The sequence below is a fragment of the Pistacia vera genome, unplaced genomic scaffold (genome assembly GCF_008641045.1).
Source record: "Pistacia vera cultivar Batoury unplaced genomic scaffold, PisVer_v2 Contig430, whole genome shotgun sequence".
NCBI lineage: Eukaryota > Viridiplantae > Streptophyta > Magnoliopsida > Sapindales > Anacardiaceae > Pistacia > Pistacia vera.
Genome location: NW_022196258.1, coordinates 1840984 through 1982200, shown reverse-complemented (window position 1 = coordinate 1982200; position 141217 = coordinate 1840984). Strand labels below are relative to the sequence as shown.

The window sequence follows — 141217 nt, the reverse complement described above, 5'->3', positions numbered from 1 at the left end:
CCTCAAAGAATATGAATAGAGCTTTCAGAGGTATATTCAAGTTTGAAATGAAATGCATTGGAGAAGACGAATATAAAGAAACTTGCTCACCAATGCAAGGGGACAACTAGCCAAAAAGCATTTCACATGTTTGGCCATTTTGGGAAAGTTTTCACCAAACTTTCTAGGAACCACTATAAAGCAAAACGAATTTTCTAGTACACCTAATGAGCTAATTACACATGTATATGGACCACTTACACATGTCTCAGATAAGGATAAAATCTTAACATCAAATGGAGACGGAACATGTGTTCTTAGAATTTGGCTCTCAGTTTTTGTTGAATTTAATAAATGGGTTTGAAATTAAAAGATTAAATTCCTAGATTTTTATGTGGGTTTTGATTTAATATTTCTTATATTGATGTATGGGTTAATTAGTTGTTGTTTTAAGTTGGGTTTGATAAATTTTGCTTGGTTATTGAGTTAATTTTGAATGGATCTAAAAAATTGATGAAACTCTCAACTGTAGAGATTTAAGGATCTAGTTTAATTTGATATATTGGTTAATTGCTTGATATTTAGAGGATCTGATGAGTTTTTATGGGTTTATGAGTTGAATTTTATCGGGTTAGTACAAATGGTTTAAAAAGTCTAAGTTATAAGATTTAGAGCTTTGATTTATAGTTGATATTTTGACCCCACTGACTAAAAGTCTCCCTGATTATATATCTACTATTTTCTAAATGTTGAGTGCTGTGAATGTGTTATTTTCTCATTAATTACTCGTTTCTTGGAAGATGCAGTTCGAGGATTTCTTTATGATATTTTCTTCTATTTAAACATGCAGCAACTATTCTGCTTGGTTTTGAATTTATAATAAACTACTTTCTTTTGCTTGGGATTGTTTTGTACTTGGTGAAATTTTTTGTTTGTCGATATTAAACTTACTGGTGGCTACAGAATTTAACTTTACCCTGTTATAGTTTCTGTCTAGCCCTTGGCATTGATATTGTGTTAAAACATTAATCAAGGCGTGCACATTTGAAATATGCATAGGATGAAGTAGTTGATAATTTCAAATGTTCATTCTCCATGCTGAAACTGAAACTCCTTCCAATAAGTATACACCTTCGGGGAAAGCTTTGCCAATAAATAAATAAATAAATAAAAAAGGTCGCCTGTTTTCCTCTGTTCTATTTTCACAAAGGCCTCACAAATTTCTCCCATCCACATCTTTCGTTATTAAATTATCCAGTCCAGTTTTGAGCATCTTTGTTAAGTGAAGCTTCAACACGCTAACGTTTTTAATAAGGTAGTAAGTTACAGATCTCAGCCATAAATCTCAGCCTAATCTAACGATGGAAATTAGCCCAGAAGGTCAACATATTTAAAGCTGAGATTCACTGCAAAATAGATTGAAAACAGATTGAAAAACTCACTCTCTCTCTCTCACGTTTTCGTCAATGCTGGGTGCTTAGTTTGTTTCCTTCAAGTTGTAATCAGGTCACAATTTTTCTAGAATTGTGGTAGAAGAAGCTGCATATTCTTCTGGTTTAGACGCTTGTTTAAGTTGTCTTGGTTGTGTTGATTACGGTTGTGTTGATTATGGGTACATTGAGTGAAAGTGTGAGAGGAGAGATTTGGGGGTTATTGAGATTTCTTGTTGTAATCTGTAACGAATTCAATCATTATAGTGCAGAGAGTCTCAAATTACTTTGAACTCAACGTGGATGTAGTTTATTCCATTGGAATAAACGAACCACCGTAAAATTTGGCTGTGTTCTTGGTTCTTGATTCTTTATTGTTTGTGTTGTTTCTTGAGTGTTTGCTAGTTGTGTTTGATAAAGGAATAGGTTAGGTTGAGTTTGATTGATTCTTAACAGTGGTATCAGAGCGAGATTAGGGTTTTCAGTCTGTTTTGAGTGATTCTTGAAACCTAGGTTTATACAAATTGGGGGTTTCTGTATAATCAGTCAAATTAGTATCTTAGGGCTTGGAAAACCTTAGATTATCCGGTCAATTTCTTGAAATCAGTTCTAATTCGATCCTAACTAAATTAGGGTTTCTTCTGTGTCAACCCTAAATTCAAACACCAACCCCAAATCTAAACACTATGACTATTACACGAGTTGAAATCAATTTTCCCATCAAACGTGACCAAATGGTCAGAGGAGAATCTGAAAAAAAAAAAGGCAGAGCTGGAGGAGGAGGCGTACAATTTGATCATCATGAACCTCTCTAACGCGGTCCTACGAAAGGTAGACAGTTTTGAAACTTCGATAGCGGTATGGGGTAAACTCGAATCTCTTTATGCATTACAGTCTGCATCTAATCTAGCTTACTTAAAAGGTGTCTTATTTGCTTATAAAATGGACAGCTCTAGGACTATTGATGAAAATATTGATGAGTTCTTGAAACTGACCCAAGTGTTGAAGGATACAGATCAAGAACTCAGAGACTCTAGTTTAGCTATGATTCTTTTGAATTCTATAACTGAAGATTATCAGGTTGTAAAAAATGCCCTTCAATATGTTGGTACTATCCCAAGCGTTGATTTAATTGTTTCAGGATTAGAAGCTAGGCAGTTAGAGATTGAAGTGTAGAGAAGAACTGGTAGTAACCTATTTGTTAAGGGAAAGGGTGATCTTAACCACATAAGTAATTCTGTCCAATCTGATAGTGGGCCTAGGAATAAGAAAAAGGGAAAACAAAACCGTAAGGCCAAAGGAGAAACCATGAAGTGTTTCTTTTGTAACAAGGCTGGCCATTTGAAAAGGAACTGTTATGCCTGGCTTAAGAAACAGAAACAAGAGAATACTGAAAGCAACCTAGCAACCTCTAAGTCCAGTTTAGAAGAATCTGAAGTTCTAACTGTTTCTAAAACAGAAAAAATAAGTGATTAGGTAATGGACTCTGGGTGCTCATTTCATATAAGTCCCAATAAAGATTGGTTTCATGACTATAAGGAGAATAGGTTAGAAACAGTTTACATGGGGAATAATAATGCTTGTAGAGTTGAAGGGATAGGCAGCATAACATTAAAACTAAACAATGGTAAAATTGTCAAGTTGAGTAAAGTGAGGTACATTCCAGAATTAAAAAGAAACCTAATTTCACTAGGAGTCTTAGATGAATCTGGTTGTAGTTATAAAGCTAAAAATGGTTGTCTTTATGTCTATAAAAATAACTGTGTTTTGCTTGAAAGGATAAAAAGGAATGGCTTGTATATTTTGTCTGGATCCTATTATTCTGACTGTTTAAATTTTGCTTTGGTTTCTACTAACTTCTATTATTCTGACTGTTTAAATTTTGCTTTGGTTTCTACTAACTTCTATTATTCTGACTGTTTAAATTTTGCTTTGGTTTCTACTAACTTGAATGTTACTGAAAAATGGCACATAAGACTAGGCCATATGAGCCAAAAAGGCTTGGACATCCTCCATAAGCAGGGCCTATTTGGTAAGGACCCAATTGAACCTTTTGAATTTTGTGAGACCTGCATTATGGGCAAGCAACACAGGTTGAGTTTCCAAAAGGGAACTCACCTGGCTGCCAACTGCTTATAATATTTGCATGCTGACTTGTGGGGACCTGAAAGGGTCAAATCACATGGGGGTAGTAGTTATTTTCTTCTATAGTAAATGATTACAGTAGGAAGGTGTGGGTTTTCTTACTTAGGACTAAGGATGAAGCTTTGGATAGGTTTAAGAGTTGGAAGGTTCTTGTAGAAAACCAAACTGACAAAAGGGTTAAAACCCTTAGAACCGACAATGGCTTAGAGTTTTGTAACTGGAATTTGACTCCTACTGCACTAAACATGGCATCCTAAGACATAGAACTGTTAGGAGAACCCCTCAGTAGAATGGGGTTACTGAAAGAATGAACAGGACCTTTTTAGAGAAGGTGAGATGCTTTCTCTTCACATCCAGCCTTCTGAAGTCATTTTAGGGGGAAGCCCTCAATACAGTTGCCTACCTTATTAACAGAAGTCCCTCAAGTGCCATCAGCTTTAAGTGTCTTGAGGAAAAGTGGAGTAATCGGAAACCTAGTTTAGGACACTTGAGGACCTTTGGATGTGCTGCATACGTCCATAACAGTGAAGGGAAATTAGATACTAGGTCATTTAGGTGTGTCTTCCTAGGTTATCAAGAGGGAACCAAAGGGTATAGGCTTTGGGATAGAAGTACCCGAGAGTTAGAATAATAATCAGTAGGGATGTAATTTTCAATGAAAATATATTTCCTTGCAAAGTTGCTAACCTTGATGCAAGATCAACAAGCAGCAATCCTATGAACCAGGATCAGCCTGAGAGAGTCTAAATTAAGTTGGAGCCTGCTGAAATTCAACCTGGATTGGAACATCAGAAGCTGAAGTAAATGAACCAGATCTGGACGTTGACTTGGAAGAGGAAAATGCAACAAAACCTGTTGAACCGCATCCTGACCCCTTAGCTCAGTACCAGTTAGCCAGGGATATAAGTAGGAGAGAAATTAGGCCACTAGCAAGATACTCCTATGCAGATTTGATTTACATAGCCCTGGTGGCAGGGGCTCAAGTTTAGAGGACAGAACCATACGACTATGAAGAAGCAGTCATATCCAAAGACAAAGAAAAATGGTAAGCAGCAATGGAGGAAAAGATGTTGTCCCTAAAGGTAAATGCAACCTGGTCTTTGGTTCCAAATCCCAAAGACCAGAAACTTATTGAATGTAGGTGGTTGTTTAAGCTTAAAGAAGGCATGAACCCCTCTGACCCCTTTAGATATAAGGCCAGATTGGTAGCCAAAGGCTGCACACAGCGGGAGGGAATAGACTTTAATGAGATATTCTCCCCCATTGTTAAATGTAAGACCATTAGGATTATGCTAGCCATAGTTGCTCATGGAGACTTGGAATTAAAACAACTGGACGTTAAGACTGCTTTTTTGCATGGAACTTAGAAGAAAGGATTTACATGAGACAGCCCATAGGTTTTGTAGATGGAACCTGCCTAACCATGTATGCTTACTTCACAAATCCTTATATGGACTAAAACAGTCCCCTAGGCAGTGGTATAAAACGTTTTGATGTTTTTATTCTTAGCATTGGCTTCAATAGAAGCAAATATGACAGCTGTTTCTATTATGCTTTATATGATGACATGCCTTTACATTTGCTGCTGTATGTTGATGACATGCTTTTAATTTGCAAGTCTAAGCCTAGGATAGAAGACTTAAAGAAAAAATTGAACTCTGAATTTGATATGAAGGATTTGGGAAGTGCTAAACAGATTCTAGGCATGGTAATAGATAGAAACAGAAAGGACTTTGAATTAAAAATCCATCAAAAGGCTTACCTGGAAAAATTAGTGTCTAGGTTTGGCATGACAGGTTCTAAAACTGTGAATGTACCCTTAGCTGGTCACTTTATGTTAAGTAGATCACAATGCCCCAAATCTTATGTAGATTTAATAAAAATGGAAAAAATCCCTTATGCAAACGTAGTTGGGTCAGTTATGTATGCCATGATTAGTACCCGTCCAGACCTTTCTTTTGCAATTTCTCTCTTAAGCAGATTTATGTCAAATCCTGGTTTTGAACATTGGCTTGCTCTAAAATGGCTTCTTAGATATATTAATAGTTCTGTTCATGTGGGCTTGAAATATGGAAAAAGATATGACTCACTTGATCTGGTAGGATTTGTAGATTCTGACTTTGCAGGTGACAAGGATTCAAGGAAATCAACCACTGCATATGTATTCACCTTAGGAGGAAATTGTGTGAGCTAGAAGTCCTAACTCTAGCCAATTGTTGCCCTATCAACAACTGAGGCAGAGTATGTGGCTGTAACGGATGTTTTCAAGGAAGCTTTATGGCTCCAAGGGTTACTGTCAGAGGTTAATCTACTAGAGGGTGCTATCACTGTCTATTCAGACAGCCAAAGTGCCATACACCTGAGCAAAAACCTCGTGTATCACGAGAGAACCAAACATGTTGATGTCAAATACCATTTTGTAAGAGAGCTGGTGGATAAAGGAGTGGTCGTTCTGAAAAAAGTGCCAACCGAGGATAACCCTTTAGATATGGGAACAAAAGTGGTGTCTCCAACCAAGTTCAAGCATTGCTTGAACCTGCTGCATGTTGAGTAAGCTGCAACAATAGAGCTATGATGAGTAATTTGTGGATGAACTACACTGATAAGGTATTTGATCAGGTAATGTGTTGAAGCTTCAAGGTGGAGTTTGTTAAGTGAAGCTTCAATACACTGACATTTTTAATAAGGTAATAAGTGACAGATCTTAGCCATTAATCTCAGCCTAATCCAACGGTGGAAATTAGCCCAGATGGTCAACATATTTAAAGATGAAATTCACTGCAAAAGATATTGAAAACAGATTGAAAAACTCACTCTCTCTCTCTCGCGTTTTCGTCAAGTGCTGGGTGCGTAGTTTGTTTCCTTCAAGTTGTAATCAGGTCACACTTTTTCTTAGAATTGTGGGTAGAAGAAGCTGTATATTCTTCTGGTTTAGACGCTTGTTTAAGTTGTCTTGGTTATGTTGATTACGAGTAGATTGAGGGAAAGTGTGAGAGAAGAGATTTGGGGGTTATTGAGATTTCTTGTTGTAATCTGTACCGAATTCAATCCTTATAGTGCAGAGAGTCTCAAATTACTTTGAGCTCAACGTGGATGTAGTTTATTCCATTGGAATAAATGAACCACGGTAAAAATTGGCTGTGTTCTTTGTTCTTGATTCTTTATTGTTTGTGTTGTTTCTTGAGTATTTGCTGGTTGTGTTTGATAAAGGAACAGGTTAGGTTGAGTTTGATTGATTCTTAACAATCTTCATGGCACTTTTGTCTTTTGCAAAGACTGGAACTAATTTCTAAATTAGAATATGGGAAAATTTTACTACATAAACTACTATATTTTCCTATTTTAATAATTGGAATATTGGTAATCAAGGCAAATTAAAATGGTATGTGCTACACCTCAATCCATACACATATTCTTTCCTTCAAGTTTTTAAGAAATTTCTCTCTTTTTAATTGCTTGTGTTTTGGAGGAAGACGCTATCCAGGATTCGGATTTCTATATGATATATTCTCCTACTTGAACATGATAGTAACCATTCTGCTTGGTTGTGAATTTATATAAGTTCTTACCTTTCTCTTGGGATTGTTTTATACTTGGTGATTTTTTTTTATTTTGTTGAGTGTACTGATAATCTGAAGCTTGCTAGTGGTTACAGCCTGCAGAATTTAACTTCACCTCGGTATAGTTCACCAAGCCCTTGGTATAAGATCATTGTGTTAAACATTAATTTTAAACGTATTGGATAAAATAGTTGATAATTTCAAACCTCCATTCTCCATGCTGAAACCGAAACTTCTTCCAATAAATCAAAAGCTCCTTTGCAATTCAAACTTTAGGCGGCGCATTAGGCTATTTTGATCACCAATGACTCATGGTGGTGAGATGAATAGAAAGTGGAGAATATGGGGAAACACCGAGGCATGCGGCTCATTCAACGGTAGAGCATCATGGGTTGCTTTTGATTCAATAACTTACCACTTTTAGCTTGATCTTATTATTAATAATATTTAATAATACAATTTACCCACTGATGGGATGTTAATTTGATAATCTATTGCTTCTGATTCAATAACTCATGAGTTAACTAATTTATTCATCAAAATATAGTTAAAATGCCTGCCGCAAATAGCTACACCAAATCTTTATCCTTATTTGTTAAGCATAAGCTAAAATAAAACGAGGAACTGAATTTTCAACAACAGTTGAAACCAAGTAACTGTGCTCTTTAATGAGCAAGCAAGAGATTAAAAGAATTTTATCTTCCATCAATCACAACCTAACATATTGTTAAAATTAAACAAAGATAATTATTCATAAATATTCTTCAACTATATATATATATAATATTAGCACGAGCGATTTATGCATGTATCCACAATTTATGTCCCATCAAACACGAGTGGTTTGCGCATGTACATCGACAATTTATCTCCTCTCAAACACAAGTGATTTGCGCATGAATAGACAATTTATCTCCCGTCAAACACAATCAAATACCATTTTTACAGTAAAACAAAGTTGATGACCTTAATTATGAAAATTATTATCTAGGGTAAACTTTTTTAAAGTACAAAATAAAAAAAAATATAAATATAAAGGATAATTTGAGGAAAGATCTCTTTAACTTTGAAAATCCATTGATAAAATCTGAACCAAATCAAATTTGAACATTTCATTGACCCACCAGTCACAGATATTGAATTAGGAATTTCAAAATATTTATATCTCTAAGATAATTTGTTTGATGAGCAAGTTATGTGAAATAAGGACATCACATTTTTGCCCTTGAAAATTTCAGTGTGAGGCTTTTCCGAGTAGAAGGAGTGTTTTAGGAGAATGTGGGATCTCAATCCTCTTTTGGATTGTCCTTACATTTAGATTCTCTATTTAGTTATGATTTTACTTCCGTATTTTTTGAGAATATCTCTAAGAGAGTTTGTTTGGTGGGGTAGTTATACTAATTTCAGAGACTATCCCTAAGATTGTTTGGTGGGCAAGTTATTTATGTTATTTGATATGGTCAAATTCTAGGTTAGATCAAGTTCGAATTGTCAAAACCTTTGAGTGAGTTGAGTTGAATTAAGAGACAGATGGGTTCTGTCATGCGTTCAGAAAATGTTCATCCTCATGCAGTTTGTGTTCCATTCATAGGTCAAGGCCACGTACTTCCGATGCTTAAACTAGCAAAACTTTTGCACTACAGAGGCTTCGACATCACTTTTGTAAACACAAATTTATCCGTAGTGCTTTACTAAAAACCCAAGGCCCTTACTCTCTGAATGGCATCTCCACTTTCCGCTTCGAGACCATCCTTGACGTCATCCCTTCATCTGATATTCAGTCTAAACTTAACGTTGCCTCTCTCTGTGCTTCTAACATGACTGGTCCCGACCCTCCCTATCCCACGAGCTCCAAGCACACCCATGAGACTCAGGTGATCGAGACCCGTTATATTATTTCTTATTGTGGAAGGAGTATAGATTGATGGGTTGGAGTCTAGGTTAACCGAACCTGTAGAGTGGCCCAACTCATGGAGCAACCCAAAATGTAAGTTGGCCCAATTCGTGGGGTAGCCTTGATCGTAGATTGATCCAACTCGTAAAGTAACCCAACTTGTGGAGCGAGCTTACTTGTGGTGTGGACCAGCTCGTAGAGTGGGCTGGCCCATAGAATGGTTCTTCTTACAAAATGGGTCATCTCGTTAAATGGTCCTTCCACATAATGGGTTTTAATGTGGGCCCAACTAGAGTTGGGTTGTGGCATTAGGTTGTTTACTGGATCTTAAAATAGTCCTTTGGTTATTGGGTCTAACAAAGTCCACTACAAATTTTAACCCATATAAGAAATAAATAGGATATTTAAAAATATTTAAGTATTTTTCATAAAAATAATATATAAGGAGTGATCAATGTCACATGCTTTATATATATATTATTGCTATTTTGAAGAGGTAGAATTCCTTCATTTTGTCACATAGGTAAATTTTCCGACACTTGGCTGCATTTGATTGGTGTTGATTTGTATTCTTGACATTTGGCTAGATGTTATTGATCATGATGTGGCATAGATATGAGTTAGATTTGATGGTATATGTGACTTCATATAATTGGTGTTTGATATTGTTTGTTATTAATGACAGATATCAATACCCCTATTGATTATTGTTTGTTATAAATATTATCATTTATGTAGAGACAAATTTATGTGAATCTAAATGGTCTTATACGTTGTATGTCATTCACAATACGTTTATGTGAACTTGAAAGGTTTGTGTTAAAACTCTAGAATTCCTTTATTTTCACATGATAGAATATTATTGAACACGTGGCATAATGTAATTAGAGCACCCAAAGGTCTTGACATGTGTCATCATGTAATTGGGCATCCAAAAGTCTTGACATGGTGAAATATTATTAGACACATGGCATCCTGTAATTTGGACATCCAAAAGTCTAATCAAAACTTGATTAATTTTCACGTAAACACGACCATTCACATTCACATACAAATGCTTGAAACGGTGTTAGTCCCTTCAGATTTACAAGAAAACAGGTTTGCCGGCTCTAAGTCAATTTTGCAGTCTCTCTCATTTTTCCACCAAAGCTGCAAAGAAATGCTATAAATAAGTTTTCTATAACATTCTTAACCTGTTATAGTTTAGTTTTCTTTGATGCCCACATTGAGGTACGTAACTTAACTTATGCCCTTATACCCGTAGTTGATTTTTATTAAAGTTATTTTGAGAAAATGTGAAGAAAATGCCTTAAAATTTCATTACGGTTAAAATGGTCTTTTCACTCAAAATTAGTTGAAATTATGGGGAGTGAAAAGTAATAGAATTTCATGGAGAATGCAATAAAATGAGGGCATTATGGTAGTTGACTAAGGGACATAGATGGCATTTTAAAGAAAGTGCAAGGGCAAAATGGGAAACTAATATATAATTTTATGTTATATCAAGGATTGAAGAGTGAAACCCTAGCCACTCTTCATCCATTTTCACGCCACCTTCACCTTTATATTCTCTCAATTTCTTCAATTCTTCTTCAAGGGAAATTCATAGATTTTGGGTACTTTTGAGGGGATTTTCAATCCCAAGCATCCTTAGGTAAGATCCTTGCACTAAGAAGTGAGTTTTAATTTTAAAGTGTTGAATTTTGATAATTTATGTTTATAGGATTTAAGAGAAAGAGAGTTAGATCAAAGATAAAGTGTTGGATTGCTCACATATAAGGTAAGTAAATCGTACCCTAAGTATGATTTAAGTAATATTGTGTAGAGAATTTCTTTTATGTATATATATGTTTTAGATGAAGAATTGTTAATGGATTTGGTGTTGAATGATGACTATAACTTATCCATGAGAAGTTGTGTTGGTGTATTTGATGTTTGATGAATGTTTGGATGCAGTTTGGAAGAATTGGAGTGGAAATTTTGGAGTGTATATTTTAGACAGGTTTGGCGTTAAATATAGAGGGTTTTATTCCTAATTTTTGGTGGCTTAGAAAAGAGATAGAAGTGTAGCCAAATTATAGTTACTTTGTGCATATAAGTTGTTTGATGAAATATCAAAGAGAAGTGTTTGTATGAGTATGATTATGTGTTATATTGAGATGAGTTTGTAGATGGTAGAGAATGACATGTTTGCATTCCATATTGCATTATTGCATCTAAACATGTGAATTTAGAAAGAAATATAAGCATGAAACCATCTACATGCATACATACTCATAAGAATATGAAAAAGCACTAAAGAATGTTAAAGAGTAAATAGAAAGAAATGTGAATATTAAAGAAGTTCAAAACTGAATTTTATTTAAAGAAGTATAAAAAGATAAAAAGAAGAAAAGGTTGTTGCGATGGGGAACCCATGCGTGAAAAGAAGAATTTCGCCCACATGCACGCCACCTTTAGTGAGCGGCCTCAGAATAAGAAAGAAGAATTGGTACAGTCCGTAAGAATGCATGTGGATGAGGGCTGTACCCAAGAAAGAATAATACACTCACACGGCCAATGTTCCAAATCCATGAGTCAACCGAGTCCGATTGGCAAAAGAATAAGAAGAAAAGAATAGAAAAAAATAAGAAAGAAAAGAATAGAAAAGAATAAGAAAGAAGAGGAAGAAAGAAAAACAAAATAAGAACAGAATAAGAAAACTAGAAAATAAAATGCATATTTTATACATTGTGTGTTTGCATTATATATGCGCATAATACCATGCCTATTATCTTATGTAAAGTTTTGTGTATAAAGAAACTTAAATATGGGCCTACATTTTTATACTCATTTATATGTATATATTCTCTTATATATATTTAGTTAGTTTTACTGTTATTTTATGAGTATACTAGCTAGAAAGAGAGTCTTTACATTTTCTGTAACATTATCAAAATACTATAAATAAGTTTTTTGTAACATTGCTAACCAGTTATAGTTTAATTTTTTGTAACATTCTCAAAATGCTACAGAAGAGTTTTTAATAACATGTTAAAACTACTACCAAAGTATCACTCATTGCATTTTATAAATGTTACAAAATTATTTTCTATGACATTTTGAAAGTGCTATCAATGTATCTGTTATAGCATATATAAAGACTGTTATAGTTGTTATTTTAATAAAACAAATTATAAACAATGATACATAAATTTTTCAAAGAACATTTCATTGATGGTGAACCTCTATATACAAAAAGTTTGCATATATGCCTAATAAATAGGCACCCAACATCCTTTATATCCATAAAATCTAATATGCTTCAAATATCATATCCTATTTTGTAACATATAAAACCTTCATATACAAAAAGTTTCACATATGCCAAACAAGTATGCACCAATAATTTTTACATTTTAATACCTAGATGATTAGAAAATTAACTATGAACAATCATGCATACCATCTTCCATTCCCAATTGTGCTTTTACAACCTACAAAACCATTAATACAAAAAACATCTTCAATTCCCATGTATATTCTCAAAGATGAAAACACATAAATATTGTAAATACAAGAAAAGATTAAGACAAAAGCACCCCAAAATTTTACTCACTTGAGTGAACCTCGGAATCACCATCCATAAACTGTTGGCCATAAAACATAGGGAATTGCACTTTGTTTGTATATTTCCTGAAAAAAATAATTCTGGAAACTATAAATACCACTTTAAGAAAGGGGTGTTAATGTTAAAACAAAAAAGTACTACAAGGATGTAATTAAACTTACTGATCATGTTGGCACTCATTTGGTATTTACTATTTGTGTTTCCCATTTCAGGGTTTGTAATAATTAATAGAAGTCTATAAAATCCTCTACTATGAAAAAAAAAAAAAAAGTGATCATCTTATTTTTGCTTATCTATTCATTGAATTAATTCATTCGGATTGTTCTAAAACATGCTAAACTTGTTATTATTAATGTAATACATGGCAAACTCATAATGCTTCCAAAGTGGCTCTAGGTGTGATAATATTGTAATTTTGTGATTTGTCTTCTTTGATAGAATTTGAGGTGGGTCTGACTCCTTACCCAATAAGGCCTTGTTGAATGAGAGGATTGTCTCCTCTTATAACCTGGCAGGCTTGAGCATGCCTAGTCGGTGTGGGGCTCCAACACTCTCTCCCACGGTTAAGCCCATATATTAGGTCATGCCTGTTGATGGAGGTACTTGCTGAGTCTAACTCCTCACCCGCTAGTCAAGCACTCAGCTAAACTAGGCCTAGCTCTAATACCTCCTGATATCCAAAATGTAAAAGGACAAAATATGAAGGTCCTTATTGTAATTACTGATATTGTGATAGCAGCTCCAAACTATGTCGTTTTGGATTTGTTTCTGTCAACTATTTACACAGTTGCTTCTTGCTGTATAAAACATTCACTGAACGATTACTGTTCAGTTAAGAAATCAGAAATTAAGAGTTCAAGATTTTCAGAACTCTCTCAACTTTTCTCTCTATTTTTGCATGGTATCAGAGCAAGCGACAAACATCAAATGGCTATGATTCCTCTAGATAATCAAACTAAAAACATGGAGAAGATGCTTCATAACTCAGCTCACTCTCAGTTCTCAGTGTTTTTGTCAAATCTACAAGTTGTTAGCGCCAAATTAACAAGAGATCTATACAGACAATTATAGGTTCTGGTGATCTCAAGTTCTATTTGCAGCGGAAGCACATGAGCTTGAAGAACATTTAACAGGTTCAATTCCATGTCCTCCTCCTTTTATCCTTACTGATCCTAAATGTTCAATTGAACTAAGTGATAAAACATTGACTGAAAACCTAGCTAAAGAAACAATAAATCCAGCTTATGTAGCTTGGAAAAGAACTGACAAATTACTTGTCACTTGGTTTTTGGCTTCAATCTTTGAAAGTATGTTTTCTACTGTGTCAAAGTGCCAATTCTCCACTAAAGTTTGGTTTACACTTGAGAATGAGTTTTTAATTGACTCCAAAGCCAAAGTCTTACATTTAAAGAATTTGCTTCAATCAACTCAAAAAAGAAATCTCAGTGTTAATGAATTTGTTAAAAAGATGAAAGGAATTGCTGAAAATTTGTCTATAAGTGGTCAAGTAATTACTGATGAAGAGCTTCTTCAATATGTGTTGGATGGATTAGGCCCAGAGTTTGATGTTGTGGTTGTCAACCTAACCTCCAGAATTGAATCCAAATTTATTCTATTACCTTACAGGAAGCTCAGTTTCTACTTCAGAAATATGAACTGAGACTCGAAAATTTTAATTCTATAGATTTTCATGGTAGCTCAGTTAACAGATCCTCTCGCAACAACTCACAAAGTCAATCTACCCTGACTACCATAAAGAATATGTCTACAACACCTACTGGATTGACTAATATGTCACTTCTTTTGCCTGCTTCTTTGCCGGGAACTCAGTTTTACCTTATGCATGCTGCATGCTGGTTCACCCATTTATCAAGGTACTCAGGTCTACTCATCGGATATTGCTCCTTCATACGGTCAGTTTGTTCCCTACTCTTTCAGATCTTTAGGATATAACTCTGGTGGTTGAGGCAGAGGAAGATCTAATGGTCGAGGGAGGCTGATTTGCCAAGTCTATAATAAGACTTGGCCATACAACTATACAATGCTACCACCACTACAACTCTACTTACAATGGGACTCCACCACAGTTTGGAACTTCATAATAGTTTGGCATGTCCAATCTTGTTAATCCTGGATACAGCAAGAATAAGAATAAGAATGAGAATGAGAAAGCTTGAGCATACAAGAAAAGAAAAGAAAAGAAAAGAAAAGAAAAGCTTGAGCAAGAAAGAAAAGAAGAAGAATGAGCATAAGAAATAGAAAAGAAAGAAATAAAATGCATTTCTATGCATTATTACAAGTGCATTGCATTCATGCATATTACCATGATTTTCATCATGGTGAGTAAAAAAAAAAAAAAAAAAAAAAAAAAAAAAAAAAAAAAAAAAAAGAAAGAAAGAGTAGAAAGAATTAGAAAGAAAGAAAAGAACAGTGAGAACTAAAAACAGAGAAAGAACAAAAAGAATGAAGAAGAATAAGAAAAGAGTAAGGAAAGAACCAAAGAATAAGTTGCAGGGATAAGTAGTAGAGGATTTACTTACTGAGCCTTTTGTGCTCACCCCATTGTTTTTCCATGTTTTGTAGGAAATAGGTAAGCAGCGGTCGGATGGATGTCACGGAGCGGAGAGAAAAGGCACCACTGTCCCTTGTGTATAAGTTTTTTGTATATACTACTTTTGTATATGTAAAGAATTATGTTTTATAAGTAAAAGAAAAATTTGGGCCCAACTATATTTCATATACTATGTATGTATGTGTTTTGAGTATGTTAATAAGAAAAGAAGGTGTTACATAAAGATAACTATGTTGTTGTGGAATTTGACTCGAATTGTTGTGTTGTTAAAGACAAGGCTACTAGGGCAATACTACTGCAAGGAGGACTTAACGTTGGCTTATATCAATTACATATTCCATCTAAACTTCTTTCATCTCATTCACCTGCTATGTTAGACAACTCTGGCCGTTTTCTTCCTTAGTCTTTTGTTACTTCAGTTAGTCAATCTAGCCATAATAATTGTATTGATAAAGTTATGAATTACCCCTATCATAATAGAAATAAGTTGGCAGGTCCTGAGTTCCACTCTAATGATTGTAATACTATTCTGGATACTGTAATTCTCCTCCAGTTAATAAAACACAAAACTTGGCTCTTTTGGATGATTTTAGCTCTTCAATTTCTCCAACTATTTTGCATAATCCTAGTGATGATTTCTCTAATATTGCATTGCACCATTATGATAATTTTAGTTTGCATAATCTTGGTGATGATTTCCCTAATACTGCTTTGCATCATTATGATACTAACATTTCTCCTATCTCATCGCATTCGTGCACCAAAGCACTCTCTAATGATAACACCAACATCTCTCACAGTTCACCTACTATTTTTCAAGTCAATAATACCAAAACACATATGCTATCGCTTTGGCATAATAGGTTAGGACACCCTCACTTTAATGTGTTACACAATATTTTATCAACTATGGATAAATAACCTCTAGGACCTATTTCTGCTTTGCCTTTCTATGATGCCTGCAGATTAGGCAAGTTGCATAGAAATCACTTTCCCTTGTCTCAATCTAAAGCCACACAACCTCTTGAATTGGTTCATAGTGATGTTTAGGGAATAGCCCCACTGACCTCTTTAGAAGGATTCAAATACTATGTACACTTTATTGATGATTACAGCCGATTTACTTGGCTATTTCCCTTAAGGAAAAAAGCTGAAGTCAATTTTGTTTTCATTAAGTTTCACCACCTGGTTGAGAGACAATTTAATTGTAAGCTTAAATGTCTCTAATCCGACCAAGGTGGAGAATATAAGGGTCTACTATCATACCTTACTACTACTAGTATTCAATTTAGGCACTCTTGAGCTCATGTTCACCAGCAATGGAAGAAATGAACGCAAACATAGACACATAGCAGAAACTAGCCTCACTTTACTTGCTCATGCTTTGATAAGAGCTTGAATGTTCATATTTTGTTAGTGATTTAATTGGTTTATTTATGGAAAAATGTGCTTAAAGTGTGGAATTTGGATTATTTCTTTCATAAATACCATTTATGGGATCACAAGTGCATTTTGAGTGTTTTCAGGCTCAAACAGGTTTTTTAAGGGAAAAGAACGATGTTGATAGGATTTACAATGCATAGGAACAAACGGCACAAGAATCAGGGTCGAAATGAAGAAGTTGCGGCACTTCGAAGATGTTACGGAAAATCTGGAAATCTTTCATCATGAGTATGCCTTGATGTTTTTGTCATAACTTGAGCTGTAGGAATCAGAATTCGACGATTCTTGTGGCGTTGGAAAGATTATTCAGATAGCTACAATGTTCATTTTGATGACTTGTTCAAATTCTGAATATTATGGATGCCTTGGACATAAAGAACGATCACTGCAGTGACCATTCTTACCGCCGCGGCGATGGGTCATGGGTTTGTGTTAATTCACTACCCTAATCCGAATCTGAATGGGCTAAGTTTCTAATATTTTTCCTAAGCACGACCAAGAACCCCAGGGATATAAAAGAGAGTTTTTAAGAAATTAAAAGAGGACTTTTGGAAGGAGAAGAGGACGGCTACCAAGTTGGAGATCGGGATCCTGAAAGCTCTCGTTCACCGATTAGAGAAGTTTATCTTTTTCTTGAATTGATGTCATTGATTAGAATGATGGATTTTGTTATTTTCATTATGAACTAACTTTCTTTTCTAGGGCTAAAGATGTAGCCAAACTTATGAACATGTGTTGACATTATTATTTTGATTCTATATTGAGCATGATTTCTAAGTTTTATTATCGCGTGTAATGCTTTCAATTCTCAGGGCCCGAGAGTTGAATGATATCATGGGTTAGGCTGAGATCGAGAGATGAAACCTGATTTGTCTTAGGTAATAAAACCATAGATTGAGCGAATGCTAGAGATAGGTTACCGCGATCTGTGAGGCTCCGGTAAATTCCATAGAGCTTAATGATCTCTCAGCTTCTAAATTAAACTTAGAGATATTTTGGGTTGTTGCTTAAGGGTTAATTCGCTAATTGTTCGAGAGAAAGTTAGTGGAATATTAGGGAGTTTGGCTTTTAGAATAAGCTTAATTAGGTTAGTAATAATTGTCAATGCATAGGATTAAATTGGTGTGAAATCTATGCCCTAGGTTTAGTCATATTGATCTTTTCTTCAAAGTGTTTACAAATTCTGCCTTTAATTAGTGTTTATTTTTTAGTTTATTATTTTATTTCATTAAAGTCATTCTTAAAGTTCTGTTTTATCAAATAGCAATAGAATAGACTAGTTTGGTACTTGGTAGGTAGTTCCCTTGAGATTCGACACTCGTTTACTTGAGCTTTATTACTTGCACGATTTCATACACTTGCGAATAGCTTGTCAAGTTTTTGGCGCCGTTGCCGGGGAACTATTTTTTTTTTTTTACCAATATCAATACGAAATATTCAGTTGCTAATTTGATTTGTTTTATTTTTGCTCAGAAATTAATTTTTATTTTTATTTTGTTTTGTTTTGTTTGTTTCTTTTAGTTAGATCTTGGAGAGCTTACGTTCAAAAGGTGGTGGTGATCTTAATCCCTTAGACCCTAAAATCGAGAAAACAATCTGACCGTTAAGAAAAATGATGGCAAGCAACAACTACATGATGCCTTCGGAATGGAATTTTTCAAGGAGAGTAGCAAGAGTTCATGAATTAGATTTGGACAGTTACACTGCTTTGGCCGCTCAAGTTTCAACTATTCAACAACAATTGGGTGCTGCACTAAAAGTTAATGCTATCAAGTCTCCTACTTCAGTTTGTGAAATTAGAGATTGCCAAAGAGGAAGTCCGTTTGCACAACCCAAACACTTCAATTATGTTAACAACTTCCAAAGAACGCAAGGGAATCCATATTCCAACAATTATACCCCAGCATGGCAGAATCATCCTGATTTCTCTTGGAGCAACAACAACGATCTTACGCCACCTCGTGGTTATCAAGCTCAAGAGAAGAAATCAATTTTGGAAGATGTGCTTACCAAATTCATTGAAGAGACAAGCAAGAGGTTTAAGAAGACTGACATCCTTGTCCAAAATCAATCAGCCTCTATTAGGAACCTTGAGACTCAAATTGGACAAATTCATAACATATTAGCAGGAAGAGTTCAAGGGGTTTTGCCGAGCGATACAGAGAAGAATCCGAAGGAACAAGCACATGCAATCACCTTGAGGAGTGGAAGAAGTTTAGAAAATTTAGAGGGTGAAAAACCAAGGAAATAACAAAACCTGAAGGATGATCGCCACGGCAATGAAGATGGTGGCCGTAGTGAGCATGAGATTGATGAGAAATTCATCATAAACAGGGACAATCGCCACGGCGATGATGATGGTGGCTGCGGCGAGCGTGCATTTGAGCAGAAACTTCCTTTCAGCCAAGCAACCATTCCCTACCTACACTGTTTGAAGAATCAGAAGCTTGACAAGCAATTTGGTAAGTTTATTGACATGTTTCGAACTTTACATATTAATATCCCTTTTGTTGATATGCTAGAACAGATGCCGAAATATGCGAAGTTTCTGAAGGAGATCCTCACGCACAAGAGAAAATTCGAGGAACACTAAAAGATTATGTTAACGGAGGAATGCAGTGCGCTAATTCAAAAGAAACTACCACCTAAACTACGAGATCCAAGGAGTTTTACTATCCCTTGTATTATTGGTAGTTGTTATTTTGATAAAGTGTTATATGATTTAGGGGCAAGTATTAACTTAATGTCGTTTTCCATTTACAGGAAACTTGGATTAGGAGAAGTGAAGCCAACCACCGTGTCTCTCCAATTGGCAGATCGATCAATAACATATCCTAGGGGGGTGGTAGAAGATGTCTTGATTAAGGTAGACAAACTGATTTTCCCAATAGATTTCATAGTGTTAGACATGGAGGAAGATTGGGAAATGCCTTTAATCCTAGGACGACCTTTCCTAGCCACGGGTAAAGCATTGATAGATGTTTATCAAGGGAAACTAATCTTAAGGGTAGAAGAGGAGCAAGTAGAGTTTAATGTTTTTGATGTTAAGAAGCGTCCATCTGACTTAGACACATGCTTTGAGATTAGTGTCCTTGATAACATAGTGAATAAAAAATTAGAAGAAAACTACCCTAGTTCACCCCTAGAGAAGTGTTTAGTCAACTCTAGGACTATGGAGGTTGACTTTGAGATGGTAGATGAACAACGATTAAAGCTCTATGGGAATGGTGAAATTAAGGATATGAGGGCTTGGATTCTCCTAGATGATCCGGATTGGAGAAAATGAAAAGTCAAGCTTACGACTTTAACCAAGCGCTTTTGGGAGGCAACCCAAGCTTTTTATTTTTCTTTTTATTTTTCTTTCATTGATTAGTGTGTTTTTTTTTTTTTTTTTTTTTTAACAGGTGCTAAGTTTCAAGTTTGTTTATTTTTTATTTTTTTCTCTATTTTGTGTAAATAATTTTGATGTTGTGTTTGTTTCTCTAAATTCATCAATTTAACACGTGATGTGTGTTTCCAATGAGGTGCACCGCAAGCTTTGTTGTTTTGACAGAATTAAAAGGCAACAATGGAATGAAACAAGTTGGTGATCGAATTGTCACGCGTATTCGCACTTCACTATTGCAAAAGGGGGTAGCTTTTCTTTTTCTCTTTTTCCTTTTGTTTACATTTGTACATTGAGGACAATGTTGATTTTAAGGTTGGGGGTAGGAATTCGCACCTTCGTACAAATTATAGACATATGGATTTAGGGAGCAGATTTTTTTTTTCTTTTATAGTTTTTTTTGTTTTATTGTGAGTTTTTTTTCCTCTTGGATTAATTTATATGTCTATGATAGGAATATGATTGCAATAACATGTAACAAGTAGAGGACATTAATTTTTGCCTTTAATTACGGATGATGATGAATATTAATGACATTTAGTTTGAGACCCTAGCGGTTTGTGGATTGAAAGTGGTTAAATTTACTTACATAGAGACGTTTTATGTGTGAATATTTCATGAGCATTTTTGCGATCTTAACAAACTCTAGAACTTATTTGACAACCACTCGAGGCGAAATCCTAGAGTTCACATCACTTAGGAAATGATTTAGGTTGTTTTTGGACCGATTGAGCCTTTCAAGCCGACCCTTTTTATCATTATCACTAGTTAACCCTTTGAGCCTTTTTAAACACAATTTAGCCTTGTTTTTCTTTCTGTTAACTTAATTTTTACCCTACCCTAATTATGAGCCCAAAACACAATCCTACCCGATTTATCTTTAAGAGACCTAATTGTAATTCAAGCTTATTACGAGTGTTGGTGAGGAAGTGTAGTTTTGCCACAACTCAAGTTTATGCGAAGAAATTGGTTGGGGGTTGTGGAGTGCTTGAAAAATCAGTGGGGCTGTGTACGTATTTTCTACTTTCTTTGTTAAAAAAAAAAAAAAAAACAAAAAAAAGTCGAACACAATGCTGCCTAGTTTAAGGGTATACCGGCTGGAAACCAGAACCCGCCTTAAAAACTGCCTAGCAGTATTTGGCGACCTCGGGTTTAACAACGCCACGTACACCTTAAACAAGTCTCCCCTGCATTTATGGTATCCAAAAGTTTAAGAATACGTGTTGAAGGCGGTGAATTAGTAGACATGTCGATTGGTGTTGAGAAAGTGTGGGTTTCGATGTGATTTGAGTTTTGCTTTAGGACAACCGAGTTCTCTTACTTTGTTCCCTATCCTTTTATTGGAGCCCATGAACCGAGCCTAACATTACAAGCCTTTAAAGACCTTTTGATTCTCATCTGTGTTTAGTCCTCATTAGTGGAGAGCAGTTCGATATGTAGGCTTATGGAGTCTGCCACCATTTGATGAACTTTACAATTTTTGCATAAAATAATCCGGGAAGTTGGAATGTGGATTGAAGTGGGGATNGGATGTTTGTGGGTATCATCGCTGGAAACCCTCACGAGACTACAACTCGTCCAACTAGGGCCGCCTAGGGGTTTAAAGGCTTGTTGCATACGCTAAATGCAATCGTGTCAATCTACGAAAGTGGTTTAGGATAGTTTAGATATAGGTTTTAATTGGTTGTTTTATTTTCAAGCTTAGAGACTTATTTTATCGCTTAGTTTGCTAGGGACTAGCAAAAAGCTGGTTGGGGGTTGTGATAAGAGCTTGAAAGTATACATTTTATTAGTGATTTAATTGGATTATTTGTGGAAAAAGGTGTTTAATTGTTGCAATTTGAATTTATTATTTCATAAATACCTTTTACGGGATCCAGGGAGTTTTACTATCCCTTGTATTATTGGTAGTTGTTATTTTGATAAAGTGCTATGCGATTTAGGGGCTAGTATTAACTTGATGCCGTTTTCCATTTACAGGAAGCTTGGATTGGGAGAAGTGAAGCCAACCACCGTGTCTCTCCAATTAGCTGATCGATCGATCACATATCCTAGGGGGGTAGTCGAAGACGTCCTGATTAAGGTAGATAAACTGATATTCCCAGTAGATTTCATAGTGCTAGATATGGAGGAAGATAGGGAAATACCTTTAATTTTAGGGCGACCTTTTCTGGCCACGGGTAGAACATTGATAGATGTCCACCAAGGGAAATTGATCTTAAGGGTAGAAGATGAGCAAGTAGAATTTGATGTTTTCAAGTCTATGAAACATCCATCTAAGTTAGATTCATGTTTTAAGATTGATGTTCTCGACACCATAGTGGAGCAGAATTTTGAAGAGAACTACCCAATCCTGCCTTTAGAGAATTGTTTGATGAATTCCAAAGACCAGGAGGATCAAGTTGATAGTGAAGAGATAACGGAGTGTCTAAGATACTTAAGAGCTTTACCACCCTTAGGTCGTCTCGAGGATAAATTGATCAGAGAAATTGGAGCTGTGGAGTCTCAATCAACTTTACCAATCACAAAGGCGCCTACACTTGAGCTCAAGCAACTACCATCTCATTTAAGGTGTGCATTTTAAGAAGAGGGTAATTTTTTTCCAGTCATTATTAATGCTTCTTTGAGTGTTGTAGAGGAAGAAAAGTTGCTGCAAATTTTGAGAAGGTACAAGAAGGCCATTGGATGGACAATTGCGGATATCAAAGGTATCAGTCCTTCAATCTGCATGCACAAGATCTTAATGGAGGAAAGTTTCAAGCCTACTGTCTAACCACAGAGAAGATTGAATCCATCAATGCAAGAAGTGGTCAAGAAGGAGGTGTTGAAGCTTTTAGATGCAGGAATAATATATCCAATTTCAGATAGTGCATGGGTGAGTCCAGTCCAAGTGGTACCAAAGAAGGGAGGAATGACAGTGGTCTAGAATGACAACAACGAGCTAATTCCAACACGAACGGTCACAGGATGGAGAGTATGTATCGACTATCGCAAGCTGAATTCTGCGACTCGTAAATACCATTTTCCATTGCCGTTCATCAATCAAATGTTGGAGAGGTTAGCGGGCCATGAGTTCTACTGTTTCCTAGATGGATATTCCGGCTACAACCATATTGCCATAGTGCCGGAAGATCAAGAGAAGACGACTTTCACGTGCCCATATCGAACATTCGCCTATCGAAGAATGCCTTTTGGCTTGTGCAACGCTCCTGCAACTTTTCAACGTTGCATGATCTCGATTTTTTCCGATATGGTTGAGAAGTCCATTGAAGTTTTCATGGATGATTTTTTCTGTTTTTGGAAATTCTTTCGATGATTGTTTAATTAACTTGTCTAATGTCTTGCAGAGATGTGTTGACACTAACTTGGTTCTAAATTGGGAAAAATGCCATTTCATGGAACGAGATGGGATCGTGTTGGGTCATCGGATATCAGCGAATGGCATTGAGGTGGATCGAGCGAAGATTGAAGTTATTGAGAAACTACCACCTCCAAATTCAGTGAAGGCTGTCAGAAGCTTCCTTGGGCATGTAGGCTTTTATAGGAGATTCATACAGGATTTTTCTAAAATCTCTAAACCTCTTTGTGATTTATTAGCTAAGGATGTTCCTTTTAATTTCAGTCAAGAGTGTTTAGATGCATTTAAGTGCTTGAAAGAAAAATTAATTTCTGCTCCTATTATTGTTGCGCCCGATTGGGAACTACCTTTTGAACTCATGTGTGATGCAAGCAATTATGCTTTAGGGGCTATTTTAGGACAGCGAAAAGTAAAGTCTTGCATGTGATTTATTATGCCAGTAAGACTTTAACAGGACCACAGCTGAATTATGCCACTACTGAGAAAGAATTTTTAGCAGTAGTATTTTCTATTGATAAGTTTCGTTCTTACTTGCTAGGTACCAAGGTCATCGTGTACACAGACCATGCTGCATTGAAGTACCTCCTAGCAAAACGAGACTCCAAGCCAAGATTATTGCGATGGGTATTGCTCCTACAGGAATTCAACTTGGAGATTAAGGACAAGAAAGGAACAGAAAATCAAGTGGTTGACCATTTATCCCGATTGGAGTCCAATGAAGAAGTTCGAGAGGAACAAGAGCCAATCAATGAATACTTCTCGGATGAGCAATTATTTGCTATTCAAGAAGGACCATGGTTCGCGGACATTGCTAACTACTTGGCACGAAAGGTTATGCCCCTTGGAATGAACTCTCAGAGATGAAAGAATTTTTTTGCAGATTTAAAGTACTACTTCTGGGAGGATCCATTTTTGTACAAGCATTGCACTGATCAGATGATAAGACGATGTGTGCCAGAGGAAGAGATGATGAATATACTTCGTCACTGTCACTCAATGGAAGTCGGTGGTCATTTCGGTTTGACAAAGACCGTTGCAAAAGTTCTTCAATCAGGATTTTTCTGGCCTACTCTTTTTAAAGATGCTTTTCATTTTGTGATGAGTTGTGATGAGTGTCAACGGGTTGGGACTATGTAAAGATGTTTTTCGTTTTGTGATGAGTTGTGATGAGTGTCAATGGGTTGGGACTATGTCTAGGAGAAATGCCATGCCTTTAAATAATATCCTAGAAGTAGAATTGTTTGATGTTTGGGGGATAGATTTTATGGGACCTTTTCCGTCTTCGTTTTCTAACCGTTTCATTTTGGTTGCTGTAGATTATGTGTCGAAGTGGGTGGAAGCTGCCGCGTTGCCAACAAATGATGCTCGTGTCGTTATCAAGCTCGTGAAGAAGAATATCTTTTCAAGGTTTGGCACGCCAAAAGTCATTATCACTGATGGTGGTTCTCACTTTTGCAATCGTCAATTCACAGCATTGTTGAGCAAGTATGGAGTTACACATCGAGTTGCAACCCCATATCACCCGCAAACCAGTGGCCAATTCGAAGTTTCGAATAGGGAGCTGAAACGAATCCTAAAGAAGACAGTGAATACCTCTCGAAAGGATTGGGCAACTAAGCTTGATGATGCACTATGGGCGTATAGGATAGCATTCAAAACACCAATAGGAATGTCTCCCTATAGGATGGTTTACGGAAAAGCTTGTCACTTGCCAGTGGAGTTAGAGCATAGGTCGTATTGGGCAGTAAAGTTTCTAAATGTTGATCTACAAGCTGCTGGGGCAAAACGTTTACTGCAACTCAATGAGATGGAAGAGTTCCGCAATGATGCATACGAGAATGCCCAGATTTACAAAGAAAAGACTAAACAGTGGCATGACAAACACATTGTGAACAAGGAATTCAAGGAAAGCGACAAGGTGCTGTTGTTCAACTCGAGACTACAACTTTTTCTCGGGAAATTGCGCTCAAGATGGTCTGGCCCGTTCATCATTCATCGCGTGTTTCCGCATGGGGCGATAGAGCTTCAACACCCGACGAAGGGAACATTCAAAGTCAATGGGCAAAGATTGAAACCTTATATTGAGAATGGAAATGCCAACGAGAGGGTTTCAATTCTTCTTCAGAATACAAATTGATGACAGAAAAGGAGTCGAGCTTAAGACTTTAAACAAGCGCATTTTGGGAGGCAACCCAAATTTTTGATTCCGTTTGTGTTTTATTTTATGTTAATTTATTTTATTTTATCCAGTGCATTTTTAGTTAGTAATTTTTTTTTTTTTTTGGGTTGTCATGTTGCATTTTTAGTTTGTTGACTCAGGATTTCGGACCGTTTTTCAGGTGATCGACAAAATGCACTCGAGGATCAAGCAGAAGACTGATCACCCTCGCCGCGGCGGTACATTTAATCGCTACAATGAGCGTGACTTGCGCGCACGATGGATGACGTCTGATCATGCTCGCCGCAGCAACGAGTTTCATCGCTATAGCGAGCGTGAATCCAGTGACGCCGTGACAATAACAGCGATTGCCACAGCGATGCATACGATCACTGCAACGATCGCATCAGGCAACGTAATATTGCATTTAAATCAGCAGTTTTCTTCTTCTATTGTCAAACACTTCATTACATGCTTCTCTCCCACAATTGCTCTCCACCAATTTTTGTTTAAACAATTCAATTTTTTTTACTCCAGTGATCACTAAAACACTCATTTTCATATCCAATTTCACATATTAAAGGGAGCAAGTGGAATTTTTTTCGCAAAATTCAAGGTTAAGGTTTCACAAGAGATTTGGGGATTTTTAAAATTTCATCTAATCCATTTCAATTCAAGGCGTATTTGGACAGAACAGGATTCAATGGTTTTTCTGTTTTGATAGAACGACTGGTGTATACGACTAAACAGCTTTATCTTGTTGAGGAATGCGGTAACGTTTTCTTTCTTTTACTCTTACGCTTAACATTGGGGACAATGTTGATTTTATTTGGTTGGGGGTAGGAATTTAAGAAACTTAAATTAAGCATAATGTGTTTTGTATGGATGAGCAAAATTTGTTTTTGTATGGATTTAGAGAGCATTTTTATTTATTCTTTCATTTTAGGTTGTGAGTTGTATTTTGTCTCTTGGATGAAGTCATATGTCTATGATAGGAATGTGATTGCAACAACATGGAACTAAAGGATGACATTAATTTTTACCTTTGCTTACGGATGTGTGTGAATATTAATGACATGAAGTTGAGACCCTAGTGAACTGTGGATTGAAAGTGGTTCAGTCACCTACTTAGAGACGTGTTATGTATGAAGCTTTCATGAACTTTATTGTGATTTCAACAAACTCTAGAACTCATTTGATAATCACTCAAGGCAAAATCCTAGAATTTACATCACTTAGGAAATGATTTAGGCTATTTTTGGACCGTTTGAGCCTTTCAAGCCAATCCTTGTTATTGTCGTCGCTAGTTAGCCCTTTGAGCCTTTTAAACACAATTTAGCCTCGTTTTTCTTTCGTTGAACTTAATTTTTACCCTATCCTGATTATGAGCCTAAAACACAGTCCTACCCATTTTATCCTAAAGAGACGTCATTGTTGTTTAAGCTTAATATGAGTATTGGAGAGGAAGTGTAGTTTTGCCACAACCCCAGATTATGCGAAGAAATTGGTTGGGGGTTGTGGAATGCTTGTATGATCAGTGGGGATGTGTGTGTTTTCTACTTTCTTATTAAAAAAAATAAAATAAAATTCTGCCTAGTTTAAGGGTATTTCGGCTGGAAACCGGAACCCGCCTTAAAAACTGCCTAGCAGTACTTGGCAACCTCTGGTATAACAACGCCACGTACACCTTAGACGCATCTCCCTCGCCGCATTTATGGGAGTAAAAAAAAAAAAAAAAATACAAGTTTGCGTGTTGTAAATTAGTGGACATATTGGTTGGTGGTTGAGAAGAAGTGAAGTCTGATTTGATTTTAGAGTTGCATGAGGAAAATTGAGTCTCTTACTTTGTTACTCATATCATTTTCTTGGAACCCATACCCTGGCCTAAAGTTACAACCTTTACAAAGACCTATTGATCCAGGGTGATATGAAATTCTACATTAGTGGAGAGTGATGTGAAAAGTGAGCCTATGGAGTTTGATTCCATGATTCATGTATAAGTCATAACCCGGATACCGAGATCAAAATTTTGTTCATGAATGTTGTGCATAACACCATCCGAGTTTGTAGACTAATGGTTTGTGGCTGTATGGATGTTCTAGGGTCGATAACAAAAATGAAATTGATGTTTGCATTATTTGTGAGTTTTAGGTGATTTTTAATTAATCTATTTATTTTGTGTATATGCAATTTTTGAGACGTCTTTATGAATTGATCCAAGACTCTCTGTTAGTGTGTTCTTTTTATGTTTATGTTTTATATTACTTTTAGAGTTTAGGATACGTTTAGTGTGGATGTTTGTGGGTATCATCACTGGAAACCCTCACGAGACTACAACTCGTCCAACTAGGGCCACCTAGGGGTTTAAAGGCTTGTTGCATACGCTCAATGCAATCGTGTCAATCTACGAAAGTGATTTAGGATAATTTAGATTTAGGATAATTTAGATTTAGGTTTTTAATCAGTTGCTTTCTTTTCAAGCTTAGAGACTTGTTTTATTGCTTATTTTGCCAGGGACTAGCAAAAAGCTGGTTGGCGGTTGTGATAAGAGCTTGAATGTTCATATTTTGTTAGTGATTTAATTGGTTTATTTATGGAAAAATGTGCTTAAAGTGTGGAATTTGGATTATTTCTTTCATAAATACCATTTATGGGATCACAGGTGCATTTTGACTCCCCATTGTTTTTCCATGTTTTGTAGGAAATAGGTAAGCAGCGGTCGAGGATGTCACGGAGCGGAGAGAAAAGGCACCACTGTCCCTTGTGTATAAGTTTTTTGTATATACTATTTTGTATATGTAAAGAATTATGTTTTATAAGTAAAGAAAAATTTGGGCCCAACATATTTCATATACTATGTATGTATGTTGTTTGAGTATGTTAATAAGAAAAGAAGGTGTTACATAAGATAACTATGTTGTTGTGGAATTTGACTCGAATTGTTGTGTTGTTAAAGACAAGGCTACTAGGGCAATACTACTGCAAGGAGGACTTAACGTTGGCTTATATCAATTATATTCCATCTAAACTTCTTTCATCTCATTCACCTGCTATGTTAGCCAACTCTGGCCGTTTTCTTCCTTAGTCTTTTGTTACTTCTTAGTCAATCTAGCCATATAATTGTATTGATAAAGTTATGATTACCCCTATCATAAGAAATAAGTTGGCAGGTCCTGAGTTCCACTCTAATGATTGTATACTATTCTGGATACTGTAATTCTCCTCCAGTTAATAAAACACAAAACTTGGCTCTTTTGGATGATTTTAGCTCTTCATTTCTCCAACTATTTTGCATAATCCTAGTGATGATTTCTCTAATATTGCATTGCACCATATGATAATTTAGTTTGCATAATCTTGGTGATGATTTCCCTAATACTGCTTTGCATCATTATACTAACATTTCTCCTATCTCATCGCATTCGTGCACCAAAGCACTCTCTAATGATAACACCACCATCTCTCACAGTTCACCTACTATTTTTCAAGTCAATAATACCAAAACACATATGCTATCGCTTTGGCATAATGGTTAGGACACCCTCACTTTATTGTTTACACAATATTTTATACACTATGGATAAATAACCTCTAGGACCTATTTCTGCTTTGCCTTTCTATGATGCCTGCAGATTAGGCAAGTTGCATAGAATCACTTCCCTTGTCTCAATCTAAAGCCACACAACCTCTTGAATTGGTTCATAGTGATGTTAGGAATAGCCCACTGACCTCTTTAGAAGGATTCAAATACTATGTACACTTTATTGATGATTACAGCCGATTTACTTGGCTTTTCCCTTAAGGAAAAAAGCTGAATTCAATTTTGTTTTCATTAAGTTTCACCACCTGGTTGAGAGACAATTTAATTGTAAGCTTAATGTCTCTAATCCGACCAGGTGGAGAATATAAGGTCTACTATCATACCTTACTACTACTAGTATTCAATTTAGGCACTCTTGAGCTCATGTTCACCGCAAGGAAGAAATAAACGCAACACTAGACCATAGCAGAAACTAGCCTCACTTTACTTGCTCATGCTTTGATAGATTTGAATGTTCATATTTTGTTAGTGATTTAATTGTTTATTTATGGAAAATGTGCTTAAAGTGTGGAATTGGATTATTTCTTTCATAAATACCATTTATGAATCACAGTGCATTTTGAGTGTTTTCAGGCTCAAACAGGTTTTTTAAGGGAAAAGAACATGTTGATAGGATTTACAATGCATAGACAAACGCCACAAGATCAGGGTCGAAATGAAGAAGTTGCGGCACTTCGAAATGTTACGAAAATCTGGAAATCTTTCATCATGAGTATGCCTTGATGTTTTTGTCATAACTTGAGCTGTAGAATCAGAATTCGACGATTCTTGTGGCGTTGGAAAGATTATTCAGATAGCTACAATGTTCTTTTTTGATGACTTGTTCAAATTCTGAATATTATGATGCCTTGGACATAAAGAACGATCACTGCAGTGACCATCTTACCGCCGCGGCGATGGTCATGGTTTGTGTTAATTCACTACCCTAATCCGAATCTGAATGGGCTAAGTTTCTAAATTTTTTCCTAAGCACGACCAAAACCCCAGGTATAAAAGAGAGTTTTTAAGAAATTAAAGAGGACTTTTGGAGGAAAGAGGACGGCACCAATTTGGACGGGATCCTGAAAGCTCTCGTTCACCGATTGAGAAGTTATCTTTTTTCTTGAATTGATGTCATTGATTAGAATGATGGATTTTGTTATTTCATATGAACTTTCTTTCTAGGTAAAGATGTAGCCAAACTTATGAACAAGTGTTGACATTATTATTTTGATTCTATATTGAGCATGATTTCTAAGTTTTATTATCGCGTGTAATGCTTTCAATTCTCGGCCGAGAGTTGAATGATATCATGGGTTAGGCTGAGATCGAGAGATGAAACCTGATTTGTCTTAGGTAATAAAACCATAGATTGAGCGAATGCTAGAGATAGGTTACCGCGATCTGTGAGGCTCCGGTAAATTCCATAGAGCTAATGATCTCTCAGCTCTAATTAAACTTAGAGATATTTTGGGGTTGTTGCTTAAGGGTTAATTCGCTAATTGTTCGAGAGAAGTATGGAATATTAGGAGTTTGGCTTTAGAATAGCTTAATTAGTTGTAATATGTCAATGCATAGATTAAATTGGTGTAAATCTATGCCCTAGGTTTTAGTCATATTGATCTTTTTCTCAAAGTGTTTACAAATTCTGCCTTTAATTAGTGTTTATTTTTTAGTTTATTATTTTTTTCATTAAGTCATTCTTAAAGTTCTGTTTTATCAAATAGCAATAGAATAGACTAGTTTGGTACTTGGTAGGTAGTTCCCTTGAATTCGACACTCGTTTACTTGAGCTTTATTACTTGCACATTTCATACACTTGCGAATAGCTTGTCAAGTTTTTGGCGCCGTTGCCGGGGAACTATTTTTTTTTTTTTACCAATATCAATCCGAAATATTCAGTTGCTAATTTGATTTGTTTTTATTTGCTCAGAAATTATTTTTATTTTTATTTTGTTTTGTTTTGTTTTTTCTTTTAGTTAGATCTTGGAGAGCTTCACGTTCAAAGGTGGTGGTGATCTTAATCCCTTAGACCCTAAAATCGAGAAAACAATCTGACCGTTAAGAAAATGATGGCAAGCACAACTACATGATGCCTTCGGAATGGAATTTTTCAAGGAGTAGCAAGGTTCATGATTAATTTGGACAGTTACACTGCTTTGGCCGCTCATTTCAACTATTCAACAACAATTGGGTGCTGCACTAAAAGTTAATGCTATCAAGTCTCCTACTTCGTTTGTGAAATTAGAGATTGCCAAAGAGGAAGTCCGTTTGCACAACCCAAACACTTCAATTATGTTACAACTTCCAAAGAACGCAAGGGAATCCATATTCCAACATTATACCCCACATGGCAGAATCATCCTGATTTCTCTTGGAGCAACAACAACGATCTTACGCCACCTCGTGGTTATCAAGCTCAAGAGAAGAATCAATTTTGGAAGATGTGCTTACCAAATTCATTGAAGAGACAAGCAGAGGTTTAAGAAGACTGACATCCTTGTCCAAAATCAGTCAGCCTCTATTAGAACCTTGAGACTCAAATTGGACAAATTCATAACAATTAGCAGGAAAGTTCAGGGGTTTTGCCGAGCGATACAGAGAAGAATCCGAAGGAACAAGCACATGCAATCACCTTGAGGAGTGGAAGAAGTTTAGAAAATTTAGAGGGTGAAAAACCAAGGAAATAACAAACCTGAAGATGATCGCCACGGCAATGAAGATGGTGGCCGTTGGACATGAGATTGATGAGAAATTCATCATAAACAGGGACAATCGCCACGGCGATGATGATGGTGGCTGCGGCGAGCGTGCTTTGAGCAGAAACTTCCTTTCCCAACACCATTCCCTACCTACACTGTTTGAAGAATCAGAAGCTTGACAGCAATTTGGTATTTTATTGACATGTTTCGAACTTTACATATTAATATCCCTTTTGTTGATATGCTAAACAGATGCCGAAATCGAATTTTTCTGAAGGAGATCCTCACGCACAGAGAAAATTCGAGGAACACTAAAAGATTATTTTAACAGGAATGCAGTGCGCTATTCAAAAGAAACTACCACCTAAACTACGAGATCCAAGGAGTTTTAACTATCCCTTGTATATTTTGTAGTTGTTATTTTGATAAAGTGTTATTGATTTAGGGGCAAGTATTAACTTAATGTCGTTTTCCATTTACAGGAAACTTGGATTGGAGAAGTGAAGCCAACCACCTGTCTCTCCAATTGCAGATCGATCAATACATATCCTAGGGGGTGGTAGAAGATGTCTTGATTAAGGTAGACAAACTGATTTTCCAATAGATTTCATAGTGTTAGACATGAGGAAGATTGGGAAATGCCTTTAATCCTAGGACGACCTTTCCTAGCCACGGTAAAGCATTGATAGATGTTTATCAAGGGAAACTAATCTTAAGGGTAGAAAGGAGCAGTAAGTTTAATGTTTTTGATGTTAAGAAGCGTCCATCTGACTTAGACACATGCTTTGAGATTAGTGTCCTTGAAATAGTGAATAAAAAATAGAAGAAAACTACCCTAGTTCACCCCTGAGAAGTGTTTAGTCAACTCTAGGACTATGGAGGTTGACTTTGAGATGTAGATGAACAACGATTAAGCTCTATGGAATGGTGAAATTAAGGATATGAGGTTGGATTCTCCTAGATGATCCGGATTGGGAAAATGAAAAGTCAAGCTTACGACTTTAACCAAGCGCTTTTGGGAGGCACCCAAGCTTTTTTTTTTTCTTTTATTTTTCTTTCATTGATAGTGTGTTTTTTTTTTTTTTTTTTTTTTAACAGGTCTAAGTTCAAGTTTGTTTATTTTTATTTTTTTCTCTATTTTGTGTAATAATTTTGATGTTGTGTTTGTTTCAAATCTAACATTCACACTTTCACTGATGTTTTCCAATGATGCACCGCAAGCTTGTTGTTTGACAGAATTAAAGCAACATGGAATGAACAAGTTGGTGATCGAATTGTCACGCGTATTCGCACTTCACTATTGCAAAGGGGTAGCTTTTCTTTTTCTCTTTTTCCTTTTGTTTACATTTGTACATTGAGGAATGTTTGATTTAAGGTTGGGGGTAATTCGCACCTTCGTACAAATAAACATGATTTAGATGTCGACATTTTTTTTTTTCTTTTTGTTTTTTTTTGTTTTTATTGAGTTTTTTTTCCTCTTGGATTAATTTATATGTCTATATAGGAATATGATTGCAATAACATGTAACAAGTAGAGGACATTAATTTTTGCCTTTATCGGATGATGATGAATATTAATGACATTTAGTTTGAGACCCTAGCGTTTTGGGATTGAAAGTGGTTAAATTTACTTACATAGAGACGTTTTATGTGTGATATTTCATGAGCATTTTGCGATCTTAACAAACTCTAGAACTTATTGACAACCACTCGAGCGCAAATCCTAGAGTTCAATCACTTAGGAAATGATTTAGGTTGTTTTTGGACCGATTGAGCCTTTCACCCGACCCTTTTTATCATTATCACTAGTTAACCCTTTGAGCCTTTTTAAACACAATTTAGCCTTGTTTTTCTTTCTTTTAACTTAATTTTTACCCTACCCTAATTATGAGCCCAAAACACACATCCTACCCGATTTATCTTTAAGAGACCTAATTGTAATTCAAGCTTATTACGAGTGTGGTGAGGAAGTGTAGTTTTGCCACAACTCAATTTTATGCGAAAAATTGGTTGGGGGTTGTGGGTGCTTGAAAATCAGTGGGGCTGTGTACGTATTTCTACTTTCTTTGTTAAAAAAAAAAAAAAAACAAAAAAAACTGAAAAAAAAAGAGAAGAAAGAAAAGTGGCCATTGAAAGCATTGTGATTTGAAATTATGCAAATGGGTTTATATTACTGTCGAAAAGAGAGCTTGATAAAGGTTGGGAGCTACTAGTGAAAAAGGGAAGTGTTTTTGTATACAGTAATAAATGAATGAAGATTAAGTCTCTCAATTTGATTTTTGTTGAATTCCCTTTCCGTTCTTTTGTGAACCCATACCCTGGCCTAAAGTTACAATCTTTACAAAGACCTATTGATCCAGATAGTGTGAATTTCTACATTAGTGGAGAGTAGTTTGAAAAGTGAGCTTATGGAGTTTGATTCCATAATTCCCCTATAAGTCATAACCCGAATATTGAGATCAAAATTTTGTTCATGAATGTTGTGCATAAACCATCCGGGTTTTAGACTAACGGTTTGTGGTTGTATGGATGTTCTAGGTCGATAATGAAAATGGAATTGATGTTTGCATTGTCTATGTTTTTAGGTGATTTTTAATCATTCTATTTGTTTTGTGTATATGCATTTTTTGAGACAACTTTATGATTGATCCAAGAATTTTTGTTAATTCTAGTTTTTTCTTCATGTTTTATTTATTTTTTTTTTTTTGGAGTTTATGAAGTTTAGTATGGATGTTGTGGGTATCATCGCTGGAAACCCTCACAGACAACAACTCGTCCAACTAGGGCCGCCTAGGGGTTTAAAGGCTTGTTGCATCACGCTAAATGCAATCGTGTCAATCTACGAAAGTGGTTTAGGATAGTTTAGATATAGGTTTTAATTGGTTGTTTTATTTTCAAGCTTAGAGACTATTTTTAATCGCTTAGTTTGCTAGGGACTAGCAAAAAGCTGGTTGGGGTTGTGATAAGCTTGAAAGTATACATTTTATTAGTGATTTAATTGGATTATTTGTGAAAAAGGTGTTTAATTGTTGCAATTTGAATTTATTATTTCATAAATACCTTTTACGGATCCAGGGAGTTTTACTATCCCTTGTATTATTGGAAGTTGTTATTTTGATAAGTGCTATGCGATTTAGGGGCTAGTATTAACTTGATGCCGTTTTCCATTTACAGGAAGCTTGGATTGGAGAAGTGAAGCAACCACCGTGTCTCTCCAATTAGCTGATCGATCGATCACATATCCTAGGGGGGTATTCGAGACGTCCTGATTAAGGTAGATAAACTGATATTCCCAGTATTTCATAGTGCTAGATATGAGGAAGATAGGAATACCTTTAATTTTGGGCGACCTTTTTCTGGCCACGGTAGAACATTGATAGATGTCCACCAAGGGAAATTGATCTTAAGGGTAGAAATGAGCAAGTAGATTTGATGTTTCAGTCTATGAAACATCCATCTAAGTTAGATTCATGTTTTAAGATTGATGTTCTCGACACCATAGTGGAGCAGAATTTTGAAGAGAACTACCCAATCCTGCCTTTAGAGATTGTTTGATGAATTCCAAACCCAGAGGATCAGTTGATAGTGAAGAATAACGGAGTGTCTAAGATACTTAAGAGCTTTACCACCCTATTCGTCTCGAGGATAATTGATCAGAGAAATGGAGCTGTGGGTCTCAATCAACTTTACCAATCACAAAGGCGCCTACACTTGAGCTCAAGCAACTACCATCTCATTTAAGGTGTGCATTTTAAAAGAGGGTAATTTTTTTCCAGTCATTATTAATGCTTCTTTGAGTGTTGTAAGGAGAAAATTTGCTGCAAATTTTGAGAAGGTACAAGAAGGCCATTGATGGACAATTGCGGATATCAAAGGTATCAGTCCTTCAATCTGCATGCACAAGATCTTAATGGAGGAAAGTTTCAAGCCCTGTCTAACCCACAGAGAAGATTGAATCCATCAATGCAAGAAGTGGTCAAGAAGGAGGTGTTGAAGCTTTTAGATGCAGGAAATATATATCCAATTTCAGATAGTGCATGGGTGATTCCAGTCCAAGTGGTACCAAAGAAGGGAGGAATGACAGTGGTCTAGAATGACAACAACAGCTAATTCCAACACGAACGGTCACAGGATGGAGAGTATGTATCGACTATCGCAAGCTGAATTCTGCGACTCGTAAATACCATTTTCCATTGCGCGTTCATCAATCAAATGTTGGAGAGGTTAGCGGGCCATGAGTTCTACTGTTTCCTAGATGGATATTCCGGCTACAACCATATTGCCATATGCCGGAAGATCAAGAGAAGACGACTTTCACGTGCCCATATCGAACATTCGCCTATCGAAGAATGCCTTTTGGCTTGTGCAACGCTCCTGCAACTTTTCACGTTGCATGATCTCGATTTTTTCCGATATGGTTGAGAAGTCCATTGAAGTTTTCATGGATGATTTTTCTGTTTTTTGGAAATTCTTTCGATGATTGTTTAATTAACTGTCTAATGTCTTGCAGAGATGTGTGACACTAACTTGGTTCTAAATTGGGAAAAATCCATTTCATGGAACGAGATGGGATCGTGTTGGGTCATCGGATATCAGCGAATGGCATTGAGTTGGATCGAGCGAAGATTGAAGTTATTGAGAAACTACCACCTCCAAATTCGTAAAGGCAGTCAGAAGCTTCCTTGGGCATACGCTTTTATAGGAGATTCATACAGGATTTTTGTAAAATCTCTAAACCTCTTTGTGATTTATTAGCTAAGGATGTTCCTTTTAATTTCATCAAGAGTGTTTATGATGATTAAGTGCTTAAAAGAAAAATTAATTTCGCTCCTATTATTGTTGCGCCCGATTGGGAACTACCTTTTGAACTCATGTGTGATGCAAGCAATTATGCTTTAGGGGCTATTTTAGGACAGCGAAAAGTAAATCTTGCATGTGATTTATTATGCCAGTAAGACTTTAACAGGACCACAGCTGAATTATGCCACTACTGGAAAGAATTTTTAGCAGTAATTTTCTATTGATAGTTTCGTTCTTACTTGCTAGTACCAAGGTCATCGTGTACACAGACCATGCTGCATTGAAGTACCTCCTACAAAACGAGACTCCAAGCCAGATTATTGCGATGGGTATTGCTCCTACAGGAATTCACTTGGAGATTAAGGACAAGAAAGGAACAAAAATCAAGTGGTTGACCATTTATCCCGATTGGAGTCCAATGAAGAAGTTCGAAGGAACAAAGCCATCAATGAATACTTCTCGGATGGCAATTATTTGCTATTCAAGAAGGACCATGGTTCGCGGACATTGCTAACTACTTGGCACGAAAGGTTATGCCCCTTGGAATGAACTCTCAGAATGAAAGATTTTTTTTGCAGATTTAAAGTACTACTTCTGGATCCATTTTTGTACAAGCATTGCACTGATCAGATGTAAGCATGTTTGCCAGAGGAAGGATGATGAATATACTTCGTCACTGTCACTCAATGGAATTCGGTGGTCATTTCGGTTTGACAAAGACCGTTGCAAAAGTTCTCTCATCAGGATTTTTCTGGCCTACTCTTTTTAAAGTGCTTTTCATTTTGTGATGATTTGTGATATGTCAACGGGTTGAATATTCTAGGAGAAAGCCATGCCTTTAATAATATCCTAGAAGTAGAATTGTTTGATGTTTGGGGGATAGATTTTATGGACTTTTTCCGTCTTCGTTTTCAACCGTTTCATTTTGGTTGCTGTAGATTATGTGTCGAAGTGGGTGGAAGCTGCCGCGTGCCAAATGATGCTCGTGTCGTTATCAAGCTCGTGAAAAGAATATCTTTTCAAGGTTTGGCACGCCAAAAGTCATTATCACTGATGGTGGTTCTCACTTTTGCAATCGTCAATTCACGCATTGTTGCAAGTATGGAGTTACACATCGAGTTGCAACCCCTATCACCCGCAAACCAGTGGCCAATTCGAAGTTTCGAATAGGGCTGAAACGAATCCTAAAGAAGACAGTGAATACCTCTCGAAAGGATTGGGCAACTAAGCTTGATGATGCACTATGGGCGTATAGGATAGCATTCAAAACACCAATAGGAATGTTCCCTATAGGATGGTTTACGGAAAAGCTTGTCACTTGCCAGTGGAGTTAGAGCATAGTCGTATGGGCAGTAAAGTTTCTAAATTGTTGATCTACAAGCTGCTGGGGCAAACGTTTACTGCAACTCATGATAGGAAGAGTTCCGCAATGATGCATACGAGAATGCCCAGATTTACAAAGAAAAGACTAAACAGTGGCATGACAACACATTGTGAACAAGGAATTCAAGGAAAGCGACAAGGTGCTGTTGTTCAACTCGAGACTACAACTTTTTCTCGGGAATTGCGCTCAAGATGGTCTGGCCCGTTCATCATTCATCGCGTGTTTCCGCATGGGGCGATAGAGCTTCAACACCCGACGAAGGGAACATTCAAAGTCAATGGGCAAAGATGAAACCTTATATTGAGAATGGAAATGCCAACGAGGGTTTCAATTCTTCTTCAAATACAAATTGATGACAGAAAAGGAGTCGAGCTAAGACTTAAACAAGCGCATTTTGGAGGCAACCCAAATTTTTGATTCCGTTTGTGTTTTATTTTATGTTAATTTATTTTATTTTATCCAGTGCATTTTTAGTTAGTAATTTTTTTTTTTTTTTGGGTTGTCATGTTGCATTTTTAGTTTGTTGACTCAGATTTCGGACCGTTTTTCATGTATATTTCCTGAAAAAAATAATTCTGGAAACTATAAATACCACTTTAAGAAAGGGGTGTTAATGTTAAAACAAAAAAGTACTACAAGGATGTAATTAAACTTACTGATCATGTTGGCACTCATTTGGTATTTACTATTTGTGTTTCCCATTTCAGGGTTTGTAATAATTAATAGAAGTCTATAAAATCCTCTACTATGAAAAAAAAAAAAAAAAGTGATCATCTTATTTTTGCTTATCTATTCATTGAATTAATTCATTCGGATTGTTCTAAAACATGCTAAACTTGTTATTATTAATGTAATACATGGCAAACTCATAATGCTTCCAAAGTGGCTCTAGGTGTGATAATATTGTAATTTTGTGATTTGTCTTCTTTGATAGAATTTGAGGTGGGTCTGACTCCTTACCCAATAAGGCCTTGTTGAATGAGAGGATTGTCTCCTCTTATAACCTGGCAGGCTTGAGCATGCCTAGTCGGTGTGGGGCTCCAACACTCTCTCCCACGGTTAAGCCCATATATTAGGTCATGCCTGTTGATGGAGGTACTTGCTGAGTCTAACTCCTCACCCGCTAGTCAAGCACTCAGCTAAACTAGGCCTAGCTCTAATACCTCCTGATATCCAAAATGTAAAAGGACAAAATATGAAGGTCCTTATTGTAATTACTGATATTGTGATAGCAGCTCCAAACTATGTCGTTTTGGATTTGTTTCTGTCAACTATTTACACAGTTGCTTCTTGCTGTATAAAACATTCACTGAACGATTACTGTTCAGTTAAGAAATCAGAAATTAAGAGTTCAAGATTTTCAGAACTCTCTCAACTTTTCTCTCTATTTTTGCATGGTATCAGAGCAAGCGACAAACATCAAATGGCTATGATTCCTCTAGATAATCAAACTAAAAACATGGAGAAGATGCTTCATAACTCAGCTCACTCTCAGTTCTCAGTGTTTTTGTCAAATCTACAAGTTGTTAGCGCCAAATTAACAAGAGATCTATACAGACAATTATAGGTTCTGGTGATCTCAAGTTCTATTTGCAGCGGAAGCACATGAGCTTGAAGAACATTTAACAGGTTCAATTCCATGTCCTCCTCCTTTTATCCTTACTGATCCTAAATGTTCAATTGAACTAAGTGATAAAACATTGACTGAAAACCTAGCTAAAGAAACAATAAATCCAGCTTATGTAGCTTGGAAAAGAACTGACAAATTACTTGTCACTTGGTTTTTGGCTTCAATCTTTGAAAGTATGTTTTCTACTGTGTCAAAGTGCCAATTCTCCACTAAAGTTTGGTTTACACTTGAGAATGAGTTTTTAATTGACTCCAAAGCCAAAGTCTTACATTTAAAGAATTTGCTTCAATCAACTCAAAAAAGAAATCTCAGTGTTAATGAATTTGTTAAAAAGATGAAAGGAATTGCTGAAAATTTGTCTATAAGTGGTCAAGTAATTACTGATGAAGAGCTTCTTCAATATGTGTTGGATGGATTAGGCCCAGAGTTTGATGTTGTGGTTGTCAACCTAACCTCCAGAATTGAATCCAAATTTATTCTATTACCTTACAGGAAGCTCAGTTTCTACTTCAGAAATATGAACTGAGACTCGAAAATTTTAATTCTATAGATTTTCATGGTAGCTCAGTTAACAGATCCTCTCGCAACAACTCACAAAGTCAATCTACCCTGACTACCATAAAGAATATGTCTACAACACCTACTGGATTGACTAATATGTCACTTCTTTTGCCTGCTTCTTTGCCGGGAACTCAGTTTTACCTTATGCATGCTGCATGCTGGTTCACCCATTTATCAAGGTACTCAGGTCTACTCATCGGATATTGCTCCTTCATACGGTCAGTTTGTTCCCTACTCTTTCAGATCTTTAGGATATAACTCTGGTGGTTGAGGCAGAGGAAGATCTAATGGTCGAGGGAGGCTGATTTGCCAAGTCTATAATAAGACTTGGCCATACAACTATACAATGCTACCACCACTACAACTCTACTTACAATGGGACTCCACCACAGTTTGGAACTTCATAATAGTTTGGCATGTCCAATCTTGTTAATCCTGGATACAGCAAGAATAAGAATAAGAATGAGAATGAGAAAGCTTGAGCATACAAGAAAAGAAAAGAAAAGAAAAGAAAAGAAAAGCTTGAGCAAGAAAGAAAAGAAGAAGAATGAGCATAAGAAATAGAAAAGAAAGAAATAAAATGCATTTCTATGCATTATTACAAGTGCATTGCATTCATGCATATTACCATGATTTTCATCATGGTGAGTAAAAAAAAAAAAAAAAAAAAAAAAAAAAAAAAAAAAAAAAAAAAGAAAGAAAGAGTAGAAAGAATTAGAAAGAAAGAAAAGAACAGTGAGAACTAAAAACAGAGAAAGAACAAAAAGAATGAAGAAGAATAAGAAAAGAGTAAGGAAAGAACCAAAGAATAAGTTGCAGGGATAAGTAGTAGAGGATTTACTTACTGAGCCTTTTGTGCTCACCCCATTGTTTTTCCATGTTTTGTAGGAAATAGGTAAGCAGCGGTCGGATGGATGTCACGGAGCGGAGAGAAAAGGCACCACTGTCCCTTGTGTATAAGTTTTTTGTATATACTACTTTTGTATATGTAAAGAATTATGTTTTATAAGTAAAAGAAAAATTTGGGCCCAACTATATTTCATATACTATGTATGTATGTGTTTTGAGTATGTTAATAAGAAAAGAAGGTGTTACATAAAGATAACTATGTTGTTGTGGAATTTGACTCGAATTGTTGTGTTGTTAAAGACAAGGCTACTAGGGCAATACTACTGCAAGGAGGACTTAACGTTGGCTTATATCAATTACATATTCCATCTAAACTTCTTTCATCTCATTCACCTGCTATGTTAGACAACTCTGGCCGTTTTCTTCCTTAGTCTTTTGTTACTTCAGTTAGTCAATCTAGCCATAATAATTGTATTGATAAAGTTATGAATTACCCCTATCATAATAGAAATAAGTTGGCAGGTCCTGAGTTCCACTCTAATGATTGTAATACTATTCTGGATACTGTAATTCTCCTCCAGTTAATAAAACACAAAACTTGGCTCTTTTGGATGATTTTAGCTCTTCAATTTCTCCAACTATTTTGCATAATCCTAGTGATGATTTCTCTAATATTGCATTGCACCATTATGATAATTTTAGTTTGCATAATCTTGGTGATGATTTCCCTAATACTGCTTTGCATCATTATGATACTAACATTTCTCCTATCTCATCGCATTCGTGCACCAAAGCACTCTCTAATGATAACACCAACATCTCTCACAGTTCACCTACTATTTTTCAAGTCAATAATACCAAAACACATATGCTATCGCTTTGGCATAATAGGTTAGGACACCCTCACTTTAATGTGTTACACAATATTTTATCAACTATGGATAAATAACCTCTAGGACCTATTTCTGCTTTGCCTTTCTATGATGCCTGCAGATTAGGCAAGTTGCATAGAAATCACTTTCCCTTGTCTCAATCTAAAGCCACACAACCTCTTGAATTGGTTCATAGTGATGTTTAGGGAATAGCCCCACTGACCTCTTTAGAAGGATTCAAATACTATGTACACTTTATTGATGATTACAGCCGATTTACTTGGCTATTTCCCTTAAGGAAAAAAGCTGAAGTCAATTTTGTTTTCATTAAGTTTCACCACCTGGTTGAGAGACAATTTAATTGTAAGCTTAAATGTCTCTAATCCGACCAAGGTGGAGAATATAAGGGTCTACTATCATACCTTACTACTACTAGTATTCAATTTAGGCACTCTTGAGCTCATGTTCACCAGCAATGGAAGAAATGAACGCAAACATAGACACATAGCAGAAACTAGCCTCACTTTACTTGCTCATGCTTTGATAAGAGCTTGAATGTTCATATTTTGTTAGTGATTTAATTGGTTTATTTATGGAAAAATGTGCTTAAAGTGTGGAATTTGGATTATTTCTTTCATAAATACCATTTATGGGATCACAGGTGCATTTTGAGTGTTTTTAGGCTGAAACAGGTTTTTGAAGGGAAAAGAACTATGTTGATAGGATTTACAACGCGTAGGAACAAACGGCACAAGAATCAGGGTCGAAATGAAGAAGCTGCAGCACTTCGAAGATGTTACGGAAAATCTGGAAATCTTTCATCATGCGTATGCCTCGATGTTTTTGTCATAACTTGAGCTGTAGAAATCAGAATTCGACTATTCTAGTGGTGTTGGAAAGCTTATTCAGAGAGCTACAATGTTTTTGTTGATGACTTATTCAAATTCTGAAGATTATGGATGCCTTGGATATAAAGAATGATCACCGCGGTGACCATTCTTACCGCTGCGGCGATGGGTCACGGGTTTGTGTTAATTCACTACCCTAATCCGAATCTGAATGGGCTAAGTTTCTAATCTTTTTCCTAAACACGACCAAGAACCCCAGGGATATAAAAGAGAGTTTTTAAGAAATTAAAAGAGGACTTTTGGACGGAGAAGATGACGGCTACCAAGTTGGAGATCGGGATCCTGAAAGCTCTCGTTCACCAATTAGAGAAGTTTATCTTTTTCTTGAATTGATGTCATTGATTAGAATGATGGATTTTGTTATTTTCATTATGAACTAACTTTCTCTTCTAGGGCTAAAGATGTAGCCCAATTTATGAACATGTGTTGACATTATTATTTTGATTCTATATTGAGCATGATTTCTAAGTTTTATTATCGTGTGTAATGCTTTCAATTCTCAGGGCCCAAGAGTTGAATGATATCATGGGTTACTGATTCATCCTCCACTACAATTAACACATCTTTATCCACCTGCCCTCTTGAGATTGATTTCACTTATTTTAAGAACAATTGTCCTACTAGTGAGTCACTATCTTTGCCTAATCAGACCCATTTACAGCATTCTTCTCAGCCTCCTAGTTACTCTCTTGTAGTAGATTTAACTCCATCACGATTCTCTGCTCCTATTTCACCTTCTTCACCCATGACTACCAACTCATCTAGTGATCACTACTGTACAACCTAAACAACAAGTAAAGCCTCTACACTTGAACAAGTAAAGCCTCTACACAACCTTCCACTGCCCTCACATTATCTACAACCATTGTCCAACCTGAAAGCTTAACAGTAAGTGAAGCCCTTGCTAGTAATGAATGGAAGGAGGCTATGCAAGTTGAGTTTAATGCTCTAATGAAAAATGAAACTTAGAGTCTTGTTTCTAAGACTGCCGATATGAATATAGTTGGCAACAAATGGGGTTTCAGGACAAAATTTAATGATGATGGATCACTTTCCAAGTGTAAGGCTAGGCTAGTTGCTAAAGGTTTCCAACAAACACCTGGGTTGGATTATTTTGAAACCTTTAGCCTTGTCATTAAGCCTAGTACTATTAGAATCATCCTTACACTTGTTGTTTCCTCTAGATGGGACATTCAATAGGTTGATGTAAATAATGCTTTTCTTAATTGCCAATTGACTGAAACTGTTTATATGAGGCATCCTAAAGGGTTCGAAGTTCCTCATCTTTCTTCATATGTGCGCAAACTAAACAAGGCTCTTTATGGTCTAAAAAAAGCTCCAAGGGCATGGTTTGATAAACTCAAACATGCACTGTTGGACAAAGGTTTTAAGAATTCAGTTTTAGATTCCAGTTTATTCATTCTTAAGGATAATGTTGAAGTTCTCTATGTCCTCATGTATGTAGACAACATTCTTATTACTGGTTCCAACACTTCTTGCATCTTACAGCTTGTTGAAACCTTAAACAATCAGTTTGCATTGAAGACACTTGGTTCAGTTACCTATTTTCTTGGTCTGGAGACAACTAGAATACATGAAGGAATTCAGTTGAAGCAGACCAAATATGTTACTGATCTGCTTGTAAAAACTAAGATGCAAGATGCACATTCCTGCCCTACTCCCATGACTGTTTGTAAAAAACTTTTAGTCACAGATAGTAAGTTGTTTAAAGACCCCAGTTTGTATAGAAGTACTATTAGAGCTCTTTAGTACTTAACTTTAACGAGGCTTGACATTAGCTTTACAGTCAACAAACTAAGTTAGTACCTTCAAGCTCCTACTAAGTTACAATGGCAAGCTTGCAAGAGGGTTTTAAGATACCTTAAAGGAACTCAATCTCATGGTCTTCAGTTTAGACCGATAGTTTCTCTTCACCTTGAATGTTATGTATATGCTAACTAGGGAAGTAATCTAGATGACAGGAGGTCCACCAGTGGCTATTGTGTATATCTTAGGCCTAACTTGACTCAGTAGAGCTCCCGAAAGCAAAGAGTGGTTTCCTTATCATCTACTAAAGCTGAATATAGAGCACCGGCACATATAGCAACTGAATTGGCCTGACTGGAAAGTCTGTTTTCTGAATTGGGTGTATCTCTCAATTCTTGTCCAGTAATTTGGTGTGATAATGTCAGCGCTTGTGCCTTAGCTTCCAATCCCCTTTTTCATGCTCGGACAAAGCATATTGAGATTGATACTCACTATATCCGGGATTAAGTTTTAGCAAAGAAAGTTGCTGTACAGTATGTTCCCTCACGACTGCAAATTGATGATGTGTTAACCAAAGCCCTCTCCATTACTCAATTTCAAGAATTGAAACAAAAACTTTGTGTTGTTGACACTCCACAACCTGCTACTATGTAGTCTACTGCTGTGTCTTGAAATGTCAGTAAGTTTTTAATAGCAGTTTTTTTTTTTTATTTTATTTTATTCTAAGCTGCTTGAAACTGCTCTACTACTCTATTGTTGGACTTCGGAGCTCAGCTCTGTGTTGCTCTATTGCTGAACTTTGGAGCTCAGCTCTATGTTTTAAAAGGTTCAGTTTTGGCCTGGAAGTTGAGTACAACTCTAACTGCATGTTGGAAGTTCATCTTTTGCATGTTGGTAGTTCAACTTTGGGTAGTTCTTTTTTTGCATGGAGTTGAAGCTTATCATTTGTAGACTTTTTTTGGAAATTATTTTTGTTGTCATATCGGAAATTCAATCCAGTAGTCTCTTAGCTACAAAGTTCAGCAAAGGTTTCTTCTATAGATCCTACAGCAAAGGACAACAAGAGAAAAGGATAGTCCAGTTTAAGGGGGAATGATAGCCAAAATGTAAAAGGACAAAATATGAAGGTCCTCATTGTAATTACTGATATTGTGACAGCAGCTCCAAACTATGTCATTTTGGATTTGTTTATGTCAATTGTTTACACAGTTGCTTCTTGTTATATAAAACATTCACTAAATGATTACTGTTCAGTTAAGAAATCAGAAATTAAGAGTTCTAAGATTTTCAAAACTCTCTCAACTTTTCTCTCTATTTTCACTATACCATGATAGATTTTAAGGTTGGTCTGACTCCTCACCCAATAAGGCCTCGTTGAATGGGAGGATTACCACCTCTTGTAACCCAGTAGGCTTGAGCATGCCTAGTTGGTGTGGGACTCCAACATTCTTGCATGCGTTTCTCATGCATTTCATTAATCTGATTCTGTTTTGACAATCTGAGCTATGTCGAAGTTAAGGTAGAACGACACAAGCTGGTTTCATCCTTTGTAGTACATGCGTCTATGTGTTAACTTGTTTTCCAATAGTGTAATCATTTCATTTATTACACCAAATTGCATAGTCAATTTAATTGAAAACAATGAGAATATAATGAAACATGTCAGAAGTTCAAATTAGCTTGATTTTTACTTAATTAACTTTGATTAAATGAACCTAATCAACATACTGGATTAATACATCGTCACTACAATGAATAAAACAATATAATCTCATGGATTCTCATCATGGGCATAGATATAGTCAGTATTTAGATTCTCATCCTGGGTATAGATATAGTCGGTATAAGCAATGTGGGTTCTTCTCATCGAGCACATTTTATCTGAAACTCCTTCACAATCGATATGCTCCGCATTGGTATCCTATCAAAATCCCAAAACTATAAATAAATCAACATGATAAATACTTATTATTCAATAAACATTAAAAAAAAATGACCAACCAATTGTGATTTTGTTGGAGCATCGTCAGGAAAGGTCAGTTCTGGAGGGGTAGCATACGTTAGGGTCTAGAAGACTATGAGGAGAAGTATCATGAAAAGGGTGGCAACCTTAACTTTAGCCATCTTTTGCTTTGGGGTGAATTAAGAGTGTTTTCAGATCAAAGGAAAAAGAATTTTGAGGTGAGTGTGTGAACTCTAAATTAGGACAATATATAGTTGAGAAAGAACAAAAGAATAGGATAGATTCAAGGTAAACCAATGAACTACCGAAAATAATTTGGGTGGCTTCTAATTAACACAAGGCGGAGCCTGAAAATGTATTCTAGGAGACCAAAATGTAGTGCTATATGAATGAAAGGGCCGAAGTTAGGAATTACATGTATGGGGACCAAACTACTAAATTAAAAACTAAGGGAGGCCAAAGAGAAATAACAAAATTTATCTTTATACTTTTTTTTTTTTTTTCACATTATTGGGTTGTACAAGTAATCAATTGTTCCCATCGCAGTGGAGTAAAGATGAAAAGAAATAGAATGATAGTACGGAATGATAGTTAATAAAAAAGCTTTTATATCGATTAAAAAACATTAACATCAGAAAAAATTTGAAGGTCAATAGTAATTTAATGAAATGAAATAATAAAACGAAAGTAAACTCACTTTTAGGCTTATAATACCAATGCCGTTCATCTTGTGCAATCATTTGTTTATTTAAATAAGGGATATATTGTTAAAATTATCAATTAAAATTTGAGTGTAAAATATCGTTCTTTTTGTTCTTCTAATCTATTCGTTATGAATATAACTTTTAAATGTTATTATTAAACACATTTTCAACCTCAACTCAAAAATATATAATGACATTCCAGTTAAGAACTTGTAAAATAGTAAAGAATCGAATCTTATAGGTAAGTATGCGTGAGTTTATAGTTAGGCATATCATATGCTTTATATTTAGTTCTTAACTTTGTTTTTGGAATTGCTGCCTTTTTAAGTTTAGTTTTGGTTTGGGTATCCAAGCAACTTCATGTTCTGCAATCACTCCAAGTAACTTAATGTAAAAAAATTCCACCTGCTCTTTTCTATTTATGCATTTATAAATTCTCAGTCTCTCACGCAAACTCTATATCTTCTTCTCTCTGTCTCTCTCCCTCGTCTCAGACTCTCAAGTAAGTAATCTCACAGACCAATTTATTTTATTTTTTATTTATTTTATTAAAAAATCATGGGTTGCAATGATTGATCGAAAGTCTTTTTAATTTTAAGTAATTTAATCTTTACATAATGGATGGAAGTGCGATGGATGTTGTGATAAATGATGATACGAAGCTCCCTTCCCTATCCGGTGGAGAACGGCCTGTGGCCAGTGGACAACGGACTGTGGTTCTAGTTGGACGTACTGGCAATGGAAAAAGTTCCACCGGGAATAGCATTCTTGGAAAAAGGGCTTTTAAGTCCAAGGCTAGTTCATCTGGTGTTACTAAAACTACTGAATTGCAGAGAACTGAACTCAAGGATGGCCAGATCATTAATGTTATTGATACTCCTGGTATGGTAACTTGGATTTGATTGCACAGTTTACAACTTTTATCTTGTATTTGAAATTTGTTCATCAAATAAACTAATGTGGTGAGTCATTGCAGGACTCTTTGATTTTTCTGCTGAATCTGAATTTGTTGTGAAAGAAATTGTCAAATGTATTAAATTGGCCAAGGATGGTATCCATGCAATCCTTTTAGTTTTCTCAGTGAGAAACCGTTTTACACAAGAAGAACAAGCTGTTGTACTTACCTTGCAGTCTTTGTTCGGAAGAAAAATTATAAACTACATGATTGTAGTCTTCACCGGTGGGGACGAACTTGAAGAAAATGAGGAAACATTGGAAGAGTATTTGGGTCGCGAATGTCCAGATCCTTTAAAGGTTTCTTTTTTAACTTAAGTTTGATTTATTAGCCGTGCTGTTAACTTAAGAAAAATATTGTTTTCAAACTATTTTATTTGGTTATATATGCTAGGCTGAACATCTTCAAGCTTTACGATTCTTAAAATGTTCATTAATCCTGTAAAAATGTTAATATAAGCTATTTTTCAAATTTATATTAACATTGTCTTAGGATATTCTTGCATTGTGTGAAAATCGGCGAGTGCTTTTCGATAACAAGACTAAGGATGAAACCATAAGAGCTAGACAAGTCGGAGAGCTTCTCTCCCTTGTTAACAGGGTCATAGTGCAGAATGGCGGACAACCATACACAGATGAAATATTTGCTGAACTGAAGGTGAGTGTGCTCACAAATTTTTTTTTTTTTTTTTTTTTTTCACTCTTGCAGTTTACATTAAATATGTCGTGAAATGTCTTTATTTGATATATAGAAGGAGACTATGAAACATCATGAACAACAAGTGGAGGTTGATTCCCTAAAGGGATATTCAAAACGAGAAATTACAAAGCTGAAGGCGGAAATAGAAAAATCATATGAAGATCAACTCAAACGAATTAGTGAGACGGTAATCTTGTTGATCTATGTTCATTTCTTGATTTATTATGTGCATTTGCATTTAGATATTCTAAGTTGTATAATTACAAGATGGTAAAGGTGCAATTGTGGCAGTTCCCTGTACTTTACGAGAACACCGCCCTTAGAGAGATTAAATTTCTTGTGCACCACTTAAGAGGCTTTAGCTTACCATTTCATTGAAGAAAACCCTTTTATAAAGCCATATTTTCACATATTCTGATTTAATGACTATAACTAGTTGAATTTTAATAAAGGTTTTCTAGCTACTCTTTTGCATTTTGACTTTCAATGAATTAAGAAGCAATAAGAGTACCTGCGGTAGTTTGTTCAAATCGAATTGCACCTTTATTGTCAAGCATTTTTGTATTGTATTTCCTGTTTTATTACTATTATTTCCCCTTTCCGCTAGTCTAAATTTATAGCACGCCTTGAAATGATCTTCGTAATCAATGAGATCCTATGAAAACATATATTTTTATATGGTTAATAATGGTTGTAGGATTTCAGGGGTCCTCCAACTGTATCTAATTTAGGGATGCCATGTTACTTGGGAATGGTCTCCAGTTGATAAATTTGCGGATGTTTTAGCTAATGTCTTATATTTTTCATTCATCAATAATATCGAGCAGTATTTGTATTATATTGTTATTTAAGAGCTTAATGGTCCATGTTGATGTTTTTAATAGCTTGAGTTGAAGCTTATAGAGGCAATTAGCAAGCTTGAAAAGCAATTGTTTGAGGAACAAGTTGTCCGATTAAAGTCAGAATTGAAAGCAAAAGACGCTCAAATGAAATCAAACGAGGAAATTCATAGGCTTAAAGAGAATCTTCAGAGAGCGAATATGGAGAATGAGCGTCTTCAGAGACCGAATATTCCTTATGAGCTGTCTAGAATATGTCCTATTCTTTGAACAATCTCAATCATTTGTGAGCATAGTATGTGCAGTCGCGTGAAGAATACCTAAGATTGTTTTATCTTCTAGCTGTTTTACTTACCCTCATGTCAATATGTTCATACTGCAAATATAATAAATTCATAAATAAATCTATTATATCTTTTATTCTCTATCATGTAAATTTTTTTGGTGCTAGCTTGAATTGCAGTTGAAACTTACACTAATCTTATCCGCCCGATATATTATTATACAATAAAGTCAGAGGTACAAAGTCTATGACATGTACCATGGGCCATAGTACTAATCCCCAAAACAAGAAATAAAAAATTTCAAAACCACAAGTTCCCGATAAATTGGATAACCCTAAATCATTTTCTCTCCCATCCCAGTCATAGTTTTCTTATCAAATTGCTGATAATTCTGGAAGTTCACTGTTAAATGTTCCAAGTCAGCAACTAGCAGGGGGTAGTCTAGCTTTTGTGGCTAGTTCAGATGTCCCATTTTCTGGCTCTAAATCTGGGTGTTCCGTGTACAATTAGCAAGCTCATCCTCAGCCAGCTTTACATTCTGCTCTTGCTACATCTTCCACTCCCACTGATCCTATGTGGTACATGGATTCAGGCGCAACAGGTCATGTCACTGCTGATTTGAGTCACATGAGTCTTAGCAAGAGTTATGATGGTGCAAATCAACTTCAAGGGGGAATGGTGAGTTTCTTAACATATCTCATATTGGCTTTACTCCTTTATCCAGTCATATCCATTCCAAATGTTTAATGCTCAAAAATATTCTGTGCCTAAAATCACAAAAAATTTGCTGAGTATCTCTAAGTTTACCAAGGATAATGATGTAGTGGTAGAGTTTAATGCTGATTGTTGCATTGTTAAGGACAAGTTAACCAGGGCCACTTTGCTGTAAGGGGAACTTAAAGGAGGCTTGTACCAGTTGAATATCTCACATAGGTCTGCTGTGCCTTGTTTATCCAATTCTGATGCACCGTACTCTAGTGGTTTTTGTTCCAATCTTTCTAGTTCAAATAAGTCTAGCACTGAAAATCCTCAGTCTGATGAATCAGGTTTTACGTTCTGTAGTCAAGCCAGCTATAAACATGGTGTATCCTGCTCTACATATAGTCCTGGTCGTCATCATGATGTAGAGTTAAATAATCTTGTTACTAATTCTGGTGATGATAGTAATCCTAATGGTCTTATGAAATGTAATAACTCTAGTGATGATAGTAATCCTGGGGGCCTTATGACATGTAATAATTCTTTCAGCAATAAAGATTCTACTATGGTTTAGTTAAATTCGGACAGTTCCTCTGATCTTCTTAAGTCTCAATGTAAATCTGGTTACTCTAATTCTAATTCTGGAATTCATTGTTTACTTGCTGATACTACTAAAAATGCATATATGACATGGCACAAGAGACTAGGACAACCACATTCACTTGTTTTACATAAAATTCTTGCCACTTTACCTAAAAATACTGTTAGTCAATCTCAATCTAAGCTAATTTTTGTATCTGAATTCTATGATGCCTGTCAAATGGGAAAACTGCATCTAACTAGTTTTCCATCTTCTTCTTCTTCCATGACCACTGCTCCCCTAGAGTTAGTACATAGTGATGTGTGGGGTCCTGCACCCCTACCTTCTGCAGAGGGTTTTCGTTATTATGTACAATTCTTCGATGATTTTCGTAGATACACTTGGCTGTTTCCTCTTCGCACAAAGGCAGAAGTAAAATCTGTTTTTATCAAGTTTCATCATCTTGCCGAAAGGCAATTTGGTCACAAACTCAAGTGTTTGCAATCTGACCAAGGTGGAGAGTACATTGCATTACAACCCTATCTTACGGAATTAGGTATTCGGTTTAGACATTCATGTGCATGCATTCATCAACAAAATGGAAGATGTGAAAGAAAACATAGGCATTTAGTAGAAACCGGATTAACTCTTCTTGCCCATGCTTCTATGCCTTTATGTTTTTGGTGGTTAGCTTTTGAAACCGCTGTTTTTCTCATAAATAGGATGCCTATTGCCACTATTAATTTTATGTCACCTTATTGAAATTATTGAATCATATGCCTATTTATGACTCCTTAAAAGTGTTTGGTTGTACTTGCTTTCCTTTTCTTCGAATGTACAATGATAATAAGTTTGGTTTCATTCCGTTAAAAGTGTTTTTGTTGGGTATAGTCTTGTTCACAAGGGTTATAGATTTTTAAAACCTGATGGCAAAATCATAATAACTCCAAGTGTCAAGTTTAATGAGTTTGAGTTTCCTTTTGCCCAAGGCTCATTTTGTTCTACATTCTCATCACCTACTACCCAAGAAACTCACATTGAAACTCCCTCTTCTTTCCCATTTGTTGCTGTTTATCCAACTTCCTTTGGTCCAGCTTCTGGTTTCCCTACAGTATTCGGCCCTGCAAACAAGTCTAATAATGGTGTAATAGGAGGTAATCATTCTAACTCTATTACTGCATTAAATCCTACTCCTCTATTTCCAGATCACAGCAAGAGTCACTCTAATTCTAGTATTCCACCAAATACTAAGAGTCAATCAAATTTTGGTGCTCAATCACCTGTTGCATCTTCACCTTTTTCTTCAAATTCTAGTGTACAACCACTTGTTGCATCTGCACCTTTCTCTTCAAATTATGCTGTACAATCCCCTTTTGCATCTGTACCTTTTTCTTCAGTTTTGAGTCAACCTCTAAACATAGTCTCTCATACTAATACTACTCCACCCATTAGTTATTCCTCTCTGCCCATTATACCATCCCATTTTATACCTCCGCCTTGCTCACTTGAAGTTGATCTTACACTGTCAAAATTCTCCAAAGATTCAATGTCTTCTCAGTCAGCAGCAACAAATACTCATTCTATGGTGACAAGAGCAAAAGCTGCTGCCATAAACTCTATTCAAACCAGTGCTGATGTTGATCATAGTGCTAATCATGATCATCCCACTGCTTGCCTTACTACAAAAAATGTGGATGTTGTACCTATTTTTGCTACTATCTTGGACAAAGATTTCTCAGATTTAGCATTGGTTTCTCCTACTACATCTTCTGCTTCTCTATCTATTTCTTCACAACTCCAAGCTGAAATAGAACCAGCTTCAGTTTTTGATGCATTAGCTAGTCCTAATTGGAAAGCAGCCATGAAATCTGAGTTTGATGCACTTGTTCATAACGACACTTGGATACTTATACCTTTATCTCCTAATATGAATGTGGTAGGAAACAAATGGGTGTTTCGCACCAAATTTAATGCTGATGGTACACTCCAAAAGTACAAGGCAAGGTTGGTTGCCAAGGGGTTTCAACAAAAGCCTGGTTTTGATTATTTTGAAACATTTAGTCATGTGGTTAAACCATCTACAATCAGAATAATTCTGACTTTGGCAGTAACAAATTGTTGGGATATTCAGCAAGTTGATGTGAATAATGCGTTTCTGAATGGGACCTTGAATAAAGAAGTGTATATGCAGCAACCGATTGGGTTTGAAGATTCTTCTTAGCCTACTTTTGTATGCAAGTTACAAAAGGCTTTATATGGTCTTAAACAAGCTCTAAGGGCTTGGTTTGATAAGTTGAAAACAGCCCTACTTAGCAAAGGATTTCTGAATTCTATTTCTGATTCTAGTCTTTTTGTATGTAAGCAAGATTCTTGTCTAACTTATGTGTTAGTTTATGTTGATGATATCCTCCTAACAGGATCCAATCCAACTAACATTTCACAGCTAATGCAAGAACTTAATGAAGAGTTTGCTCTCAAAACTCTTGGCTCCCTGCATTATTTCCTTAGATTAAAGGCTACTAGAGCCTGCAAAGGCATTCATTTGAAGCAAACTAAGTATGCCTCTGATCTGTTAACAAAGACCAGCATGCTAGATGCAAATTCTTGCTGTACACCTATGGCTGTGGGTACAAAATTAGCTTCCAATGACAGTGAACTGTTTGAGAACCCTAGTCTTTATCGTAGTACAATTGGGGCTCTTCAATACCTCACCCTTACCAGGCCTGATCTCAGCTTTCTTTTTAAAAAATTAAGTCAATTTTTATCAGCTCCTACAAATCTACAATGGCACGCTTGCAAGAGAATTTTGAGATATGTGAAAGGGACATTAGATGATGGCTTGCATTTCAAGCCTACAGGCAGCTTGCAGATTGAATGCTATGCTGATGTAGATTGGGGAAGCAATTTGGAAGATAGGAGATCCACAAGTGGTTATTGTGTGTACATGGGTCCAAATTTAATACAGTGGAGCTCCAGGAAGCAAAAAGTAGTTGCCTTATCCTCTACTGAAGCTAAGTACAAGGCTTTAGCTCAAATTGGAACAGAGGTTGCATGGTTACAAAGTTTATTTGCTAAATTGGGTATTCCCATAACTTCTAAACCTGTCATTCGGTGCGAAAAAGTTAGTGCTGTTGCCTTGGCATCTAATCCTGTATTTCATGCACGGACCAAACACATAGAAATAGATGCTCATTATATTAGACAACAGGTGTTGGCTAATAAGGTAGCTATACAATATGTGCCATCTAAGTTGCAAATTGCAGATCTATTGACAAAGGCACTATCTGCTGCCCATTTTGCAGAATTATGTGAAAAGCTAAATGTAGTCAGCAAGGATGACATGCATCAATAATTGCAGTCTATGAGTTGTTGAAAATTGCAGTTACAGGGTGTGATCTGTTGCAGAATGTTTATTGCAGAGAATGTTTGTTGCAGAATGGTTGTTTGCAAAATGTTGAAGAGTTGCAGGTGATCTATTGTAGAATGTTTATTGCAGAGAATGTTGGTTGCAGAATGGTTGTTTGCAAAATGTTGGAGAGTTGTAGTGTTATGTTGTAGTTGCAAAGTGTGATCTGTTAAAGCTACTTGTAGGTATTGATCTATTAAAGAGTATGATCTGTTGGTGTTGCAGAGTTGTAGAAGTGTTTTCTCGTGTATATTGTGTAGTGTTGCAGCATCAGGGTTACTAGAATAGCAGAGTGTGATGATTATGCTGTGATGACTAAAAGGTTGTGTGGTGTTGTGATATAGCAATGTTGGTAAAAAAGAAAAATGCAGAAGTTAAGAAGTATAGTATCTGCAAGTGTGATGTTAGAGCAGTTGCAGTGTGTGTTTGTTACAAAAGAAAAATGCAGAGTTGTTGAAGTGTTTTCTGGTGTATATTGTGTAGTGTTGCAGCATCAGAGTTACTGGAATAGCAGAGTGTGATGATTATGCTGTGATGACTAAACTGTTGTGTGATGTTGTGATATAGCAATGTTGGTACAAAAGAAAAATGAGCAGTTGCAGTGTGTGTTTGTTACAAAGTACAGAGTGTGATGTTGGAATAACAGAGTAAAGTGTAGAGTGATTTTTCTGCAAAATTATTTTTTAGATCAGTTCAGAACTACTACTTAACAAGCTTAGTTTTCAGGTCAAAAGTACAGAGATACGTAGCTTGGTTCGAGGGGGCATGTTGACCAAATGTTGAAAGTGGCAGTTTTGTAAATAAACACAAATGTTATGCTGTTTGTGTAATTAGGTGCAGTTGAGTAATTAGGCGCAGATATTATACGATGTAGTTTCATTCTTCTTTATATAACAGAAGAAATTGTAAACTCTGTACAGTTAATGAAAAAAAAAACTTTACGCTACTGAACCAGCTTTACTCTCTGGTTCTTCGCTTTTTCAAATTCTTTCATTTATTGACTAACACAACACATTTTCATATGGTTTGGCAACTTGTCTACATCCATAGGACCAAGTCTTGAAGAAGCTAATCCACTATGATAAACTTTTTGTGTTCAAATACAAAGCTAAAGATAAGCACAACTTTCAAAACACTCCCTATTTATGACAACACTTCAATCTTCATTCTTTGATAGAACCTCTAGCCATCATAGCAAGCTTCACACCCGAGACCACCTAGTAAGCCTTGAGCTCCTCTTAAGGTTCAGCTCCGAAGACGCACTTCAGTTCCAAAAGCTTGAAACTTCTCAAGCATCAACAAGGAACAATGTTCCAGCTATGAACAAAACAAAGTGTAACCAAGGTATTTGTAAATCTACCTAAGCATATGAAACCTGATTCAAAACTAATAAAACCACAAAGAATATGAATAGAACTTCCAGAGGTATATTCAGGTTTGAAATGAAATGCATTGGAGAAGACGAATATAAAGAAACTTGCTCACTAATGCAAGGGGACAGCTAGCCAAAAAGCATTTTACATGTTTAACCATTTTGGGAAAGTTTTCACCAAACTTTCTAGCAACCACTATAAAGCAAAACAAATTTCTTGGTACACCTAATGAGCTAATTACACATGTACATGGACCTCTTACACATGTCTTAGATAAGGATAAAATCCTAACATCAAATGGAGACACAACATGTGTTCATAGAATTTGGCTCTCAGTTTTTGTTGAATTTAATAAATGGGTTTGAAATTACAAGATTAAATTCCTAGATTTTTATGTGGGTTTTGATTTAATATTGCTTATGTTGATGTATGGGTTAATCAGTTGTTGTTTTAAGTTGGGTTTGATAAATTTTGCTTAGTTATTGAGTTAAGTTTGAATGAGTTTAAAAAATTGATGAAACCCTCAACTGTAGAGATTTAAGGATCTAGTTTAATTTTGATATATTGGTTAATTGCTTGATATTTAGAAGATTTGATGAGTTTTCATAGGTTTATAAGTTGAATTTTATCGGGTTAGTACAAATGGTTTAAAAAGTCTAAGTTATAAGATTTGGAGCTTTGATTTATAGTTGATATTTTGACCCCACTGACTAAAAGTCTCCCTGATTATATATCTACTATTTTCTAATTGTTGAGTGCTGTGAATGTGTTATTTTCTCATTAATTACTCGTTTCTTAGAAGATGCAGTTCGAGGATTTCTTTATGATAATTTCTTCTATTTAAACATGCAGCAACTGTTCTGCTTGGTTTTGAATTTAGAATAAACTATTTTCTTTGGCTTGGGATTGTTTTGTACTGGGTGAAATTTTTTGTTCGTCGAGTGTATTGATGATATTAAGCTTACTGGTGGCTACAGAATTTAACTTTACCCTGTTACAGTTTCTGTCTAGCCCTTAGCATTGATATGGTTTTAAAACATTCATCAAGGCATGCACATTTGAAATGTACATAGCATGAAGTAGTTGATAATTTCAAACCTTCATTCTCCATGTTGAAACTGAAGCTTCTTCCAATAAGTATACACCTTTGGGGAAAGCTTTACCAAAAAAAAAAAAAAAAAAAAGAATATTCCCTATTTTCCTCTGTTCTGTTTTCACAAAGGCCTCACAAATTTCTCCCATCCACATCTTTCGTTATTAAATTATCCAGTCCAATTTTGAACATCTTCATGGTACTTTTGCTTTTTGCAATGACTGGAACTACTCTCTAAATTAGAAGATTGGAAAATTTTACTAGTTAAACTACTATATTTTCCTATTCTAATAACTGGAATATTGGTAATCAAGGCAAATTAAAATGGTATGTGCTATACCTCAATCCATACACATATTCTTTCCTTCAAATTTTTATGAAATTTGTCTTTTTTTAATTGCTCGTGTTTCGGTGGAAGAAGCGATTCCAGGATCGGATATCTACATGATATATTTTCCTACTTGAACATGATAGTAGCCATTCTGCTTGATTGTGAATTTATATAAGCTCTTACCTTTCTCTTGGGATTGTTTTATACTTGGTGATTTTTTTTTTATTTTGTTAAGTGTATTGATAATGTGAAGCTTGCTAGTGGCTACAGCCTGAAGAATTTAACTTCACCTCAGTACAGTTCACCAAGCCCTTGGTAGAAGATCATTGTGTTAAACATTAGTCGAAGAAGTGCACATTTTAAACGTATTGGATAAAATAGTTTATAATTCCAAACCTCCATTCTTCATGCTGAAACTAAAACTTCTTTCAATAAATCAAAAGTTCCTTTGCAATTCGAACTTTAAGCGGCGCATTAGGCTATTTTGATCACTAATGACTCATGGAGGTAAGATGAATAGAAGTGGAGAATATGGGGAAACACCAAGGCATGCGGCTGATTCAATGGTAGAGCATCATGGGTTGCTTTTGATTCAATAACTTACCACTTTTAGCTTGATCTTATGATTAATAATATTTAATAATACAATTTACCCACTGACGTGATGTTAATTTGATAATCTATTGCTTTTGATTCAATAACTCATGAGTTGACTATTTTATTCGTCAAAATATAGTTAAAATGCCTACCGCAAATAGCTACGTACACCAAATCTTTATCCTTATTTGTTAAGGAGAAGCTAAAATTTGTAACGCCCCACTTGAGATACGTAGTTAATATTTATTGTTTTGCTCTTATTTGAGTTGGTATAGTGTTCATATTGTTTGGTTGGTCCTTGGTTGAATGGAAATTGTGAGTTGGTTGAGTGGTTGCCCTGAAATTTGTAAAGACTTGGCGAATTTTTGTGTTACAGACTTCGTTGGGGCGAAGAAGAAGCTTCACCGCGGCGATGAAGTCCTGTAACCTACAGTGTAGGTTTTGGAAGTTTTCGCTGGGGCGACAAAAGATTCTTCGCCACGGCGAAGGGAATGACAAAATGTTTATTAAGTTTCTAGAGAATTCTTCCTTTGGAGCACAATGACCATTCTATCCCTAATTAGCAGGAAAAGTGGGGAGTGAAATGCAAGGAAATTGTATGAAGAATAGTTTAAATAGGGGTGCATTTGCAAAGAATTCAAAGGGCAAAAGTGAAATTCCTAAGAAAGAGTAAGGGTAAAATGGGAAAGAGTGAATATATTTTGAGCTAAAAAGGGTTGAAGCTTAGTAAACCCTTCATTTATTCTTCTTCCACCGCCATTCTCTTTCCCCATTTTCTCTCAATTCTTCATTCAAGCTTTCAAGGATTTTTGAGGGTTTTTTGTTGGATCTTGGTAAAGAATTAATCTAAGGCATCCTAAGGTAAGGATTCTTGCTTTAGATGTGAAGTTTTGCATATAATTGTACATTGAAGTCTTATGGTTTTATTATGTAAAGTTGTAGAGAAGGGACAAGCATTTAAAGGAAAGGAAAGTGTAAGTGTGATCTATCCATTATAAGGTAAGTAAATTCCAACCCAAGTTGAGACTTGTGAACTCTCTCTTGAGTAGAGATTGAATAGAAATTGTGTATGCATGTTGTATTTTATGTTATTGAGATGTGAGATGAAGATGCCTATTTGCTTTGTAGTTGTGAAATACACTTCAATTATGAGAAGTGAGATGTGTGTTGAGGATGTAGTTGGAGATGAAATTGAAGGAGATTGAGTAATGTTTTTGGAAGTGTTATTGTATGGCATGAATTATAGCCTTGTGAGGGAGTTTCCTCCCATTTTGGATGGTTCAAGAAAGGAGTAGAATTCTAGATAAAGTAGAGTTTATGTATGCACATGAGTTGTTTGATGAAATGCCTAAGAGAGTCATAAGCATGAGTAGTAACCCTTAATTCTTGCAATATTGCATGTTGGCATTTCATGAGTGCATTAGTGGAGAAGAACCATCCATATGCATTACTTGTGCATTGAGAAGTGGTTAGAGAACTTTGTGAATGAACTACTCTAAGAGTAGAGAGAATGAGAAGAGCACTAAGAATGGGTTGGTGCTTTGTGATCTCCACCCAAAAGTTATGAAAAGCGGGTTGGTGCTTTGTGATCTCCACCCAGTAGTTACTCAAAAAGGGTTGGTGCTTTGTGATCTCCACCCGAAATTCGCGAAGAGTGGGATGGTGCTGTGTGAACTCCACCCAGCCGTGCCTCCGGTAAGATGAGGCCATGACCTATAGCAACAGTTAAGTAAAGAGAGCTGTGTGAAAAATGAGAACTGTAAGGAAAGAATTAGAGAGAGAGTTACGGGGACAGTCGAGTAGAGAATTTATTTACTAAGCATTATTTCGTGCTCACCTCGTTGTTTTTCTTTGTGGTGGTAGGATCTAGGTGAGAACGCGGTTGGATGGGCATCGACAAGCGAAGAGCGATAGCTACACTGTCCACTGTTTTAATACCATTTTGTAAATGATACTCTATTTTGTATAAATAATGTTTATATGTAATAAAAGAAAATTTTGGGCCCATTTACTTTCGCTACTATACATATATTTCTACAAGTATCCTCGTATAAAGCAATCATTACATTTTGGTATCAGAGCAAAGATTTTGGGATTTGACGGTGTACTATTCTCATCACTCTGACGTCTGATAACCGCTATGTAGGTTAATTCTTTCCTTACTATTAGTGTTTCTCAAATTGTTTTAATGTGATTGTTTTGTAGATGAGGTGTAGTAATCGAAAACGTGGTAAGGGTGTGATGAATGAGGGAGAATGTTCTAACCCACAAGAAGCTACGCCCCCTCCCTTGGATGAAGCTAGAGTTCAGGGGATTATACAACAAGTTATGGCTGAAACCCAAGGGAGAGTTGTAACCCCTGTGCAGGTACCACCAACTACTAATGTCGAAAGAGGACAACTGGTACCTCCCCCAGTGCAGAACAGAGTTGAACCGATTTATGGTCTTCCTAGTCAACATCAACCCTCAAAGTTTAAGGGTACCACGGACCCAAGAATAGCAGAAGAATGGTTTAGGGCCGTAGAGCGAACAACAGATTTATTCCCTATGACGGACCAAGAGAAGATCCGGTATACGAGTTTCTTGTTTCGGGGTGATGCCCGAATTTGGTGGGAACTAATGGAAGAAACCCATGATGTGGCAACGATGACTTGGGAAGAGTTCAGACAAGAGTTTAAGGTCGAGTATCGAACAGAGGACCGAGTTCATGAGAAGGTCCAAGAATTTATCAGTTTACAGTAAGGGTCTAGTACCGTGAAGGAGTACTCAGTGAAATTCAACTCCCTTGCAAGATTTGCACCCGAAATAGTGAGTACTCTAGCATTAAGGAGAGATAAGTTTGTACATGAGTTGAAGCCGGAGATAGCGTGGGATATAATGACGAGTTCCGATCCTCCTCGAACTTATAGTGAGGCCTTAAGGCAAGCAATGAGGGCGAAAATCTTTGAGAATAAAATTCCCTTAGTAGGTTCTTCGACAGGACCAAGTGAGCCACCCCCCGCCCCGCAGAGAGAGAAACTAGAGGGTATGAAAGGTAAAGAAATGAAGAATCAGAAGAAGAAGTTTCAGTTTAGACAGAACAGGAGAGAGTGGAAGAATAAGCGACCCCGGACGGAAGGGTTTCCTCTTTGCCCTAAATGTGGGAGGAACCACTCAGGAGAGCGTCTGAGAGACCAGAGGGTGTGTTTTAGGTGCCGACAGCCGGGGCACTTGATAAGAGATTGTAAAGCTCCTCTTCCACCACCCGCACAGAGTCCTAGAGGTAATACGAATGCAAGAGTGTTTACAGTGGCACAGGGTGAAGCGGAGGCCAGTCTATCAGCCGTTACTGGTCAGTTATTATTTCTTTCTGTTCCTTTGTATGCTTTAATTGATTCAGGAGCTACTTATTCTTTTATATCTTATGGGATGATTGAGAGGTTAGGTTTGAAACCTATGAAAGTGACTCAACCTATTAAGATAGAGTTACTCGATGGGATTAGTGTTCTAACGCAAGAGATATTGTCAGGAGAATCTGTAGGGATCCAGGGTAGAAATTTAATGGTTGATCTAATAGTTTTTGATATGCCCGACTTTGATGTGATATTGGGCATGGATTTCCTAGGGAGATATGGGGTAGAGATTGATTGTCGGAAGAAGAAAGCGAGATTTAATCTCGATAATGGAGATAAATTTAGTTTTGAAGAGGGCCATCAGTTAAGCATGTTGATTAGTAGTGTGAAGGCTAGAAAGATGTTGAGAAAGGGGTGTTCGGGATATATTGCCCATGTAGTTCAGAGTGGTGAAGTTCCACAGTCAGAGATTCAAAGGGTGCCTGTAGCTCGAGATTTTCTCGATGTGTTTCCAGAAAAGTTACCGGGTTTGCCTCCAGAAAGGGAAGTTGAGTTTAGTATTGAACTAGCACCAGGGACAGCACCAATATCCAAAGCCCCTTATCGAATGGCCCCAACAGAGCTTCAAGAATTAAAAAAGCAACTCCAAGAGCTTTTAGACAAAGGTTTTATCCGACCAAGTCGTTCTCCCTGGGGAGCTCCAATTTTGTTTGTGAAGAAGAAGAATGGGTCACTACGGATGTGTATTGATTATAGAGAGTTGAATAAAGTGACAATGAAGAATAAGTACCCGTTATGTCGCATTGATGATTTGTTCGATCAGTTAAAAGAAGCCGCAGTGTTCTCTAAAATTGATTTGAGGTCAGGGTACCATTAGGTAAGAGTGGCTGAGCAAGATGTGGCTAAAACTGCTTTTCGTACAAGGTATGGGCATTATGAGTTTGTTGTGATGCCGTTTGGTTTGACTAATGCCCCAGCAGTTTTTATGGACTTGATGAATCGGGTATTCCATGATTACTTGGATCAGTTTATAGTGGTTTTCATTGATGACATACTAGTTTATTCAAAGTCGAGGGAAGAGCATGAGGAACATTTGAGGATAGTGTTACAACGATTAAGAGAACGGAAGTTGTACACTAAATTTTCTAAGTGTGAGTTTTGGCTTGATCAGGTGATATTTTTGGGCCATACTATGTCTAAGGAAGGGATTTCAGTGGATCCGAGTAAATTGCAGGCAATCCTTGAATGGCAGAGACCGAGGACAGTGAAAGAGGTCAGGAGTTTCTTAGGCTTAGCAGGTTACTACCGACGATTTGTAGTAGGGTTCGCCCAGTTGGCTAAACCGTTGACAGCTCTTACTAAACAAAGAACTCCTTTTGTATGGTCAGAAGCATGTGAAGAGAGCTTTTAGGAGTTGAAGAAGAGATTAACGATAGCTCCTGTGTTAGTGTTACCACAGGAGGGTGTAGATTATGATATTTATACCGATGCCTCACTACAAGGACTTGGTGCTGTATTAATGCAGTTAGGTAGGGTGATAGCATATGCCTCTCGGCAATTAAAAGAGTATGAGACACGATACCCTACGCATGATTTAGAGTTGGCAGCCGTGGTCTTCGCACTAAAAATTTGGAGGCATTACCTTTATTGTGCTAAAAGTAATATCTACACCGATCATAAGAGTTTAAAGTATTTCTTCACTCAGAAAGAGCTGAACATGAGACAGAGAAGGTGGTTAGAGATGGTTAAGGACTATGAGTGTGAGATCAAGTATCAACCGGGGAAGGCCAATGTAGTAGCCAATGCCTTGAGTAGAAAAGCTTATCTGTCTCGGCTCACTAAGCAGAAAGAGTTGATAGAAGAATTATGTAGAGAACAGATTGAAGTGATTCTAGGAAGGATTTCCAGGTTAGAGCTTCAGTCTACTTTGCTGGAGGAAGTCAGAGACAAACAAGTGACCGATGAGTGGTGTCGGAGAATAATTTAGCAAGTGCATGAGGGCAAAACAACAGAGTTTCAAGTAAAAGATAGTGTCCTCTATTTCAGGAATCGGTTGTGTATCCCTCAGAATGATGAGTTGAGGAAGAGACTACTTACAAAGGCTCATGACACACCGTACACTGCTCATCTTAGAGTAACCAAGATGTATCAAGATTTAAAGAAAGGCTATTGGTGGCCAGGTTTGAAGAGAGATATTGCAGAATTTGTAGCTAAGTGCCTGATTTGCCAATAGGTAAAAGCAGAACATCAGCGGCCGTCAGGGTTACTTCAGCCACTGGGTGTTCCTAAGTGGAAATGGGAAAACATTTCAATGGATTTTATCACAGGTCTCCCCAGAGTACAGAGAGGGTATAATGCTAAATGGGTGATTGTGGATAGGGTAACCAAGTCAGTCCATTTCCTTCTAGTAAAGGAGAGCACCACTATAGATCAATTGGCTCAGATTTACATTAAGGAGATAGTCAGGTTGCATGGTGTGCCCAAGACAATAGTGTCAGATAGAGATTCTAGGTTTGTTTCAGCTTTCTGGATGAGTTTATAGAGGAATTTAATACCCGTTTAGCATTTAGTACTACCTATCATCCTCAGACAGATGGCCAAACAGAGAGAACGAATCAGGTGCTTGAGGATATGTTAAGAGCTTGCTGTATGGATTATAGAGTATCCTAGCATGAGATGTTACCCTTAGTGGAGTTTGCCTACAACAATAGTTATCAGTCCACAATTAAAATGACGCCTTACGAGGCTTTGTATGGTAGACGATGTAGGTCTCCACTACATTGGGACGAGATCAGTGAAAGGGATGAGTTGAATACTGCTCTTGGGCCAGAGGTGACTCAGAAAATGATAGAAGATGTAAAGTTAATCAGAAACAGAATGAAGCGAGCCCAAGATCGACAGAATAGTTATGATGATTTGAAGAGAAAAGAGATTGAATTCCAAGTGGGTGATAAAGTATTTCTAAAAGTTTCCCCCTACAAGGGAGTGATGCGCTTCGGAAATAAAGGGAAGTTAGCACCGAGATACATAGGTCCATTTGAGATTTTACAACAAGTGGGAAAGGTAGCCTACAGATTGGCACTACCACCTAGTATGGACAAAGTGCATGACGTGTTCCATGTCTCAATGCTTCGGGAGTATGCAAGTGACCCCTCCTATATTTTGAAAGTAGATGATGTTGCCGTAGAAGAGAACCTTGTATATGAGGAGCGTCAGTACAGATCTTAGACCAAAAGATTAAAGAGCTCCGGAACAAAAGTATTCTGTTAGAAAAAGTTCTTTGGCGGAATCACAAGGTCGAAGAGGCCACATGGGAGGTAGAGCAAGACATGCAGAATCGGTACCTGGAGTTATTTGTATGAATTTTCGAGACAAAATTCTTTTAAGGGGGGAGAATTGTAACGCCCCACTTGAGATACGTAGTTAATATTTATTGTTTTGCTCTTATTTGAGTTGGTATAGTGTTCATATTGTTTGGTTGGTCCTTGGTTGAATGGATATTGTGAGTTGGTTGAGTGGTTGCCCTGAAATTTGTAAAGACTTGGCGAATTTTCGTGTTACAAACTTCGTCAGGGCAAAGAAGAAGCTTCGTCGCGGCGATGAAGTCCTGCAACCTACGGTGCAGGTTCTGGAAGTTTTCGCTTTTCTTTGCCACGGCGAAGGGCATGACAAAATGTTTATTAAGTTTCTAAAGAATTCTTCCTTTGGAGCACAACGACCATTCTACCCCTAATTAGCAGGAAAAATGGGGAGTGAAATGCAAGGAAATTGCATGAAGAATAGTTTAAATGGGGGTGCATTTGCAAAGAATTCAAAGGGTAAAAGTGGAATTCCTAAGAAAAAGTAAGGGTAAAATGGGAAAGAGTGAATATATTTTGAGCTAAAAAGGGTTGAAGCTTAGTAAACCCTTCATTCATTCTTCTTCCACTGCCATTCTCTTTCCCCATTTTCTCTCAATTCTTCATTCAAGCTTTCAAGGATTTTTGAGGGTTTTTAGTTGGATCTTGGTAGAGAATTAATCTAAGGCATCCTAAGGTAAGGATTCTTGCTTTAGATGTGAAGTTTTGCATATAATTGTACATTGAAGTCTTATGGTTTTATTATGTAAAGTTGTAGATAAAGGACAAGCATTTAAGGAAAGGAAAGTGTAAGTGTGATCTCTCCATTACAAGGTAAGTAAATTCCAACCCAAGTTGAGACTTGTGAACTCTCTCTTGAGTAGAGATTGAATAGAAATTGTGTATGCATGTTGTATGTTGTGTTATTGAGATGTGAGATGAAGATGCCTATTTGCTTTTTAGTTGTGAAATACACTTCAATTATGAGAAGTGAGATGTGTGTTGAGGATGTAGTTGGAGATGAAATTGAAGGAGATTGAGTAATGTTTTTGGAAGTGTTATTGTATGACGTGAATTATAGCCTTGTGAGGGAGTTTCCTCCCATTTTGGATGGTTCAAGAAAGGAGTAGAATTCTAGATAAAGTAGAGTTTATGTATGCACATGAGTTGTTTGATGAAATGCCTAAGAGAGTCATAAGCATGAGTAGTAACCCTTAATTCTTGCAATATTGCATGTTGGCATTTCATGAGTGCATTAGTGGAGAAGAACCATCCATATGCATTACTTGTGCATTGAGAAGTGGTTAGAGAACTTTGTGAATGAACTACTCTAAGAGTAGAGAGAATGAGAAGAGCACTAAGAATGGGTTGGTGCTTTGTGATCTCCACCCAAAAGTTATGAAAAGCGGGTTGGTGCTTTGTGATCTCCACCCAGTAGTTACTCAAAAAGGGTTGGTGCTTTGTGATCTCCACCCGAAAGTCGCGAAGAGTGGGATGGTGCTGTGTGAACTCCACCCAGCCGTGTCTCCGGTAAGATGAGGCCATGACCTATAACAACAGTTAAGTAAAGAGAGCTGTGTGAAAAATGAGAATTGTAAGGAAAGAATTAGAGAGAGAGTTAGGGGGACAGTCGAGTAGAGGATTTATTTACTAAGCATTATTTCGTGCTCACCTCGTTGTTTTTCTTTGTGGTGGTAGGATCTAGGTGAGAACGCGGTTGGATGGGCATCGACAAGCGAAGAGCGATAGCTACACTGTCCACTGTTTTAATACCATTTTGTAAATGATACTCTATTTTGTATAAATAATGTTTATATGTAATAAAAGAAAATTTTGGGCCCATTTACTTTCGCTATTATACATATCCTCGTATAAAGCAGTCATTACAAAATTAGAAGAGGAACTGGTTTTTTTTTTTTTTTTCTTTGTGATTGGGGGTATTTGACCCAGTTTACGAGTGGTTAACTAATCTCCTGAAGTCTCGAAGTTGACAGCCGGGTAAGTCTCCTCAATGGCCACCTCTATTAGCAATCTAGATGAATCAAACTCAACACCTCTTGAATAATACACCCAAGAGTAATAGTTAACCACTGGGCCATCTAGTGGTGGTTAAAGGAACTCGGTTTCAACAGTTGAAAGCAAGTAACTGTGCTCTTTATTGAGCAAGCAAGAGATTTAAAGAATTTTATCTTCCATCAATCACAACCTAACATATTGTTAAAATTAAACAAAGATAATAATTCATAAAAATTCTTCAATTAGATAAACACATATATGTTATACATTAGCACGAGTGATTTACGCATGTATCCACAATTTATGTCACATCAAACACGAGCGGTTTGCGCATGTATCAATAATTTATCTACTCTCAAACACAAGCGATTTGTGGATGAATAGACAATTTATTTCCCATCAAACGTAATCAAATACCATTTTTGCATTAAAACAAATTGATGACCTTTGAGTGAATAGGAGACCAGTTTCCATCTATAAATAACCTTGGAGAGCATACCATAAACATTGAGTTAATAAGGATCAAGAGTTGAGTTGAATTAAGAGACAGATGGGTTTTGTCATGCATTCAAAAAATGTTCGTCCTCATGCAGTTTGTGTTCCATTCATAGGTCAAGGCCATGTACTTCCGATGCTTAAACTAACGAAACTTTTGCACTATAGAGGCTTCCACATTACTTTTAAATCCAAATTCTGGACAAGGGAGAGGTACAAATTTTTCAAACCAAAAATCTTCTGTATGTGGGAAACCTGGTCACACAGCTGTACAATGCTATCATAGGCTTGACTTATCTTATAATGGTCCTCAAAATCAAAACCAACCTCAACAGTCTCAATATCACCAAAACACCCAACAACAATCCTTTTCACCCAATCAGATTGAATTTTTAGAATAGGCAAATCAAGTGTACTACCTGCAAAAGGATCATAGCTCTACCAATCAATCAAAAGAAGTTCTTACATCACAATCTAATCCATCACAACTACAGCAACATTAACAACAAATTCCTCAGCTTGCAGGTCCAATGTCCTACTTTGCTCAACCTATCTCAGTAGTAGATCCTCAATGGTACCTTGATTCTGGAGCCACCAATCACATCAGCTCAAACACTCAATCTCTGGAGACTGTTACACCTTACAGTGGTCCAGAAAAATTGCAGCTTGGAAATGGTCAATGTCTCACTATCACCTATACTGGTAATCTGCATCTTTTTACATCATCATCTTCACATAAACTACTAGTTAATAATGTGCTAGTTGTGCCACAAATTACAAAGAATTTGATTAGCATATCAAAGCTCACTCAAGATAATGAAGTTAGTGTTGAGTTTCTTGCTAACTTGTGTATTATAAAGGACAAGGAAATGCAAACAATTCTGTTGGAAGGGAGACTTAGCAATGGATTGTATCAGCTATCTTCACCTATTACTCTGTCTCAAAGTTTCCATGAAAGATCATCATCCCTTTGGCTCTGATAAGTTTGCCTCAAGAATAAAGTCCTCCACTGATATAGAAGCTATCTCCACAGTTGACAATTCAAGACTTCAAAATTTACATTTTTCAAATGTAGCTACTGCTATCAATAAGCATGACTCAGTTGTATGGCATATGAGACTTGGCCACCCTCACTATAAAACTCTTCAAGCCATGTTACATAATGCATTAAATAAAAAAAAAAATTATGTTCTAGAATCTATGTTACACAATTGTTTAGCTTGTAAATTTGGGAAGTTGCATCAGCAACATTTCTCTCCATCAGCAGCAGTTAACACAAAGCCCTTGGAGTTGATCTTTACTGACCTATAGGGTCCATCACCAGTAGTTTCAAAGGAAGGATACAGATATTACATTACCTTTCTTGATGATTTCAGCCGCTATTCTTGGATATATCCACTAAAGCAAAAATAGAAGCCTTTGTCATTTTCAAACAATTTCATGTGTTTGTGGAAAGACAACTTGAAACTCAATTGAAATGTATTCAAACTAATTGGGGGGGTGAGTTTAGATGTTTTCTACCTTTTCTAAATTCTCATGGCATCAAGTTCAGGCATCCATGTCCCCATGTCCACCAACAAAATGGCAAAATTGAAAGGAAACACCGGCACATTATAGAAATTGGTCTGACCTTACTGGCCCAGTCCTCACTACCTTTTCAATTCTGGTGGCATTCCTTTCATACAACAGTTTATCTGATAAATAGGTTACCAACTCCAATCCTTCAGCCCTTATCCCCATTTGAGAAGTTGTTTCACAAGCCTCCTGATTATACCATGTTAAAGGTGTTTGGCTATAGGTGTTTTCCTTACCCAAGGCCATATAATTCTCATAAAATGGACTATCATACAGAATCCTACATCTTTATTGGTTATAGCTCTTCTCATAAGGGCTACTTATGTCTAAGTGAAACAGGACGAGTCTATATCTCCAGACATGTTGATTTTGATTAAACAAATTTTCCATCCAAGGATGTGCAAAGTGTTATTTCTACATTTCAACAACAATCAACTGAGTCAGTAAGGTATCCCTTTAACCAGCAGCTTCTATGTGCACTACCAACTAATTTTTCACAAAAATTTGTAGATTCACTCACACTACCACTGATGGCAATTTACTAAAATCAGCAACAACACCCTCAGATGACAATCTGACTACATCGTTTTCTTCAACTCAACCTCAAAGTCAGACTCCTGATGAAAAGGTCACTGAAAATGTTCCAATATTGGCAGAACTTCAGCTTCTAGGACTCTACCAAGTTATGGATAATAAAATATCCTCATCAACTCCTACAATTCACCTAGAGGTTGAACTTCCTTTTCCTCAAAATTCATCAGCCTTACAGTAGTTAAAAACCAACAAACACCCTATGATAACTAGATCTTAATGCAAAACGAATGCTCTGGTTGCTGAAATTGCCAAGATGTCATCTACAGCACTAGTTTATAAACCTACGAATGCTCTGGTTGCTGAAATTGTCGAGACGTCATCTGCAGCACCAGTTCATAAACCTACGAATGCTCTGGTTGCTGAAATTGCCAAGACATCATCTGTAGCACCAGTTCATGAACCTACTAACATACATGCAGCCTTGAGCTCTCCAGAATGGTTTTCAGCCATGAAACAAGAATATGATGCACTAATAACACTTGGATGTTAGTTCCATATGAAAGTCAAATGACCTTGGTGGATAATAAATGGGTGTTTCGTATTAAGTATAACATGGATGGCAGTGTTTCCAGGTATAAAGCATGGTTGGTGGCTAAGGGGTTTCAGCAAACTCTTGGAATTAACTACTTTGAAACCTTTGCTCCAGTAGTCAAGCCATGTACCATCAAAATCATCCTTGCTTTGGCTGTCCAATTCAATTGGAAAATTAAGCAAATGGACATCAACAACGCCTTCTTAAATGGTGATCTTACTGAAGTTGTTTACATGACACAACCAGCTAGATTTATTGACACAAACAAGCCTGCTTATGTATGTAAGTTGAAAAAGGCTTTGTATGGCCTTAAGCAGGCCCCTCGCGCCTGGTTTGAGAAGCTTAGATGAGTGCTATTGGAAAAGGATTTTCAAAACTCTTCATCAGCATCAAACAGTAACTTGTTCATTCATCATTCTTCTATAAAGGTTGTTTATTTGCTAGTATATGTGGATGACATTTTAATTACAGGTAATGATTCTGTTTATATTCATCAGCAGTTGTTCGCTGAATCAGCTGTTGTTTGCTGCATCAACTGTTGTTCTGTTTGCTTCATCAGTTCGCTGTTGTTCATTTTCATCAACTGTTGTTCATTGCATCAGTTGTTCACTGCATCAGTTGTTGTTCTGTTTGCTTTGTTGTTGTTCATTTCATTAGTTCGTTGTTGTTGTTTGCTTCATCAGCTATTCACTTAATTAGCTTGCTAAATCAGCTGTTGTTCGCTTAATTAGTTCACTAACTTCATCAGCTCGTTGCAGATTTATTATTAAAAGATCTCAGTTTGAGGGAGGATATTACGGTGTTTATTTTTCAAACTATCACAACTTACTGCTGCTCAATTAGAGGGAGCATATTACGATGCAAAAAGACGTGCATGTGCTGCATGTACTGCATCAGTTGCTATGAAGTGCAACCTGCATCAACCACTCACCTCACCACCTCACCACTTATGTTGGCAAAACTGATGAACTTGATTCTGCAATTGACTCTGTTACAACTGGATTCTGTTACAGCCATTGCCAAACGAAGCAACTTGATTCTGTGATTCTACAACTTGATTCAGTTTCAGTTACGTCTTAGAATTTGTATAAAAAGGACTACATAATCAATGCATTGTAATGTTTTGATCTGTTTCTAATAAACATTTCTTTAGCAAGTTTTTCCTTGCTCTGTTTTTCTGTCAAATTTCATTTCTTCTTCTCTGGAAAGTTTTACGACTTTCATTTCTCGATTCTAGGACTTCTTCACTCTTTGTGCTTCAATAGAGAAATCTTGCTTGGCTCCCTTTAAAGATCTTCTCTCTCAACTCAACAACACATTTAAGTCAAACGTTCCTCTAGTCACTTACGTAGTATCTGATTACATTATGAGCTCCACAGCTCCATGTTTAAGTCCTTACCACAACTTCAAGACATAGCAACAATCCCACAAAATTCCATGTCACCCAAACCTTCACCACAACTCCTCAATGTAGTACCTCAAACCACCACAGGAAATTTTGAAAATGACCTTCCCGAAATTGATAACAGCATTGACACATATGAAAATCCATCACTACATGAGAGATACACACCAGAAACCTTAGAAATACCACAAATCGTAGCCCCATAGCCAGCTACCACATCAACAGGATCACCAAATCCAACACCTATCGTAGCCCCATAGCCAGCAACCACATCAACAGGATCACCAAATCCAACACCTGCCCCTTCAGGAAACATACATCCCATGGTCACTAGAGCAAAACTAGGTGTGGTAAAACCCAACCCTAAGTATGCTTTGACCACAATCACCTTTGCCAATGTACCACGTGAGCCACAAAATATCAAAATAGCCTTAGCACACCCTAGTTGGAAAGCAGCAATGAATGAAGAGTTTGCTGCTGTTCATCAAAACAAAACATGGAAACTCGTTCCTTGCATATCTAACATGAATGTCATTGGTTCAAAATGGGTATTCAAGTCAAAATTCAAGCCTGATGGGACTATAGATCGACTCAAAGCGTGTTCGGTTGCAAAAGGATATCATCAAGTTGATGGAGTAGACTACACTGAAACTTTTTCTCCTATGATCAAATCAAGAACAATTCGGATGATTATAACTATCGCTCTTGTTAAGCAGTGGTCTATTCGACAACTAGATGTAAAAAATGCTTTTTTGCATGGCTTAATTTTCGAAGATCTTTATATATAGCAACCACCAGGAATGGCAGACCTGGAACATCCAACATATGTTTATAAACTACAAAAAGCACTCTATGGGTTAAAACAAGCACCACGTGCTTGGTTTGATTGATTTAGTGCTTTCCTTTTTAAATTTGGATTTTTTTGTAGTTTAGCTGACCCCTTCATTATTTGTTTTTCACTCTGAATTTGGTTCACTAATCGTACTACATTATGTGGATGACATATTGCTTACAAGATCTACTCCAGAACTTGTTGAAAAGTTCATTACGTTATTAAGCAGTGAGTTCGTGATGAAAGATTTGGGACGAATTCACCACTTTCTTGGAATAGAAATCACGACAACAAATAGGGGGCTTAATCTATCTCAGTCCTACTACGCCCTTACCATACTTGAACGCTCCAATATGGTAGATTGCAAGCCAATGAGTACACCTCTTGAAGCTAAAACCAAAACTTCTTCCAATGGAAATCTTTTAGAAGACCCAAGTTACTATCGAGGTCTTGTTGGAGCATTACAATAGCTTACACTCACTCACCCAGATATTTCATTTAGTGTTAATTATGTATCCCAATTCATGCATACCTCCACAACGACACATTTAATAATGGTTTGACGTATCCTACGATATGTCAAAGGAACAATTGAAATGGGATTACATTTTTCTTCACATAGTACACTTGATCTTTTTGCTTTCTCAGATGCAGATTGGGCAGGGTGTCCTACTACAAGATGATCAACTACAGGCTATTGTGTGTTCCTTGGAGGAAACCTCATCTCGTGGTGTGCAAAAAAACAACACACCATTTCGCGATCAAGCACAGAAGCAAAGTACTACACCATGGCTAACACAGCAACTGAACTCACTTGGATGACATTCATTCTCAAAGATCTTTGAATTGCAATAACATCTCCTCCCATACTTTACTGTGACAACCTCAGTGCCCTTTATATGACAGTTAACCCTGTATTCCATGCTCAAAGCAAACACATAGAGTTGGATTATCATTTTGTGTGTGAACGAGTTGCACATGGACTGCTTATCACTCAATATATCTCCACTGATAGCCAAGTTGCTGACCTCTTCACAAAGCCAATGTCAAAAGCAGCCCTTCAATATTTTCGAAACAAACTTTGCCTCCAACCCCGGCAAAGTTTAAGGGAGGGTATTAGCAACAAACCATAGCTCGGCACACTCAACATTAGTGAGAGTCAATGGGCCAATAAGGAAGCATAAGATTCTTGAAGAAAAAAGGGGGAAGACTCTCACAATATTGCCGAAATCAGTGGAGAGACGTTGAGGGGTATTGGAGCTTTACCGGCAATAAGTTTAAACCAAAATGATGATCCAGCAAGTCCAAAAATCAGGAAAAATCATATCAACATGAAGATTCATCAGTTTCGGCTAATATGGAAGATCCTAATGTAAAGCTGTCAAAAACAAGTAAATCCGAGACATGAGTGCAGAAAATCCTGTCCAAAGACCAATTCATTTCATTGATTTTACTTCTTTAAATACTCCTCTTTAATGCCTAATGGTTCACGTTGCCAATTATTGAATAAGAGACATATCAATTTACTCTTTCTTCTTCTTTTGTTATATCTTTTTTCTTCTAGCCAGTGCTTGTGGCTTCATGGTTTACACACAGTTTCAAAATTTAAAAGAGAAGGGTTTGTTCCATCTCAAAGGCAATAACCTATAATATTTATTTCTTTGTTTGTAGTCTGAAAATTTTTTGTATTGATTTTACCTTTTCTTTTTTATTTGTAGATCCCAGTTATTTGACAAATGGGTTTTTGGATACTACAATTGATTGGATACCCGGTATGGAAGGCATTAGATTAAAGGACCTGCCATCTTTATTCAGATCTATTGATATGAATGACATAGTGGTAAATATCTGCATGGTTGGAATGGAGAATGCTTTTAACGCATCTACAATCATTGTCAATACCTTTGATGATTTAGAGCATGAGATTTTGGAAGCACTTTCTCTACTTTTCTGGGTATCTACAGCATTGGTCCACTTCAGCATCTTCTGAATCAAGTGCCAGATGATAAAACTCTGAGTTTCATAAGATTAAACTACTGGGTAGAAGAACCAAGATGTATAGAGTGGATCAATTCAAAGGAACCAAACTCTGTCGTCTATGTTAACTTTGGGAGTGTGACTACCTTGACAAAACATCAACTTGTTGAATTTGCTTGGGGTCTTGCAAATAGCAAGAAGACCTTTTTCTTTTTGCGGGTAATTAGGTCTGATATGGTGGAGGGTGAATCAGTCGTTCTTCTTCATGATTTTATTACAGAAACCAAAGAAAGGGGTTTCTTGGCAAGTTAGTGTTGCCAAGAAGAAGTTATAACTCACCCAGCGATTGGACGGTATCTAACGCACTATGGTTGGAATTCTACGATGCAAAGTTTGTGTGGTGGCTTGCCTATGATATGTTGGCCATTCTTTTCTGAACAGCTGACTAATTGTTGGTCTTTGAGGAATAAGTGGGATGTTGGCATGGAATTAGAATCTAATGCTGACAGAGCTGAAATTGAAAGACTTGTGAGAGAACTGATGGATGGAAAAAAGGGCAAACATATGAAGAAAAAAGCGATGGAATGGAAACTATTGGCAGAAAAGGCAACTACGGCTCCTAATGGATCATCTTACAAGAATTTTAAGCAAGTGATTAACAACGTTCTTCTAAAATCAAGAAATAATTATGAAGATTGATTTATTTTGTTACCAATAAATTTGCGACATGGCACACCCTAATGTTATCGAGGCCATGCTATGTAAGTCCCTCACACATGATCTTTTTTTCATTTTTAATAAGTTTTCTGACCATTTTGAATTTAATACCAGTTTTAGTTGATAGATTATTATTTATTTCATATTATCCAATCCATCTTTAGGATTTTAATTATAAATTTCATTATTTAACGGTGGTATGGTTAGTGTATGGAGTGAGGCACTTACACACGTCAGATAGGCATGGATTACCCAAAAAAACAAAAACAAAAAAACAAAAAAAATAATAATAAATCAATCAATCATAAATGCAATTCTGGGTCCAAACTATTCAAGACGCATTTAATACTCAGAGTTTGATAGACATAAACTAAAACTGTTCTTGACAAAATTCTATGTATAACAAAGCAACAAAAATTGTTCCTAAGGCTGAAAAAATATTGGGTCCATTTTGGTTTGTTATTTTGGATAAGATTTTGGAAATAGTATTGAATAGTTAAATAGAGTGATTATTATAAGATTAAATTTAAAAATTAACCAAAAAAACCCCCTAGGTTTGCTAATTTAACTAAACACCCCAATATATAAAAATTTTATAAAATGACAAAAACACCCCACCTACCCATAGTGCCAAATAATGGCCACCACTGCTAGAATCTAGTCGGAATCTAGCGTTACAACGTAGACCGGTCGTGCGTCGATCTGCCCTTTCTCGACTAGATCCACCATGGATCTGGTAGGAAAAGGCCAGATCTGGCCGTCGATAGTCGCAAAAGGCAAGATCCACTGTGGATATGGCCAGAAAGGCCAGATTGGTGAATTACTGGCCAATTCCGGTCATTTGTAGGCCATTGTGGTAGATTCTGGCTACCACTGTTGGTTAAAGGTGGTAGCCGGAATCTGGCAACTATGGGTGGGTGGGAGTGTATTTGTTAATTTTTAAACTTTTTTGGTAGTGTTTAATTAAATCAATAAATTTAAGGGGTCTAAAAGTAATTAAAAAAATATAATAGTATTTCCTAAATAATTAAACAAACAGTTATTTTGAGAATAGGATTGGGAATAGGGTATGAAATAATGAACCAAACGGACCCACTGTTTTCATTTGTTCTGATTTTACAAATTCATTGGATCTCTCCCTTGAATTCAAATCAGTAAAAAACAATGTCCTTGTGCCCTTCTACCTTTTCCATTTTATTGCCTCTTGACTCTTGGATACCCATTTTCCATTTTATTATTCATAGTGAAGCGTTGAGAGAAAAAGATGAAACCTCTCAAACAGTCAAACTTTTCATTTCTAGACTTTCTTCTTCTCCCAAACTCTCCTAATTTCTCTTTCATTTCTTATTTATCTAAAGAGTCGTACAATTTCTTCCAGTTGGCAATAAGTTGAGAGTTGCATTGAGAACACACCTTCACCAATTAAAAAACTAGTTCTTTGTTTTGCCCATTGAAGAACTTAGTAAGCTAGAGAGTGGTTGTGATTGAATTCACAATGAGAGGGCGAACCTCTGTTTATATAATGGGCTATGATAGTTTGAGTCCTTGTAGAATTCGAAGTTCACATAGTATCAGGAGTTTGAGTTAATAGGAAACTCATAGTACTGGTCTAAGTAAGACTAGGAGTACTAGTTCATGTAAGACTATGAGTCTTTGATGAACTAGGATTTGTATGGGACTTAAATCCTATTGTTGAATGAGTATAGACTGGTGGGCCAGAGTCTAGGTCAACCTAACCCGTAAAGTGGCCCAACCCATGGAGCGGCCCAGAATGTAGGTTGGCCCAATTCGTAAGCTAGCCTTAATCGTAGAGTGATCCAACTCGTAAAATAGCCCAACTCGTGCAGCGATCTAACTCTTGGTGTGGACCGGCTCATAGAGTGGGTTGTTTCATAGAATGGTTCTTCTTAGATAATGGGCTATCTCATTGAATGGTCTTTCCACATGATGGGTTTTGATGTGGGTCCAACTAGAGTTGGATTGTGGCATTGGATTGTATCCTAGACACTGAAATGATCCTTTTGTTATTGGGCCTGATAGGGTCCAGTATGAATTTTGGCTCATATAAAAAATAAATAGGATATTTAAAAATACTTAAATATTTTTAATAAAAATAATATGTAAAGAGTGATCGATGTCGCATGCCTTATTACTTGGTTGCATATGCAACAAATGCATGATAATTTTTCCTTTGTAAATATACTCAAATAAATGTTAATATTATAATTAAAGTAAATAAATTACAACAGAATTATATTTTCATTTGGGTTAATTCCAACAGCCTCTAAGAACCGTTAAATTTCATACACTTAATGATTTTCAAAAACTATTAAATATCTCATATCCTAAGATCTTTCATACAAAAAATGAACTTTTCTGTAATTTTTAGAAATATTTAATGGTTTTTTTAAATTAGTCGACACCTAAGCTTTGACAATATCCGAAGAGGCTGATGAAATTATCCTTTTTATTTTTATTTCGGTCAACATCGATGAATTAGTGCATAGAGTTTTTTGTACACACACAATCACCTTCTTTTATATATATAGCACAAAACTTAAATTTTTTTTTTTTTTTTAATATATGGTTTAGGATAGAGAAACAGTGAAAATATTAAACGAATTGCAATTTCATACCCCAGAAAATTGATTAATAAGATCGACACCTATAATGGTTACAAAGTATCATAAATTCCCTAATAAGTTTTCTATTTTTGCTAATTTTAGGGTGATTTTGATCATTTTAATGATGTATTTAGACATTTATATAATCTTTTCACAACTTGTGAGTATCCATGACATTAAGCTATAATACTAAAGATAAATAAATATTTTTATTATACTTTTACCTAATAAATATAATAAACACAGTTAATAACTTATATTCAAACACAAGAATATTTAAATAAAATAGACTTTTGAAAATATTTAAAGGAGAGCATTTCATACACCCTAATTGACTAATTTTATTGACAATCATAATTTTTAGAAAGTTAAGTCATAATTTGGAAGTGACTGATAGTATTGAAAAGAACACTATTAAATATATAAATTATTTAATACAGTATGAAGTAACACAAAATAAATGAATAAATTTATAAAAAAATATTTTTTTTTTCAATTAATATAAATGAATGATAAAACAATAAAAGTGTCTTGGTTTGATAAGTGTTTATATAGTTAGAGAGTTTAAATAACCAATTTAGGAGAAAAATAATTTGAAATTATAGCTAGAGACATGTATCAAATAATGTAGTTTTCTTATGGCATCACAACATTATCACAGTATATGTAGATAATATGTACGTCATAATTTAATGCTTCATTAATTTTAGAATATGTGATGAAATGACCATTGCACTTCTTCACGTGGCAAAGGGAGCCTATGAATCTCATTGGGTAAGTATTTACATTTAGATTATATGTTGAATTTTATTAATCTTTTATAGCTTTTAATTATTTGTCTTTGTTGAATTTTCAGGCAGTGTACACGGCCAGATGGAAGAGAATTGCGAAGGAAAGACAAAAACATGCCAAAACCAAGATACTAACGTGTCTTCAAGTCTCTCCAACTATTAATAAGAGTAGTAAGTAAAAAAAAAAAAAAAAAAAATACTAATGTGCCTTAAGTCTTCGACTATTAAGACCAAGTTATAGTTTACATATATTATGATTCATTGTAGAAATCTAGTTTTCTAGTTTATTAAACCTATTCTCTCTCCAATTTTACTAAATTATTTAGTTCAAATTCTTTAATTTTAATACATTAAATTATTTATATTTAATTTTAATAATGTTGTTTAGTTGCTATTTTCTTTTAATCAACATTCCTTACTAAAAATTCAAATCTTCATTGATTTTTCCTTAGCTTTGAAATTGTCAGAGATTAAACTAAGCTTATTTAAGTTTATTAAAAGTCTAGTTTATTTAGACTTGTCAAAATAGAACTTGTTATAGTTTATGATAAAATTTAGTATTAAGGTTTGTGGTTCAAACAGAAATAAGGTTTGGTTCCTATATAAAGGAATCTGTTTGGGAGTTTTTATTGTGAGCTTGAGTTGGTGTTATGTTACTGTTATTGATGTTTAATGTGAGAAAGAGTTTTTATAATATTTTCCACAAATTTATGCATTTATACAAATTAAGTTATGTTTGAAATGACAGATGATATCTTTAAAAATATATAAGTATTCTTAATAAAATAAGGAGTGATCTATGACACATGCCTTATTGCTTGGTTACAGATGCAACATATGCATAATAATTTATTTATTTTTTTAAATACACTCAATAAATGATAATATTGTAATTAAAAAAGATAAATTACAATAGAATTATATTTTTATGTGGGTTAATTTTACCCACCTGTGAGAACTTGTTAAACCTCAAACGCCTTAATAATTTTTTAAAGCTATTAAGTACCTCTTATTATGAGATTTTTTACAATTAAGCTTTTTAATATTTGTAATAGATTTAACTTTTTTTTTTTTTTTGGTTATTTTGGTGGCTTTTTTAGTAATTTCGAAAAAAAAAATATTTAGTAGGTATTGAAAATCATTAGGTGTTTAAGATTTGACAATATTTAAAGGGACAGATGAAATTATCCTTTTTATTTTGCTCAATATCAATAAAACTATATAAGTGTATAGAATTTTTTGGACTTCCATCATAACGATCACTTTCTTTTACATATAGCACAAGACCTAATGTTTTTATTTAATTATTAGCTAATAAATATAAATTCAAGAACATTTTAGTAAACAGGGACGAGTGAAAATATTAAAAGAAATAAAAATTTCACAAACCCTAAAATTGATTAATGTTATTGACACCCATGATTTTCAGAAGGTATAATAAATCCCTTAACAAACTTTCTATATTTGATCAGAGATTTTGATAATTAAAATTATCTATTAGAGGGATTTTATAATATTTTCAAAACTTATGAGTATATATAAAATTTAAGTCATATTTTAAAAGTGGTCATATTATAAATATAATATTGGATGTAAAATTCTTTTATGAGATAATTAGTTAAAAAAAAGGGTTAGAGTGAAGGTATAAAAATTGTGAAGGGTAAAAATAGAAAAAAAAAAAAAAAAAATAGATGAAATTTTTTATCTACTAAATCAGTTACAAAAAGTTAGGCTCCGCTTGGTACATAATTTGGGAAAACTTTCTAGTTTTTCAATAAAGTTAAACAAATAATTTGTCTTTTGGTTCACTTATTCTCAATATATTATCCTATATTATTTAATTTTTTTTAAACCCCTTAAATTTGTTAATTTAATTAAACAATTCAATTTTTTTTAAATTGACAAAAACACCCTAACAACCCACATTTACCATATTTTAGCCACCATTGTTGGAATCTAGTATAATGGCATACTATCGGCTGAATCTAGCTGGTAGTGTACCGAATTAGCCTTTTCCGGCTAGATCTACGGCGGTCGTTGACGATCAAATGCGGCCAGATCTAGTTGTAAATTTGACCTTTTCGGTGCATGACCGGCAAGATCTAGCAGGCATACGCCAATACGGCGACTCCAGCTACCCTCCGACGGTGGTGACCGGCTGTCCGTATTTAATGGGTGGGTTGAGGGTGTTTTTGTTAACTTTTAATATTTTATTATAGGGTGTTTAGTAGATAAACAAGCATAAGAGGTATTTTTATTAATTTTCAAATTCTACATCGTAATACCTACCCAATTTAACTTTTTTCAAGATATTATTTTAAAAACTATTAGAATAATGAACCAAACGGACCCTTAGATTGTAATTTGGGAAAAAAAAAAAAAAAAAGGCTTCTTTAAATAGTTTGTCATATAATAAAAAAAAAAAAATCCACCTTCTCTTTTATATTTATGACTTTAAATTCTTAGTCTCTGAAGCAAACTCTTTATCTTGTCTCTGTCTCTCTCTCTCGTCTCAAGTAAGTAATCTCACAGACCAATTTTTAATTAATTAATTTATTTTTATTTAAAAATATAATCTTTAATTACTTGCTTTGCTATTTTATGTCGAATTGGTTGATTTCGATTTTGATCAGACTGTAATGTTTCCCCAATTTAGTTGACTCGTTTATATCAATTATTTATTATGAACAAACGTGCTCTCACTTTAATAATAATTTCTTTTATTCACATATATTAAATAATTGGAGTAGTCGTCATTCGAATTTTGTTATTTTTTCTGTTCAAATCTATTTATAGTCGTTTTACAGTACCGGGAAAAATTCTCATTATTGTTACTGTGTCTGTACTCTAGGTTAGGGTTTGTGGGGATGGTGAACTAGGACTGAATTTAAATGTTGTTTTTATACCTTAATTTTACAATTTTTTGTAAACAAACTGATCATTGATGAAGCATGCAATGAACGGAATGGATTAGAGTAAGAAGGTCAATGTAATTGTTGAGGATGAATTGTGTTGTGCAGTGCTACCTCGGATTGTATGTTTAGTTTGTTAGTGCAGTATTTCGTTACATACGGATAGGAAGGTAGTTGGAATAGTGAATTTTGGTGTTAACTTGGATTGCGGCTAGAAGAAAATCACGGGTTGCAATGATTGATTGAAAGTGCTTTTAATATTTTTTGGATTGCGGGTGAAGTAATTTAATCTTTTACATAATGGGTGGAAGTGCGATAGATAGTTTGATAGATGATGGTTGGGAGCTCCCTTCCCTATCTAGTGGAGAACAGTCTGTGGCCAGTGGAGAACGGACTGTGGTTTTAGTTGGGCGTACTGGCAATGGAAAAAGTGCCACCGGGAATAGCATTCTCGGAAGAAGGGCTTTTAAGTCCAGGGCTAGTTCATCTGGTGTTACTAATACTTGTGAATTGCAGAGAACTGAACTCAAAGATGGCCAGATCATTAATGTTATTGATACTCCTGGTAGGTAACTTGGATTTGATTGTACAGTTTACAACTTTGTTCTTGTATCTGAATTTGTTCATCAAATAAACTAATGTGATGAGTAATTTCAAGATTCTTTGATTTTTCTGCTGAATCTGAATTTATTGGGAAAGAAATTTTCAAATGTATTAAATTGGCCAAGGATGGTATCCATGTAGTCCTAGTAGTTTTCTCAGTGAGAACCCCTTTTTCACAAGAAGAACAAGCTGCGCTACACAGCTTGCAGACTTTGTTTGGAAGCAAAATTATAGACTACATGATTGTAGTCTTCACCGGTGGGGATGAACTTGAAGATATGAGGAAACATTAGAAGACTATTTGGGTCGCGACTGTCCAGATCCTTTAAAGGTTTCTTTTTGAACTTAAGTTTGATTTATTAGCCGTGTTGTTTATTTTCTTAAAGGTCTTTATTTTGAGTGAATTTATTTGTGAAGTTCTAGGGTCCTCTAAGGTTGGAACTCCCTCTACTATCAGGGATCTTTAACTTTATATAGGATTTAGCAATCCAATCTTGTCACTGGATCTATATTTTCCATACATTGACTGGTTTGCTGGTGAGGGACCAGTATTTGCTACATAATTGCAATTAGTGTTACATGATTAAACTTTCTTTAAAGCCCGTATAGATCTGTCCTCATGATTGTTTTTTATTCTTTCTTCCCTTTCAGTTGTCTCTAATTTTAGCGAGAGATTTTTTTGGTGGCAACAATGCTAACACATTTGCCCCAACATTTACTTGATGATTTCTATTTCTTACTTTTTTAACTTGAGAAATGTTTTAACCAAGCTCACTCTTTAGTTGCATAAATAATTTGAGCAGATGGGTAAAATTTTCTTCTAGCCCTTATCTTGCAGTCAACAAAATGGATTTATCCTTTGCTCATTTTACTTTTTATCATTTATAGGAATCAAAATTGGCTTGTATAAATACTGCAATATATTGTCAAGCTTGTTGATGCTCAAGAAAATGTCATCCTGTGTCTACAAATTGAGGCTTTTGCTTGAGCTTTTTGTAAAATTATCACATTATTTCATGCTTTGTTATATAATGTAAGGAATCTAACCTTATGATTTAAAGTTACCAATTTAGAGCCACTGAGTTTGAGAAGGAAACTTTTTCAGCATGTTGTAATGAATGGGCTTGTCATTTTCTCTAGTGATTTGGTTCTGGTTGAGGTCTTGAAATACAGGAAGTAGGCATTTATTATAAATCAAGTCAAATTACAAGCACTACGGAATTATTTTCTTGAAACTTTATGCTTTACCTTGTAAAAAATTATAAGCACATTTGATATTGTTTTTATTTTATTTTGTTAGCATATATTTTCTAGGCTGAACATCTTCAAGCTTTACGATCCTTAAAATGTTCACATTAATTCTGTAAAAAGCCTTATATAAGCTACTTTTCAAATTTATATTAACATTGTTTCAGGATGTTATTGCTTTGTGTGAAAATCGGCGAGTGCTTTTTGATAACAAGACTAAGGATGAAACCAAAAGAGCTAAACAAGTTGGCCAACTTCTCTCCCTTGTTAGGGCATCTCCAACCCACGCTATTTACACCAAAATAGCGTGAAACAACTGCTTCAATGCAACGTTAACCAAAAAAAAAAAAAAAAAGAAAAAAAAATTTTGATGTATGAACAGTGCCATGCCAATTTGGTGTGGATGAACAGTGCTGTTAGATATAAAAGTATAGGCTATCCCTGTTTTGCTAAGCGGTGTCGTTTTCATCAAAGTGACAGTAGGATGGTGTGACGTCGTTTTGTAAAGACAATGGGTAGATAAAGTGAGTCTTCTGTACTTACTAAAACTTAACGAAAATTAGCTGAATGAAGAACTGAAATTCTCTCTAAATTTCATCCTCTATTCGTGAACCCTAGCCTCCTTTCATGGTATCAGAGCACCATTGACTAACGTCAAAAATGGCAGGAAACTCTGATAGATCAAGATCTGATGATTTTGAGAAGATTGCTCAACAATCATCCAGCTCGCCAGTATCTGCAACTTCTGCAATTTCATCAAGTCTTCAGGTCATCACTCCGAAGCTCACCAAAGACAACTATAGATTCTGGCGTTCTCAAGTCTTATTCGCTGTAGGAGCTCATGAGTTGGAAGATCACTTAACAGGTCTGATTCCATGTCCATCTCCTCTAATTTCTTGCAAAATAGACAATTCGAAGGATAAGAACACAGATCAAATTAGTGATTGTTTGATAATTGAGAAAATTAATCCAGCTTATTCCTTGTGGAAAAGAACTGACAAGTTCTTAGTTAGCTGGATTCTTGCTTCAATTTCGGAAGGAATGTTTAGAACAATTTCGAAGTGTCAGTTCTCTACAGAGATCTGGTTTTCTCTTGAAAAGGAGTTTATTACTGATTCAAAAGCTAGGGCTTTACATTTAAAGAACTTACTTCAAAACACAACTAAGGAGAATCTTAGCATTAGTGAATATGTGAGAAAAATGACAGGAATTGTAGAAAGCTCTCTACTAGTGGTCAGATTGTTTCAGAGGATGATTTGTTACAACATATTTTAGATGGATTAGGGCCAGAATATGATGCTGTCGTTGTTAATCTTACATCACGTATTGAATCACCTAATGATTCCGTGTCATTGCAAGAAGCACAATTTCTGCTCCAAAAGTACGAAATACGCCTTGACAAGTTCAATTGTATTGACTTTCACAATAGTTCAGCTCACACTGTGTCCACAGTTAAAGCTAAAACCTCAATAGAACCAAACACTGTTCCTACAAATGCTTATAATATGACTCAAGTCACTGGACCCTCTTTTGATACAGTTGGTCATCACAAAGTGAATAATTCCTATTCTGTACCTTTCCCTCAACCCAGTCATATGAATTTTCCTAATCACTTTAATCCATTCCCTCAATCACAACCCTCATTTACTCAACAATATGGTTATAGTTTTGGAGATAATGGACCTGTCTCCTATAACACATTTGGAAGAGGTCGTGGCCGAGGAAATGGTTGAGGAAGGCCTATAAGTCAAGTTTGTAACAAAACAGGACACATAGCCATCCAATGTTATCATCGTTTCAACTCTAACTACAATGGTGGTTTCACAATGACTGGTAATCACAATCAATACGGAGGTTTTAATGGTCCAGTTCAGAGTTACAGTGGGCCTCCTGGTTCAACTTATCAAGTTGCTGATCCAAGATCTAATAATGGTTTTCATGTGCCTAGCTATCAAGGCTATCAAGGTCCTAATCTGACAGCTGTACCACCTCAGAATTATAAGGGCATCAATAATTCAAGTTCAGCTCAGAGTTCTGGTTTTTCAGTTCAACCATCTCAGAATGTTTCTCAGAGTTCTGGTGATCTCAATCAGGCACATTTTGCTACTCACATGAACAATGCTGGTTCATGTGTGACAAACACATCCTTTCCAGTTTCAAATCTAACCTCTGGTGGTCCTAATATGACGGTTTTAACAGCTTCCTCATCCACTCCACAAGACCCTATCTGGTACATGGACTCCGGGGCCACGGATCATGTAACATCTGATTTGTCTCAGCTGATACCAGTCAGGATTATGATGGAACTAGTCAACTTCAAGTCGGAAGTGGTGAGTTTTTACATATCACTCATACTTGTTTTACTTTGTTACCTAGTCAATTGCAAACTAAGTGTCTTCATTTAAAAAATGTTCTTTGTGTCCCTAGAATAACAAAAAATCTTCTTAGTATATCCAAATTCACCAAAGACAATAATGTTGTAGTGGAATTTAATTCTGATTGCTGTGTTGTCAAGGACAAAGTCACCAGGGCAATTTTACTACAAGGAGAGCTTAATGCAGGCCTATATCAGTTGGCTCTTCCCTCTCAATTCACATCTTCTTCCTGTTTTTCAAATCTGCCTGCCTTACCAAAGAATAGGATATACACTGCATCAATCCCTTCTGAATCTTCAATAAACCATTCTGATTGTACTAAAGACAGTTCAGTTTCAAATGTATCTTCTAAAGATCACATGTCTACTGTTTTTCAGCAGTCTGATGTATGTAGTACTAGGAATACAATAAAGAATTCTGTTTGTTCTCAAGATAGTAAAGATCAAAAGTCTGCTATTTTTCAGTCCTCTAAAATTCAAACTGATGTATGTGGTACTAGTAATACAATAAAACATTCTGATTGCTCTCAAGACAATTTCATTTCCAATGCATCTCTTAAGAATATCGTATCTACTGATGTTGCATGCTCTACTATTCAAACTGATGTGTGCAGTGCTTGTGATAATTGTGTTAAACTTATTTCTGGTTGCAATGCTGCTGCATGTACTGTTACTAATGCCATCACTACTAATGTGGTTGCTCCTGTTGCATATTCTGTATATACTCCTGACTGTGTGCTGTCTTACATACCTGATCATACATTCTCTAAGGTTGCAAATCCTAGTTGTGATATGTCATCTATTTACTTAGCCAATACTCATAATCATAGTTCCATGATTTGGCATCAAAGGTTAGGCCACCCTCACTCCACTGTTTTTAAGAAAATTGTTCATCATATGATTACAACTGACTCAACTTTGTCTAAACCTATTTCTACAATTGATTTTTGTGAGGCTTGTCAGTTAGGTAAAATGCATCAAAACAGTTTTCCTGTTTCAAGTTCTAGAGCAACTGCACCCCTTGAATTAGTACATAGTGATATCTGGGGACCTTCTCCCTTGGCATCATCAGAAGGCTTTAAATATTATGTTCAGTTTCTTGATGATTTCAGTAGGTTCACCTGGTTATTTCCTCTTAGGACCAAGGCTGAGGTTAAATCCATCTTTGTTAAATTTCATCATTTAGTTGAACGACAATTTAATTGCAAATTAAAATGTCTTCAATCTGATCAAGGAGGTGAATATAAGAGTCTTATACCCTATCTAACCACTGAAGGCATTCAATTTAGGCACTCATGTTCCTATGTTCATCAACAAAATGGCCGTAGTGAAAGAAAGCATAGACACATAGTTGAAACTGGCTTGACTCTGCTTGCTCATGCATCTATGCCTTTATCTTTTTGGTGGCATGCATTTGAAACTGCTGTATTTTTGATAAACAGGATGCCTTCATCAGTCTTGAATTATTCTTCTCCTTATTATGTTCTATTTCATAGGAATCCAGTTTATACTACACTAAAAGTGTTTGGCTGTGCTTGTTTTCCTTTTTTAAGAGTCTTTAACAAACATAAATTTGACTTTCATTCTTCTAAATGTGTGTTTGTGGGTTATAGTTTAGTTCATAAAGGATTTAAATGTTTAACTTCTGAAGGAAAAATAATCATTACCCCTAGTGTTAAATTCAATGAAACTGTCTTTCCTTTCTCCACTGATTTTCTCAATTCTTCTGTCCCTTTAGAACCTTCTCCAACTAGTGCTTGCTCTAACACTCCAACTAAATTTCCTTTTATGTCCTGGCCTGCTAACAGCTCCTTTGATGTATCTTGCTCTCAAACTAAGTCCTTGTCATCACTGTCTAAGTCGAATATTCCCACTGCATCTCATTGTCCTACACACATGTCTAAATCTGTCTCACCATCTCATTGTTCTCCACATGTGTCTAAACATGCTACACTAGATTTTTCTCCTCACTCTCAGTCCTTATCCTTACTACCACAATCAAAAGTGCCGACTGTATCCCATTATTCTCAACCAGTATCTGTCACTTCTTCAACAACTTCCTCTTCTCATTCTCAACCATTAGTTTCACTGCCTATAACATCCTCACATACTTCTACTTCCACATCAGAAAATACTTCAGAATCTTTCTTGCATTCTCCACAAACTATACCTTCTGACCATTCGATTTCCACTTGCCCTCTTGAAGTTGATTTGTTCCAGCAGCAATCTTCTGTATCTTCTGAACAGTCAGGTGTTTGTCCTAACATTCACCCCATGATTACTAGAGCAAAATCAGCAGCAACTATGGCCAAAGATAAAGCAGTTTTCTTAGCTCACAATGCCTACTCCACTCTTGTTCCTGAACCACTGACTGTCTCTGCTGCTCCAAATTCACCTGAGTGGAAACAAGCTATGCAATTAGAATTTGATGCCCTATTAGCTAATGGTACTTGGTCTCTTGTACCTTTCACATCAGATATGCATGTAGTGGGAAATAAATGGGTCTTTAGAACCAAATTCAATGCTGATGGGACATTACAGAAGTATAATGCCAGGTTAGTTGCAAAGGGGTTCCAACAAACTGCTGGGTTAGATTACTTTGAAACCTTCAGCCCTGTTATCAAGCCTTCTACTATTCGTATTATTTTCACCCTAGCTGCCACTTATAACTGGGATTTTCAGCAAATCGATATAAATAATGCTTTCCTCAATGGTGATCTTCATGAGACAGTATATATGCTTCAACCTCCTAGTTTTCTGGATTCCACCAAGTCCAATTATGTATGTAAACTCCATAAAGCCCTTTATGGTCTAAAGCAAGCCCCTAGGGCCTGGTTTGATAAGCTAAAAGAAGCTTTGGTTTGTAAAGGCTTACATAACTCCATTTCAGATACTAGCCTGTTTATCCACAAACAAGGAGGCAATGTTACTTACATTCTTATATATGTTGATGATATTTTAATTACTAGTTCTGATAGTGAATTTGTTCATCAATTGGTCAAGAATCTTAATGATCAGTTTGCTCTTAAGACACTTGGAGCTGTTCATTATTTTCTGGGGTTAGAAGTGACTAGAAATTTAGCTGGAATTCATCTTAAGCAGTCCAAGTATGCTTCAGACCTGCTGTCCAAAACTCAGATGGTTGAAGCTCACCCTTGTGCTACTCCTATAGCTCTAGGCACTAAATTGTCCCTTGAAGATAGTCTTCCCTTTGATAGTCCCAGTCTCTACCGAAGTACTATAAGAGCTTTGCAATATTTAGCACTTACCAGGCCTGATATAAGCTTTATAGTCAATAGACTTAGCCAGTTTCTTCAAGCACCCACTATTCTACAGTGGCAGGCCTGTAAAAGGGTTTTACGATATCTTAAAGGTACTCTTAGTCATGGATTATTATTCAGACCAACAGCTGCGTTACATCTTGAGTGTTATGCTGATGCCGATTGGGCCAGCAGTCCTGAAGACAGGAGATCTACTAGTGGATACTGTGTTTATCTTGGTCCTAATCTCATTCAGTGGAGCTCTACAAAGCAGAAAGTAGTAGCTTTGTCCTCCACTGAGGCAGAGTATAGAGCATTAGCCCACACAGCTACTGAAGTAGCCTGGTTACAGAGTCTTTTTGCAGAATTAGGACTTACACTTGATCAATTTCCTATCATTTGGTGTGATAATGTGAGTGCTGGTGCATTGGCTGCAAATCCTATTTTTCATGCTCGCACTAAACACATCGAAATAGATGTTCACTACATACGGGAACAGGTGCTTGCCAAGAAACTTAAAGTGCAATATGTTCCTTCTAAAATTCAGATTGCTGACATCATGACCAAGGCATTGTCAGCAGCTCAATTTAGTGAACTAAAGAGCAAACTGAATGTAGTAGCAGCTAATGCAAAAGATGACAATAATAAAAATTTGTCTAGCTAACAAAGATTGGTTTGATCTGAAGTACTGAATCTGAAATGTGGTGTAATTGTCGGTTGTTGGTTGCTGTAGTGCAGAATCTGATGTGGTGCAATTGTTGGTTGTTGATTGTTGTAGTGTAGAATCTGAAACCTGGTTACTGAAGTTGTTATGGTTACTGAAATGTGATGTAATTGTTGGTTGCTGGTTGCTGAAAAGTGAGAAATGAAGTGTTGAATGCAAACTGCAGTATTGAATATGATAATGAAGTGCAACAGTATTGAATCTGCAATGTGGTGTAATTGTTGGTTGTTGGTTGCTGTAGTGCAGAATTTGAAATCTGGTTACTGAAGTTGTTGGTTGTTGATTGCTAAAGTGCAGAATGAAGTGCTGAATCTGATATTGCAGAATGAAGTGCAGAATGCAAAATGCAGTATTGAATCTGAAATATGATAATGAAGTGCATCAGTATTGAATCTGCAGTGTGGTGCAATTGTTGGTTGCTGGTTGCTGAAAAGTGCGAAATGAAGTGTTGAATGCAAAATGCAGTATTGAATCTGAAATATGATAATGAAGTGCAGCAGTATTGAATCTGCAATGTGGTGTAATTGTTGGTTGCTGGTTGCTGAAAAGTGCGAAATGAAGTGTTGAATGCAAAATGTAGTATTGAATCTGAAATATGATAATGAAGTGCAGCAGTATTGAATCTGCAATGTGGTGTAATTGTTGGTTGCTGGTTGCTGAAAAGTGCGAAATGAAGTGTTGAATGAAAAAGTGCAGAATGAAGTGTTGAATCTGAAATGTTGGAAACTCTGTCAACATTGCTGCTACATTGATTGCTGGAAGTTTTATTGTTGACTTTATTTGTGATGCAATCAGAATGCTATGTGTCAGAATGTTATGTCAAATGATAAAGCAAAGTTTTTTTTTTTTTTTGTGTCAAGCTAAAACTGGAACCCAGTTTAGCTTGAGGGGGGATGTTAGATATAAAAGTATAGGCTGTCCCTGTTTTGCTAAGCGGTGTCGTTTTCATCAAAGTGACAGTAGGATGGTGTGACGTCGTTTTGTAAAGACAATGGGTAGATAAAGTGAGTCTTCAGTACTTACTAAACTTAACGAAAATTAGCTGAATGAAGAACTGAAATTCTCTCTAAATTTCATCCTCTATTCGTGAACCCTAACCTCCTTTCAAGATCTTCTCTCTTGGAGTGACAATGGGGTTTCCAGCAGAGTTGATTAAAACGCGGCCAGAGCTCGACTTCTTAACTTTCAATTTGAAATGGATGTTGACATTCATATCTTGCACAACAAATTTTCCATCGGTTATGGTCTTAATCTTTTTAACTATTGCAAGTTCAACCGGATAAGTATGAGCACAAAACTGAGGGCTTATAATTGAAAAGGGATTGGCTATTGGTGGAGAAGTGTAAGCGAAATGTGCCATTGAAAGAGAGGTGATCAAGGAATATCTTATACAGCAAACTAACAAACAAAACAAAAATCGGATGAAGAATTTTCGAAGGTACTTCACAAATTTTCATTCTATTTCTCTAAAGCCTTATCTAGATTTGAATTGGTTAAAGTGATTTAATTGGCGATGGGATCAAGACTTTTCACGATCTTCTTCCTGATGGAGACAACTTAAAGTAGAGATGGAAAACAAATTATAATTATTAAGTTGATAGAAGGTTACCGAAAGGAAAGTTTAGGCATGAACTAAGTGGTCAAGTGATCTGACACGGACTCTTGGACATATTGCTCAAAATGTCGTGAGGTCGAGTCCCTCTTTGGTTACTAATAGGGGTAGCCAGTAAAGCTCTTATGCAGCCGGTAGTTTCAGGGTCTTGAGGGATTAGTTGAGAGATGCCTAAGTTGATCTGGACACCCCTAATCATAAAAAAAAAAATAAATAAATAAAAAGTTATGATCATGCAATTTCAGTATGATGTGAAATTTTTTTAATGGATTATATAATCAATGTGGTTAATAGACAAGGCATATGAATTTGATAATACAACCTTGTGGTGAGGCAAGTGACTAGTAAATATAGTGATTCAGGGCGTGTCAGACGCGGTTATTATATTTACAATAATGCTACGGACACCGGGATACTTACACAGAAATCTTGTACCAGCCTACTTGTCCCCTGACTCACACCAAACACGTTTGACATTATTAATTTTTTTTCTAGTGAACGGTCGTTCATCAAATATGGACGGCCGTTCACTTACATGGACTCCCATCCATATTATATGGAAGGGGGTCCATTTACTACGGACGGGCATCCCCATTTAAAGGACACCCGTCCATCAATAAATGTAATAAAAAATATAAACAAAAATTAGGGACGGTCGTTCATAGGTTATGGACGGCCGTCCATAAATATTGGACGGGCGTTCATATGTTAATGGATGCTTGTCCATTAACAATCGTTTTTAAAAATTAAAAAACATTTAGGGACGGCCGTTCATCAATTATGGACGGCCGTCCCTTAATTTTGAATGGGCGCTCGCAAATAAGGGATGCCCGTCCATAATGTAAATATAAAATTAAAAAAAAAAACTTTGGACGCCCGTCCATAACTTGTGGAAGGGCGTCCCTAACGTGTGGATGGACGTCCGTAAGGAATGGACGCCCGTCCATAATGTGGTTTTAAAAAAATTTAATAAAAACTTTGGATGCCCATCCATAAATGGTGGACGGGCGTCCCTTACGTGTGGACGGGCATCCGTAAGTAATGGACGCCCATCCATTATGTTGTTTTAAAAAATTTAATAAAAAATTTTGACACTCGTCCATAAATTGTGGACCGACGTCCGTAAGGAATGGACGCCCGTCCATCATGTATGGACAAGCGTCCGTAAGGAATGGACGCCCATCCATCATGTATGGACAAGAACGGACGCTTGTCCATCATGTATGGACAAGCGTCCGTAAGGAATGGACGCCTGTCCATTATGTAAGGACAGCCGCCCGTAAGTAATGGACGCCCGTCCATAAGGAATGGACGGCCATCCTTTAGTTTTGGACGAGCATCTGTACTGTAATTAAAATTTAAAAGAAAAAGAAACAACGTATTAGGTTAAAAAATTTTGAGGGAAGTTTTTAAAATTAAAACACACAGCCGCAGTCTTCTTCTTCATCTTCCATCTGCGCTCTTGCTCTTCGTCTTCCTCATCTGCGCTCTTGTTCTTCGTCTTCCTCTTCTTCGCTCTTGTTCTTTGTCTTCCTTATCTGCCATTGGTAATTAGACACCTTCGTTTTTCAATTTTTTTTTTTTTTATGTTGGATGAATGTGCTGGATTCTACATTTGTGTTGAATGGATTCAGTTGATAAAGAGAAATCCAGTCAATTTGGTAGGACTGATTTGTGTGATTGATAAATAGAAGTGTTCTGCTATTGGTAATGCTTTAAATGCTCTGTTTCATGCCTCATTCTAGTTTATTTTAAATGCTGAGAATTTAAGAATTACAATGAAAGGAAAATTGATATATACATTGCTAATTTAAACTATTTTTGATTTACCAAGTGTTGGATCTGTAGTTCTTTTACGCTAGGATGAATGTTTTGTGATGAGACCATCAGATATGTGGTATACAATAAGAAATCCAAGGGAGGCAAGTAGGGGACTTTGAGTTGTAAAAAGAAGATTCCGGTGAGTGAGGTGTTAAAAGCTAAGTGAGGTGTTAAGAATCAATTATTAAGGGAAGAATTCTATTAGGAGGAAAAGAGAATTAAAAGGGAGGCAAAAGAGAGGAAGGGGTATCAGAAAAATATATGGAAAATGGATGTCAAGGTTGTATATAATGCTCAATGGATGGGTTTGTTATACTCTAGGCAGCTTATGTTTTGGTTCTTTTAAAGCTTATTGAAAGCTAGTTCATTGCTGAACTGGTATTATTTCTGACAATTGAGGATATTGCATGTGCCCTGAAAAGTTTTCATCTTTTTCTAACTTGTTACTTCATCTTTCTAGGCTATTGACTTGAATATTGCACGAAACTGAATAAAGCAGGTTTATTGAGATTATCATCTAGATAATGATGGTGAGGCCTCAAGTAATGGTCAGAACTCAGATATTCATATTGAGAATTTACGGAACAGAATATTAAGGATTTGTATATCCTGTTAAAAGAAGAAAAATTTTGCCTTGCTAATGACTTATACTTTTTGGACAAAAAAAATATTAAAACAAATAGAAGTTAGTTTTTTGGGAAATAAATCATGAAATGGAAATGCAAGTTAGAATTATTATTATCAAAATCTTTTTTACTTGACATAAAATCAATACTAAATTCAGATGTCACAATGGCATTTTCAGCAGTGTTTTTTTTATTAATGCTGTTGATGTTGATCGTAATTAATTTTACTCTGGGATGGCAGCTGAACCATGCATTAATTTTTAGTAAGAAGGTAATATAGAACTAAGAAGAGCAAGCCCCCGCACACCCAAAAAAATAAAATAAAATAAAAAATAAAAAAAAAGAAGAAGAAAATGATAGAAGGTAAAAAAATCTAAGGAGGTTTCCCACTGCTTTGCTCACTACATATTTGGTTCTTGTTATGATGCTCTTGCTATGTAAAATTTTTGGGATATTGTAGCTTTTACTCTTCGTTGTTCTATTATGTTGTTTCAGCTCTTAGTGTTCATTCCATTAAATCTGAAATTATTTCATGTTTGTCATAACTGCATGCACTCTAATCTATGTAATCAATTTAGTTGTTCTACTTTGATTTTTTGCAATTGATTTTTTTGAGTCTTTGTTAAAACTGTAACAATCAATTCATAGGTCTTCATAGATTCAATAGAACGGAAATGGAGCCTTGCGTGTAGTTGAGCAAACTATTTCCACTAGCTCTATAGCAGAGCATATTTGTTAACAAAATATGCATATTATAATTTCCTCTAAGAGTGTTGTCATTCATGATGAAAAATTGTTTCGGTTTTGAAGTGCATGGGACGGGGACTTTTACTGGATTTAAGGAGTAAAAGTTTTGGTCCACATATATAGCTCTTTTGAAAGATACTGGTGTACCTCAATCTTGAATTTCTTATTTGGTGACTAATTATCCACTTGCAGCATGCTCGAAACATTCTAAATTTTGCAAGATTGTCAATGAGGTTGAGGAAATGGGATTCAGTCCTGCCCAAACTCTTTTTGTCTTATGCCTCAATCCATTGTAATGGACAGTCCTAGAATGCATATGAAAGTGTATTGGTGCTGTTCCATTTTAGTTGTTGCCATCATTTCTTGCACATGTTTGGAGGTTTTATATGTAAATATTATTGGTGGTCAGACCACGATCCTAATGTGGTCTGTTTATATCTTTTCTCTCTAGATGGAATCATGATGTTGGCATCCTATTGAATGAATTCATGATTATGTATTAAATATTGCAATATTAGCATTTGAAATGATATTAATGCTAAAAGCTAAGAGCCTTATCTGTTTAATTTAATCCAATTTATGATCTGTTGGTTTATTAGGTATCCATATCTGTTGGTTTAGGTTTAACAGATTATGATAATGACTTTTTTATGTATACAGGTTTTAGAAGAAAACAGAAAATGGTGAGAACAAAAAATACAACCATTCCTCATGAAGACATATCGTCATCTGCAATTCAATTTCAAGACTTGAGACATAAAAAACAATATGAGGACGTGTCGAAAAGAGATATTTGCCTTGGAAGAAGTTTGGATTTAGGACTTCTAACAAGTTTAGGTTTAGATGATGAAATGAATGGTTGGATTAATAATTTGAAATGGGACCTTGGTCAGTATTAGATATGATGGATATAAACATATGATCTATGAGTTTTTTGGTAGTTTGGAAGTTGTGGAGACAGATACTGATGAGTTTCTGGCGTATATAATGTTTTTTAGATTAAAAAAAATCAGAATTTTGCAGTGAGACCACAAGATTTAGCAACCTGGATAGGATTTGATTTTGAAGGTTTGGAAAACGTATCTAGAACCTGGGATTCCAAACAAGCTTGGATTGATGTTTCCGGGATAGGGATTTACCATCCACATAGGTGTAAATCTACAAAGTTAAAGAATCTTGCTATGAGAGTATTTCATAGATATCTGACTTACACATTTAATGGTAGGAAAGAGACAAATAGAAATGTGACGGTTAAAGATTTAATGTTCATGGAAGCAGCAGTAGCAGGGAATTTAGTGAAGTTATTGATTAAGAAGTTGGGAGAGATTCAAGCAGAAAAAAGAGAAATACATTGGGGGATACTTGTTACGTTAATATGTGAGAAGTTGGGTATTGAGATCACCCCTAATGATGTAGCAAATAAGATTAAGTTTTCTGCAAATAATGTGTTGGGGGATGTGACATTGAATAAAATGGGTTTGATTAAAAAGAATATGACAGGACAATGGTTTGTGATTAGGGATGAAATGGAGGGAGATGCAACGGTTCAGGAAGGTGTCAGTGTTTCAGAAGGGGTTAATAAAGGACAAGTCTATGTGCGCAAAAGAAGAAGAACGATTATTGAACCTAGATCATCTGAGAATGTAGAAGATGTATCTTCTCATACTTTAGAGGAAATAGAAAGCAAATTTAAGCGGATGGAAAAGTTTCAAGAGGAGTGTTTTTCACGTATTGAGAGGCAAATGCAAGAACAACATGATCAATTGCAAAGTGATTTCAACATGTTTGCATCAAGAATAGAAGAAACAGTTGACATCATTGGGGAACGCATGACAGAGATTTTCAGCATGATGAAGAACTTCTCAACAGCCTCCTCCTCCTCCAGTCAACCTCCACCCCCTGCACCATGATGAAGAATTTCTAAATAGCCTCCTCCTTGTCAACATTCTTGGGGAACACACTATGAATGTTAATTATGATTATGTGTACTTCAAATACTTAGCTTTATGTACAAAGATTATATTTGCCTTTTGCTTATAAATAGATTGATTTCAGCGGATGTTCTTGATAAAGATTGTCTTTTGTTTATAAATAGATTTGCCTTTTGTTTATACATATCTGAACTACTCTTTTGATTGCATATGTATATGTAATACTAGACATACCCAAAGACATCAAAATTCAAATCTCAAATGAAATGCATATCCAAAATTCTATCTACAATCGGAGTCTGCAATGTGACGATAATATATACTGAAAACATTCATAATAAGTTACATTAAGGTCATTATCATGAATTCACTATCCTACACAACCAATGACAAAAATACTAAAAACAAACAACTGAATCAGCATACAACTCAACTGCATTTGGCAGAAATTAATCAAAGCATGAAAAATTTCTACCAAATACAATTCTATATGCTTCAACCTGTCAACAATATCAAACATCTCCCAATGAGACATGTTCATCATTTACAAACTCCTGTCCAATATAGAAATTACTTTATCCTACGAGATTCTGAATCGGATCAGTGGACATCTGTCATTGTTTAACAACCACAATTTAGCACACGTTATAGAAAACTTAAGCCAATTACAATTATACAAAATACATAACACATACCTGGGTAGTAACAACATCATTCAACAACACTTGAGTTTTCACATCGGCCACAGAAGTACATGAAAGAAACTGTTCCTTTTGTCGCTGTACTGATGATCATTTTCCTAAAAAGTAGCATAACACATTAATAATCAAGTCGATATTATTCTAAACTTCAAATAAGTAAATAATGTTTCAAAAAAAGATATCATGTAAGCATAGGTGTATAACTCATACCAATTTATTGTTTTTGTAATTTTGTCTTTTTAACCCTATGTACAATTTCTTCAACCTTCGATTGCTTTCTTTTACATGGAGGATGACCTTTGCTACGAACTGTCTGTGGACTAATAATTAAACTATTCCCCTCTTTCGGAGGACTGTCCCCATCTTGACTACTCAAACCGGTTGTGGAAGAGATGTTCACTTTTGTACCAAGCCCTCCCTCACTTTCCTTTTGCTCTAACTTGTTCCTCGTGTCAATCATAAACTCTGTTAACATATTATAATCTTTCTCATTGTTTGATGCCATATCGGCTACTGTCAGCATTAAATTAGACAACTTATCAAAACGTTGTCCTCCAATGTTGGTGCTCCACCTATTATAACTCACTTTAATTTTCGTATGACATCTGTTTATATTTTTCCTCCAACGCCGTAAAATGTACTTTTCCAAAATGTGTGAAACCCTTTTATGAATCAACACCATAATGGCATGTCTGCATAAAATCCCCCTGAATTCAAACAAATGACAAGTACAATGAATATCACATGAACTTTCTTCAAAGTATACTACAAACGGAACACGGTGACTACTATCTCCAAACTAAACATCTTCCAAAACTTGATACTCCTCGTATGAATCACATTTATTCAGAAAAGATAACTCACAATAAATCTTCCCCGCAATCTCTTCTTAAAACTCTTTAAACTTTGCAGTTGTGTATGCACTTTGAAATTGTTTCTCAATAGGGTAATTAGTTATGCATGGTATCCAAGATTTGAAAGATCTAAAATCAGCCTCCGTTTCTTTTTCCACTTTATCTCGCAATGCATTATCATATTGTTCCACAAATTGTTTTAAAGTAGTTTTGGAATTTACATACCCATAAAAAAATACATGCATACTTTCACTATGTTGGGTAGTAGACATACCTGCCCAGAAAGTATCTTTAAGAAATGCAGGCACCCATCGTACTCTTTCTTTGTACAATCCACATAACCATGCATTCTCGTGAAAGTTGTGCACATCAATAGATTAGTTCCACCGTTCTTCGAACTCTTCACGAGTAAAGGAATCATAGACAATATTTTGCAACTTAAACTTTATAATTTCATATTTCTTATACCCTCTTAACTTTTTAGGCAGTTTCTTCATTATATGCCGCAAACACCAGCTATGTCTTGTACCAGGGAAAACAATCTCAATTGCCTTTTACATGGCCTTGTCTTGATAAGTGATAATTCCATTAGGAGCAACATCCATGCATTCAAGCCAAGAACGAAATAGCCATGCAAATGTCTTAGTGGCCTCCTGAGAAATTAACCCGCAACCTAACAACGTCGAATGTCCATGATGATCAACCCCCACAAAAGCAGCAAATGGCATATCATACTTGTTCGTCAGATATATTGTGTCGAAGGTGACAACATCACCGAATTCTTTATATGCAGCCCTACATCTAGCATCAACACATAGCACATTCTGTAATCGACTCTCTTCATCTACATCAATCATGTACTGGAAATTTGAATTCTCCTTTTGCATTTTCATAAAATACTCAAGTACTGCCGAAGCATCTCCAACTCCAAGTCATAGCCTTCTCACTTTTTCAATATTGTTCCTACAATCTTTTTGTAGAAACGTCAAATTCTCTACACCTTTCGCCTCAATTGAACATGACTGAAAATTTTTACACAATCTAATCTCAGTCACATCTTTAACTTTAAGTCGCCTTTTCACATAAGGTTGTATTGTTCGGTTAACCTTGAAATATCTTATTTTTGTCGAATTTGTAAGATCATAGTTATGTTCAAGTACAACTGATTTAATTTCTCATTTGCATTCACCATTCAAAGCTGCACTAATTCGACTCTTACAATCTGTTTTGGCAACATGTTGTTTTTTCAAGGTATTTCTCGACTTACATCTCTCCTTCCCAAAACAAGAACATGCCACTGTCACATATCTCATCTCTCTATCATCACATTTTTTTGACGTACGTATCATTGCTTCAAATCCCGTTTTGTTATCATACCGTTTGTAATACTTCACCAGACTATCAACTGAATCAAACATCATTCCAATATGAGGCTCTACTTCTTCCTCTGCATATCCAATATCTTCTAATTCATCACGTTCATTTTCCTGATCATTTAATAGTTTTATAATAGACAAAATTAGAATGTACTAATACAACACATCAAAAGAAACAATACCATACAATAAATTTAAAATTATGTTAAAGAAAAAGTTAAGGTTTCAAGCACAATTTACCTCAACATCATTGTAACGCCCCATTTGAGATACATAACCATTATTTATGTTATGGCCTCAAGGTTTACTAAATTGCCCCTAAATGAGGTTGTATCTTATTCATGTTGTTTGGTTGGCCCTTGGTTGAGTTTATGTTTTGGATTTGGTTGAGTGTTTACCCTGGAATTGATCAAGACTTAGCGGATTTTGGAGTTGCAGTCTTCGCCCGGGCGAAGAATAGTCTTCGTCGCGGTGACATTGGCTTTGTGTATGGCGGTGTCAGTTCTGTAATTCTTCGCCGGGGTGACAGAGAATCCTTCGCCGCGGAGAAGGGCCAGCTGAGTTTTTGTTTGAGTTTCTAGAGAATTCTTTCCTAAGGGAAAAATGACCATTCTACCCCTAATTAGCAGGAAAAGTGGAGAGTAAAATGCAAGAAAATTTCATGGAGAATAGTGTAGAATAGGGGTGAGTTTGTAAAGAATTAAAGGATAAATGTGGAATTTTTAAGAAAGAGTAGGGGCAAAATGGGAAAGAGTGTATATTATATGAGCTAATAAGGGTTTAGTTCTCTAAACCCCTTCATTTCATCCATTTCCGCCGTCTCTTCATCTCCCATTTTATCTCAATTTCTCACTCAATCTTCTAAGGGATTTTTGAGAGTTTTGAGTTGGGATTTGACAAAGAATTGATCCTAAGCAAGAAGAGGTAAAAATCTCTACTCTAGATATGAGTTTTATTTATGTAAGGGTTAAGTTCTTACTAAGTTTATATTTAGGAAAAAAAAAAGAAGGGAAAGCTAAGGTCCAACAAGAGTAGAGAGTTTTAGTGAAGACTACTCAAGTATGAGGTAAGTAAATCCAACCAAGTTGAGTTTTGAATAAGCTTTTGAGTAGAGATTTAGAGATTGAGTAGAGATTTATGCTTGTATAAATATGTATTATGCTTGTTGAGAAATTGAGTTGAGATGAATATTGGTTTTGTGGTTGTTGGATACACTTCATGTATGAGAAGTGCTTCAATGTGTATTGAGAAATGGAAATTGAGATGAAGTTTGAAAGATGTTGTGTAAACCTATTTGGAAGTGTTTTCCTTGGCAGGGATTATGGTTATATGAGGGAGTTTTCTCCCATTTTGGATGGCTAGAGAATGAAGTAGAGTAGTAATTATAGTAGAGTTTTTGTATGCACATGAGTTGCTTGATGAAATGCCTAAGTGAAAACATGTTACCACATTGCCCTGTCACGGCCGTGACTTTCTGAGTGATTTTTGGGCATCTTATAGATTGAACTGGGTTTAGACCAAAACATAAAATTATAGCTCTGTCTCTAAGCTTTAAAACGAGACAAAAATCGTAGCAATCCGATGTGTATAACTCAAGTTATGCCTTTTTTAGTGTGACATGCGCAGAACGACTGTCTTTGATGCAACATTGATATTGGCACTTCCTAAGTGCATTATTGAGCATGAGCCATCCATGTGCATTAATTATGCATTGAGAAGTAGCTTAAGAAAGAGTAGAGAACTCTGTGAATAGATACTCTAAGAGTTAAGCTATACTATGAGTACTAGCTTGAGGAAGAGATGAGTATTAGCTTGAGCAAGAGTAGAGAATTTTGAGTATAAGCTATACTATAAGTAATAGTTTGAGTGAGAAAGAGTAGAGAATGTTGAGAATAGCAACTCTAAGAGTAAAGAGAATGAGAACACTCTAATAGTAAAGAGAAAGAGAGATTGAGCACTAGCGAATAAAAGAGAGAAAAGTGCTAAAGAAGAGAATAGAGTAGGTTGTGCGATGGGGAACCCGTGAGTGATGAGTAAAGTCACGAGAGTGGGTGCTTTGTGATCCCCAGCCGTGCCTCCGGTTAGATGGGGCCGTGACATTCAGAGAGAGAGAGAATACACTCACGTGGCCAAGGGTTCCGAATCCATGCATGACCGAGTCCGATCGGCAGAGAATGAGTAGAAGTCACGAAGAGTGGGTTGGTGCTTTGTGATCTCCACCCAGCCGTGCCTCCGGTAAGATGAGGCCGTGACATGCAAGTGAGGAAGAATGAGCAAACATGAGAAAGAGTAAAGAGAGACAATGAGTGGGGTTACGAAGAGTGGGATGACCACCCAGCCGTGCCTCCGGTAAGATGAGGCCGTGACCTACAACAGAAAGTTAACAGAAAAGAGTTATGAGAAAGAGAGACAGAAAGAGAATCAGTAGAAGTCACGTAGAGCGGGAGAAGTCCCGGCCGTGCCTCCGGTAAGATGGGGCCGTGACATTCAAAGAGCGAGTTAGTAGAAATGAATTATGAGAAATGAGAATAAGATAATGTAGAGAATGAGAAAGCTTGAGAAAGAATGAGATAGAAAGAGAGAGAGTATGAGAAAGAATGAGAGAGTTTGAGTTAGTAAGAATAGAGAGTAGAAGAAAGAAACATGCAGTTCTTTTGCATTAATTGCATGTACATCTCATACATGCATGCACCATGAGTTCTTCCATGGTTAGTGAGAGTATAACGAGAATAAAAGAGAGAACCATGATTTTCCTTCATGGTGAGTATGATGAGAATAAGAGAGAACCATGATTTTCCTTCATGGTGAGTAAGAATAAGAGAAGGAGAAAAGAGAATAAGAACAAAGAGAAAGAAAGAATAAAAAGAGCAGAACAGAGTTAAAGGAGAATAAAAGTATTAGAAAGAAAGAGAAAAACAGTGAGAATTAGAAAATAGAAGAACGATAGAGTAAGGAAAGAACCAAAGAGTGAGTTGCAGGGACAGGTAGTAAAAGATTTACTTACTGAGCATTGTTGTGCTCACCCTATTGTTCTTCCCTGTTTTGCAGGAAATAGGAGCAGCGGTCGGATAAACGTCGAGGAGCGGAGAGTATTGGCATTACTGTCCACCAGTTATGATACTTTGTATTAAGTAGAAAGTTTTTAATACATAGTATTTTGTATTTGTAAAGAATTATATTTTATTGAGTAAAGAAAAAATTTGAGCCCACTATTTTCCATACGCTATGTATATCTATAATTTACATAGTCTGAACTATAAGAATAGTAGTAGAGAGCAGGTGTTACAATCATTGAAATGAGGCAAATTGGACTCTTCCATATTCTGTAATTTAATGCAAAACCAATACTAATGTTCGCATTCACGAATTTGATTCATAACAATCATCAACAAATATTCTCTATCAGTTTTTTGCTATTGTAACATATATTCAATCCAAAATAGAATACAAAACTAAATAAATACATAAGTTAAATAAAAACCAGTTAACAACCTCAGCAAACTTTCTAATTTGGACAAATTTTGATCATCTTATCTCCCTTTCCACTGTAAACAATTGTTGGACAAAAAATTTATAGCTTTCGTTCTTGTCACAGTAGCTAGAAAATGAGGAAGAAACGGCTGTTGAGGAAGAAACTCGAGAAGAATGCAGACGCAATACAGATGCGAAGAACAGACGGGAGCGATGAAGCAGAAGCTGGCGATAGGTATAAAATGGGTTCTTTCTTTTTTCTTTTGCTCGAAAAATTTTCGCGCTGGTTTTTGGAGAAGTGTATTGGAGAAGCTAATGTTTTTCGCAAATAAATAAAAAGTTTTAATTAAAATAACAATTTATTATATTATGGACGGTCGTCCATATTATGTGGATGACCATCCTTTACATAAGAGACGGCCGTCCATTTCATACGGACGACTGTCCATACATAATGGATAGGCGTCCTTTCATTACGGACACCTGTCCATACTTTAGGGACGTCCGTCCAAAATTTTTATTAAATTTTTTAAAACAACATAATGGATGGGCGTCCATTCCTTACGGACGTCAGTCCACACGTAAAGGACGTCCATCCACAATTTATGGACGGACGTTCAAATTTTTTATTAAATTTTTTAAAACAACATAATGGACGGGCATCCATTACTTACGGACTCCCGTCCACACGTAAGGGACGCTCGTCCACCATTTATGGACCGGCGTCCAAAGTTTTTATTAAATTTTTTTAAAACCACATTATGGACGGGCGTCCATTCCTTACAGACGCCCGTCCACACGTTAGGGACGCCCGTCCACAAGTTATGGATGAGCGTCTAAAGTTTTTTTAAAAAAAATTTATATTTACATTATGGACGGGCGTCCCTTATTTGCGGGCGCAGGTCCAAAATTAAGGGACGACCGTCCATAACTGATGAACAGCCATCCCTAAATGTTTTTTAATTTTTAAAAACGATTGTTAATAGACAGGTGTCCATTAACATATGAACGTCCGTCCAATATTTATGGACGGCCGTTCATAAGTAATTTTTGTTTAGATTTTTTATTACATTTACTGATGGACGGGTGTCCTACGTCCGTCTGTAGTAAATAGACCCCTGTCCATATAATATGGATGGGAGTTCATGTAAGTGAATGACTGCCCATATTTGATAAACGACCGTTCACTAGAAAAAAATTTAGTAACGTCAAACATGTCTTGTGTTAGTCAGGGGACACGTAGGCCGGTACAAGATTTGGGTGTAAGTATCCTGATGTCCGTAGCATTATTGTTATATTTATTATTGAAGTTGACAGAAAATAAACAAATGAGATTATGTGTATGGAGAAGCAATCTATGTAACTTCATTTGGGATGGGAAGTAAACTATATTTATGATCTTCAAGCTTACTGGTTAGCGTGTAACGCGGTTGATGGAGAAAATGATGTGCAGAGCAGTATTGAAGAAACCTTGTTCTGTAAATTTCATTCATAAATTGCTTCGTCTTATACAATGACATTCTGTGGATTTTTTCTAGAGATTTTGGATTATCAGATTTTGACGACAATTAAAACCGTGTTGTTGGGGAAGTTGACAAAGTCTTGTGCGTGTTCACTTGTTGCTAAGTTTATAATATGAAGAGAATATTATTTCTCGTAATTATTAGATATTAAAAAACAAAAAGCGAGGCAACTCAAATTTAAAAACAAAATAGATTAAAATAATACAGAAAATATTTAATTAATTAGGTAAATATTGTGTAACTCCTCTGGTGGTTGGTGGACTGTAGTGGTTAAAAACTCCGCTTTGGTACGGAGGGATCCATGCTCCAATCCTAGTCCTCTTGTGGGATCTTGTCCTCTTGTGGGATCTTGTCTTTCGAGTCTGTTGGTGTCCAATGGTAAGGAGAGTAAGAAGTAGAGCTGGCACAACACGAAAAAAAGCACGACATGATAAGACTTCATACGCAAAAAAATGTCGTATGGCACGGCTTACGATAATGTAGGCTATGTCGTGGGCATTAAAAAAAAGGCACGTGACTAGTATAGTACGACACGAAAAAAAATAAAAAATAAAAATTACTAATTTATAATTATATCTTATAAACAATAAAAAGTATTCAAATTTAATTAATATTTTAGGATATATTTGGTTTATTATTTTGGATAGGATTTTAGGGATAGTATTGGATAGTGTGATAGGGTTATGATTACGAGAATAAGATTTACAGAATATGTGTTTGATAGAGTATTTTGACGTTGACATTTGTGTTGAATATTTAATTAATATATTTTTTTATAAATGATTGATTAATATAATATTTTGTTGCATTTTGTTAAAATAATGTATTATTATATATATAACTTATCAAGTTACATTTTAATAATACTAAATATTTTATTAGTAATTTTGTCACCCGTAGATATTAAAAAACAAAAACTCATATTAATTTCAAGTACTAATCCAACTGTTTAAAAGCACCACATTAATACATATATGACAAAAGTATTAATTATCAACCCTTATAATCATTATTACACGTATACTCCATTAACAATTACGACATGGTCCACTGTACTGCCCACAGTGCATTCGTTATGTTATCCCATACAGTTGTCCATAATACTTTGTTACGATTGACTCGGTCCTTCTCCATTTCGGGCATATTCTGTCCCGTTTTGACGATCACAATATACTTTCCAAAGTTAAAAATAGTGGTGAACTGAGAAAGTTAAAAATGGTGAAGTGTTAAAGCGGGGAATGTCAGTGAAGAATAATGAAAAAGCTGAGAAAAATAAAAGCCAATGGTTAAAAAAAAAAAAAAAAAGTGGGAAATGTCAATGAAGAGAAAGCTGAGAAAAATAAAAGCCAACGGTAAAAAAGAAAGTTAGAAAACTGTCAGGAAACATATTTTGCAGATTGGATTGTGCAAATAATAAAACAAACATTATTTAAAAACTCAGATCCATTATGGATAATAAAACTGAACCAAACACGCCTTTAATGTCTTATTATTTTATTATATTTTATAATGATTATATACTTTATAATTAGTATAAATACAAAATTCACTAAATATAATATATAAAATATTTTTATAATAATTATTAATAATAAATCAAAATTACTTTAACTTATAAATATTAAAAAAATAATTTATAGGCCAGCCCACAAAGCATGCGGGCAAACCCACAGCATGACCTACGGCACGACACAATATATAACTGGCCGTGCCATGGGCCTTCAAATGTGATAGGTCAACACAACATGACAAGGTATTAATTGCTGTGGGCTTTGGCACGACACAACCTCCGACATGACATGCTTTGAATTTTTAAGCCCGGAATAGCACGAATCAGCCCACCGCCAGCTCTAGTAAGAAGAAAGGACAGTAATCCTAGTAAAATCAAGAGCTGCTAATGACTTTATTTGGGTTTAATATAAAGTTCAACATTGTCTAACATATAAAATTAGAAACATATCTTATTACACTAAAATAAAAACTTGACAATGTACAAGGAAAATTCAAATGATTGAGGAGAGAAAATCAAATTATCGTCGTTATCATCTCCTACTTCAACCATTAGACTGAGGCTTTCAGGGAATGAGGATTCATATATCATAGTCTTCATAGTCTTCATCATCATTATCGTCAGCTACATCTTCTCCATCAGCCATTTGATTGAGGTTTTCAGCTACATCAACCATTTGAGTGACGTTTCCAGCTGCATCAACCATTTGACTGACGTTTCCGGCTACATCAACCATTTGACTGACGTTTCCGGCTACATCAACCATTTGACTGACGTTTTGAGGGAATGAGGATTCATAATAGTCTTCATCACCGTCTTCGGAGTTAATTGCATCAAGAATCACAATAAGGGCAATAATGAATGCATAATCCATGTTGGGGTACACTGTCACCATGAAACGCTCCTTCCCAATCAAGATTCTTGGAGCCGTGCAATTCTTATGCAGCTGCATAAACAAGAAGAATTGAATTAAGCTTTAAACATGATCAGTAAAAGATGAGATAGACTGTGCAAAATACAAATTAAGTAATAAAAAAATCTTAATGGAATAAAATATTGATGTTCTTACTTTGGCAACAATTGTGGAGGACTCTCCGGCATAAATAACAGAAGATCGTTCCAGCCAATTTCCTCTAACCTTGAAATCACAAACATTGTCCTCAGTATTGTTTGCTAAGAACACATTTAACTTAGGCTTTGTAATTGATTGCAGCAATGAGGACCGTTTAACACTAAATATTAGATTTCTGGACCCTGTACTATCTCCCCTGAAAACTTGCCATCTTTCATGAGCTGTTCTTATATGTATAAACCAAAATAAATCAACTATTGCAGAAAACAGTGATGAAGTGAAGTGAAATTCGTACAGGCAGATACAAAAAATAGTGATACAAGACCTTCTCTCTTGGTGTGACAATGGGGTTTCCAGCAGAGTCGATTAAAACGCGGCAGAGCTTGACTTCTTAACTTTCAATTTGAAATGGATGTTGACATTCATATCTTGCACAACAAATTTTCCATCGGTCATGGTCTTAACCTTGTTAACTATTGCAAGTTCAACCGGATAAGGATGAGCGCAGAACTGAGGGCTTATAATTGAAAAGGGATTAGCTACTGGTGGAGAAGTATAAGCGAAATGTGCCATTGAAAGAGAGGTGATCAAGGAATATCTTTACTTTGAAAATTTAAGATTCTGCAGTGCTTCTTATATACATTCGGTCAAGGACCTGTAAGACGCGGATATAGCAAACTAACAAAGAAAAAAACAAAAATCGGATGAAGAATTTTCGAAGTGACTAGTAATGGAAAGCCTTTTGATACTTGTTTATTAGAGGTTAAGTACTTCACAAATTTTCATTCTATTTCTCTAAAGCCTTATCTAGATTTGAATTGGTTAAAGGGATTTAATTGGCGATGGGATCAAGACTTTTCACGATCTTCTTCCTGATGGAGACAACTTGGAGTAGAGATGAAAAATATATATATATAATTATTAAGTTGATAGAAGGTTACCGAAAGGAAAGTTTAGGCGTGAACTATATGGTCAAGCGATTTGATAGCAACTCTTGGGTATATTGTTCAAAAGGTCGTGAGTTCGAGTCCCTCCTCAATTATTAATAAGGGTAGCCAGTAGTTGGTAGTTTCAGGATCTCGAAAGATTAGTTGAGGGACGCATAAGTTGATTTCAAACACCCCTAATCATTAAAAAAAAAAAAAAAAAGTTCTGGGCATGCAATTGCAGTATGATGCAAGTTTTTTTAATGGATTATATAATCAATGTATTTAATAGACAAGGCATATGAATTTGATAATACAACCCTGTGGTGAGGCAAGTTGACAATGTCCTGTTCATGTTCATAAATATCTTTAGCGGCCTTTATTATTTCATTTCGGTTGCATATTTGCTTTCCTCTGGGTACTAAATTACTACTTATGTTATTTGAAAAAGTATAGTTAATTATCTGAAGCATACATAGTTCCAGGTTGCTAGCTCGAATTGGTTTCGAGTTGTTTTACATTGGAAACCGCTTTTGTAGTTGAAATTTATAGGGATTTTGGTAGAATTCAAGTTTCTATTAGCCTTCAGAATACCCAAATTCGGGTGTGTTCCCTTCAGTTTACCCATGAAGGATAGTGTTGAATCAACAAATTGCTGTTAATATTGATGTAATAGGGTTTCTTGAATATGAGAAAATCAGGGTTTTGTCAGGGTAAGGTTGATGATACTAATGTCAATAGGTGTTCGGTGAAGAAGAAGACAAAAGGTTTGAATTGCTTTAAGAAAGAAGAAATTCAGACGGTATTAATTTGGTTTTCTTTGTTGTACTACGAATCTATGATTATAGAGGGGCCGTTTCAGAAGGGGATTATGCAAAGAGAAAAAACAGAGGAGTTGGTTGCTGTGTAGATTGTATAATTGGGTCAACAATTCTTTCTTCCTTAATTTAGCAGCTAATTATTGAACCGTTTGTAACGTTTTATTAGTCAGTCCATCAAAGAGACCAGTAAATAGACTTGGAAAACTTCAGAAGCGACAATTCAAGCCCCAGAAAGCCAAGTTATGGCAAGTCTAAAGTCGACAACTAGCAGAATATTTTATTACACTGAAAATAATCACTCAACCACTCTTTTATTTTTTTTCAATAGAAGATACAAACGAAAGAGGAAAGAAAATCTGAATTCAAGGTCAGAATTCAGAAAGGACGTCAGCAGCACTCCCTTCAGAGTTAATTGCATCAAGAATCACAATAAGAGAGATTACGAATGCATAGTCGATTTTAGGATAAACTGTCACCGTGAACTGGTCTTTTCCCAGCAATATGCTTTCAGCAGTGTCCTTCATGTGCATCTGCATAGTGCATATCCAGTAATTAATATTCAATTAGTCGCTAATGACTTGTCTATTATCATCTATTACCTGATTATACCATATGGTTTTATATTAATGTTCTTACCTGGGCAAGAATTGCGGAGGAGTCGCCAGCATGAATAACACAAGATCGTTCTGACCAACTTCCTTTGACCTTGAAATCACAAACATCCTCCTTTGTATTGCTTGCTAAGAACACATCTAACTTGGTCTTTAATTGAAACATTGAAGATCGTTTAGCAGTAAAGATTAGATCACTAGGTTCTTTACTCTCTCCCCTGAAGACTTGCCATCTGTCATGAGCTGTCATTATCTACATAAATGAAAAATAAATTTAATAGAGTTGAAGATAGTTGTTAAGTGTAACCAATACTTGCAGATAGAAAGTTCTTTGAGCAGCAGCAAATCAATCACAAGACCTTTTTCCGCAGAGTGACAATGGGCTTTCCAGCTGAGTCAAGTAGAACGCGGCGATTATGAACGGTTAACAAGGCACCTTTCACTTTGAAAAGAGTGTTGCCATTGATGTCTTGCACAACAAAGTTTCCATCAGTTATGGTCAATAACTTTCTCACAATTGCAAGATCAACGGGATAAGTATGCTCGCAAAATTGGGGGCCTATAACTGTTACACTATTCGCAACGGGTAGTGGTGGTGTTGGTGGAGGGGTAGAATATATACCGGTTGGTGCATGTGGTGGTGGAGGAGGAGAATATGTACCAGTTGGTGCTGGTGTTGGTGGAGGAGGAGAATATATACCAGTTGGTGCTGGTGGGGGTGGATGAGGAGAATATGTACCAGTTTGTGCTAGTGGTGGAGGAGGAGGAGGATATGTACCAGTTTGTGCTGGTGGTGGTGGAGGAGGAAAATATATACCAGTTGCTGCTGGTGCTGGTGGAGGAGGATATGTACCGGTTGGTGGGTAATTGCTGGTTAAATGTGCCATTTTGAGAGTGAGTTTGCAGAAAGAATTGCTTTGATTTTGATGTTGATGAAAATCCTTGTGTTTGAGGCTTAAATTTATATGATCAAGGGCCACTCACAATATTATGAAAGAATTAATAAATAAAGTATGAGACCATGGTCATCCAAGGCGACTGTTTATATATATTTGCAACTTCTTTTTGGGAAGTCACTTAAGTACTAATCGGAAACTTCTTACTGTATTTCTCCCATAAGCTTTTCTCTGAATTTGAATGAGCAAAAGGATTTAAATAAAACAAGTTGCAGGTGAGGTCTGAAGATATGCAAGTTGTAGGATTGCTCCAGAAATGGAAGTCTGATATGTCATGCATTAATTTAGTTGTTTAGTTTATAAAATTAGATATAAACCACGTGATAAAATTATAAAGTGTAAGTCCCTTTAGCCGGCGCCTTTTAGTCTGGTTGATGTGACATGACTTTAAAATATGCTTATTCTCTAGCTAGCTTTATCTTAGGCATTTTTATGTTTGTTGGTTTAATTTGAAGTTACTAAGGATGCTCTAATTGTTGTCTTGCATAACAAATTTAATTACCATAAGCCATGGTCATAAGACTCATAACGTTTCTCGATCTCTATTGCAAGAACAATAGGATAATTCTTGTTGCAGTTGCCGACCACTCCAACAATAGCGGGTCACGTAAACGCATTAGAGCATAGGTTGATAGAGAAAATATAAGACAATCTATCTCTATAATGAATGATTCATCCTTACAAATTACGAAAATAAATTAGCATAACGCAGGTTGATAGAGAAAATGATGTGCAGCAGCATGAAAGAAACCTTCCGAATTGAATCCAGTCAAGTTGGGAGGCATGTGAAAATGGGGAGGATATGCAGGTTCCAAGATTTATAATTCGAAGTGAAGCCGAAAGGACAAGAAAGAGAATTATGAACAGTACCGTTGGCGGTTACCAAAAGCATATTCTATTAGTTTAACATTTTCGCAACTTCAACAATTAATGAAACAAAAGGGTCCTGTTATGTAAATGTCATTCATAAATTGCTTCGAGTTAGACTACGTACATGTTGATGTTTGATTTTGACATCAACGACTCACACGTGTAAAGTGTTAAGCGGATTTAGAAATTATACGTGATATGAAAATATGTAATGAGAGAATAAATAAGAAGCGATTTTTAAAATGGTTTGGATGCTTAAAAGCGAATCATACGTCCACTGTGGTTGAATTAATAGGTGGTTACAGTCAGGTCGCGTACAGCAAGCTGAATTACAATCTATAGAGAGAGAGAGCGTATGCTTTTTTAGACTAAAGATGAGTCAATTCCATAAAAAAGAGAGGAGCCCTCTATTTATAGTTGGGCGATTCAAGGTAGTAATCATGACTCTGCAGCTGGGCAGGTGTGGTACAATTCCTAACCCGCTTCCCATTGGTTGTCTGCACGGAAGACATCCTTAAATCGCATAGGGCTTGGGCAGGTGGACAATTTCTAGCCACTCACAAGCTTGGCATTTACCTGCAACACTAACGATGGCCTTACTTCTTCCGTCATTATGTGACGTGGCAATGTCTAGATGACATAGCTTTCTTGAACTCTAATTGACCCTTGCTGGCATAAGCTCATGTGAACCTTGATTTTTTAGGCATAACAATACATACAGTGACACAACAAATTGTGTTGTTGGGGAAGTTGACAAAGTGTTTATACTTTGTTGAGTGATCGATTATTTGATTTCGTTTGTATGAGTTATTGTGTTTCGGTAGCTGAATGTATCATCTGCACTGCAGAAGATATTCTTTACATGCATATTGGAAATTTTTTAGTAATTCCTGAAGGATTGTGACTGATTCTAAGTATAATAATGAAATTTCATAATTATTAGACATTAACAGTTGAATTCTATAAACAAAACTCCATAAAAAAAAAAAGATCACTAGTGGACTTGGAAAACTTCAGAAGCGACCAATCAAGCCCCAGAAAGCCAAGCAATGGCACAAGTCTCTTCAAATAAAAGAAGAGAGGAAAATCAGAATTCAACGCCAGAAAGGATGTCAGAGCCACCCCCAGATCCACCACCGGATTCAGTGTTGATTGCATCAAGAATCACAATAAGAGAGACTATGAATGCGTAATCGATGTTAGGATAAACTGTCACCATGAACTTGTCCTTTCCAAGCAATATGCTTTCAGCAGTGTGCTTCTTGTGCATCTTCAAATCAAAGAATTAATTCAATTAGTGACTAATTACTTGTATATTATCATCTATTATCTGATTAATAATACCATATGGTTTTATTAATGTTCTTACCTGGGCAACAACTGTGGAGGACTCTCCAGCATAAATAACACAAGATCGCTCAAGCCAACTTCCTTTGATCTTGAAATCACAAACATCCTCCTTTGTATTGTTTGCTAAGAACACATCTAACTTGGTCTTTAATTGAAACATTGAAGATCGTTTAGCAGTAAAGATTAGATCACTTAGCTCTGTACTTTCTCCCCTGAAAACTTGCCATCTATCATGAGCTGTCATTATCTACAACAAAGAAAATAAATTAATTAGTGAGATATACTTGCAGATAGAATGTTCTCTTTGCAAAAATAAAAAATAAAAAAATCAATCACGAGACCTTTCGCCGCAGAGTGACAATGGGATTTCCAGTTGAGTCAAGTAGAACGCGGCGATCATGAACGGTTAACAAGGTACCTTTCACTTTAAAAAGGATGTTACCATTGATGTCTTGCACAACAAAATTTCCATCAGTTATGGTAAAAAACTTTCTCACAATTGCAAGATCAATGGGATAAGTATGGCCACAAAATTGAGGGCCTATAATTGAAACGCTATTAGCAACTGCTGCTCGTGGTGGTGGTGGTGGTGGTGGTGGTGGTGGAGGAGGAGGAGGATAAATATCAGTTGGTGGATTGGTAGTGCCAGTAAAATGCGCCATTGGAGTGAGTTTGCAGAATGAATCGCTTCGGTTTTTGATGAGAAATCCTACTGTGAGTCTTCTTAAATATAGTGATTCAGGGCGTGTCAGACGCGGTTATTATATTTATATAGAAGTTGACAGAAAATAAACAAATGAGATGATGGGTATGGAGAAGCAATCTATGTAACTTCATTTGGGATGGGAAATCAACTATATTTATGATCTTCATGCTTACTGGTTAGCGTGTAACGCGGTTGATGGAGAAAATGATGCGCAGAGTAGTATTGAAGAAACCTTATTGAATGAGGATTGACAGAAACAAAAGGGTCTTGTTCTATACATTTCATTCATAAATTGCTTCGTCTTATACAATGACATTCAGTGGCGTTTTTTCTAGAGAGTTTGGATTATCAGATTTTGACGACAATTCAAACCGTGTTGTTGGGGAAGATGACAAAGTCTTGTGCGTGTTCACTTGTTGCTAAATTTATAATCTGCAGAGAATATTATTTCTCCTAATTATTAGTTATTAAAAAATAAAAAGGAAGGCAACTCAAATTTAAAAACAAAATAGATTAAAATAAACCAACAATGGGTTGGTCAGTGATAAAGGCTTGGGCCCAAGGGGTTTGCTCCCCCTGTGGTCTCAGGTTCGAATCACAAGAAATGGTGCTAATATTGTTGGTCACGGATCACAGGGTTTGCCTTGTTTTGGAAGCCTTGTTCGGAGTCGGAGAACTAGTTGAGATGCGTATATGCTAGCCCAGACAACCCCAAGTAACCAATAAAAAAAATTGATTAAAATAAAACAGAAACTAATTAATTAATTAGGTAAATATTGTGTAACTCCTCTAATGGTTGGTGAATTGAAGTGGTTACTGCAAAATATTAAAAACTCCACTTTGATACAGAGGGAGGGACCCATGCTCCAGTCCTAGTCCTCTCGTCTTCTGTTGGCGCCTAACGATAAGAAGAGTAAGAAGTAGAGCCGGCAGATGGGCCGTGTCGGCCTATGGCACGACACAAAAAAAGCATAGCATGACAAGGCACGGTATGAAAAAAAAACACAACACAACATGACCCATGATCATGCGGGCTATGACGTGGGCATTAAAAAAGGCACATAGGTCGGCATGGCATGACACGAAAAAAAATAAAAAAATAGAAATTTCTAAGTTTATATGTATAATTTAAGTAATAAAAAGTATTGAAATTCAATTAATATTTTAATATCTTATTATTTTATTATATTTCATAGTGATTATATATTTTTTAATTAATACAAATGCAAAATATCACTAAATATAACATATAAAATATTTTTATAATAATTATTAATAATAAATCAAAATTATTGCAATTTGTAAATGTTAAAAAAATCATTTGTAGGCCAACCCACAAAGCAAGCGGGCCAACCTATAGTATAGCCCATGGCATAACACGGTATATAACTGGTCGTGTCATGAGCCTTCAAATTTGATAAATCGACACAACAAGACATGAATTTCTTTGAGTTTTGGTATGACACCGCCCACAACACGACAGACCTTGAATTTTTAAGCCCAACCTAGCACGATGCAGCCCACCATCAGCTCTAATAAGAAGAAAGGACAGTCATCCTAGGTTTTTATTCGTTTTTCTTTATCGTATAGCCTACGTGCTCTCTTTGGGCGTTTGTATCCCTTGTTGTGTTTCTATTTGGGCGGTTGTGTCTGTTTTTGTGTTTCTATTTTCGAGTTTGCGTGCTTTTGAGACGGGTTCGTGTGCTTTTATCATTTTTGTCTTGGCTTCGCGGTACTTCGTAACCTCTCTTTTTTTTTTTTTTTTGATATATAAAAACCTTACTTACCCATTGTAGAAGCCTTTAAATATCATTCCAAAACCCTCATCTTCGTTTCAGATCTGTTCACACAGTCCTGAAACTCAAAATGGTCAGGTCCTCTCCCCTAAAGCGCGCCAATCCTTACCTTAGAAAGCACAGAAAATGGCCATTGTCACCCTACAAAGCCAAATGGCACCAAACTTTCAATCAACAACAAGCCATGCAAAATCTTAAGCAGTCTTTAACAATGCCACCAGCAATACAACAACAACAACAACAAAAATCAAACCGACCATATATCCTCTCTTCTCTTATACACTCCTTTGACATCTATAATTGTGAACCAACCCCGGAAGCCTACCACTTTATCATCAAAACCCTAGCAGAAACCTCACAATTTTGTCAACTTCTCTCTGTTCTTGACTACCTTGAACGGAATGAAAAATTCGAAACACCAGAGTATATTCTTGCTGATCTTATTAAACTTTATGCAGATGCTAATAAAATTCATGATTCTATTAATCTGTTTTATAGGATTTCCAAGTTCAGGTGTGTCCCTTCTGTGTACTCACTCAATACTCTGCTTTCTGTTCTTTGTAGAAATAAAGAACGTATTAAAATGGTCCCTCAAATCTTGTTAAAGAGTCAACTTATGAATATTAGAATAGAAGAATCATGTTTTCGGTTATTGATACGTGCTCTTTGTAGAATAAATAGAGTTGGTTATGCAATTGAGATGTTAAATGGAATGATAAATGATGGATTTAGTGTTGATTCAAGAACTTTCTCTTTAGTATTGGCATCAGTTTGTGAAGAAAAAGATTTGTCAAGTGTTCAGGTTTTAGGCTTTCTTGAAGGAATTAGAAAGTTAGGGTTTTGTCCTGGTATGGTTGATTATACTAATGTGATTAGGTGTTTGGTGAAGAAAGAAAAGGGTTTGGAGGCTTTGAATGTTTTGAATAAGATGAAATTAGATGGTATTAAACCTGATATTGTTTGTTATGGTATGGTTATGAGTGGGGTTGTTGCAGATGAAGATTATGTGAAAGCAGAGAAGCTGTTTGATGAATTGCTTGTGTTGGGTTTGGTTCCTAATGTTCATACCTACAATGTGTATATAAATTGTTTATGTAAGAAAAATAATGTTGAAGCCGGAATCAAGATGATTGCTTGTATGGAGGAGTTGGGATGCAAGCCTAATGTGATTACTTATTATACGTTACTGAGGGAGTTGTGTAAGGTTGGGGAGCTGGGGAGGTCAAAGGAGCTTATGAGGGAGATGGGATTGGAAGGCATTGCAATGAATTTGCAGACGTATACTATTATGATTAATGGTTTGGTCAGTAAAGGTGAAGTTATTGAAGCTTGCTATTTGTTGGAGGAAGTATTGGATAAAGATTTTTGCCCGCCAAGTTTGATGTTTGATAAGGCAATTTGTGGGTTGTGCCATAGAGGTCTGGTTTGTAGAGCCCTTGAATTGCTTAAAAAAATGGGTGAGAAGAATGTATCTCCAGGGGCTAGAGTTTGGAAAGCTCTTCTTCTTAGCTCCGGGTCCAAACTTGATTTTTCAAATACCTCTCTGACTGGTTTGGTGGATAACTTGAAGAATGATATTTGATCAGTAACTGAGTTACTGTCGGTGGTGGGCGATATCTGTTGTTATTAATGTGTATGTCTTTCTCTTTTCCCCGTAAAACTAACTAATAAATAGCTGAAGATCTAGTTGGTTGGCTTATCACTGCTTCCATGTGCAAGTGTCTCTTCGGAGTCCCTTTGAGTTGAAGTAAAAGGACATCCTCGTCGATTAAGCACTAAAAGGTCTTTTGCTTGAATTACACTCTGTGGAAATACTGAAGATTCATTTCCTCCTGATTTCAGCCTCTGTATCAAGCATGCCATTTCTAGCTACATAGCATTTGCTTGTAAAGGTGATCAAGCTGATTCCCTCTTCCCCGGTATCGACATCATGGTGTACAATAATCTGATGACATGTTTGTTTGTATTGAAAATATTCACGTGCAGCCCTTTGGCTTTTCTAATTTGACTTCATTTGATTCGTTTCTGTTGTTATGTCATTTTCTTTAGAGAGATTGTACAAAGACTTACAGTAAAAGATATTTGAGAGTTGTGTAACGTTATCCAAACTTTTAAGTCTGTGGTTCTAATGACAGATACGAAGGAAAAGAGTACTACTTTAATGATTCGGGCATACTTTCACCTTACATGGGACAAAAGTTATAATTTATTTAGGATGCTTCAATGATTTTCTAAAGGAAAAGTTAAAAAGTAAGAAAATTTAGCACCTTTACTTTTGTCGGCCAGAAAAGTGCTCTTTGGTGGCAAGAAGAAAACGTATCAATCTCAAAACAAAACTACAGTCTACAGGTATGCAAAAATTTGTGAAGCTGCTCTCACTCGTGTCATTATTTCATTTGGCAAACCTTTATACTTTAAAGGCTTTCTTTTTACAAGTTCTCAAAACTTATTAAGCGACACTGTAAATTATTTGCCAACTACAACATTTAACATGAACTCCCATTGGATGATCATTACTCAAGATGTTCTAAGTCCGATGTATTGAATTACTAATAAAAGTGGTTATTGAGAGGATATATCCATTTATCAACTTCAGAATCCTAAAAGATTTATTGAGATGCGTACAAGCTAGTCGGACACCCCTACTCCCATGTCCAAAAAACAAAAAAACATTTAACATGAAATATGAACAATTAAAGAAATGGGTCATCTGAATACATGACAAGCCCAGGAATAGAAGTAAATTGTTCCAATTTTCAATTCTTGATATAACCTTACCTTACTGACTGCATGCAGTTAATTCTCTGGTTAACGCTTAACAGTTAAAAAGTCATTAAAAAATTAAATAGAAATTAAATGCGGTGCTGCTACCTAACAAAATAATGATAATAATGAAGAACAGATTGGGTATCAGATTTACAAAAGAATGACCATCCTTTTCTGTACTACCTTCAAAAACTGCAACCGGGAAAAAGTCCGCTATCTGGGTAAATGAGAAAATCATACATTCTTGAAATCAAAGAAAAGAGTTTGTGTGCTGTGTATGGCTTTTCATCGTCAATCCAACGTGGATGTGAAGGAAGAGAAGGAAGAGATAGAATAGGCATGTGGTGGTTATCTTGTATTGTCTCCAGGTGGTGCTACCGACTTTGCCTGTTCAAGAAAGACCAAAAGTAATCTCTTTTATCATAAATATGATGAGTTAGTTAGCTAGATTTATCTCCAATAGTGCTTGATTACTTGATCATATCAATGGCTGAAAAAGAAAAGAGAAAAGAGAAGAAAAGAAAGGAAGCTAGATGAAAAAACCCTTTAATTTCTCCTTAAATCTCTCTTTGATGTTCGACTGCTGCTTTTCTTTTTCTTATCTTTAAAACAACTAATCATCCTAGAGGGCTAAAAAGAATATTAAAGAAGAAAATGTACTCTTGCCACTTTAGATATAACTGATAATTCTATTCAAAAGTTGCACTGCATGGTGGTTTGGATGAAATTTCTTTGAATTTCTTTTCTCAGGTACTCTTTCTTTACTTCTGTAGTACCACTCACAGAGTTGTCTTAATATAAAAAAAAAAAAAGCAAGGAAATTAAGAAAACAGAAGAAAATCATCACTCAAAGTCGCAGGAAGAACAATTTTTTAGCTAAAATGAGTTCCTTGATTAAGCTATTAATCACATAGAGTACATTTTGTCAAGGAATTTGTTATGATATATCTACATATATACCACTTAAATCCACAAAGCAATTTTTTATGCATTACCAGATTATAGTTACCTTGTTTTTGCTGCATAAAAATTTGCATTCGTTCAAATTTCGCGTTTTGATTTGTTCTTGTCAGTCTGTGTGTTATCTTGAGGAAAAAGGAATCAGCAAATTAAAAACCTTAAATTTGGAGTTTAACCAAACTTCACGGCGCCCCGATTCTGACTCCCAAACCTTGAATGGTCTCATATTCTTCTATTATGACAATAGTATGATAATTCAGTCAATGTTTATCCAACCCCACATTGCTGAAATTTCACTCTAATCATATCTCAAAATCAGTGCATGCTCATCTTTCCTTAGCCTTATCGATCCCTACATCTTTCTAAAAAACTATCTAACATAAATCTTCAGATATAAGAGACCAGAACTTTACACCAGAGGGTTTTGTTCGGGGAAAAAAAATGTCATCAAATAATATTTCAAACAGATTTTGATCATAACTCACCTGAAGGGCTTTACTTCCTTTCTTTTTGATTGGTTTGATGATGATTTTTGCCGTGAAAATCTTCGCAGTAGTTTAGTTGAGTACTGTTTATAATTATAAGGTGCGTGGTCATATGGAAGATGGGCACATGAAAAACTAACTCACTGGAGATGACACAGAACCTTTGAGTATTCAAGGTATTTTAAACCGCAGCCAAAAATGTAGTTTGTTTGGGTGTGTGTGCATGAGTTAGTAATGCACGTGCCCTGCTTCTCCATCTTGCTCTACACACACCTTCTCTTATTGCCGCAACTTGAAGCTACCCCAACTCATTAAAATGGTAATCTGGATGCACAGCTGCAAAAGTATGGAGTTGATGCTCCCTCATTTATAACGAAGAGGCAAGTCTTTTGAGTTAAAGGGCTAGAAATGAAAGCTAATTAGTTGGGTGCGGGACCCCAATGGCAGCCCTGACTAAGCAACCCAAACAGCTTGTCACAACTTTGTGTAGGACCACAACTTCAAGTCTAGCTATATCTTCCCATCACTTCTTTGCAGAATTAATTAAATAAAATTTGGTTAATTAACTCTTTAATCTCATTTTGAAGCTGGGAGAACAAGTACAATGGAAAGAACTGATAAATTAAATCCCTACTCAGAATGTTAAGTAATGTATATTTCTTTAATCAGTAGAAGCAACAAAAGGTGGATGAATTTGGATTATCAATTTTTAAAAGTGTTTATTTTTCTACAATATTCTTCTTCTTCAATATACCTAGCTTGACACTAGGGGTATTTTTATATACATGCAAAACAGTTCAAATCAGCAAGGCTGCAGCTGCAAGTTAATTAATTCCTGGAGAAAAAAAAATAATCTCTCAAGGCTGTCAGATTCTTTAGTATAAATTAACAGTACGAACAAACATGTAGTTTATTTTGTCATTGTCTTCATTGTTAATGCATAAATTAAAAAGTAGGTATAGTGATTAATTAAACTTCATACCTATAACTGCCATATTTATTTCTCCATTTCAGAAAGCCACTAGTTGACAATCTTACCTGGACTGAAGTAATTGAACAGGTTTACACGGGCATCATTATTTATTTTATTTTTCTTAATTTATTTGTGAAAATATGCAGCCGCTGAAATCGACAGGTGTGATGATACCAGTTTGATGGATGGCCCTTTCATAGGCACAAGATGTCAAAAACTCTATTCACATTTTTTATGTTCGTTCGTTAGCCAGCTGAAAATGTTGCTCGCCACAGAACATGGTTCTTATTCGCGTCTTATTCAGAAATGTTGCTGTCTGAATTTTCGAGACAAATTTATGTAACGTAATTCCAAGAAGAATAAGGAAAAGAAGAGAAGAAGATGGGAGAGGTTAAAATGGTGATAGTAGTTGGCCAGGTGGCCTAGCATCTTTCTGCGGAGTCTGATGGACGCTGCAAAGCTAAAATCTAGTCACAATCGAACTGTGGGCGCAAACCTTCATAGCCCTTTAACTAAAGATACTAAAGTTTGGTGAATTCAGTTTCCAAGATTAATAAAGCATGTCTCTCTCTTTCAAAATTTTCCTGGAAAATAATTCCGTCCCAAGAAAATTCATGAAGCGTTTGTATTGATGATGTTGTTCTGGGGCAATGACCGACGTCGCAATGAGCTTTCAATTTTTGGTGGTTGAATTTGATTCTTTTCCTTTTCTAATGGTTGAAAAGGCATGAGTGAAGGTTAATTTTCATAATTGTATTAATGTCAATTTTACTAGACCCACTTTCTCAGCTGAATTGACTTCCATCTTTTTCCAAGTCCACTTCTCATTGTGGAGGGTTCTCATGTCTATAACATGTAGCCAATAGGAGAATCTCTCTCTTTTATCTTCTTTAATTTCTATCAAGAAGAAAATGTGTTATGCTTGAAAAAGTAGGGCTGACGCCGGCTTTATCAGCATAGACGGTCAGGGCTTAGGTAGGTTCTACAGCCATTCAGATGCAGTTACGTCGCGTGCTGACATGAGCAGCATGTTCCTGCCAATGCAGTGAGTGTGCGTCAGATTGGTGAAAGGCTAGAAACGATCCACGTGTCCAATCCCGCACAAATCGAGGAAATCACTCGAGCATGAGCAACGGGACACAAAAAAAGATTTGTACGGTAATCTGACCCACTCACAGATTTAGTAATCATTACCTTAATCATCCCACTATAAATAGAGGATCATCTCCCATTTAGGGAGTAGCTAATTTTTCTCTAAAATAGCATACACACTCTCTCTCTATCTCCCTTGTATTCACTTGTATTCTCCAGCCATAAACCAACTCATTGAACAAGACCTGATCTTATTATTAATACAATATCAGTGGACGTAGGATTCGCTTATTTAAGCATCCGAACCACTTTAAACATTGTTCTTCATCTCTTACTCAATTCAATACCCTCATATATACGTGTAACTCTGAGTTCGCTCAGCATTTTCCTGTGCAATTAGTTGATTCAAAATCAAGCATCAATAAAATGGTATGAAAATTACTGATTGAAAATCACACCCCACTTTGAATTAGTGCTCTTTTTAACGAGAAAATCTATTCATCTTCTAGTAGGCATAGCTGCATGATGGTCTCCTTACTTCATGGAGAGAGAGAGAAGAGATGTAATACATTACTTCAAAAACATTGATAAAACGAAGACAAAAAATTTAAAAAAAAAATGGAATTGTTAGCGCATGTATGTTTTAAGAAAGAGATGGAGAGCGCAAACATTTTGTGAGTAACATCCTTGTTGCCTTCCAGGATTGAGGAAATCTACAGTGGCCCATAAGGGAACAGGAAAAACTGATACCGATCCTCAGCAGTTATTACGAATGGTCCGAAAGAAGCAACAGGGTAAATATTAACGACACCCTCCATTAATTTTTCAGAATTCTTCGAATGGTTTAAATTATACCAGTTATTGTTCTATCTAAAATGTTATAGTTAAGTCAAATCTATGCTTCTCCTTCTGATTTATGGACCCCCTCCATATTTTTTTCAGAATTCTTCAGAATGAGTTTAAATTACACCAGTTATTGTTCTCTCTAAGTTATATACTAAGTCAGATCTATGCTTCTCCTTCTTGATTTATAGGACCACCTCCATTAATTTTTCAGAATGAGTTTAAATTATACCAGTTATTGTTCCCTCTAAAATGTTATATGTTAAGTCTATTAAAAAAAAAAAAAAAGCACTGAAACAAATGGTATTATATATAGAAATTCAGGTTCCTGTAGAGACATCCAAGTGAGGTGTGACCATATGGCAAAGTTAGCAGAATCTAAACTGTAGTTAACTCAATTTCCCATATCAAATTGGAGAAGATAGGCATTAACCATTAATGAAATTGTTAATTGTTTTTGGTCCAACCAAATAATTTACTTTATGGCTGGATGATGTTGTTTTCTTGTGGTTAAGAATTTTTTGTATATGCTGGCATTCCACTGAGAAAAATTTGATAGAGATATGAGTAGGAAAACAGTTATATATATATATAAAAAAAAAAAAAAAAGGATAATTTTAGAAAGACTTTTGAAAAATGTTTATATAAAAATATTTGTTAACAAATAACAATGGACAAGCTAAGACTTGACATCATATTCTAAAAAGAAACAGTATTAAACTAACTATGAAGTGAAAAGGGGTTATGAAGTTAGTGGTAAGTGAGGTGTTTTCCTCTTAAATTAAGAAAAAAAAAAGAGGAGACAAAGCATAGCTGCCATTACGCTCTCCAATATAGTGGGCATTATCAGTACTTAAAGCGCAATATCAAACAGTAGTGGAGCCAAAATTATCCCTTAATTAATTCTGATTAATTTACAAACACTATCACATCATGGCCTCCCATATTTTATTTTGTCTATCAAATTGACAAGTCAATCTTCAACTACTACTAGTGACCTTTCTCTACCCTAAATAAATGAATAAGGAGTAAACAACTTTTTCCCACGCAAGGTTTGCTTTAATGATACGTTCACACCTAAAAAGTTTTAAAATACTATTTTTTATCTAAAATTAATATTTCGTTACTCCTTAAAACTGATTTTGACGGCAAAAATTATCTCTGTTATCACTATTTAAACATTTAGTCTCTTTTCTACAAAACTCCTTTCATTCTGGCACTTAATTTCTCATCGATTGTTGGCCATCATAAAGTTAGAGTTTTTTGTTCTTAGTTGACTTCCGATGACGAATATTCAATAGATCATCACTATTCGATCCACTAGTCTCTACTCTACAAAAATTCTCTTACCTTAACTCCTAATAACTGGTCAAACACTGGTTGAAAAAGTGAAGTATATTTTAGGTATTAATGGAATATAAAATGTTGGGTAAAAAAGTGGTATTTTAAAACTTTTTGGGTGGAAATGTCTCATTAAGGCAAACATTGGGTGAGAAAAAGTAGTTTACTTAATAATTCAGATTCCAATCATACTCTTCTCTTTTAACCCCTTTCTTCACTGACTTGACATCACTCTTCACTGCTAAACCAGGTGGAAAGATGGCTAGGTCAAACCCATATGGATCGTTCTTGGTGATGTTTTTCAACAGTTTTGAGTTACACGTATCGAAGAAGGATATATAAAAACAGTAGATTATCATTCTGGGTATCTTAAGTGGTGACGCAAAATGACTTAACCCTATCTTGATAGCAATAACAAAATCCAAAGTAAAAGAATGTCCATTAAGTTGGATTAATAAACCACGTTTAACTTTGTGGGCATGCTAGCTTTTGTAGGATCATTTTCTTAATGCAAACTTTAAACTATAATAACCATTTAACAAATCTATCAGGAGACACAATCCAGATTATCATCCATCAAATGTGCTCATCATAACTTCAAGCTTCATACAAATTTTTTCGGTCTTTAGTAGTAGGCAGGATATGATTAGTTAACTCCAATATCTTGCTCTCGTCATCGTCGCGCAACGTCTAGGTCATAAGAAAATCTACCAATCTACTGAGAAAATCTGTCTGAATAAGATTTATCATTTGATTAGGTACAGTAAGAAGCAATTTGCTGGTTTAAAGTTGAGACAGAATGCAGTATTCAAGTGAGTGACAAGCATTTACCACAGTTTTTAATTAGTCTAATCAACAGAAAAGCCGGAGAAATATTAAGCATCATTATCTCTTCAATCTTGTCTTGTATCAAAATTATGTAACACATGGCCTCACCATTATGACTACAGGTTCTTTATTTACATTTATGATTAAGTTTGGTTGGTGTTGGAGATTTCTTCACGTTTTGACTAATTTTGTTGCTTTAGAAAAGTAATCTCCATTGATTTGCAATCATAGTTACTTTCACATTCTGCCTTCTAATATTCTCCAACAACCAGTCAACTCTCTTATTAAATGGGGCAGATATTGTTAATTTCATGGGCAAGAATATCCTCAAACTCATGGCTATTCAAGAAAAAATACAAATCGTAGCTAGCTTACTGTCCACTGGATTGAGAACGACATGACATGTTCAAAAAAGAATTATTTTTCTCTTTCAAAATCCGAGTTTCTGATTCATTTTACTGCAAAAGGCACAACCACACCAACTCAATGTACATAAAAATATTTTCAGTTATTGCTGTATTATGAAGTTCATCAATCCCATCAACAATGCCAAAATTCTTTCCAGTTTTGGCCTTTCATAAACTCTCTATCCTCTACCTATGTTTCATTTTCTTCCATTTTACCTATAAGCTTCAGTATTTGAGAGGGAGAAATCAAAAGAAAATACAAAAGAATCAAACACTTTAATGTGAGACCATTGCCAACATGGGAGTAAGTAGGACTGAAGTGAACATGGAAGTCATTTTCCATAGCTTTCATGTGTGGTTAATAGCTAGACTTTTATATTCTATTCAAATAAAGCAGGCTATGAGTTGAATGAAAACATAGAAAGAACCCCACCAGAAAGAAGCTTTGGCCAATAAAAGTGATTCCAGTGTTATAAGGTGTTCAAATAATTGAGTTTTTAAAAGTAAATTATTCTTGGAAGTATACCACAAGATGGAAAGTTTGAAGAAAATGAAAGAAACCCGTGTTTGTATAACAAACGACACTAACCCCACTTCTGGATCTTCAGCTTTTCATTCAAGATTTTCATTTCCATTTCCGTCTGTATTTACCTCATTTGATACGTAGATGGTGAAACTTAACCATGCAGCAAAAAATAATTGATGTGCTAGCTAGGGAAGTCCCTTTGAACTTCATTATGTATTTTGATAAAAAGTCTGACCTAATATCATATTCATCATATATGATTTTATTTTCATTTTCATATATATTTATTATTTTTTCTTAAATTCAAAAAAAAAATGTCCCTTTAATTTATTTAAATAAACTTGATCAAAGAAGAACAAAAAATTTAAAAAAAAAATGGAATTTGTTAGCGCTGTATGTTTTAAGAAAGAGATGGAGAGCGCAAACTTTTTGTGAGTAGACATCCATTGTTGCCTTCCAGGATTGAGGAATCTACATGCCCATAAGGGAACAGGAAAAACTGATACCGAATCCTCAGCAGTTATTACGAATGGTCCAGAAAGAAAGCACCAGGGTAAATTATAACGACACCCTCCATTAATTTTTCAGATCTTCAGAATGAGTTTAATTATACCAGTTATTGTTCTATCTAAAATGTTATATGTTAAGTCAAATCTATGCTTCTCCTTCTTGATTTATAGGACCCCCTCCATTAATTTTTCAGAATTCTTCAGAATGAGTTTAAATTACACCAGTTTGTTCTCTCTAAGTTATATACTAAGTCAGATCTATGCTTCTCCTTCTTGATTTATAGACCACCTCCATTAATTTTTCAGAATGAGTTTAAATTATACCGTTATTGTTCCCTCTAAAATGTTATATGTTAAGTCTATTAAAAAAAAAAAAAAAAAAGCACTGAAACAAATGGTATTATATAATAGAAATTCAGGTTCCTGTAGAGATCATCCAAGTGAGGTGTGACACTATGGCAAGTTAATGCAGATCTAAACTGTAGTTACTCAATTTCCCATATCAAATTGGAGAGATAGGCATTAACCATTAATGAAATGTAATTGTTTTTGGTCCAACCAAATAATTTACTTTATGGCTGGATGATGTTGTTTTCTTGTGGTTAAGAATTTTTGTAATGCTGGCATTCCACTGAGAAAAATTTGATAGAGATATGAGTAGGAACAGTTATATATATAATAAAAAAAAAAAAAGGATAATTTTAGAAAGATTTTGAAAAATGTTTATATATAAAATATTTGTTAACAAATCAATGGACAAGCTAATACTTGACATCATATCTAAAAAGAACATTATTAAACTAACTATGAAGTGAAAAGGGTTATGAAGTTAGTGGTAGGTGAGGTGTTTTCCTCTTAAATTAAGAAAAAAAAGAGAAGACAAAGCATGCTGCCATTACGCTCTCCAATATAGTGGGCATTATCAGTACTTAAAGCGCAATCAAACGTAGTGGAGCCAAAATTATCCCTTAATTAATTCTGATTAATTTACAAACACTATCACTCATGGCCTCCCATATTTTATTTTGTCTGCCCTGCTTCTCCATCTTGCTCTACACACACCTTCTCTTATTGCCGCAACTTGAAGCTACCCCAACTCATTAAAAATGGTGAATTTGGGATGCACAGCTGCAAAAGTATGGAGTTGATGCTCCCTCATTTATAACGAAAGAGGCAAGTCTTTTGAGTTTAAAGGGCTAGAAATGAAAAGCTAATTAGTTGGGTGCGGGACCCCAATGGCAGCCCATGACTAAGCAACCCAAACAGCTTGTCACAACTTTGTGTAGGACCACAACTTCAAGTCTAGCTATATCTTCCCATCACTTCTTTGCAGAATTAATTAAATAAAATTTGGTTAATTAAGCTTCTTTAATCTCATTTTGAAGCTGGGAGAACAAGTACAATGGAAGAACTGATAAATTAAATCCCTACTCAGAATGTTAAGTAGATGTATATTTTTTTAATCAGTAGAAGCAAACAAAGAGGTGGATGAATTTGGATTATCAATTTTTAAAAGTGTTTATTTTATTTCTACAATATTCTTCTTCTTCAGAATATACCTAGCTTGACACTATGGGTATTTTTATATACATGCAAAAAAACAGTTCAAATCAGCAAGGCTGCAGCTGCAAGTTAAATTAATTCCCGGAGAAAATAAAATAATCTCTCAAGGCTGTCAGACGATTCTTTAGTATAAATTAACAGTACGAACAAACATGTAATTTAATTCTGTCATTATCTTCATTGTTAATGCATAAATTAAAAAGTAGGTATAGTGATTAATTAAACTTCATACCTATAACTGCCATATTTATTTCTCCATTTCAGAAAGCCACTAGTTGACAATCTTACCTGGACTGCAAGTAATTGAACAGGTTTATCACGGGCATCATATTTATTTTATTTTTCTTAATTTATTTGTGAAAAATATGCAGCAGCTGAGAAATCGACAGGCGTGCTGATACCAGTTTGATGGATGGCCCTTTCATAGGCACAAGAATGTCAAAAACTCTATTCACATTTTTTATGTTCGTTCGTTAGCCAGCTGAAAATGTTGCTCGCCACAGAACATGGTTTCTTAATTCGCGTCTTATTCAGAAAGTTGCTGTCTGAATTTTCGAGACAAATTTATGTTAACGTAATTCCAAGAAGAAGATAAGGAAGAAGAAGAAGAAGAAGATGGGAGAGGTTAAAAAATGGTGATAGTACTGTTGGCCAGGTGGCCTAGCATCTTTCTGCGGAGTACTGATGGACGCTGCAAAGCTAAAATCTAGTCACAATCGAACTGTGGGCGCAAACCTTCATAGCCCTTTAACTAAAGATACTAAAGTTTGGTGAATTCAGTTTCCAAGGATTAATAAAGCATGTCTCTCTCTTTCAAAATTTTCCTGGAAAATAATTCCGTCCCAAGAAAATTCATGAAGCGTTTGTATTGATGATGTTGTTCTGGGGCAATGACCGAGGTCGGAAGGAGCTTTCAATTTTTGGTGATTGAATTTGATTCTTTTCCTTTTCTAATGGTTGAAGAAGGCGATGAGTGAAGGTTAAAAATTTCATAATTGTATTAATTGTCAATTTTACTAGACCCACTTTCTCAGCTGAATTGACTTCCAGTCTTTTTCCAAGTCCACTTCTCATTGTGGAGGGTTCTCATGTCTTATAACATGTAGCCAATAGGGAGAATCTCTCTCTTTTATCTTCTTTAATTTCTATCAAGAAGAAAATGTGTTATGCTTGAAAAAGTAGGGCTGACGCCGAGCTTTATCAGCATAGACGGTCAGGGCTTAGGTAGGTTCTACAGCCATTCAGATGCAGTTACGTCGCGTGCTGACATGAGCAGCATGTTCCTGCCAATGCAGTGAGTGTGCGTCAGATTGGTGAAAGGCTAGAAACGATCCACGTGTCCAATCCCTGCACAAATCGAGGAAATCACTCGAGCAGGTGAGCAACGGGACACAAAGAAAGATTTGTACGGTAATCTGACCCACTCACAGATTTAGTAATCATTACCTTAATTCATCCCACTATAAATAGAGGACTCATCTCCCATTTATGGGAGTAGCTAATTTTTCTCTAAAATAGCATACACACTCTCTCTCTATCTCCCTTGTATTCACTTGTATTCTCCAAGCCATAAACCAACTCATTGAACAAGACCTGATCTTATATATTAATACAATATCAGTGGACGTAGGATTCGCTTATTTAAGCATCCGAACCACTTTAAACATTGTTCTTCATCTCTTACTCAATTCAATACCCTCATATATACGTGTAACTTCTGAGTTCGCTCAGCATTTTCCATGTGCAATTAGTTGATGTCAAAATCAAGCATCAATAAAATGGTATGAAAATTACTGATTGAAAATCACACCCCACTTTGAATTAGTGCTCATTTTTAACGAGAAAATCTATTCATCTTCTAGTAGGCTATAGCTGCATGATGGTCTCCTTACTTCATGGAGAGAGAGAGAGAGAGATGTATATACATTACTTCAAAAAACATTGATAAAAACGAAGAACAAAAAATTTAAAAAAAAAAATGGAATTTGTTAGCGCATGTATGTTTTAAGAAAGAGATGGAGAGCACAAACATTTTTGTGAGTAGACATCCATTGTTGTCTTCCAGGATTGAGGAAATCTACAGTGGTCCATAAGGGAACAGGAAAAACTGATACCGAATCCTCAGCAGTTATTACGAATGGTCCAGAAAGAAAGCAACAGGGTAAATTATTAACGACACCCTCCATTAATTTTTCAGAATTCTTCAGAATGAGTTTAAATTATACCAGTTATTGTTCTATCTAAAATGTTATATGTTAAGTCAAATCTATGCTTCTCCTTCTTGATTTATAGGACCCCCTCCATTAATTTTTCAGAATTCTTCAGAATGAGTTTAAATTACACCAGTTATTGTTCTCTCTAAGTTATATACTAAGTCAGATCTATGCTTCTCCTTCTTGATTTATAGGACCACCTCCATTAATTTTTCAGAATGAGTTTAAATTATACCAGTTATTGTTCCCTCTAAAATGTTATATGTTAAGTCTATTAAAAAAAAAAAAAAAAAAGCACTGAAACAAATGGTATTATATAATAGAAATTCAGGTTCCTGTAGAGATCATCCAAGTGAGGTGTGACACATATGGCAAAGTTAATGCAGAATCTAAACTGTAGTTAACTCAATTTCCCATATCAAATTGGAGAAGATAGGCATTAACCATTAATGAAATTGTTAATTGTTTTTGGTCCAACCAAATAATTTACTTTATGGACTGGATGATGTTGTTTTCTTGTGGTTAAGAATTTTTTGTATATGCTGGCATTCCACTGAGAAAAATTTGATAGAGATAGAGTAGGAAAACAGTATATATATAATAAAAAAAAAAAAAAAGGATAATTTTAGAAAGACTTTTGAAAATGTTTATATATAAAATATTTGTTAACAAATAACAATGGCAAGCTATACTTGACATCATATTCTAAAAAGAAACAGTATAAACTACTATGAAGTGAAAAGGGTTATGAAGTTAGTGGTAGGTGAGGTGTTTTCTCTTAATTAAGAAGAAAAAAAAGAGGAGACAAAGCATAGCTGCCATTACGCTCTCCAATATAGTGGGCATATCAGTACTTAAAGCGCAATATCAAACAGTAGTGGAGCCAAAATTATCCCTTAATTAATTCTGATTAATTTACAAACACTACACATCATGGCCTCCCATATTTTATTTTGTCTATCAAATTGACAAGTCAATCTTCAACTACATATAGTGACCTTTCTCTACCCTAAATAAATGAATAAGGAGTAAACAACTTTTTCCCACGCAAGGTTTGCTTTAAGATACGTTCACACCTAAAAAGTTTAAATACATTTTTTATCTAAAATTATATTTCGTTACTCCTTAAAACTGATTTTGACGGCAAAATTATCTCTGTTATCACTATTAAACATTTAGTCTCTTTTCTACAAAACTCCTTTCATTCTGGCACTTAATTTCTCATCGATTGTTGGCATCATAAAGTTAGGTTTTTGTTCTTAGTTGACTTCCGATGACGAATATTCAATAGATCTCACTATTCGATCCATAGTCTCTACTCTACAAAAATTCTCTTACCTTAACTCCAAAACTGGTCAAACACTGGTTGAAAAAGTGAAGTATATTTTAGGTATTAATGGAATATAAAATGTTGGGTAAAAAAAGTGGTATTTTAAAACTTTTTGGGTGGAAATGTCTCATTAAGGCAAACATTGGGTGAGGAAAGTAGTTTACTTAATAATTCAGATTCCAATCATACTCTTCTCTTTTAACCCCTTTCTTCACTGACTTGACATCACTCTTCACTGCTAAACCAGGTGGAAAGATGGCTAGGTCAAACCCATATGGATCGTTCTTGGTGATGTTTTTCAACAGTTTTGAGTACACGTATCGAAGAAGGATATATACAAACAGTAGATTAACATCTGGGTATCTTAAGTGGTGACGCAAAATGACTTAACCTATCTTGATAGCAATAACAAAATCCAAAGTAAAAGAATGTCCATTAAGTTGATTAATAAACCACGTTTAACTTGTGGCATGCTAGCTTTTGTAGGATTATTTCTTAATGCAAACTTTAAAAATATAATAACCATTTAACAAATCTACAGGAGACACAATCCAGATTATCATCCATCAAATGTGCTCATCATAACTCAAGCTTCATACAAATTTTTTCGGTCTTTGTAGTAGGCAGGATATGATTAGTTAACTCCAATATCTTGCTCTCGTCATCGTCGCGCAACGTCTAGGTCATAAGAAAATCTACCATCTACTGAGAAAATCTGTCTGAATCAGATTTATCATTTGATTAGGTACAGTAAGAAGCAATTTGCGGTTTAAAGTTGAGACAGAATGCAGTATTCAAGTGAGTGACAAGCATTTACCACAGTTTTTAATTAGTCTAATCAACAGAAAAGCCGGAGAAATATTAAGTATCATTATCCTTCAATCTTGTCTTGTATCAAAATTATGTAACACATGGCCTCACCATTATGACTACAGGATCTTTATTTACGTTATGATTAAGTTTGGTTGGTGTTGGGATTTCTTCACGTTTTGACTAATTTTGTTGCTTTAGAAAAGTAATCTCCATTGATTGCAATCATAGTTACTTTCACATTCTGCCTTCTAATATTCTCCAACAACCAGTCAACTCTCTTATTAAATGGGGCAGATATTGTAATTTCATGGGCAAGATATCCTCAAACTCATGGCTATTCAAGAAAAAATACAAATCGATCTGCTTACTGTCCACTGGAGAGAGAGACATGACATGTTCAAAAAAGAATTATTTTTCTCTTTCAAAATCCGAGTTTCTGACATTTTACTGCAAAAGGCACAACCAACAACATCAATGTACATAAAAATATTTTCAGTTATTGCTGTATTATGAGTTCATCAATCCCATCAACATGCCAAAATCTTTCCAGTTTTGGCCTTTACTAAAATCTCTATCCTCTACCATGTTTCATTTTCTTCCATTTTACCTATAAGCTTCAGTATTTGAGAGGGAGAAATCACAAAGAAAATACAAAAGAATCAAACACTTTAATGTGAGACCATTGCCAACATGGGAGTAAGTAGGACTGAAGTGAACATGGAAGTCATTTTCCATAGCTTTCATGTGTGGTTAATAGCTAGACTTTGATATTCTATTCAAATAAAGCAGGCTATGAGTTGAATGAAAACATAGAAAGAACCCCACCAGAAAGAAGCTTTGGCCAATAAAAGTGATTCCAGTGTTATAAGGTGTTCAAATAATTGAGTTTTAAAAGTAAATTATTCTTGGATGTATACCACAAGATGGAAAGTTTGAAGAAAATGAAAGAAACCCGTGTTTGTATAACAAACGACACTAACCCCACTTCTGGATCTTCAGCTTTTCATTCAAGATTTTCATTCATTTCCGTCTGTATTTACCTCATTTGATACGTAGATGTGAAACTTAACCATGCAGCAAAAAATAATTGATCTGCTAGCTAGGGAAGTCCCTTTGAACTTCATTATGTTTGATAAAAAGTCTGACCTAATATCATATTCATCATATATGATTTTTTCATTTTCATATATATTTATTATTTTTTCTAAATTCAAAAAAAAAGTCCCTAATTTATTTAAATAATTTGTAAAAAAAAAAAAGTGTTTGTTTCAATGGGTTCTCTTTCCAAACTATGATGGTGTAAACATTAACCACCACTGGGTGATTTGATGGTAAAAAAACAAAGAGGTTGATAGTTCTCAAATTCATCTAACATGCGTTACTGAGAGGTTTACTAATCATCAATTTCAGGATTCTGAAAGATTATTTAAAGTATACGTAAAGTAACCTAGACACTTTCGATAAAATAAAATAAAATAAAAAATCTAGAATAATAACGAGTGCCTAAATGTCAGGTTTGCACAGGCCTAGCCAGTTTCTTATATGGGCCCAATTGGCTCAGTATTCCTCAACCACTTTTTCAAAACTGAACTCACTCTAAATATTGGGCCATATTCAAGGTAAGTAGGCTTACCCAACTGAATATTTAAAATGTGGATAAATTGTAAAATAAAAAAAAATAAAGGATAAAATAGTAATTACTTAATATTCCACTAAGAAAATAATGATAATTGTGTAATTTGAACCTATAAGTGTTGCATACAATCTAAGAGTGAGAGTAGCAGTCTATAATAGTAAGAGTGATTGATTAACACATGGGGTGTGCTCCAAAAAATTGGGTATTATCTCTTCCTTTTTGGTCGGATGACAAACCCTTTAATTACTATGATTAATTATATTTAGGTTACGTGTAGTTGCAAAAGAGGCAATTATTGGATTTACCAAAAAAAAAAAAAAGTGGAGTATTGGAGTCCATAAGAGTTATTCTTCAAAGTTCAGACATGCACCAAATAAGTTTGGCAATGAAGAATGGACTAATCCATCTCTACACAATTGGTCACGAGTAAGAGTCATTCTCTATAACATGTCACCAATCAAGATTTAACTATAAAGAATGGACTAATCCATCTCTGCACAAGTGGTCAGAAGTTAGAGTCATTCCTAATACATGTCACCAATCTAAGATTTACTATAGAGTGGACTAATCCATTTCTACACAATTGGTTAGGAGTTAAAGTCATTTCCATATACATGTCACAATCTAAGATTTGACTATGAAGAATGGGCTAATCCATCTCTACACAACTAATCAGGAGTTAGAGTCATTTCCCAAATAACATGACACCAATCTAAGATTTGACTATGAAGAAATGACTAATCCATCTTGCACACACGATCAGGAGCTAGAGTCATTTCCCGGATAACATGTCACCAATCTAAGATTCGACAATGAAGAATGGACTAATCCATCTCTACACAACTGGTCGGAGTTAAGAGTTATTTCCCTATAAAATGGCACCAATCCAGATCTAACTATGAAGATGGACTAATCCATCTCTACAATTGTCAGAAGTTAAGAGTCATTTCCTAATAAACAGTCACCAATATCAAGATTTGACTATGAAGAGTGGACTAATCTATTTCTACCAAACTGGTCAGGAATTAAATCATTTCCCTAATAACATGTCACAACTAGATTTGACTATGAGAATGGACTAATCCATCTTGCACAACTAATCAGGAGGTTAGAGTCGTTTCCGAATAACATGACACCAATCTAAGATTTGACTATGAAGAATGGACTAATCCATCCGCAAACTGATCAGAGTTAGAGTCATTTCCCAATAACATGTCACCAATCTAAGATTTGACTATGAAGAATGGATAATCCTCTCTGCACAAAAATCAAGAGTCATTTCCTTGAAGTCCATGATAGGACATATATAATTAACCTCGGGCCGATGAATAGAGTGATGTGCAAGTTTAAACCTATAACTTGTGATGTTGGGGTGTCGATGAGACTTTACTATATGTTCAAAATTCTACGTCCTTGACATTACTAAATACTATTTAATACGTCATTGATGTAATTTATCTTGTAAATTGATGAACTAATTAGAATGATTTACATTTGAAAATAGGGATTTTGAGAAATGAAATATTTTAATTAATAAATATGCAAAGATGAATTAATATGGATTTTTTATAAGAATTAAAAGGTGGAAAGTTAACCCACCAGACCTAACCCAGCTCGGCCCGGCCCGTAGCAGGTTAAGCCAAATTGGGGTCAAGCCTAACCTGACCGGCCTGGCCCGCTCTTTGGCATAAGGGGTGGCCTAGCCCGACACGCCAACCCTAACCCGACGGGTTTTTGTGCGGGCTAGGCCGGGCCGACTTGGAATTTTTTTTATTTTTTTTTTTCGTGTAATTTTTTTAGCTAACTTTTCAAATATCAATAATTCAATTAAATTAATTTTTTTGTTAACATTTCAAATATTAATTCAATTTTAATACAATTTAATTAAAATAAGAAAATTAGATTATTCATTCATCAAAAATTAAATAGAAATAAGAAATTACAATAATATTACCTCGTTAAAGACCTTATCAAGAAAAACCCAATGGAACAAAACTGGTAAGGGAAAAAAAGTGCAATAATTGACTGTAATTTACAAATTACAAAGTTACAATTTACAAAACAACTAATTTAAGGGTTGACTAGGATCTCTCTATCTGTATCATCTAAATTACAAAATTGAAATGAGTATTAAAGTATCGTCGACAACCCATATTGATCCAATGGACGATCGTTCCCAATTTCGAAGACATGTGAGGACTTCAATCAATTTTGGTGAAGTTTAGTCCGCCTGTCGTTTAAAATTCTTCCACTTGCACTAAATGTTTGTTCGATGAGACAGTTGAGACAAGAAGAAGAAAACATCTAGGGCAAGTTGATAATACCAGAAAAATACATTTTCTGATTTTCCAATATTTTAAGATATAAAGTGGCTTTTGTTGTTGATCATTGGTAGCACGTCGAGGGTTCCCAAATATTGATGAGCTCAATAATCTGTAGCTATGTGGAGGACAGTAATTCATTTTGATGTTCTGAAGAGGAGACTATAAGATTTGGCAATGAAGAATGGAATAATCCATCTCTGCACAAGTGGTCAGAAGTTAGAGTCATTTCTCTAATAACATGTCACCAATCTAAGATTTAACTATGAAGAATGGACTAATCCATCTCTGCACAAGTGGTAGAAGTTAGAGTCTTCCCTAATAACATGTCACCAATCTAAGATTTAACTATGAAGAGTGGACTAATCCATTTCTACACAATTGGTTAGGAGTTAAAGTCATTTCCTAATAACATGTCACCAATCTAAGATTTGACTATGAAGAATGGACTAATCCATCTCTACACAACTAATCAGGAGTTAGAGTCATTTCCCAAATAACATGACACATCTAAGATTTGACTATGAAGAATTGACTAATCCATCTTTGCAAAACTAATCAGGAGCTAGAGTCATTTCCCAGAAACATGTCACCAATCTAGATTCGACAATGAAGAATGGACTAATCCATCTCTACAACAACTGGTCAGGAGTTAAGAGTTATCCCTAATAAAATGGCACCAATCTAAGATCTAACTATGAAGATGACTAATCCATCTCTACACAATTGGTCAGAAGTTAAGAGTCATTTCCCTAATAACATATCACCATATAAGATGACTATGAAGAGTGGACTATCCATTTCTACCAAACTGGTCAGGAGTTAAAGTCATTTCCCTATAACATGTCACATAGTCTAAGATTTGACTATGAAGAATGGACAATCCATCTCTGCAAAACTGATCAGGAGTTAGAGTCGTTTCCCAAATAACATGACACCAATCTAAGATTTGACTATGAAGAATGGACTAATCCATTCTGCACAACTGATCAAGAGTTAGAGTCATTTCCCAAATAACATGTCACCAATCTAAGATTTGACTATGAAGAATGGACTAATCCATCTCTGCAAAAAACCGATCAAGAGTCATTTCCTGATAAGTCCATGATAGGACAAAAAATATTAACCTCGAGCCGATGAATAGAGTGATGTGCAATTTTAACCTATTAACTTGTGATGTTGGGGTGTCGCATGAGACTTTACTATATGTTCAAAATTCTACGTCCTGACATTACTATATGCTATTAATACATCATTGATGTAATATTATCTGTAAATTGATGAACTAATTAGAATGATTTACACTTGAAAATAGGGATTTTGAGATATGAATATTTTTAATTAAATAAATATGCAAAGATGAATTAATTAGGATTTTTTTAAGAATTAAAAGGTGGAAAGGTAACCCACTAGCCTAACCCGGCCGGCCCGACCCGTAGCAGGTTAAGCCAAATGTGGGTCGAGCCTAAACCGACCCAACCCAGCCCACCTCTTTGGCCATAAGGGGTTGGCCTAGCCTGACCCCACCAACCCTAACCCGACGGGTTTTTGTGCGGGCTAGGCCGGGCCGACTTGGAATTTTTTTTATTTTTCTTTCGTGTAATTTTTTAGCTAACTTTCAAATATCAATAATTCAATTAAATTAATTTTTTTGTTAACATTTCAATAGTAATTCAATTGTAATACATTATTATAATATGAAGAAAATTAGATTTATTCATTCATCAAAAATTAAATAAGAAATAAGAAATACAATAATTATTACCTCGTTAAAGACCTTATCAAGAAAAAACCTAATTAGAACAAAAACTTGGTAAGGAAAAAAAAGTGCAATAATTGACTGTTAATTACAAATTAAAGTTACAATTTACAAAACAACTAATTTAAGGGTTGACTAGGATCTCCCTCATCTGTATCATCTAAATACAAAATTGAAATGATTATATTAAGTATCGTCGACAACCTCGTATTGATCCTGATGGAGCGACCGTTCCCAATTCGAAGAATGTGAGGACTTCAATCAATTTTGGTGAAAGTTTAGTCCCCTGTCGTTTAAATTCTTACTGCATAAATGTTTGTCGGATGAGACGGTTGAGACAAGAGAATGAAGAAAACATCTAGGGCAAGTCTGATACTACAGAAGAAAAAAACATTTTTATGATTTTCAATATTTTAAGATATCAAAGTTGGCTCTTTGTTGTGGATCTATTGGTAGCATGTCAGGGGTTCCCAAATATTGATGAAGCTCATACTCTGTAGCTATGTGGAGGACAGTATTTTTGTATTGTGAGCTTCTGAAGAGGACGTATGCTTGGGTTTGGGTCCTCTCGACCTATTAAGTGCAGTCCAATAGGCGAAGTCTTCATTTGTGGCTTCTGATGCTACTTTCTCAAGTATTTCGCTCTTTGTTGGTTCCCATATCGTTTTCATATTGCCAATATACCTCTGCAAGACACTAATCTATCTCTCTTAGTTGATTGGCATATGCTTCGTCTCGTAAATTTTCATTTAACGTGTCTAAAACCATTTTCTAAACACGCTAATTTAATTCTAGGATCAAATTGGTAGCTAAACCCAAAAAAAAAAAAAAAAAAAAAAAAAAAGGAATGGGTTTCTAATATTTTTTAAATTTTAATTCCATTGCCTCTATTGGTCCCACTAAAATTTCATTATTTCTTTTTTTAAAATAAATCTGAATTTTTTATAATTGTATATATTACCAATAGACTAGTAGGATAATACACACCAGAAAGTTTTAAAGTGGATTGCTAAAAAAATTGAAGAAAATAATGAAATTTTTTAGCTATAATCAATCACTGTTTGCAAATAATGAGGACTCCTATTATTTGCTATGAAATAACTAATTAAATTTGCATAAGGTAAACATGAATCAAGCATTAAATAAGTACTATTCCATCTAACAAGCATGTCTAATGTAAAAGTTCTAGGAGACATATTTGATTTTACGCAAGCATCTTGAAATTCAGCATTTCTTCTATTATTACTAATAATCTAAACTAAAGAATCTCTAATTCTATCAATATTATTTCTTATTTTTTTCATAATTAAATTAATAATGTGACATGCACAACGTTTGTGAAAAAACTTCAAATTGCCATAAAAAGGAAAATTACTTTAAAAAAAAACATATAGCTCTACTGTTAGCACTTGCATTATCTAAAGTTAAATTTATCACTTTGTGAACAATATCATAATCTTCTAAAACTTCAACAATCTTATTATAAATTTGTTGACTGCTATGATCCACATCCATTAATCCAAATCGCAATAAAAATTAATTTAATTTACATTCATTATCAAAATAATGACTAGTCATACAAATATAATTTTGTTTAGCTTTACCACTCCAAATATCGGCGGTTAGAGCCACACTAATATGACAACTATGTATTTTATTTCTTAATTCAAATTTCATTTTCCCAAACAATTTTATTAAACCATTTATAGTTGCAGTTTTAGAATAAATTTTAAATCTTGGAAAAATGAATTTTTAATAAATCTTTCAAAATATTTATCTTCAGCCATATTAATAGGTTAATTAGTTACAGCAATATATAAAGCTAATTGTTTTATCTATACATCAAAATTATACTGCCAAATAGTGCCCATATTAGTTATTTGAGTTTGATTGGTTTCTCTATTTCCATGTTGATTCATATGTTTACTAGTATGCCTTTTTAAAGTACTAATATCATTACTTGCATCAGCTTTATAAATATTTCTACAATACTTGCATTTTGCTTTCTTCACTTGAACTTCATTTTCTGTCTCGTAAAACTTTTCGAAATTCATCCAAACGTCTGATGGGTGTATGTCGTCAGTTTTGACTGTAGTTGATGAACCCACTTTTGCTTGAGATAGAGTTGGACGAGGACAACGAATTCCGAGGATGACTTTTACAACCACCAAGAGCTATAGCAGCATGGGGAGGAAGGGGAGAATATTATGAGGTGTATCGGATTCTGAGAATGGGAATGCGAGACTGTTTGAATCTACTGCATTTACGTTAGTAAATTCAAGAGGATTAGGATAATTTTCTTTATCATCGAAATTGATGAGATGGAAATATCTACCTATTCTTAAAAAAANAAAAAAAAAAAAAAAAGGATGGGTTTCTAATATTTTTTAAATTTTAATTCCATTGCCTCTATTGGTCCCACTAAAATTTCATTGTTTTTTTTTTAAATAAATCTGAATTTTTTATAATTGTATATATTACCAATAGATTAGTAGCATAATACACACCAGAAAGTTTTAAAGTAGATTGCTAAAAAAATTTAAGAAAAGAATGAAAATTTTTAGCTATAATCAATCACTGTCTGCCAAATAATGAGGACTCCTATTATTTGCTACAAAATAATCAATTAAATTTGCATAAGGTAAACATAAATCAAGCATTAAATAAGTACTATTCCATCTAACAAGCATGTCTAATGCAAAAGTTCTAGGAGACATATTTGATTTTAAGCAAACATCTTGAAATTCAGCATTTCTTCTATTATTACTAATAATCCAAGCTAAAGAATTTCTAATTCTATCAATATTATTTCTTATTTTTTTCATACCACTTTTCATAATTAAATTAATAATGTGACATGTACAACGTTTATGAAAAAACTTCAAATTGCCATAAAAAAGAAAATTACTTTTAAAAAAACATATAGCTCTACTGTTAGTACTTGCATTATCTAAAGTTAAATTTATCACTTTGTGAACAATATCATAATCTTCTAAAACTTCAACAATCTTATTATAAATTTATTGACCGCTATGATCCACATCCATTAATCTAAATCCCAATAAAAATTAAATTAATTTACATTCATTATCAAAATAATGACTAGTCATACAAATATAATCTTGTTTAGCTCTACCAATCCAAATATCAACAGTTAGAGCCACACTAACATGACAAATATGTAATTTATTTCTTAATTCAAATTTCATTTTTCTAAACAATTTTATTAAATCATTTCTAGTTGCAGTTTTAGAATAAATTTTAAATCTTGGAAAAATGAATTTTTAATAAATCTTTCAAAATAGTCATCTTCAGCCATATTAATAGGTTAATTAGTTACAACAATATATAAAGTTAATTGTTTCATCTATACATCAAAATTATACTGTCAAGTAGTACCCATATTAGTTATTTGAGTTTGATTGGTTTCTCTATTTCCATGTTGATTCATATGTTTACTAGTATGTATTTTTAAAGTACTAATATCATTACTTGCATCAGCTTTATAAATATTTTCACAATACTTGCATTTTGCTTTCTTCACTTGAACTTCATTTTTTGTCTCGTAAAACTTTTCGAAATGCATCCAAACGTCTGATGGGTATATGTCGTCGTTTCCGACTATAGTTGATGAACCTACTTCTGCTTGAGATAGAGTTGGATGAGGACAACGAATTCCGACGACGACTTTTACAACCACCGAGAGCTATAGCAGTATGGGGAGGAAGGGGAGAATATTATGAGGTGTATCGGATTCTGAGAATGGGAAAGCGAGACTGTTTGAATCTACTGCATTTATATTAGTAAATTCAGGGGGATTAGGATAATTTTCTTTATCATCGAAATTGATGAGATGGAAATATCTATCCATTCTAGTTTAAAAAAAAAAAATGGATATAAAAGAAATAAAGAATTAAAGAAGGAGAATTGGAATTTGAAAATATGAATTGAAAAATTGCAAAAACTAATAAAAACTAAGATGAGAGCAAATTGACAACAAAGAGATTAAGAGATTTCAACAGACAAAATGAAAGAATGAGAGAATTTGGGAATTGGAATGTAAGGAAATAAGAGAGTTTAGGCCTTATTTATAGAAAAAAAAAAAAGGAAAAG

At 35.4% G+C, this 141217-nt stretch overlaps 4 protein-coding genes and 3 pseudogenes across 5 annotated transcripts; 4 read left to right on the top strand and 3 right to left on the bottom strand.

Moving 5' to 3' along the window:
* Positions 1–47716: 47716 nt before the first annotated feature.
* Positions 47717–50121, top strand: LOC116143631 (immune-associated nucleotide-binding protein 9-like). Of its 2 annotated transcripts, none has more exons than XM_031429092.1 (6): positions 47717–47756; positions 47854–48136; positions 48231–48508; positions 48702–48866; positions 48961–49095; positions 49793–50121. In XM_031429092.1, the coding sequence occupies exons 2-6, from the start codon at positions 47872–47874 to the stop codon at positions 50015–50017; spliced, it is 1068 nt and encodes a 355-aa protein (XP_031284952.1). In that variant the 5' UTR covers positions 47717–47756; positions 47854–47871; the 3' UTR covers positions 50018–50121. The 2 variants fall into 2 exon arrangements, with proteins under 2 accessions (XP_031284952.1, XP_031284953.1); XM_031429093.1 differs by having other exon boundaries at positions 47723–47756; positions 47883–48136.
* A 21599-nt stretch (positions 50122–71720) lies between these two features.
* Positions 71721–74905, top strand: LOC116143497 (annotated as a pseudogene).
* Positions 74906–81030: 6125 nt separating this feature from the next.
* On the top strand, positions 81031–83412 carry LOC116143496 (annotated as a pseudogene).
* Positions 83413–106131: 22719 nt separating this feature from the next.
* LOC116143403 lies at positions 106132–107276 on the bottom strand (annotated as a pseudogene).
* A 1393-nt stretch (positions 107277–108669) lies between these two features.
* Positions 108670–110074, bottom strand: LOC116143587 (protein LURP-one-related 10-like). Its single transcript, XM_031429043.1, has 3 exons — positions 109421–110074; positions 109087–109314; positions 108670–108980 (listed from the first exon to the last, which is right to left on the bottom strand). The coding sequence occupies exons 1-3, from the start codon at positions 109946–109948 to the stop codon at positions 108819–108821; spliced, it is 918 nt and encodes a 305-aa protein (XP_031284903.1). The 5' UTR covers positions 109949–110074; the 3' UTR covers positions 108670–108818.
* Positions 110075–111164: 1090 nt separating this feature from the next.
* LOC116143574 (protein LURP-one-related 10-like) lies at positions 111165–112919 on the bottom strand. The gene is made up of 3 exons (XM_031429031.1): positions 112579–112919; positions 112257–112484; positions 111165–112157 (listed from the first exon to the last, which is right to left on the bottom strand). The coding sequence occupies exons 1-3, from the start codon at positions 112897–112899 to the stop codon at positions 111975–111977; spliced, it is 732 nt and encodes a 243-aa protein (XP_031284891.1). The 5' UTR covers positions 112900–112919; the 3' UTR covers positions 111165–111974.
* A 1817-nt stretch (positions 112920–114736) lies between these two features.
* On the top strand, positions 114737–116872 carry LOC116143592 (pentatricopeptide repeat-containing protein At2g38420, mitochondrial). The gene has a single exon (XM_031429049.1). The coding sequence runs from the start codon at positions 114810–114812 to the stop codon at positions 116319–116321; it is 1512 nt and encodes a 503-aa protein (XP_031284909.1). The 5' UTR covers positions 114737–114809; the 3' UTR covers positions 116322–116872.
* Positions 116873–141217: the final 24345 nt, after the last annotated feature.

Excerpts from the sequence above, each read along its gene's own strand:
- LOC116143574 (XM_031429031.1), bottom strand. The coding sequence starts at position 112,899 with ATGGCGCATTTTACTGGCACTACCAATCCACCAACTGATATTTATCCT. Across the intron at positions 112,485-112,578 it reads TTGTCACTCTGCGGCGAAAG|ATAATGACAGCTCATGATAG; the intron begins GTCTCGTGATTG and ends TCTTTGTTGTAG. Across the intron at positions 112,158-112,256 it reads CCTCCACAGTTGTTGCCCAG|ATGCACAAGAAGCACACTGC; the intron begins GTAAGAACATTA and ends TTTGATTTGAAG.
- LOC116143592 (XM_031429049.1), top strand. The coding sequence starts at position 114,810 with ATGGTCAGGTCCTCTCCCCTAAAGCGCGCCAATCCTTACCTTAGAAAG.
- LOC116143631 (XM_031429092.1), top strand. The coding sequence starts at position 47,872 with ATGGATGGAAGTGCGATGGATGTTGTGATAAATGATGATACGAAGCTC. Across the intron at positions 48,137-48,230 it reads TAATGTTATTGATACTCCTG|GACTCTTTGATTTTTCTGCT; the intron begins GTATGGTAACTT and ends GAGTCATTGCAG. Across the intron at positions 48,509-48,701 it reads AATGTCCAGATCCTTTAAAG|GATATTCTTGCATTGTGTGA; the intron begins GTTTCTTTTTTA and ends ACATTGTCTTAG.
- LOC116143587 (XM_031429043.1), bottom strand. The coding sequence starts at position 109,948 with ATGGCACATTTAACCAGCAATTACCCACCAACCGGTACATATCCTCCT. Across the intron at positions 109,315-109,420 it reads TTGTCACTCTGCGGAAAAAG|ATAATGACAGCTCATGACAG; the intron begins GTCTTGTGATTG and ends TCATTTATGTAG. Across the intron at positions 108,981-109,086 it reads CCTCCGCAATTCTTGCCCAG|ATGCACATGAAGGACACTGC; the intron begins GTAAGAACATTA and ends TGCACTATGCAG.